Source organism: Telmatherina bonti (assembly GCF_933228915.1).
Source record: "Telmatherina bonti genome assembly, chromosome: 7".
NCBI lineage: Eukaryota > Metazoa > Chordata > Actinopteri > Atheriniformes > Telmatherinidae > Telmatherina > Telmatherina bonti.
The window spans coordinates 30,789,944-30,934,122 of NC_136625.1; the positions used below are offsets into that span (position 1 = coordinate 30,789,944).

The following is a 144,179-nucleotide window of genomic DNA, read 5'->3' on the forward strand; positions in this document are numbered from 1 at the left end:
ATTTGTTTGCAGAAAAAAGAAGTTTGACAGTTGCATGACACATTCTTCCACGTCATTATATCATGACTTTTACCAGAACAGTTGTTTCTCCTCACAAGAGCTGAGAAAACACATGAGTTCTCCATCTCACATGAACTACATACATGTTTGATTAGACTGAAAGACAGTAGTATCAGTATTGGTATTATTACAAAAAACTAGATTTAAACAAATTTTTATCCTTATCCTGAAGGAAAATTTATGTCTGAATTTAAATTTCATTTTTTAAATTCAATTTAAACTTAAATGCGAAGGTGTGTCCAAACTTTTGACTTTCAGTAAAGCTTCATTTCATATTAATTTCTTACACAAAGTAAAGTGTTTCTATCTAATCTTCCTTTATTCTGAAGATCATCATCTACTCCTGCTTTCGCTTTCTGCCAACTTTCTGGAAACATACTTTCATGCATTTTATCAGCATGATTACAAAAACCAGCACCACAGCAGCCAGTAGTGTTATTACATCCAGGCAGAAGTACTGGAACCAGTTAAGGCCATGGACAGCAGCTTTCAGGTGCTTTGCCCCTTTGTGTCGCATCACAAACTCTGTCCAGTACACTGAAAGATCAAGTGGATCAACAGGCCGGTCTTTATGAAGAGATGACAGCTTCTGCACGTTCTCCTTATACCTGCATGTACACATGGATGGTGAGGGGATTAGAATACAATATTAAAGTAAATACAGTATATGTCTAGTCAAACAGTGGCCTTTCTGTGTAGTTTGCATGTTAGGTTAATTGATTACTCTAAATTGTCCCTTAGAGCGATAGTGAGTGTCAGTGATTGCTTATCTTTCTGTGTTGTCCCTGTGATGGACTGACAACCTGTCCTGGGTGTAACCTGCCTCTCGCCCAATGATTTCTGAGATAGGCTCCAGTTTCCCTGTGACCCTGAATTGGACTAAGCGGTTAAGAAAATGACTGACCGAAAAAAATTATGTACTCAATCCTGGTAAACATACTCTTTTCCTCACCCCGTTTTTCCTGATAGCCTCACTAAGCATTTTTCTGACTCCTCACCTGGTGTCATTGATGACTTCATTCAATCCTTGAATGATTTTTTCTGTGGTGACTGATGCTATATCCAAAATGAGTCCTGCTCCTCTGCTCGCCATCTTTTCTGCATTATCAGGTTGGTCCCCTTTCAGTGGCACCAACAACATGGGAATACCATGACACAATCCCTCAAACAGACCATGTGAGCCAGCATGAGTGATGAAAGCTTGTGCTCCAGGATGGGCTAATACACAACATGTAAAAACAAACAGATGTGACATGTGAGACATCATCAGTTCTGACTCACATGTCTTAAGATGTGCAGCACTTTACACACCTAGTAGGTCATTTTGAGGTACCCATTTCATCATCTTCACGTTATCTGGGATGTTGTCAGGAACCTTCCCAGTGTACCTCCATATCACCTGTCAGGAACTGATGTTTTAATTTATGACTTGAGATTTATTATCACAGATCACGTAAATATTTTGTACCTTCTGTGGAATCTGTCTGAAAGCTTCTATAAAAATGGAGGTGAGATCTTCTGGCATATCTGACACCATGGTGCCCAGAGTGAAGACTACAAAACCATGCTGTCCTGAAACCCACGACTCCAAATCCTGCAAAAAGGCACACATGGTTGCACTTTGTATTTATTAGTCCCCATTCATTCATCTTTTGGAATATTTAGAAGATTAATAGAAACTTAAAATTCATGTCTTACTTGAGGAAGAGGATTTCTTATGTTGCAGTTTATTCCACCAACTAGGATTATATTAGGCATGAGAGGACGGGGGAACTCCAGTGTGAAGTCAATTCTGCTTAAACAGCATCATATGACAGGAAAACTTGTAAAAAATAAAAAATCTAATATAAATAAATATTTTTTTGTGTTACCTCTGCAGCCATATGTCAGATTCTGACAGCACTTCTGCCACTCCCACCTCTTCTTCTAGGAATCTATAGGCGATTCGGTCAAAGTGCCAGTACAGCAGTCGGCAGAAAAGTGGCTCCACCAAACCCACCTGCATATCACAAGCCAAACAGTAATATTCCATATAATCTTGGTAGACCTATGTACAGCCTGCACTTGCAGTGAAAAGTCTTAAGGTTTCAAGCATGTAGCACAGTAAAAACCAGGGAACATTCCAGATAGGTCAGGGAGAAAGTATGCAACAATTATAGATAAGGACTTGGTTATCCATCAAATCTCTATGAAAGAATGAAGGCACCACACTGCTGGCCACCTTGAAATCAAATAATAATAAAGAGAGCGCGAGATAGTATGGCAAGACAATAAAGCTCAGACCATGGAAATACTGACAGTAAACAAAAAGATAACAAGAGACCAAAAGTAATGCTTAAGAAGATGTGAACTCTACATCAGAGACAATAGTGTCCATAAGACTATTTAAAACAAAACAATAAAAATGGCTGGCTGGTTTGAAAGAGTAGCTGAATACTTGTACACTAAAATGTTCTTTCTGGGGCTTTTTTGTCTTATTTTGCACCTTGCGCTAGTCAAATGGAATACCTAAGTCTACATCGTGGCCTGTTCTGTAAATGTGGTGATCGGCTGATCAGCTTAGCTTCACTTGGTATGAATTTAATTTGTTGTAAAAAAAAAAAAAAAAAAAAAAAAAAGAAAGAAAGAGAAAGATCTCTAAGATGTCATGTTTGTACATATCTGGCTCACCAAGGTGTTGATAAGTCTTTCTTTGAAGTTCATTCTGTCTGTGTATCCACTAAAAAACCGAGGCACATACGAGCTTGGCGAGGGACAACCTGCAGCCTTCATGTCCAGAGAACAGGGAATGCCTCTCAGCATATTAATGGTAGGAATCCCTGAAAATTACTGATAGGTTTAAAAAAATAAAATAAAATACTTCCACAAACACACAGATTCCAAAAGGGAGGAGAAACTCACCAAATTTCCGAGCTATTAATGAACCTGTTGGAGTGATGGGGTCAGTCAAAACGGCATCAAAACCCTTTGATAAAATAAGGAAAAGATTATAAAGGGTTAAATTCAAAATCAGTTTTTCAGCCTTTTACTTCTCTCATATTTATACAAGTTGCATACAGAGGATGAGAAGAATGTAATGAAAACTCTTTATATTTTCTCATACTCAGAAATGTAGCTCAACTCAGTAACTAAAGTGCATTTGTTTGTTTTCAACCACTTCCCATTACAATAAAAAAATATACGTATATATATGAAAACTGAGCAGTTTTAATGTAGCTTTAATACCTGTTTACACTTTCTTCTAATACACTTTCCTCTCCCATATTTTCACACCCACCTGCTTTGCTAGATGTGAGATGAGGCTGTCATTGAACAGCAGACTCTCAGCTGTGATGTGCATAAAATTGGTCATGTTTTGAGCCTGAGATATCCTCTTCATTATCTTCTGCGTGAACGACTGGGAAGATTTTTGCATCATGTCCATGTGCATGGAGGTCAGAGAGTCAATAAAAGCTTTGTCATATGGGACGGGATAAAACAAGGTGTTGTAGTTATCCCCTGGGCCCATCTGTAAGCTGACCTCTGGCATCACCACAGTAACCCGGTGTCCACGCCGACCCATTTCCTGAGCAATAGCTTTTATGCCCACCCAACGACTACCGTCCATGGGCACCACCAGTAGGTGACCTAAATAAACAGATGAAGCACTCTCACCTACAGGAACTGAGTCTCTTTGTTTTGCCTCTCTTGTGTTGTCTCTCCTCTCTGGTCTGGACTTTTCTGCCTCAGATCCTACTTTCTTGTCTGCACCTCCACTCACATCTGTGGCCATGTTAAGCAGCAAAAACATTAAAACTGCTACTTTTCTCATTGTTCTTTCTTCCTAGTTGGTGTTTCTGCAGCAGAGAGAAATCAGCAGTCCTCAAAGTCCAAGTCCAAACAGTCAATAAGAGCCAGAGGGCATGGTTGAAGGGTTTATAAGCAATTTAATTATTGTCCAAGTCATTTCATTGTTATCCACAGAGAAGAAAATGCATGGTCACAGCTGTATACTGTATTTAACTGGGGAAAAGTTCAGTCACATGTTTTTGCAAACAGCACATAGTTCAACTTTGGCAGTGTTGTAATCCCACCTATAGGAGAAACCTGAGACTTTTTCCCCTCCCCCAATTTTATTGCTTTATGCACATTTACAGCCATTAAGATACATTGCAACAACGACATAGATGTTTTCCAAGTGCAAGATGGCTGAAGAAGAGAACTAACTATATTACAAATTGGGTTAATTAAATAAACAAGGTGAGGATCTCAGTTCAACCTAACAGGGGTTTGTTTACCAGCAATGCCAGCAAGGAAAATGCTCCATTCACACTCTTCATATAATGCAGAGAATTTGTAAATGTTCAAGTTCTGTCATCCACTTATTGATGCACGGCTTCATTTTTGAATATTTACACCAATAAATAAGGTTTTGAGTAAAAAGAAAAAAAAGTTATTCACAATAAATTCCAAGTTATTTTATTTCAATATTTCAACTACTTAGACCGATAATACACCAAAGTGGTGCAGAGAGACCTTTTTAATATCGAGGCAACTTTAAAATAAAACTTGTCTGATCCAAACATCTGGTATTTTCTGTTGCTTCAATATCCCTTTTCACAGGATCCACAACAGCTGTTTGAAATATAGGAAGGTTGTAAGATAAAAACATTTTCAGTCAGGATCAAAAATAGCCCATCTTTGGTCAATATTGTAGAACTAAATTTTATATCATTTTTGTTTCCTTGTTTTTCTGGCCTCCTCTTCCTTGTAATCTCAAAACATTTATATCCCATTTGAACAATTTTTTATTAAAGAGCACCATTAGGGTCGATGGCTAATAAGGGGCAAAAACAGAGAAAAATGCCACTTGTAAAAGGTGACTGAAATTTTCTATAAAAAAAAAAAGGGGGGGGGGCAAAAAAATCTAGGTTTTATGAAAGATGTAAGGGTGTTTTTTTTTTTGTTTTGTTTGTTTGTTGTTTTTTTTTTTAACTAAAACACTCATGTAAGACAATAAGGCAAGGCTTTTAAAAGCAATTAGTTAGTTGTGTTTGTTATGTTAATCATAGTTTTGTTGAGGAAATTATCCACCATTTTGAAAAGACTTGAAACCTTCAATTGTTTTTTGGACAAATAATTGTGTTGTTCAATAAACGTCTGTCCAAGACAGTTATCACACCTTGTGGTTTTATGACTTTTCCCTACTCTTCTTAAATGGTAAACGGTCCAGACACACAAAATGTTGGCATATTTTATATGTTTTAAGGCTACATTACGATCAAGTATGTGGTTGTATTCATGTAAAATATTAAAGATAAAAATGATAAAGATAAATTAGGAACCATACTTATTTTTTGCCAGATTTTTACCAAAATAAAATAAACACATATAAATAACTGTTCTTTAGCAACTTCAACACACTTGTTTGTAAATGTTCATCTTCACCAACTTAAAGATGCATTAGCGCCACCTGCTGGATTATGTGTAGCTCAAACTGAGAAACGGTTCAGATTTATTTACATCTATACCCAAACTATTTACTATTTACTTACTTCCTCATTAAGTACTGATTCAATATTTTTCAATCTATATTTGCCACTTAAAAAGACAGTTGTGTCAACTAACAAATCTTTTTAGGACATCCAGAATATTCATTTTAAATAGGATTGTTTTTACAAACTGCATGCAAACAAAAGAAAAAAATTGTCTTGATTTGTCTGAGTAAGAACTTTAATTTTACATAAGATGTGATTTGAGAAGTGAGGTTTTTTTTTGTTTTTTGTTTTTTTTTACAACTGAATTAAAGACTTATAAACTGCATATCTACTAACTAAATGCATTACTCACATAGAGTGGGATTTATATACTTTTTGTAAAATTCACAGAATCATGAATCATCATGATATAGAACATGAAATTAGGTTCCCAGGTGTAATACTGGTCAGACTCTATGAAATTTTTACATAGAACATATACATAACAAGGTTTCAGAAAGCATTCCCTTAACACATTTTGGATAATAACTGTCTATGTGGATATATTTGTATCTCTCTAAATATGAATGTAAGTAGGCTATATAATGTGTTTTCAAGACAACTGTTGTATAGGAAAATTATTGGTATTCATCATGTTCAAATAAAATTGATCATTCACTCATTCATTCAGTGTAGGCTATGTGATTTGAAGGTCATTGAATAAATGAATCATGAATGTGGAGTATTTAAGTAATGCGTAGCTACAGTATGAGAAAAGAGGACTGTTTAGGTATTGTAGCTGAACCCGAACGTAGTGATTTATTGTATTTATTCATTACAGTTAATAATGTTGAGAAACATGTTAGATTTAATAGAACAAGTACAGAGACATGTTTAGAGAAAATCCACTTAGGTTCACCTGTAAAGTTTTTAGTTAATTTTAGGTTAATTCTGACATACAAAAGCTAAATATTACTAACTTCTTGTCTACATTAAAAATACCCCACTCTTAGAGTTTAAAAACACAAAGTTTTACCATCACCGTCAAACATTTTAGGATGTTTTAGTCTCTTTTTGTTTCACTCTTGGTGTCATTTATTTTGACAGTGCTCATTCAAATTGTAAGAAGTTGGTCGGTTATGCAAATTATATGGTTACGTCACTTAGCAACAGCCAATAGCTACTTTCCTTACTGAACCCTTCGTTGCAATGGCCAGCTGAGAATGCTGTTCCGCCACGCGCATCTTCGCAAGCTCTTCGCTGCGCGAGCCGTAATGTAAGTAAAAAGTTTTCTTCAGTAGTTTTCTTTGCGAGATGCAAGCAGTTATGGACAAAAAGAAGAGACAGGACGTACGTGCGAGACGAGTTTCAGAGCTGAGTGCCGAACTCGCCGAGCCAGGAGTTCATCCATTGTTTGTTTTTAGCTTAGATGTCTGGGAGAGTTTAACTAGCCTGGTCTGGATCGGTGCTAAAACCAGCAACAGAAAATAAAACCTACACCAGCACTTATCGGACTTTACAAATTTACAAATTAAAATTGATGTGTCAGATTTGTTTTTACTGTAGAAAAAGGCTGTTTGTAATTATTTCTGCTCAAACTCAGTCTTTTCTGTATATGGCGGTGTTGTCAAGTCGTACATTAAACTATTTGTTTGTTTGTTTTATTGTAACTTTTGACAAGTATTTTTTTTTTGTATTCAGACCATTATAAATAAACAAAAAACACAAATGATCATATGTCTTTTACTAATCTGTATATAAAAACAATTTAATGTGTTTCATTTCAGTTTTGCAGGCGTGTGACTTACAGCAGCTATCATGTTGATGGTTTGGATACGTTTTCTCTTTCTGTGTCTATAAGAGTAGAGTGTTATAGGTAAGGTAATGAAAACTATGGAAACAAACTTGCGAAAGTGTTCTGTTGTTGAGTGTGAACAAAGAGCAGTATCGTGCAAAGAAGAAACAATAGTACACATGTCCTAGTAGTCACTGTTGCTCTCTTTCGCAGGTTATTGGAGCATTGCCTAAAGTGTAAGGGACCCATGTCTCCTCAACGCTCCAAAAAACTGTCAAAGGCCTCCAAGAAGAGTGCAAAGAAGATACCCAAGCCAAATGCTGAAGTTATCCAACGCAGGCTGAGAGATCGGAGAGTGAGGACATGGTTGAAACAAGTTGAAGCAGATGATTACATAGTTCATGTGAATGAGGAGAAAGACTGTGACATTTTGAACACCTGTAATGGAAAATTTGATGCCGATAAAGACAGAGAAGATGCTGTAGAGATAACTGATAATGGACTGGATGAGTCAGATGAAGACGGTGGGTCTGAATGCAGCAGCATAGCTTCTGGTCCCTCCTTCTTGCATCATGCCATCTCCAAGAAGCTGAAGACTTCCTGGGTTCTGTGCTCAGCCTGTCGCAAACTTTATGAGATGGCAAAGTTAAAAAACGCACCAGAAAAAAACAAACTCCAAGACCATGGTTAGTTCACACGTGGCTTCTTTATGGAACATGAACAACAATCTAATGTTACTTCTCATGATTGCCTCTTTCTCTGGTGTCCTTGTCAGATCCACAGTCCCTGACATGTGACGAGTGGGTGTTGATCAAAAAGTGGGCACCAAAAAAAAGGCCTAATGTAAGACGGTAAGACCAGTAATGTGTGTGCACAGCTGCTGGCTTTAAAACCAAACAGTGTTTTCCTAAATTTATTTTACTTGTGTGTTTTCTCAGGAAGCATTTGAGGCATGTACAGCTGAATAAGGACAGGGTTAAACCTGTAGGAATGGGAGCAACATCACCTTGTTCGAGGCCACATATTTTCCTTCATAGGTGATGCTTTGGTGCTCATGTCAAATCACTTCCCCTTGTTTTCATATAATATAACTAATCTGTAGTTCATGATTGTTTCAGGAACCTTAGACGGTGTACCACAGCGCAAGATAAAAAGAAGAGAAGGAATGTTAGAAAGAGAACAAGAAATGACTCCCAGGATTCCCGTGTTGCTAAGCAGCAGCGTCTTCAAAATAACAATCGCCACATCAATGTTAGCTGTGTGGATGACTCTCCAGACAGCTGTTTCAGTGCCTGGGATTGTAGCAATCAAGAAATCAAAAACCAGACTGCTTCGGTTATTCCCTGTTCAGTGATCCTGGAAACCATCAAGCTAAAAGATGTTGGAGTTAAGCAGGAAGCACCAAAGAAGACTTGTCAGTTCAGAGACCTGCTTGCTCAGCTGCGAGGCAACAGGATCATCAGAGAAAACCGTTAGCAAGGTGACTCATGTTTGTTTTCAACTACTAGCTACAGCTGAAGAGTCCTGACAAGTTTTGCTTTTATTATTGATGTTTGTTGTTGTTTAGCCTGATGGGTGCTCTGTCAGTTCCATGCGTCAGGAAACCTTTATAACTTTATTATCAAAGAACCACTACAAACTGTGTTGCTGAGTAGATCTTTAGTTTTCTACCATTTTCTGAAATGTTACGATGGGCTTCATTTAAACGTTCCTACACTTTGAAACTGTGAATAAATGAACCTTTTTTGTTTTGTTTTTTTTTCTACATTGACTTTTCTTTAATAGAGAAATGATCATTTGTATAAGTTGAAAACAGCGCTGTCTTTTCGGTTTGTAGACTTCATTCTTGGAGCTCACGCTCAGTTACAAGACAACTGCACTTGGTTTTCATTGTCAAAATGATAAAGGCGTTCACAAATGTCACATTACTTCTCTGTGGTCGGCTATGTTGATGGTGTTGAAAAAGGTAGTAGTTAAACTGAAAGTTTTCTGTTATTTGAGACCATGTACTTTACAATGCAGTGAGAAAAAGGCTCTGTTTCATTACATTTGGAGTATGGTTAATTGGTTGAAAACTAAAAAAAAAATCCCAGTCCAAGCATTTAAATAAACTTGGTGGAATTCCACCTCCAGCATGTTTACATATAGCTGACGTGTTTCTGCAGAAATTAAGTTCAGAAATGTTGATATCCTGTCTCGTATTTTCTCATGTCATTGTTTCACAAAAGGTTGTACTATAACCTATATTATTTTAAGGTATATTAAAATATTACTTCATTATTAATGTTGAAAGTTTAAAAATAAAATTTTCTAAACTGCTTAATCCAATTCAGGGTTGCAAGGAAGCTGGAGCATATTGCAGCAATTGCAGATGAATGGCAGGATACAACCTGGACTGGTCACCAGTCCATCGCAGGGCCAGCATAAAGGGACAAACTACTATTCATGCCCATATTTACTTCTAGGGAGAATTTAGTGACGAATTAAAATTTATGTCTTTGGACATAAAATAAGAAAGAAGTTGTTACAGTGTTGGTGTTATTTCCTATAAGACCACTTGGTGGTGGCATTTCTAATCATTTTCACAATCCAGTATTTTCCAAGTAAACTGCAGGCGACAAAAGTGCAAACTATCTTATCGATCTATATTATACATGTATTTTCTCTCTCGCTCTGTCTCTCTCTCTCTCTCCCTATATATATATATACATACATACACACACATATAAACTTGAACTGGAAAGATGTTTTCTTTTTCAATTTAATCTGCCCTATGGGTTTTAGGTGGTTTCCTGCTCCAGCACACCTGCTTCAAATTAAACAGATCTAACAGTTTCTTGTCAGCTACAATGCTCTGTTTATGTGGGTCATGTGTATTGAAACATTACAAATCTGTTGGGCAGTGGCTCTAGCAGTGTGTCTCAGTCTTCTGGACCCACTGCACTGCCTGACTTAAATCAAGGATCACTGACTCCAGACAACTTGGACTTTTGTCCTGCAGGTTTTAGATGTTCCCCCGATTGTGATAACCTTGATTGAGGGAAAATATTTTTTCTAACCACTGTCATTCTCTGCACCAGCCTCTTGGTGAGTCCTCAATTATAGTCAAGTGTGTTGCAGCAGGGCAACGTCTAAAACCTGTGGAACACTGATCCAAGAGATCTAGATTTGGTTTCTGTGCTTTAACACACCTGGCTAAAAATGATACATTAAAACACAGAACTTAACAAGGAAGCCCATTGATCTGAGTTAATCTGTTGCCAACCGACCCCACATAAAGCCCATTGTGTAACCCACACGGAGAAAACCTTTAAGGGGTCCTCCCTGAAACTTTGACCACTCTGAGAATTGAAAATTCAGCCTATCTCCACACAGAGACAAGTTGAGGTTTGTCCACTTGTGTTTCTATAAAACCAACTGGACATTTTGTTCACATAGAACGGGTTTTTGAAAGTCTAAAAACCAAAACCTATTAAACCAGATCCCAAAGTGAATTAATAAGATTAATTAAAATCTCTTATATGATATTTTACACATGTATTCTGAGGTTTTTTTTTGTTTTTTTTTTTTAAAGACACATAAGGCTACAACCTGTGTGTGCAATCTATTTTTGTCCATGTACAGGGTTTTTGTGAAGTCAGTGAGCTGGTGGTGCTACAGTATTAGCACTTCACTGAGAAACCATAACTGAGAAACACCACAGAGCAGATGACCAGTCCATATTTGAAGAAAAAAAAACCTGTAAAGTGATACATTGATAATTTAATAAAACCATATGAAAAGTTTACTCTTGTTTCATATAAACCCGGGCGAATAAGATCTTTGAAGCCACTTTTCAAACCTAGTTAACATAGAAATGTTGCCTAAAATAGATTCAAAAACTGTTTTTACATCAGTCCAAATGCTTTGCCAAATCTGCAGTGTTAATGTTTCCAGATTGTTGTGCTGATATTGAATGTGGAGGAAGGGTGGGGAAAGTGAGAGGCAGATAAGAGGCTGGGGTTTCAGTCTTGACATTTGAAACAGTTTTTTTTCCTCTCTCCCTTTTTTTCTGTTTTCTTATGGGATTAGTGAATTAGGAGCGGAATGGGGATTTACAGTCAGAGCAGTCAGGAAATGGTCCGCTGAGACCTGAGTCGACATCACAGACAGATGAGAGATATTTTCTTTAGTGTTTTTAAAGAATTTAGGTCCTGTTTACACATCAGCATTTCCATGCAAAAACCCTTTTTTCCTTTTGTGTTTTCTAAAAATGTTGCATTTTCACAACAGCCGAGTAAAACCTACCTCCATCCAGACCGAAAACACTGTGAACCAGGCACTGCCAGGCTTGCAAACAGGGTTAAACTTAGCAACAACACATCTAATGTGTGCACTACATCCTCATCAGACCTGAAGAGATGACAATTATTGTGAGGCGTATTGGTTTTCTAGCATAGTGTGGTTGGAAACTGCATGGGAGCTTTAACATATTTGTAAAGATTATTTAGCCAGCATTTACCACATTCATGTAGAATTTTACCAGGGCTGTAAAAAAAAAAAAAGATTAATGCACAGATAAATCTGCGACTTTAAGCATATTTATGCATAAACAACAAAGTTCACATACCATATTAAAAACCTAAACTTAACCTGGAACACATTGTAAGACCACGATACTTAAAGTTGTACATCGCTTAGATAACACTATTATCAATAACCACCTGGGATCAATAATCGTCTCTTTTGTCTTGCTGGTATTCAGCATGATGATGATTACTACAGCAAGTCTAAAAGTGGAAAAGTCAGTATGATAGACAGGAGGGCAGCTATCAGAGTGACACAGGCTAAAAGTAACAGTGTCATCAGAAAAATGGATGACATATTTGTTCTGTTGTGTAAGAAGCGTCAGTGAAGGAGAGGTGATACAGCCTTGTCGTGTAACCTACCACTGCTACAATATTTGAAGTCAGACAAGGAACTTTATACTTTCAGTTGTTGGGACCTTTTGTTAAAAAACTACAATGATTTGATAGTACCAAGTATCTTTTTCACAAGCAAATGAGGTTGCACAGTATTAAAAACTGAACTGAAATCTGCAAACATGACTTGTGCATATTTACACTGATAACAGCATCGTCTATCCAGCCTTCCAACAAACTGAGCAGGATCCAGACAAGAACCAATATCAGCATGTTAACAATAATTCCTTCAAAACATGTAATCATACTGAAGTTAAGGCGACAGGCATAAAGTTGTTGTTCACAAGTTAGTAGGGTTTTTAGGAAGATAGTGCACCGTGCAGCAGATCATTCTGAAGAGCAGTTTTTAAATAAAAATTTATGGCAAAGCGTCAGGCCCTGCTGATTGATGTTACGTAAATATCTAATTATGTTTCTTGCACCTGCTTGGGTTCACTTAATACCCCGTTGGACAAATCTGTGGTGCTAGCATTCAGGACCTCGCCTACAGCTGTAGAGAGATGCTGGGCTTCAACCAAAGAAAAAAGTAGTTTAGTTCATTAACCTGGTGCAAACCATCCAGAGTGACCAGTTGTTTCCGACCAGAAATCACGTTTGTCGTGTTTTCATCCAGTCCCATAGCCTTCTATGAACTTTGCTCAACAGCAGAGCGGTGCCTCTCCATGGGTTCCCTCAGAGGACAGTTCAGCGCTCTCTTTCCTAGGACCAGGTCTGCAGAGGTTCTTGTTCCCAAAAGCAAACTTTTTTTTGTCTTTGTTGTTGCTTGCAAAGTGGTTTTTAACTTTTGTATTTTTTTTAAAAACTTATTTATTAGCAATTCAAATGACACAAAAAGGTTTAGATTAATTTTTAAAAGATGTAAAAAAAATCTCAAATTAAAACCATGTTGATTTTAGTCATTCAAGCTAAAGTATTTTACATTTTCTATTGTTTTGTTTTTTTGTTTTTTTTTTGTCTTCCTGATGTGTATTATTTAGAAAGAATAAACTAATAAAAGACAAAGAAAGAAAATCATTCCATGTCACCCTTGTTGATTTCTACCTCCAAAGCTCCTGGGGTGAGGAAACCAGGTCTTAGCTAAACACTGGAAAAGGTTCTGGTTTCCATGTTGACCTCATATCAGAAATGATCCATCTTTCAACATAGTTTGCGCGTACAGACATGTTCCAGACATAAACAATACAGTTTAGCTGTTAGAATGATGACTGAAGATGAAAATGAGGTAATGAGGTAACACTTGCTCATTCCTGTTTTTATAGCCAATTAAAAGCATTCATAAGTTGCAGACTTCTGCCAAGCCATTTGGGTCCTGAGAAAAAAAACCCAAAAGGTCCGACAGCCCACCCACTTAACAACTCCATCCTAACTCTGATGTATACGTCAAGCTACTGTCACTATCTTCTTCCACCATCAGGATAGATGCCACATCTTTTAAACACCTAGATCCTGAAAACGAACACTTACACATCAAGATGAAGCAAATGGCTATAATACTGAAATGATTATAGAAATTAGAATTTTCTCTAAAAGCCGCAACCTGAGTTGGTTGTTAATGTATTTAACACCTACCATGATTTAATTGTGAGTTTTTCAATATTTGCCAATAATTCTGGGTGACATCTGCTAAGTTTAAGGCTGCAAGAGCTTAAAGAATAGTAAAGAAAATCCTTTAAAATATTTCTTGGACTAAGACACTGCCATAATTCACTCATTTGCTCTTCATTCCATTTCTGACACTTTCTGGAAATTTAATTAAAACCTGTCCTCAACATTTTGAGCTACTTTTCCTAATAGGAGGACATTAAGACAAATCAAGACCATTTTATGTAACGTGAACTTGAAATCATTAGTATAATTCGCAAGCTCATAGGCTACATGCAAGAATTTATATTTACACACACACACACACATATATATATATATATATATATATATATATATATATATATAAATATATATATATATATATATATATATATATATATATATATATATATATTGCGTGCTCATATATTGTTTTTACTGTCCCACAGTCTTTAAACTTGTGTTTTTCCTGCTTTGACAGTTTTTTTTATGTCTTTCCTTTTATGATGACTTTTGTGTTTTAAATTAGTTTATCAACTTTTTAAAACCAGTGAAGCACATAGACAGGGCAGACCTCCACCCAGCCATTCTAATTTTACTAAATGTGGCTTATTACTAAGGAATGCCTTAGGAACTAATGGGTAATTAACCAGCATCCTCCTTACCGGTGACCACAATGGCTTATTCTGAAACTAGGCTACTGGTTAGTTATTTAAAAGAAAAAAGAGGAACTAAAAAGAGACTTGTTGATAACCAGCTGGTGATCATGAAGACCAGTCGTCCCCTAATAAGCCTGGTCTTCCTGGTCACTAATTAGTATTGGTTACTTACCCATTTAGTCCCTGATTCATCCCTAAGTCCTTCCCTTGTAACAAAGTAAATTTTACTGTACAGTGTTGTAAAATGTCATCATAATTTTTTTCAATGATTTTGGACATTATTTTAGAAGCTCTATTGGAATAATATCCCAAGCTATAGTAGAGACAACTCTATAAACATCCTGGATCCAGAGCAGACTCACCGTCAAAATTTAATCAGTTGTTCCTTACTCCATCTTTCTGATTTCTTGATAATTTTGATGTTTTGTTTTTTTTTTTAACAGACAGACACACAGACCAACTGAGGGGTGAACTGCTGGCTCCATCTTGCTCACTTGAGTTCAGACTTGAAAACAGTCCATTATTTTACTCTGAGAAAAGTGACACACTCGTATCACAAATACACTTGATGCTCCACTGACAGGGAAAGATCAGAGGAGTCCAACAGTCTTGTGTTTACCAAAACCGAACCGAGGAAGACTGATAACCATCTCACGCTCATTCAAAGGATAACCGACTCTGTCTCCTCTCCGCTTGTCTTTCTCGTAGACCTGCTTAGTGACGCACACAGAATAAGTATGTTCACACTCTGATGACATTTACTGCTCCTGCTGCTCATACTGGTTTAACCGAGCATGAAGTGTGGAAAGAGACACACCAAACACACACAGAACACGTTGTCTGATTATCATCTGTTCTTTTCTATTGGTAGGTTCTGATGATACAAGCCAGAAGTCTCAGTACTAAAATAATATAAACAGCACGCACGCACATAATGCAGCATCCTGTGATAGATCCACTATCAGCACCTGACACCTCGAAAACAGGAAAAAAAACTTTTTTCAGCAGGCCCACAGATGTGTTGGAGTGTTTGGGGAGGAGCATGAAGGGACTATATAACCCTCTCAGAGAGAAACCTCAGCTGCAATCCACGCAGAGGGGAGAGGGGTGGTCTCCATCATGTCATACTTTGAGGTAAGGGTAGCCTTCAAGCATGGGAACACTAATGGAACTCGCAGAAATCCTTATTTTCATCATCACTTATCATCTGTCTCCAGCATGTCGTTTTGGACTACGACTACAATGACACGGGGTCTGGTTATGGGGAGGTGGGAGTGGAGCTGGAGGAGCCTTGTGATACAGAACGTGTCATGACAGATGAGCTTCAGCAGGTCTTCTTGCCTGTGGTCTACTCCCTTATCTTCATCCTGGGCATCACCGGGAACGGCCTGGTCGTCGTGGTGCTGGGCTGTCAGCGCAGGTGAGAGAGGATTGGTGAAGGATTTCCGGTGGAAAAATTCACCCTAGTTTATTATTTTAAAATGGTCATAAGAGGTAAGAAGTGAAAGTGTTGGTGAATGAATTTTCTCTCTGTCCGCAGGTCCAAATGCAGCTTAACAGATCGGTACCGCCTGCATCTCTCTGCAGCTGATCTCCTTTTTGTTCTGGCTCTGCCTTTCTGGGCTGTGGACGCAGCTCTGGCTGACTGGCGTTTTGGAGCTGCGGCCTGCATTGGTGTGAATGTGATCTACACTGTCAACCTGTATGGCAGCGTGCTCATCCTGGCATTCATCAGTCTGGATCGGTACCTGGCAGTGGTCCGGGCCACAGACACAAACACTGGTGGGCTGAGGCAGCTGCTGGCACACAGGCTTGTGTATATAGGTGAGAAGGAGTAAACCATTATTTTATCTCCTCTTCTGACTTATCCTGCAGTCTCTTACCTCTTTTTTAAAACCTTATTCCTGTCTGTGCAGGAGCTTGGATGCCTGCTGTCCTGCTTGCAGTGCCCGACTTGATATTTGCCAGAACCCGGGAAGGAGGAGAAGGATCCACTGTCTGCCAGAGATTCTACCCCGAAGAAAGCGCTCCTATCTGGGTTGCGGTTTTCCACCTCCAGCTTGTCCTGGTTGGGCTGGTGATTCCCGGTCTGGTTCTCCTGGTGTGCTACTGCGTCATTGTCACCAGGTTGACCCGGGGTCCGTTGGGGGGCCAGAGGCAGAAGCGGCGGGCGGTGCGGACCACCATCGCATTGGTGCTCTGCTTCTTTGTGTGCTGGCTCCCTTACGGAGCAGGCATCTCCGCGGACGCCCTACTTCGCCTGGAGGTTCTGCCACGGAGCTGCAAGCTGGAGGAAGCTTTAGGCGTGTGGCTTGCGGTGGCTGAGCCCATGGCCTTCGCCCACTGCTGCCTGAACCCGCTTCTCTACGCCTTCCTGGGAGCTGGGTTCAAGAGCTCAGCCCGCAGAGCCCTCACTCTGAGCCGGGCCTCCAGTTTGAAGGTTTTACCTCGCAGACGACCTGGGACCTCTACGACTACAGAGTCCGAGTCCTCAAGTTTACATTCCAGCTAGTGTTTCATTGTGCTCTTTGTGTGTTGTGTGTATATTCTGTATATATGTGAAAAAGTTTAGACAGGAGCAGTCTGCTGGTTCATGACTTATCTCCTTCACTGTGACATTTCCCTTGTAACTAGTGTTAATATGAAGCTCTGTTCATGTACTCTTGTACATTTTTGTAATAAATACACAAATTATTTATCTTTGTGAAAATGACTTTTCTATTTCCCCCCATTTTCTTCCTGATTGAAACTGTGTGAATTCCTGGCTTGCACAATCACTCAAAATCCACCTTCACCGCTCTGATAAATGGTATCAAAACTCCCAACAGCACAAATAGTTCCAGTCCACTACCAGGCTCCCTAATTAGATGAGGAATGAAGTCAGATAATCACACACACACACACACACACACACACACACACACACACACACACACACACACACACACACACTAACTGAGCAGTAACAGGAAAGGCAAAATAGAAAAATCAAACCAGATTCAAATGCACTTCTTCCTAATTGTCTGTCATCAGCTGCCATTGTCTCACACGTCAAATCATAATTGCTTTTTGGAAATAGTCCTTAATGTTTTGAGATGGTGTTTTATGATTACAAATCTGAAAAGGAAAAGCAAAAGGGAAAGGGAGATGTTTAATCTTGTTAACCATCAAGTTGGCTGCATTTGAATGAAATCATCACCGTCCAACTGTCTGGCACCTGAATTCATCGATCCAGAACATGACCACAGCAAATGTCTGCTGAGAAACGAAACTGTGCCCGATGTGACATGTGATAGCCAGGTGTGTGAGACAGAGTGTGTGGATGCGTGCAGGTTCGATTTATGTTTATGACAGTTTGCTCCTTCTACGTGAGAGAGGAGGAAAAATGACATGGTTCGTTTCCAGCACTTTTAATGCTCACACATACACAGAAGTGCTTCCCACGTGCTTACTTCCACTTGGAAGTGAGAGAAACAGAAGCTGGAAGTTTACTGTGTCCTGCTTCCTGGAGCAATGATGAGAGGAGGAGGAGGAGATGATGAAGAAGAGAGTTGTGTGAGAGAGAAAGAAAGGATATGAGCTGCATGTGAACATGACAAAGCAGCTTATGGAAGTGGGATCAGCTCCCATCATAAATCATCAACCAGCAATCAAGTGGCTTGTATATGTATAGAAATGTATATACTAGAAAGGTATAAGTGGAAAACACACTTACCTGGGGCCTTATTTGTTTGTCATCCTTCCTACCCCAGTTTTACTCAACACATTCACAGATACACATACGCACACACACAGAATTCACTTCTATTCATAGTGTATTCAAAACAGGAAAGACTTCCTGCAGCTCATTTTAGGAAAAACAAGCAGCTTAAACAATTAAACACCCGAGCAGCTCTGCACTCACTGACACAAACTCCACCAGTTTGCTAAAGTCTGTGAAAACTTCACAAATAGTCAGCTAATGCTGTAAACTCTGATACAATAAGTTACATTACTTTAAGGCACTTGGATGATTTTTTTTAAAGTCTCAGTTAGCATTTAGTTCACCCTGAATCCATTTTTTTTATATTTCCAGAAATATATATATATATATATATATATATATATATATATATATATATATATATATATATATATATATATATATATATATATATAAAAAGAATATAACCAACAAATTTCAATCAGCCATAGCGTTTACCATGGAAATATTCATCCATCTCTTCCATCCAGACTATAAAATCACAACTCTTGGTGAGCTATACCACCCTCTTCTTTCATCCTTAGCTAAACTTAGGGTGTGTTTTGATTTCCCAGTTCACCATGGAGTTGACATTTAGCCATGATAATTAATATTCCAAACCATAAGAAACAGGAACACTGAGTTCAAAGGGATCTGTGGGCTGTTTAGGGAAGCCCAGAACAATACTCAGTCACTTCACATTCAGCGGAATAGCAACAACCTAAACAATCTTGTTTGTTTTGCATATTTTTCCTCCCACATTGGGCTTCTTGTCTAGTTGGGCTTCAGTATACTCTATATCCTCAGCAATAACGTGTGCAGGCATTCACTATTAACTTTTGACATCTTGATTGTTTAAAAGCATTGTAAGTTTTGCTTATTGACCCTACCCTTGAGGGAAAGCCCATTGTTACTCGTGAGAATACGTCTTTGTAGTCACGCCATTATGTTTAAAACAACTGTCTTGATACGGTGACCTAAAATAAAATAGGGGATTTATGAACAAGAAGGGCTATAAGTCCTGATCTTCCTTAAACGGAGTCATTTTAGTTTCAAATTTACTGCACGTGAGTCAATCCCATCAAAACAAAGGCAACGTGTCACCACCTGAGTGCAGACAAACCAGGAAATTAGTCTTTATACATTTTTTTACTTCTCCATATCCTGTTTCTTGCACATCTGTTTGTGTGATTCTACCATCTACAATCTACCATTAAACTTGAATGTGAGAAAAAAAGGGAGATGTAAAATATCAGCTCCTGAATCTGATGGCAGAAGCACATGTTTCAAACAAAAGGCTGGAAGACAAGGTGGTTGAAAGAAGGAGCTACAAAAAGGCAGTGCACGTTTCCATGTCAGTCACGTGATAAAACGTGCACTTTAGATAGATAAAGGGTGAAATCTGCAAAAAAGGTGAGCTTATAACAGATTCATAAATCACTGAGGTGAACACAGTTTACCGTGCCATCTACAAGTTTAGGTTTAAGCTTCACCACTGGAAGTAGTCATTTTACATTTCAGTGATGCTGGTGTCTTATCTGAACCAAATCTTATTTAAAAATTGACCAAGTAGCAGTGGAAAAATAACTAAAGTTTGAAGAGTAAAAGTTTGAAATTAGTTTTTAAACTCATGGACGCAGCATCCTCCAGATGGAAGAGGAGAGGACCCATCTGGCATGATATTAGTTGAAAAGCCTCCATGTCTTTAGGTGGACTTTAGGGCCAAAGGATCTAGCAACTCTCACATTTGGAAATGCATGATAAAAGGATTGGAAGGGTTTTAGAGCACCATTTAATACCATCAAGATATTTTTTTTTTAGTCATGCTTTGTATATTTCCTCAAAACAAAGCTGAACAGAATTTGTCACAATAGTATGGTTTTATAGGCCAAGTCCGCCCAATGATCCAGCAACGGGCCTCACATATTCCCATATGTTTATAGGATCTCGTTAACACTGCTGAATTTAGGCAGGTTTATCAGCAAGTCATTCCTAACAGGGCTAATTCAGCACCCAACTTGTATCCTACCTGTACTCTAAGCTCTTTCCATCTAGTAAAGTCAGTCTAAAGTTTATTCTTCTGTTATCTCTTGTGAGTCACTGTCTCTCTTCCTCTGCCAGTCTTCCTGTGCATCTTTGATGAATCAGATAAGGTGTGTGTTAAAATGTTAGGTGTGCTGATATCCATTTGCTGATTTGTAACACAGTGCGCAAAGCAAAACTTAGCTCTAACACAATACAGAGTCTCAGGAAACAGCAGTATATATACACAGCTCAAAAAAAAGGAACACTTATACAACACAATGTTACTCCAAGTCAACCACACTTCTGTGAAATCAAACTGTCCAGTTGGAAGCAACACTGATTTACAATCAATTTCACATGCTGTTGTGCAAATGGAATAGACAACAGGTGGAAATTGTAGGCAATTGGCAAGACACATCCAATAAAGGAGTGGTTCTACAGGTGGTGACCACAGACCACTTCTCAGTTCCGATGCTTTCTGGCTGATGGTTTGGTCACTTTTGAATGCTGGCGGTGCTTTCACTCTAGTGGTAGCATGAGACGGAGTCTACAACCCACACAAGTGGCTCAGGTAGTGCAGCTCATCCAGGATGGCACATCAATGCGAGTTGTGGCAAGAAGTTTTGCTGTGTCTGTCAGCGTACTGTCCAGAGCATGGAGGTGCTACCAGGAGACAGGCCAGAACATCAGGAGACATGGAGGAGGCCGTGGGAGGGCAACAACCCAACAGTAGCACCGCTACCTCCTTCTTTGTGCAAGGAGGAACAGGAGGAGCACTGCCAGAGCCCTGCAAAATGAGCTCCAGCAGGCCACAAATGTGCATGTGTCTGCTCAAACAGTCAGAAACAGACTCCATGAGGGTGGTATGAGTGTCTGACATCCACAGGTGGGGGTTGTGCTTACAGCCCAACACCATGGAGGACGTTTTGCATTTGCCAGAGAACACCAAGTTTGGCAAATTCTTCACTGGCGCCCTGTGCTCTTCATCGATGAAAGCAGGTTCACAGTGAGCGCATGTGACAGATGTGACAGAGTCTGGAGATGCCATGGAGAACGTTCTGCTGCCTACAACATCCTCCAGCATGACCGGTTTGGCAGTGGGTCAGTAATGGTGCGGGGTGACATTTCTTTGGAGGGCCGCACAGCCCTCCGTGTGCTCGCCAGAGGTAGCCTGACTGCCATTGGGTACCGAGATGAGATCCTCAGACCCCTTGTGGGACCATATGCTGGTGTGGTTGTCCCTGGGTTCCTCCTAATGCAAGACAATGCTAGACCTCATGTGGCTGCAGTGTGTCATCAGTTCCTGCAACACGAAGGCATTGATGTTATGGACTGGCCCACCTGTTCCCCAGACCTGAATCCAATTGAGCACATCTGGGACATCATGTCTCGCTCCATCCACCAACACCAAGTTGCACCACAGACTGTCCAGGAGTTGGTGGATGCTTTAGTCCAGGTCTGGGAGGAGATCCCTCAGGAGAACATCCGGCGCCTCATCAGGAGCATGCCCAGGCGTTGTAGGGAGGTCATACAGGCACACGGAGGCCACACACACTACTGAGCCTCATTTTGACTTCTGTACAGGATATTACATCAAAGTTGGATCAGCCTGTAGTGTTTTTATCCACTTTAATTTTGAGTATAACTCCAAATCCAGACCCTAATTGGTTGATAGATTTGATTTTCATTGATAATTTTTGTGTGATTTTGTTGTCAGCACATTCACCTATGGAAAAAACAAAGTATGTGATAAAAATATTTCATTCATTCAGATTTACAACGTGTTACTTTAGTGTTCCCTTTATTTTTTGGAGCACTGTATATATATATATATATATATATACGTATATATATATATATGTATATATGTATATGTATGTATATATGTATATGTATGTATATATATATATATATATGTATATATATATATATATATATATGTGTATATATATATATGTGTATATATATATATATATATATATATATATATATATATATGCAGAGCAATGACACTACCAGAAGCTTACACAGGAAAAGTCACTGTGTGTGAAGAGGCAGTGGCAGAGTGTTTTGCTACCATGAGAATTTTTTCTCATTTTTAGCATTTGTATTTGTTTGGTTTTTTGCTTTCTTTGTGATTAAGATATTCTGTTTTTAATGGACATTTTACAAAAAAATCCCATCTTTTTGTATATTGGAGTTGTACATGTTGTGGTGGTATGTATCTGTATGCACAATTTGGTCACTGCATGATGCTTACACCTCTAAATTATCAATTGAATTGATGTTGTGATGTGTGTGAGTGTTTGCAAAACTTTTTGTGTGTGTGCCTACAGATGGCCAGTTTCCCTCATATTCAGACAGGCTGAGTTTCCTGCTGGGGAACAATTGTGGGAACACCAGAGGTCAAGACAAAAGACGAAATAAAGAGACTGGGTTGCATCCAAATGGCCTGCAATAACTTCCTGCTTTGTTCCTGGTGGGTTCATACAATGTGACAGGTGAAACCAATAGCTGGCCATGAGTGTTTGTATTGACCCCAGCAGGTGTAGTCGTGAGAATGATGTGGGAAAAATTAGTGTAAAACAGAAGTCTATGTTTAAGTTGGCAGGTGTTCTGGGAGCTGGTTGCTGCTGAAGCAGTTTGCAGATTTTCTTCTTTGCAATTTGTTTTCTGAAAATCAGAATATTTAAATTACTTTTTGCTGTGCATTGCTTTTCTAATTCAAGTTGTGATTTGAAGTGTTTTAGTATTTTAATATATTGTACCAATATGTAAGCTATTCAAGATATCTGCCTTTTAATCACTTTTTATGATTTTATCGTCATTGTGGGGTTTCTTTTTGACCTGAATCACAGATTGATATGGAACACAATCTCTTGCCTGTGATCCACAATTGGTATTCATGATTGTATGTTGTTTAGCTTGACTTTCCCTGGTTCATTGTTTAATTTGCCCTTGATGATAAAACAGAAACCTGCAACATTCAGTGACCTCCTTAGAGGGTTTTAGAACTTAAGTTGTGCAACAAAAAAAGAAATTTCGTCCTGCCAGTTACCAATTCATGGTTGTTGTCTAAGTTGAGAAAATGGACAGAAGAGTGGTAATTGTTTCATTTTAATAACCATTCATATGGCCCTGCAATAAACTGGCGAGCTCTCCATGGTGTACCCTGCCTTTCGCCTAAAGTCTGCTGGGATATGCTCCAGCTTCTCCGCGACCCTTCATTGGATTAAGCAGTTAGGATAATGAATGAATGAATGACCCTTAAAATGTCACCTAAAACCGAAGCTCGCCCCTGAATGTCTGTAACCTCCTAGTTTCATTGGAATGAACAGTTGCTGTGGTTAGTTGAACTATGGATTGCAATTATTCCTGTTTTTCCACAGATAAAACAGTTTTTTAACAGAAGTGACCAAGAACTGGTGTGGGTTCAAGATGATGATAGCCGATTAGCAACCACCATGAAAGTTCAAAGAAGGAAGCCGTGTAGTCAGACCAGTCGAGTTGGACAGATTATCTGTAACACACTACTAAAATAAAACAGAAAAAAAACCTGGAAACAACCAGGCAGGCCACATGCCAAAGACACTTAGAATATGGTGTACTTTTAAAGCTCTGACTACCAATTACATAAGCCACAACAAAATAACAACAAACAGGCAAATTTAGCAACACATTATACTATATCAGGGGTACCAAAGTCCGGTCCTGGAGATCTACCATCCGGCTGTTTTTAGGTGCATCCCTTCTCCAACACACCTGAATCAAATAAGTGGCTTGTTAGCAGGCCTCTGTAGAGCTGAATGACATGCAGAAGAGGAATTCTGCTGTTTGACTCAGCTGTGCTGGACAGGGGTTGCATCTAAAGGTTGCAGAATGGTAGATCTCGAGGACTGGACTTGGGCAGCCCTGTACTATATCAACCTGTCAGTTAAGCTGACAGGTTGATTAAGCTGGAATGAAAAAAAAAAACAATCGAAGATGTCCATATGAAGGAAATACAGAACAACACGGACAGACTGAGGGATTACATGACATTTATATATATATATATATATATATATATATATATATATATATATATATATATATATATATGTGAATTAAACTCTGTGGACTTACACATGATGCAATATGTCACAATAAGAAGCTGTGATTCGTAAGCAATAGCTATTTATCATTCATTCATTTTCTGAACCGCTTAATCCAATTCAGGGTCACGGGGGGAAGCTGGAGCCTATCCCAGCTGGCTTTGGGCAACAGGCAGGGTACACCCTGGACAGCTCGCCAGTCCATCGCAGGGCCACACAGAAACGAACAACCACTCGTGCTCATACTCACTCATATGGGCAATTTAGAGTAACCAATTAACCTAACATGCATGTTTTTGGATGGTGGGTGGAACAGAGAGAACCCACGCATACACAGGGAGAACATTCAAACTCCACACAGAAAGGCCACTGATCGAACCCCTCCCCAGCCAAGGATTGAACCAGTGACCTTGCTGTGAAGCCACAGTGCTAACCACTGTGCCACCGTGCAGCCCTATTAATATTTAGTGATAACTAATTGTGGAAAAAATTGTTTGTTTATTTATTTATTTATTTATCTATCTATTTATGTGATGGCTTGCTTGATTGAGTGTTTCTGATTTGAGCCGCGTTATTGTAATTGAACTTAAGTGTTTACTGCCACCCAGTGGTCACATTTAGGAATTGTAGCTGTTAATTTGCGGTTGCATTATTAACGGTCATGTTTTATCAGTAACCAGCAATGTGATGAATAATAATGGAAAAAAATTTCGCTGGGTTTACACTGTAAGATTCCAGACTTACAGTAAAACATATATCTTCACATAAGTATCAGTCTACTCTTTACTTTATACACAAAATGGCAGCAAATGTTATTAGACTGTTAAGAAAATGAATGAATGAATGAATGAATGAATGAATGAATGAATGTTATTACTGTTTGTACTCTATAACAGCAACATTTAACACGTAACAAACCACATTGCATACTTCCAGTTCTGATCCTCACAGAGACTCAGACATGTTCTTCCTAACAGATTATCCAGATAAATCTTTCAAATTCTTTTAGTTAGACAAATACATTCATATTTTACTACTTTTATAGATGGCACAGATGGTTTCAAATGATTTGTTTCTCTCATTTCCTGATTTGTTCAAACTCATCTTGGCCTTTGAGATGGTCTGATCCCTGGGTTGGGAATTATCTTAATTAACTGGCTTTATCACAGCCAGCAACAAAAGTAATGTTGTTTCCATGTTGTTCCCTATAAAGAAATAGGCATATATCATAACTCAGTCTTCTTTCAGATTATAGCCATTGATAAATGTTATGAAATTGTATGAAAGAAAAAAGTACTTGACAGAAATAAACAATTAGACAAATTTGTTCTGGAAAAAGGTTGAGACACATAATACCTTATAATCTAGTATTTCCTCTTTTAGCTGATATAACCCAATGACCAATCATATGTATGTGGATTTCATAGAATGATTTGGGTCTTGTTGAATGATTTGTATCTACTACAGTTTTTATAATTACACAAATGGTTTAATATTATTTTCAAACAGGATCTGGTACACTGAAGATGATTTAGTTCACACCAGACATGTCATTGCATCTAAATAACTCAATTTTAGGTCATCTGTAAAATTTGCAGTGCATTTAGGTAAACTGCAGTTACCTTGATGTTCTTGAACTGAACATGCTAGATGGCCTATATCAGCTTTTTTAAAAGGTTCTCAACACGTAAATTATTTCATCCAGTAAAATTTTTCTCCTATATATTTAGCCAATAGTATTTTCCCACAAAGGTCAATACCTATAGGCTCAATTTGAATTGTGTGGAAGTCAGAAACTACATGAATAATGTCGTTTATATTTCCGGTTAAAACAATGCGCATGTACAGCATAAAAATACAAGTTAACTAAAATGTTGCCACTTTGTATTTCATCTTAGTTTCGTTTAAATGATCATTTATTATTTATAAATTCTTTATTTATAAATTTATTATTTATAATATCATTATCATTGAGGTTTTTTTTTAGTTTTTTTTTTTATGTCAGCATATGTTTAACATGTAACATTTTAGAAACGTACATTTCAATTAACATTCAAAAAAATATAAATAAGAATAAAAGTAAACACTAGGGGTCTGCTAAGATGGGGTAATGAATTTGTATTTTTCTAAAATTTGTAATGTTTTTATCACTTTTTTATTCATTTGATTTAATTTTTCAATAGTTTTTATGTAACTTTGGAGATCTGTAATTTTGAATACATAGAAGGAAGGTAATTTCTTTAGCCAGATCATCTTATGAATAAAGAATTTTGCTAGTATACAAATCAAATTGATGATGTATATTTCATCAACTGAGAAATTAGGGTTGTTAAAGTAAAAGAGAATATCTATTTTTTTTAATATGGTTTCTTTTTTAAGAATCCTTGAGATATATCTTTCAAACTGGAACCAAAATGAAATGGTGTGAAAACAGTCAACAAATATATGCTCGACAGTTTCTCTTTCACAATCACAAAAAGTACATCTGTTACTTATGCCTGTTACAAAACAACATACATTTGCCTTAACAGGATAGTATCTATGGGTAATCTTAAAAAGAAGCTCTTTAATCTTATTTGTGAGTATATATCTATGAGGCATTACAAAGATTGTGTTCCATTGTTTTTTATTCAGACAAATTGATCTAAATTTACAAGCTGGAGCTGAGATATACTCCAGACCACTTCTAATAAAATTATTTGAGCATTTTTTATTCAGTAAATCCAAATCATTTATAGAGATAGAGCTCTCCAAAGTTGAGAGTGTTGTACTCTGAATGTTACCAGCAAGAATTTTTATATTGTAAGGTATTGAATTGATCACTGTATGAAATTCTTGCCTGGAGACCTCAAAAGGGTAAGTGTCTAAGAATGCCTCATAGCTATAAAACTCACCATTGTCATTTAAGAGTTGTTTTACAATGTTTACATTATTCATAAACCAGTTTTCCAAGTACAAAGTCCTATTTCTGTGTGAAATATATAAGTTGTTCCATAGTATACAGTGGTGAGGAGAGTAATTGTGTTTGTAAAGAAGCTGCCAGCATAATAAAGCTTGGTGATGAAAATTAGCAAGTTTGATTGGTAGTTTTCCTATTGAAAAGGGACATTTCAAAGTTATAATTGAGTTTTCCACCTAAAACCGGCTGGTTTAAAGCAGGAAACGTGCTACAGAGGTGGCGGATGGTGTTCTTGCATCTGATTGGCTACTAACCGGAGATCATTTACATAGCAACAGAGATTGGTCCAGAGCGGCGCGCCAAACGTCACGTGGCCTTGCTTTTCGCGCGAAACTGAGCTCTGTTGTCAGGACGGGAACGTGTTGTGTGGAGAGAAGCTGTTCGGTACAGAAATCTGAAGTTTGTTCATTTTATCCACACCTTGATTGTCTTTTCGCAGCATGGATGTTGCTACAGCAACCGCGGAGAATGCCGGAGCGATGGTGAAAGACGAGTTGGCTGAAAAATGCCAGAAGTTGTTCCAGGCTTTCCTCGAGGAGTAAGTCAACCAGCAGCAGACTCTGTGGTATTGTTGTCGGCCCGGACATGTTGGAGACGACTCGTGATGAGGCTTTTTCCTTTTCTGTGCGGCTTGATCGGTTTTTCTTTTCTTATTTAAACTGTTTGTAATGAGGACTTTCTGTTGTGCAGGTTTCAGACCGGAGATGGAGAGGTGAAATATGTCCGGGAGGCCGAAGAGCTGATCAGGCCTGAGAGGAACACTCTGCTGGTGAGCTTCACTGACCTGGAAGGCTTCAACCAGGAGCTGGCTACAACCATCCAGGAGGAATACTACAGGTAAGGACTCTCAAAATCACGCCAGTCGTGCTGAAACTCACGACCTGGATCCATGACAGCTGAAAAAAACCAGCTGATGTGCAGAATTTATTTTTAAGGAACAAGCTAAGCCTTAAATTTAAAGTTCACATTTTTTTAATGTATCAAAGATTAAACTACGTTTTGTAGGTTTTATTAACCAGAGATTTTCTGTTTTCAGAGTGCATCCCTATCTCTGCCGGGCAGTGCGTAATTTTGCTCGGGATCATGGAAATGTTCCTCATAACAAAGAGTTTTATGTTGCTATTGAGGATCTGCCAACCAGGCACAAGTAAGACACAACGTGAGCTTGACATAAGTCAGTTTTATAGAAATGACTCAGAATTAATGCATTGTGTATGATTTAGGATCCGTGAGCTTTCCTCCATGCGCATCGGCACTCTGGTAAAGATCAGCGGTCAGGTGGTGAGGACACACCCAGTCCACCCTGAGCTGGTGAGATATTCTGCACCGTTAACAAATCAGTCATCTGTGCACTTGAAATAATATTAGTTTTGTTTATGATGATTTAATGACCAGCTCTGTGGTTGCAGGTGAGTGGGACCTTCCTGTGCATGGATTGCCAGACCGTGATCAAAGATGTCCCTCAGCAGTTTAAATACTCCCCACCAACTATATGCAGAAACCCCGTCTGCAACAACCGCTCCCGCTTCCACCTTGACACACACAAATCCAAGTTCATCGACTTTCAGAAGGTAACTGGGACAGCAGATGGTGGCTTGTGGATAAATGACGTCCTGACGTTTCTGACTTTGTATGATCTTTGTGTGTTCAGGTGCGTATCCAGGAGACGCAGGCAGAGCTGCCTCGCGGTTCGATCCCTCGCTCCCTGGAGATCATTCTGAGGGCAGAGGCCGTGGAGACGGCTCAGGCTGGAGACCGCTGTGACTTCACAGGGACGCTTATTGTCGTACCAGATGTGTCTCAACTCAGCACTCCTGGTATGTTTTATTATTGTTTTAATCTTAGTTGATGAAGTACTTGCTCCTATTAGTAGTATGACCGTCTTTATGCATATTGATGTCACCCAGGTATCAGAGCAGAGAACAGTACCCGTGTGCCGGGAGGTCCTCAGGGATTTGAAGCTGAGGGATTGAGAGGACTGAAAGCTCTGGGAGTGAGAGAGCTGTCCTACAGACTGGCCTTCCTGGCGTGCAACGTGGCCCAGACCAACCCACGGGTAAATAACACACACACTAATCCTCTAAATACTTTCAGTCTGAAGTGGAACTAAAGCTTTGTTTTATCGTAGTTTGGAGGTAAAGAGCTGCGCGATGAGGAGCAAACGGCTGAAAGCATCAAGAGTCAGATGACGGAGAAGGAGTGGGAGAAGGTCTTTGAGATGAGTCAGGACAAGAACTTGTATCACAATCTGTGCACCAGCCTCTTCCCCACCATCCACGGTCAGTGATCAGACCTCCTCTGAGCATTTTACTCCAACTGTTAGATTCAGTTTGCTTCATAAAAGTGCTTTTAAGCTAAATGTTACAAATGGTTGATGATACAGGCAATGACGAGGTGAAGCGCGGCATCCTGCTGATGCTGTTCGGAGGCGTTCCCAAGACAACCATGGAGGGAACTTCTCTGAGAGGAGATGTCAATGTCTGCATCGTTGGAGATCCAAGCACAGCGAAAAGCCAGTTCCTCAAGTATGTGGACAGGATATGAGAATCCATTCTGTTAACTTGCATCCACGTCGTTTACATCAGTTAGTTTCACAAGGATCTTTTAGGAATCTGACACTGTGTGTTTAGGCATGTGGAGGAGTTCAGTCCCAGAGCTGTGTACACCAGCGGGAAAGCCAGTAGTGCTGCAGGTCTGACAGCAGCGGTGGTCCGAGACGAGGAGTCACACGAGTTCGTCATTGAGGCTGGAGCTCTGATGCTCGCAGATAACGTGAGTGCTACATGATCTAAAAGACCCTGACAGATGAATGTAGATGCCTCCTGTGGTATTAAGTCAAATTCTCCCCAGGGTGTCTGCTGCATTGATGAGTTTGATAAGATGGACATTAAGGATCAGGTGGCCATCCATGAAGCGATGGAGCAGCAGACCATCAGTATCACCAAGGCTGGAGTCAAGGTAACACATCAGATCCAAACGATTTTGTGTGAAGAGAAACTTTTACCGAATACAAGCTGGAATCCAGGAGAGATTTCTGTCTCTTGCTGCAGAATAAGCTGAATTTTTCTTTTTTCCCTCCTCCAGGCGACCCTGAACGCTCGCACGTCCATCTTAGCTGCTGCCAACCCTGTGAATGGGCGCTACGACCGTAGCAAGAGCTTGAAGCAGAATGTCAACCTGACTGCCCCCATCATGAGTCGCTTCGACCTATTCTTCATCCTGGTGGATGACTGTAATGAAGTGCGTGAAGAGTTTAAATATTTGACAACTTTTCCCTCTTAAACCTTTGTCTTTATAAATGCTGTAGTAACCCAGCCTCTGACCTGATCTGTGCCTTTTGTCAATCTCAGGTTACAGACTACGCCATTGCCAGGCGCATTGTGGACCTGCACTCGCGTGTTGAAGAGTCAGTAGACAGACTTTACTCTCTGGATGAGATCCGTAGATACCTGCTCTTCGCCAGGCAGTTCAAACCTAAGGTGAGTGCTCAAGAACCAGAAAAACATTCGGAAGTCTCTCGTTTTTGCATGTAGTTGTTTTTGAGCCTTTTTCAGTTTAGCTGTGATGCTTCGCTCTGGTGGGATGTGGGGTCTGTTTTCATGACTCTGAGCTCAGGGAATTGTAGGTTTTATAATCTATCCTTGTGTGGAACCTACCTTTGCAGATCTCCAGTGAATCAGAGGAGTTCATCGTGGAGCAGTATAAACGTCTCCGCCAGCGCGACGGCACTGGAAGCGTGACCAAATCTGCCTGGCGGATAACTGTGCGACAGCTGGAGAGCATGATCCGACTTTCAGAGGCCATGGCTCGCATGCACTGCTGTGATGAAGTATGTATTAACCAAAAACTTTTTCAAAAAATCATCCAGAAACCTATTTAATATGACGGTGAAAGCAATCTGTTTAAAGCACTCTACATTGAAGAGAAACTGATGTTTGCTCTTCGCTGCATGCCTGCAGGTGCAGCCCAAACATGTGAAGGAGGCCTTCCGTCTCCTCAACAAGTCCATCATCAGGGTGGAGACACCTGATATCAACCTGGAGCAGGAAGATGAACTGGAGGAGGAGGAGCAAGAGGAAGGTACTGTCCCAACTATACAACCCCCTTGATATTAAGACACGAGGCATTCATGTACATTTTTGTCAAAATGAACTTAATTTACTGTTATTTACTTCTGCAGGCAACAATGTTCCAAATGGAGTAAATGGCCATGTAGATGGTATTAATGGTCATGTTAATGGTATTAATGGTCATGTTGATGGCGTGAATGGCATTGCTGAGCCTGGCAGCCAGCCCAAACCATCCCTCCGCTTGTCGTTCTCCGAGTACAAACGCATCTCCAACCTGCTGGTCCTGCATCTGCGCAGAGCAGAGGATGGTAAAGAGCTCTTCTGTTTCTCTTATTGTATCTTCTTACTGAATTTGTTTTGGTAGTCTGTCACTGTGGTGAGTCAACTTTTTTTTTCTCCTTTGCATTTTTATCACTGTGTTGCAGCTGAGGAGGAGGGGGAGCTGAAGAAAACTGCAGTAGTGAACTGGTATCTGAAGGAGATCGAGTCGGAGATTGACTCGGAAGAGGAGCTCATCAACAAGAAGGGTCTGATAGAGAAGGTTATCCACAGGCTGGTGCACTATGTGAGTAAAACGTTTGCAGGAATTTGGTAAAATTAAATCGTCTCCAAATGCAGGCCTGTCTGTTTACAGTAAATCTGTTCACGCAGGATCACATCCTCATTGAGCTGTCTCAGACTGGGCTGAAGGGCTCAGAGTCAGAAGGCACAGAGGGAGAGGCGGTTCTGGTCGTCAACCCCAACTACAACTTGGAGGACTAAACTTCTCTTTATGACTTAAAACGACACACAATGTTCAGTTTTAGTGATTTATGTATGTACCACAAGCATAAAAAAGGTATTCAAAGCTGTTAGATTTATTTGAGTTGACCTCAACTGTAAAAAGAGGTACAATCTGAAGCTATCAAGGAAATATAGATGCTGTAAATATGCTACTTAAACTTTTCTAGTTGTTCACTGACTTATGGCTTTGCGTCAGCCTGAACACTTTAACAGCTGTTTTCCATAGCAGTATATGGGAGACAAACAGCAAGGCTGACACAGTTTCAAGTTATGTTTTGTTTTTGTAATATTATATTAAAGCAAATGGGAATGTTGTTTCAAATAAAACGTTTCAGTAAATGTTTTATTTTTGTATTTTTTGTGACGTTCGCATTTTATTAAAGGCGCGTTGTTAATATTGTCCACTAGATGGCATCATTTTTATTACTAAGGAAGGTAGCATTTTCAGAACAAGTGCATGTGAAAGAGACAGAAAAAAAAATTTGTTTAGGGCCTTTACACAGAACTGTCATGTGCTAAAGAGTAGTTGTTAGAAGGCTTAACTAAGTAACCATTATCTTCTTGCAATTAACAATACTAGTCTAAATCAGGTTCCGGTATCGATGTTTCCCCAAGGGTCCAAAGCGTCAATGCTTCCTTCCAGAATAAGGAAGGGCTATGGTGGCACAGATTGTCCAAAGTAGGTTGTGCGTACTTTGTGATACTTTTCAAGACCTCACTGCCACCACTACAGGAGGCAGGAACAAGAATTTAAGTTGAACTTTTCCTAGTCTGAGAGTCAAACATTGAATAAACACAGTTCTGTTTAACAAATTAACAAAACTTCCAATGCACTGAATGTTGAATGTAACAAATATATCTACACATGCATAAAAGAAGATATAAGAAATAAAAATGTAAACGAACAAACACATTAAACTAGATGGCGCCATACTTAACTTGAACAAAACCGCACTGCGCATGCGGCATGCCTGTTGCCACCCATAGACATGTATACATAGACGCCGCATCACGCTGCCTCTCATCGGGCTGCCATCTTGAATGGGTCTCCCATGCGCCTCCAATGCATTTATTTTTAAGGTGTTGGCCCAACCACAATAATTTCACGAATTTTTACCTGATTTTTTTCTCAGTTTGGTTTGTTACAAAGGGAAGGGATATTGTTATGGTACAGATCACTGTAAAACATTAAAAAACAAGATGCTTTTATGTTAAAATATCTTGATAAGTCTTATAGCTAGGGATGGTTAGCATCCCTTAGTTATGCTGCTATAAGTTGACTGCTGAGGGACATTTTCTGATACACTGAGCTTCTCTCTATCTTTATCCCTCTCTCTTCAACACCTCATTGGAGTAAAATGTATCATTTGCATTTAGTAGATTTTATTCACTGTGTTAACATTTATCATCCAGTTATGTAGAAAAGTGTTTTGTGTGTTATATATACGCGTTGTTCCACAAAAAAAAAAAAAAGAGTTTTGTGGGGAAACTATGTTGATTCTGCAGCAAAACTCGAAATCGGAGACCCATCCAATATGGCGGCGACGCTGGTTCACTCTCCAGCTCTCAATGAGGGTTTTCTGTATATATTATGTCTATGGCTGTTACCAAACCAGTCTATAGACCAAACACAAATGGCTGCCTACTGTGTGAGAGTTGTCCGAACAGCACTGACAGGTAAAGTAAAACTCAAAAGATGCCATCATACATTGAATTTAAATCCACATGTTCATGAGCAACACAGTGAGGCGGAGCTGTTTATTTATGTTCATGCAATCTGACTAAAAAGACAACAGTAACCTCTCACTGGCTGCAGTCAACTTTATCGCATCGAGTAAAAGCTGAATCTGTCCTCTAGGGCTGCACCTTTCTCCTGGCCGGTTGTTTCCTACTCAGCTCTGCCAAAAGCAGACATCATGTCACCGTTTGCCGCTACATGTCTGCCCCGCTGCATCTTTCTGCAGCTCCAAAGCAGAGCCTCAGAAAAGCCCCCAGACACGCAGCTCAGAGAGAGCCGAGCCAGAGGAACCGGAAGACTTCCAAGGTCCTGAGTACATCCCCAGGAGAAAGGCCAAGAACCCCATGATGAAAATAGGTTATGCATGGTAAGTCTGCTCTTCATTTTATACATCCCTGATGATAAACTAATAAACTGAACAGTGAACATGACTAGAAGTTTAAATGCTGGGTGTTCAGTATTGCCAATAATCAATAAAGAAAGAGTTTTAAAATAGTTTGCTTACAGTAGGATGGAACTGAGTCACTTCCACCCTAATACAAAGTATTCAGTTTCTTATCTTGAAGCAACAAGTTGCCCCTGCAAACAGACACTAAACTAGTGTTTCTAAGTCCAGCTCCCCAGGATCTACTGTCCTGCATGTTTTTAGGTGTGTTCCCACTCCAAGACACCTGATTCAGATTAATAAAGTTCTTAATCGAGTTCTTTGCAAGCCAGTTAATAACACATTAAGGTTTGTTAAAGTGGGGTTATCTCTCGCCCAGGGATATTCAGCTCGGTCTTACAAGGTCTGCAATTCAGCAGGTTTTCTATGTGTCCTTGCTCCAACACAGTTACCTCAAATTATTGAGTGTTTGTGCAGAACCTGATAGGCTGTTACATCCATTTCATTTGATTCAGGCTGCTGTGAAGCAGAAATACATGAAAAACCTGTTGGATTGTGGATCTGTTAGGACCGGGCTGAGTTGCTCTAGACATTTCATGACAGGTCTATGCTTGCTCTAGAACTGCAGTCCTGCAGGTTTTCAACTTACAGTCAAATGAAATGGATCCTTCAACCTATTATGTTCTGTAAAATGAGTCATTAATTTGAGTATTTTTCTTTTGTAGTTTAGATTCACTGGTCACTATTAGATCCACCTTGCTATTACCAGGTTGGACTCACTTTTGCCTTCAGAACCATCTCATTTCTTCCTGGTGTAGATTCAATAAGGTTGTGGTGTTTAAAGCATACTTTAGTTTGTACTAAACCCTGAAAGTGCCAATAAAATATTCCCTACATAATTACATCGCCAGCTTGAAGCATTGATACAAGTCAAGATGGATTCATGCTACAAATTCTGACCGTACCATCTGAATGTGGAGCTGAAATGGAGACTCAGACCAGGCAATATTTTTCTTCTGTTGTCTAGATTAGGTCTGTATGACATCCGGTGTGGTTTTCTGCTGCTGCAACTTAACTGCTTCAAAGTTGGATATGTTTGTTCAGAGATGGTGTTCTGCATATCTTCGTTGTCACCAGTGGTTTCTGAGTTGTTGTTGCCTTTTCATAACCCAGGATGCCTGATCTCCTCTGACATCAACAAGCCACTTTGGGTCAAACCATAGATTTACTCATCAACACCAGCTAGTCAAGGATGACAATTTAAAATTATTTTAACAGCTGAAAAATGAGTTTGGTCTCCCAAGGACAGATTTCTTTAAACGCATGCAGCCAAGAACTTTCCTTATAACACACAAGAAACGGGAGAAACTTACTAGATCCTGTCTTACAGAAACATTTCTAATAGAAATCCAAATGAGAAATGAAGACAATAAAATTATAACTAAATCATATGATCTATTCTTATTTATGGGTAGGCATAACTCACTGGAGATAACAGAAATGGGAGCTGGACATAAATGAAGCCATCTTTTGGCTAATTGGGCCACAAACTCAAACACAAGGGGGTGGTGGATTTAAATGGAGGCTAAATGTTTCTTTTTTTGGATAATAATTATAATTATTTACTAGATTCTTTAGAACACCACCTATATTACCCAACATGGGGTAGAAAATATTGCTTACTACTCATATATTCTGGCTGTGCCATAAGCTCATCACTCTGGAAGAAAGTTGCATTTGATGCCTTCAAAATTATCTTCAAGCAAGACATACGGCTTTTCCCAGCAGGTACATCATTGGGAGCAGTCCTCAGCGACATTGACAGAAAGGCAGAGAAATACCTTCTAAATATACTGATCACAGCAGCATGGTTGAAAGCAGATCTTCCCACATATAGCTAATATGTGGATTTAAAAAAAAAAGAAGAAAAAAAAGGGCCCTTTTTATTAGAGTGGGAAAATCACAAGTACACTTACGCTCTAAATGTTTACCTTTAGAATACAATGGTGACTTGTTCTGACTCTGCTGATAAAATTAAGCTGGGGCTCTCTGGTCAAATTCTTTATCAAATCTCACATTTACAAAGCCCTTCTCATGCGAAGGGCATATACATACCAGGCATGTGCAGCATGCGTACATCTTATATAATCATTTTCTGGAGGTATCACTCCAGAAGCTAGGTCTGTTTGGATTTTGTGTTGGACAATAACATGCTCAATTTTCTTTTCAGTGGGTTTTTATATACTATATAAATGTTTCGGTGTGGATATTCAGACGGATTTTTGATGTACTTTTTTTCAAGAGCCTGTTTTTTAAAATGTAGATAAACTGTGTAAAATCTATGCACAGTTGAAAAGAGAAGATAGCTGCACAAAACATGCATAATGTGCTGCATTGTTTAGATTAAAAATGTAATAAGTTAAAAAAAAAAAAAAAAAAAAGGCATTTTGGTCCAGACAACTTGATATTTTCTCCTTTTTCCCCCCAAACCAAACCATTCTCTGTAAACCCCAGTTATAGTTTAGTGTAAAAATCCCAGTAGATCAGTTTCTGTCTGGTATAAAAGACCATGCTACATTCAAAGTCACTTAAATCCTCTTTTTTACTCATTCTGATGTTCAGGTTGAAGTTAACACATTTTGACCATGTCCATTTAGTTGCTGCCATCCCAACTAAATGATTAATTGATGTCTTCAAGTCACTGAACTCCCAGGAAATTAAACCAAAACCGAAGGACAGCACGTAATATTACAATTGGATGTCTTTGTGGTGGTGACCTGGTCTGGTTTCATGCAACAGCAACATCTGTGAATATCAGGGTGTCTTTTGTATTTTAAAAATGTCCAATTCTGTATTTACCAAACAAAAGCTGACAAAATGTTGTTCAGGTGGGTTGAACTCAAAATTGGCTAAAATACAGTGTCTCATTTATGCAAACATCCGTCCAAGTTACTCAACTACTTCATCAGATACTATCCTGTCATATTCTTACATGCTGCACTTGCTGACAAAAATATAATTTCTCCATGCAGGATGATAGGTCTTCCCATGGGAATAATCGGTTTCATCCTGGCCAAGAGACAAGTGGACAAAAACCGACTGAAGCAGCTGAAGATTAGACAGAGGATGAAACGATCAAATGAGGGAGATTATGAAGGAAGTCGCTACCACTACCATGCAAAGGAGCCTAAACTGGACCGATGATGCCGAACGCCAGATATGATTTGCATCATATTCTGCGTGACACTTGGACTACTGCTGAAAGACTAATATCAGTGTAATGGACAAAAGCAAAAGGCTTATATCTGTTTCAACTAAAACCACCACTGGTATAAATGCACATAATTTAAAAACAAATCTTTATTTGATATGAAAAGCAGATTGTTATTATATATGATATGTATAATTACATCCCTCCTTGTATACACTGACCTCTGTGCTTTACATGGTGAACTTAGTAAAGGCTTGTATGTAACTTTGCTTTGATCTGCATATACTTTTTGAGGCGTGGACGACCAGCCAGGTGAGATGGAGGTTGTGTCAGGAACCTCGTGCAGCGACTCTTTGGCTGAATGGCATTAAATATGCTGAACAGTGTGGAAAACCTCCCCATGCTAGTCTGTCCCCCATCTGACTGAACACAAAACAGTTTAGAAAAAGCAGAGATTTACTATGAAACCATTTGGTATATAACCCTGTACAAAAAGTAAAAATCTTTTCCCAGAACCATTTTTACACTGATTTGGTAAGTGAAGTTGGATATAAAGTCATTTTAACATAAAGCAACTATAGCAGAGATAATGCTACTGCTAATTGTAAACTGGAATACGGCTCATTTTGAGCCTTTTAGTTGGAGGTACTGCCCACATATTTTGGACCTTGGAGTACAGTCGACCATAGGAGGTGTCATCTGTGTTGCAAAATTTCTAAATCTTTATAAGAGAAATAAAAACATTTCTCTAAAATATTTCTAAGATACAGCAAGGGGGGGGGGGGGGGGGGGGGGGGATTATGTTCCTGCTGACCAGATAAGATATTTCTGTTGTATGATTTAACTTAAAGTTGCTTATAGCAGATATAGACAAAAACATGTTTCAGAATAAGTGCACTTTTCACGTGTATTGGTTAAACCTACACTAACATTAACAATTCAGCCCTTTGAATTTTTGCAAATGCATTTTGATTTTAACTGAGGGGGAAAAAGGGTCTTCAAAAGAATCACAAAATGGTTTTGCAGCTCGATGTGGACTCGAGCTGGTAGTTTTACTTTGTGGAAGCTCCAATAATTTGCAGAAGGAAGATGAAGATCTGGATGATATCAACATAGAGGGAGAGCGCGGCAAACACATACTCTTCCGGACTGATGGAGTGCTTCCTGTTCCCAATAAGCAGTTGTGTGTGATAAGCCAGGAACTACAACACACAAAGAAACAGACAATTAAAGACTGAAAGGAAGAGTATAATAGAATATATAGTAGAAGAAAGAAAAAAGTAGAACCTCATTCAGTTCTTTAATTTTGTGTCAACATACACTACCAGTCAAATGTTTGGACACATTTTCCCATTAAATCCAATGGGAAAGTGTGTCCAAACTTTTGGCTGGTAGTGTATAACGAGCATAATCAGTTCCTCAGCTGGTTTTACATTCACACAAGCTCACACAAGCTCAGACATACAGAGGAGCACATCATCTTACACATCACTGCTTACTGAACAAAATCCAACACAAATGCTGAAGAATTAAATGAAAAACTGAGTAAACCTTTACTGCTTCTATAGGAATTAAGAAGGTAAGTAGCACCCAGGGTACTCAGTTTATTGATCATTGGGATCAAATGAACAGTTGAAAAAAACAAACAGACTTTCTGGGAATTTACTGGAAGTGTCAATCCAATGCAGAGGAGGAAAGACATCAGCAATGATCTTTGCTGGTCATCAGGGAAGGGTTATAGGCCAATTTCCAGCCTCTTACTAAATATGCAGTTTCTTCACTGCCGTGTAAAAGTGAGGAATTGTCCGTTTGTTCTACGTGTAATATACGTGTAATATAATTCTCAATATAATTCTCAATCAGAAACTAATCAAGATGTCGCAATGATCAGTCCAAGTCCAGACCTTAACCTGAATGAAATGTGTTGCGACATGAAGAGAGTTGTGCAGAAACAAATCTTGCAAACCTGAATGAACTAAAGTACGATTCTACAGTCATTTGGCAGAGACTTATTCTTGCCCAGACCCAGGTGAGGCTCGAACCAGTGATTACGAGGCCACAGTGCTATCCACTACACCACCACCACGTAATAAAGAAAAGATTGGGCCAAAATCCTCCACAGAGAAATGAAAGACTGATAACTTCAAAATATTGCTACTAAAAGTGGTTCTTCATCGTACTGCTTCCTTATTTTGGCTTTTTTTTTTTTGGTTAAATAAGGAGACTAACATTTTGTGTGTTGTTCTTGTGAAGATATATTTTCCTTACACTGACATCTGGTAAGGACTGGGTTATTTACTGATCAGATAACATAAACCTTAGAATTTATGGATGAAATACTTTCCATAAAGCACTCACCATGGTGAAGACTATGGCTCCTAAAGCTGCATAAAGCATGTGAAGCCACAGAATCTGCAACAACAAGCAATGGTTAGGAAACACAGAAACCTAGAAGGTTGTTAAGAACTGGTGTTTATCTTCATCACATCAGCTCTAACTCACATATTTAAAGGACAAGACAATGGCTGTAATGATTCCAGTCACAAACATCACAATCCCAAGGACGCAGAAAAGGCCCTGGTACTTAGTGAAATCCACCTAGATGGTGTAACCACAGACAGATGTGTTAAAACATGTCACTGAACAAAAATGCTGTCGTGTTTTTCCATCGGTGAACTGGAACAGAAACACACACCTTTGTTTGGAAACAGAAGACAGTAACGGAAATGCAGACGACGGCAGTGATTCCCAAGGCCAGAAACACAGCTTTAGTGTCATAGTAACTACAACCAAAGACAAACACGTGGTTATTGATGATGATTCGGACGATATCTGGATGCTTAAATCATGCTGGCTGTATTTTTACCTGGATATGGACCCGGTCATGTAGGACAAAGCCAAAGTCTGTGGTGTAAAAATTATAGGTCATTTGTCCAAAATCTATCATACTGTGTGACCTATTAACTTAAAAAAGACACTTCTAACATTGTTGGAAATAAGGATTGTCATTTTCTAAGACTAAATGTAAAATCTAAATATATAGCCACAACAATTCTCAATTGTTTTGTCAAATGAAAAAAATGCTTCATACTTTAATAAAACAAACTTTAAACTGTGTTTTTAGACTTAAGTTTTTACAAAAACAACTAAATGGATGCGTGCATTCCTCCACTTCTTCTGGATTAACAAATGAAGTACTAGCTAACATGTCATGGTTAATTTGGCTGTTTAATCTGACAAAACAGGTAAAAAACAAACTCGCTAAAAAGTCATTTTGGCATGAGATAACACACCACTTTGCTCGACCATCAAAATATTTTTTTTAGCTACTTGAAATCTGCTGAAGTATTTTCAGTCCAGAAACTAATCATGTGCCTCAGTCGTCCCAGAGCACTTCAACTCACAAAGATGAGCAACAGAATCACGTTCCATGGAAACTTTCTCCTGCACAAAAAAAAGAAATAAAAGAAAAAGAAAAAGGTGTATCCAGGACAGTTTCGGTATCAAACAACATTAAGAAAGCTTTATTTGCAAAAATGATTCCTGGCACTCACCTTGGGCCCTTACAGCAAACCAGCATAAGATGGGTGACGGTATAAACGGCACTAAATGGCAAAATACAAAATATTCTTGTGTAAAAACTCTACTGGAGGCAAATCATAAGTAATGTCTGTGACGTTAGAGCAGATTGAGACTTACTATGAGGCCCAGTACACTGCTTGGTTTCTCTGCACGAAGTTTCTGACGGGTTCGCTGTGGAAAACACAGCCGTCAAAAGAGGCAAACACTCATATACTGACAGTCACAAAGAGTAAATACTCAGTGTACTCACACAAATGTGAATACGGCCACAATGGCTGTGGTGACAAGGAGCTGCGATGCCAGGATCAAGTACACCTGAAAAACAAACATGCTGTTATCGGTGGAGGTTGTTTTTATAAAAGAAAACACAACAGCAAAGGAATGGATTAAGTTTTACTATGAACTGAACATTTAGTTAAATCTTTCAGTCATCATTTGATTCAACATAGATATCATCAGGCCATGTTTAAATACACAGTTTAAAATGTGCTTTAAAGAGACTTCATCTTTCTACCTTATCATGTAGCTCAGACTAAAAAATACAATACAGGAGACCCTGTAACGTGGTGATAAATTCAAACTTGCCACAAAGTAGGGATGCACTGATAGAGATACCAGCATCAGTATCAGCTCAATACTAAGGGTGTGAATTCGTACTTGGTATTAATAAAAGTGTACCGATACAACAACCGATACCACACTAGTAAAGCTAGCGCGGATGTGTTTGATGACATGCTTCGGACTGTTTTAAAAGAAATAAAAGCCTTGAATGTTAAAATGTGACATTTTTTGTTACACTAAAAGCTAGATCTTTGTTTCAAAACCACACATTTATAGTTATATTGAGGTAAAATGTCCAAATCAATAATAAAACTTGTTGAAATTGTTAGATCTGTAATGTTATTATGTTTGTATTGGGGAGGTAACTTCAGAAAGGATGGGTCATTTATTTCAAACTAATGAAATCTTACACAGTTATAGCAATAATAGTCACAATAATGTTCACATGAACAGATTTGGTGTCAGCAAATACCTATATTGGCAGATATTCAAATTTCAGGTATCGGTATCAGATCAGAACCCCCAAAAAGTGGATCGTTGCATTTCTACCACAAAGTCTTGCTGCCCAGTGTATTTATATCGCAGGTATATTTGGACAGAAAATCAACTCGGTATCATCTTATGTGTGTATTATATGATTTGTAAACTAATTCTGTGTAACTTTGGTTAGGTGCATGTGTAAGACATGGTTTATAACCTATACGAACCATTTTGTAGGTAAGTTTGGGTGCTTGAAATGTTTGTTCAAATGCACAGACCTATCTGGAAACTACACACACAAAATATTTACATATGCATAAATTACAAAATGTGTTTTTCACCCTAATTTTACTCTCAATTTCATACATTTCATAGTTTTGATTCAAAATGGCTCCTATGCGTACAAATTGTTAAATAATGTGTTCATGGATTTCTGGGCATGCACAGACAAAAATGCATGTACACAGACCAGTGTTCAAGGGGTTTTCGGACTCTTCGTGCTTCCAGAGCCTTACAGGTTTATGTGTAGTTGGTGCATTTAAGTGCTGGTGGAAAGCTTGGTCTTCTTCAGTTACTTTAAAGTGGGAAAGATGATTTCTGTGACATAATAGTTTGCTCTTCATAATGAATGGATGGATAGTTACTGTAATTTCCGGGCAACAAGCCGCTACTTTTTTCACACAATTTGAATCCTTCATCTTAAAAAGCAGCTAACGTATGAACTTTTACAAGCTAACAAGTCATTTTGTGCTTTATGCACACACTTTTATCATTTAAAAACACAAAGAAATGCATATGATGCTGCCTTCAAATTAAAGGTGATCAATGTGACTGTTAAAAGGAATCAATGGGCTGCTCGCTTGGTGAAGCTGCAGCTTACATTCAGGTGTGCTCAGCAGCCCAGAAACTACGGTAGATAGATAAACATTTTAAAAAGCCTTTATGATCTGTAGATATACCAGAGGAAAAATATGTTTAAAAAAAAACACAAATAATAAAATAAAATCAAACTTGTCATTTACACCACATGTGTAAATGTATTCATGATAAAAGAGAAACATTTTGCGCAGATTTAGATAATCTGTTAAAAATAATTTGTGCACATGTTTTGCACACAGTTTTATATATCTGGCTCCAAATTTAGTACTTGGTATTTGTTTAGTGTTTCTGACATTTAGTGTTTCTTTAAAATAATCTTGCAAATAAAAGTTTAAAAAGAAAAAAAAACTTTAATGCACAGATGTTTAGACCTCTGAGAACGAAACATGTAGAGTAAAAAATAAAGCAAGAATCAAAGTAATCAACCCTCTGATTATTAGACAACCAACCTTAGCTCTTGAACTGCAGCTACAACAAGATATAAAAGAGTATAATAAACTGTAACAGGAGTGCAATTATTTAAAAAAAAAAAAAAAAAAAAAAGGCAAGGGACTGGGACAGCCACCAGGGTGAGGCTGTCACAGGTAAAATATGGACAGATATTCAACTATTCACAATAATGCATCTGATGAACCAGACTTCATTAAAAAAATCCTAAATTTTGATTTACATAAAACTGAAAACGATCATAGTGTTCCCAGAAAACTTATCTAATATCAGCCACAGTTTGAGATTATACATGTTGGTGTAATCTATATTCCTACCTCTGTAAATCCAGCAAAGATGACTGAAAAAGCATGCAACAGTCCTCTAAGCAAAGTAAAGGGAAAGGAACAGCTTACAGAGCTTGTTGAAGCCAGTTAATGTCTGTTCATGGGGCTTCCAGGCAGCATATTTGCCTTAAACATTGTTAACATGACAGAATGATAAAAAGGAAAACAGCAACACTCAAAAGAAATACAATCACTGTAGTGTCCCTTAAAGCATCCTGACACTCCAGATTAGTACCAGGATTTCTTTTCTTTTTATGGAGGCATGTCTGATCCATCCTGTCCGATTATCCTATCCCAGTGCTATCCCAGCAATCTTTGGGAGAAAGGCAGGGTACACCCTGGACAGCTGGCCAGTCCATCGTAAGGCTAACACAAAGACAAACAACCACTCATGCTCACACCCACTTCTATGGGCAATTCAGAGTAACCAACTAACCTAACATGCATTTTTTTGGACGGTGGGAGGAAGCCGGAGTACGCAGATAGAACCCACGCATACCCAGGGAGAACATGCAAACTCCAACCAGCTGAGGATCAAACCAGCGAGGCCACAGTGCTAACCACTATGCCACCGTGCAGCCGCACACATCTGATCCATCTACCAGATAAGCTGAGCAACTATTAGAGATGGAATAACTGTGGTTTACGACTTTACCTTTCTGATGAAAGCATGTCGGATGCTCAGGTTGTCCCAGCCACTGCCGTGTGCAGCAAACTCATCGCCTGTGTCATCAGTGGAACAGAACAGCAATCAGCAACACAACAAATCACACCAATGATCATATTTTTTAATGCAACTTTTAAATAAAACAAAGGAATGTTTGATATTTTTGGAAATGCAGAGGGACCTAAAGACTAATATTCCTGTCATTTGTAAAAAGACATGAGCTGAAGAGGCTCTAAGTAAGAAAATAAGTTAGAAGGTGTAGTCGTACCAGAGCTCAAGACATCTGATGGTATGGTTGGTGGGATGACCGGAGGCATGGGAGGTGGGTTAGGGTAGCCCGATCCTGGAGGCCCACCAGGGTGAGGCTGTCCCCTGTAAGGTCCAGGAGGATACCCCATTGGCTGGCCTGGGAACAGAGGGGCATTTGGGCCAGTAGGGTAGGGAGCAGAGGGCTGGCCAGGCTGGGAACCACCATAAGAGGGGAAACCATATGGAGGCGGTTGTGGATAACCTCCACCCTGAGATGCGTACATTGGGCCATGGGACTCATTGTACCCTGGAAGGGAGTCTGACCTGGACATGACACCTGTACAGAGGGAAGGAAGAGAAGATGCAAGATCTCTTAACACAATGCTGGCGATATTCCAAAAAAAACAAAGGTTTTAGCCAGAGCGTTGTGTTATTGTGATGTCTAAGATCTGAAACTCAGGTTCAAGTTCTTATGTAGCATAAACAGACTGGCCTATTTTTATTTCCTCCTCACTAGCTCCATTTCAGTGTTCAGTGAAAATGAAGGGAAAATTACAGTTCGGAAAGTTTAGACCAATGGGGTCCAGCTCCAGTCTTCAAGGGCCACAACCCTCCAGGTTTTCCATGTATCCCTGCTCCAACACACCCGCTCAAATTAATGAGTCATTGGGCAGAACTTCACAGACTGTTGGATCCACTTAATGTAAGCCCGGTGTGCTGGAACAGGAATACACCATAAACCTGCAAGACAGCGACTTTGGACACCCGGAGTTAGAAGATAAAGAGTGAGATGGGAAGGTGGTAGGACGCCAACTCAAATGAGAACATCCATTTGCATTTCTCATACAAATATCATGAAAAGCTACTTTACATAATACAGAATATTTGCATTAAAAACAAAACCTTCCTCTACTGTTCTTGTTAATAGGAAAAAAATCCATCTCATTATAAACAACTAAACAGAAAAGGAATTGAGAAAACCATCATTTCTATTTGTCATAATTCTCATAGATTGGAAATTAAGGAACATGAGAGGCCGATAAGACTTGTGAAATTGTTGAAGTCTACAGGGATGGGCCGTAGTCCTGCAGGTGTTTGGAGTTTCCCTGCTGCAACACACCTGACTCGAATCAATGGGCAATTAGCAGACTCTGTACAAGTGTGCTAATTAAGTGTAATAGAAATCATAACAGTATACAATGTGATAAGCTTTACTGCCTCAAAAGGAACATTTGTCTTGGACTCGGGTGCTGTTCCAATAGCTGCCTTTATAAAATCAGTATATAGACAACACACATTGAAGTAACTACTGTACTATACATCCAAACATACAACAACAATCAGAAGTATATTGCAAATTACCCAGTTTGGGATAAAAACATAAAAAAAATCAAAAGTGAGCCCAAGTGAGACATTAATTTTAAATTATTCAAAACTTTGTTTAAAAAAATGGAGACAAGGTAGTTTTCCAAACGGCTCAGTTTACATTCTGATGATCCAGATACTAAAATCATGAAAAAAAAATACAATTCAGTTAAAAAAAAAAAAAAAAAGAAGAAAAAAAAAAAAAGAAAATTACACACATACCAAGAACTCAAAAAAGCTCACTTTCATGAATTAACAAATTAACTAGAAATTAAACAGCTGAGTAATGGATATTCATTTATTTTAAGACTTGAAACAAGTTAAAGAGTAATTCTTTTGACTAGTAGAAAGAGTAGCTTCTGATCTCATTTAGACAGTCAAAAGTTACATAAAATTGGTTGCCTTCTACATGGCAGACATGTCTGCAATAAACACAGAACCAGCTCTATGTCCAACAGCTGTGCAGCCACACGGGAAAACCAGTAACGCAACATTACTTCCTGTAACACTACAGTAACGTTCTCAGTCTGGCTATGTCTGTAAACATATTCTGGCTCCTGGGCCTGCTTGTAATCTGCTGTTTTAGAACAGAAAACAAATAATCTATTATCAACAAATTGCCTTAAGCCATTAAATACCACTACATGTATAAATGTAAATAAATAACCCTGCCATTTGAGACCAATGGGAAAAAGAAGTAAGAAAAAGCCTGTTAGTGTGTGGAGTCACTGTGTACACATTATCTGAGATTATCTAAGGCTGGATGGCAGCAGACTTCTGGCTCAGTGTCAGCCTACACAAGAGCATAACCCTTAATAATACATTCAAGGATGTATCAGGTCAACAGGAACATGTGGTTTCCATCAACAACAACCAGCAGCATTGTGTGGAACTCATCACATTAAATGCAGAAGTAACCAAACTTTAAGATTTAAACAACATAAACAATCCTAAAGGTTAAATGTGAAATATTTAAACATTACTAAAACAACCTTGGACTTCTGTTGAATTTACAGCAGACAGCAAAACATCACATTAAAAATATCAGCATGTCTTTTTCAGTACTTTCTTATTTACTTTGTGATGTCCTGGGCATCTAAAAGCAGCACTGCCCCATCAATGAGGCATTTAGGGGAATAAACCAGTGAAGGAATTTCAGTGCTGGCCCCACCTCTTTCTGCCATTACATCACATCACAGCACCAAGCAACAGGACAGAAAACATACACTGGAAAAGTCCAGTCACACAAGGAAGAACAGAGCTGATCATTACTGGACACTGAGACAGTTTCCAGATAAAAGGCTTCAGGTTAAAGTGGGTTTTTAGCAGAAGGGTGTAACTCTGCTCTGGGAGACTCAATCATATATTGACTTTCATGTTTACTTTGTATAAAATGCATCTCACAATCACTGCTAGACCATGTGTTATGTGTATCTGAGTAAGTGTTGTAACGTGCCGTATGCAGTCCTGATAACAGAACACTCAGACAAAAAGTTGCATGGTTGGCATGATGGCCCCATACAAGAAGAAATCCCTGTGTTCGGTCATGTGAATGATGTCACAGACAGATAACATAACAGAAATAGCACACAAAAATAGCATGAGCCGATTCAATAGAACTTTTTTTCTTCCTGAAGACCGTCTACGTTTTTTTAAAAATGACTTGTAAAATAATAATAATACCGTTGATGAGTAAAAACCCATAAAATGACATTTTTGTCAGCATGTTAACCTGCAATGTGAAAAGCTGCAGACTGGGTGAAAGCCTCCTCTCTTCTATTGTAGTTTCATCCTATTTTAAGGTGTGCCATACTGTGTAGTTATGTTTAACATGTGATCAAAGCCATTGTATGGAGTCATCTTTGTTTTGTATCTGTTTCATTTAAGCTCAACCGCTGTGATACACTTTCTGCTGCTCTGTAGATTGCGTTTTTCCTTATGAATCAAGGCTTATTTGAGAGAATACTTATGCTAATGTATCATGAAAAAAGCTAAAGAAAATGACAAGTCTCACAAAGCATATTTAAAACGAATGCATTTGCATTTTGCAGCCAGTTTTCACAAAATAGGAAGTCATGCTTCCCTTCAGCTCACAAAGTCTGTAATTATTGCAGACATTTATACTTATCTCACCAGAACATGAACACATTTTTTAACAAGTTTAAAGCTGATCTATTGAAGTATCCCAGTCAGAATACACCAAAAATTTGCTATAGCTTTTATAACTCATTTCATTACATTTTTTTATTCTCTTGTCTTTTTCATAATATATTAGCAAATCCAAAAAGCAATAACAGAAAATATACTCCAAAGTTACAACTAATACACACACATTGTAGTACATTTCATGTAAAAAAGAAAAGACTTTCTCTTTGACTTTGACTTTCTATAAACTACTGAATGTACATGTTCAAGTGTTCAACATTTATTCACTGCATAACATGGTGTACTGTGTACACCAACAGTTTTTCAGTGATTAACTAGAAAAAAAAAGGTGTCTGAACCATGCATTTAGTGATCTACCGAATATTTTTAGAATCTAAACAAACAGTCATCTTCATTATTTAATCATCAGACCAAGATGACACCTAACACACTGAGACATTGGCATTCTATGTTGTGGTATAACCACCGCTGTTAGCTTTTGTTTCAATAAATTATTTAAAATTAAATCAAAACATCACATGATTCCACTAAAGGATCAATTTGACATTTTCTGTAAATTTCACCCATCAGTTGAAAGACCTTCATTTTTTGTGAGTAGTGTAGATAAAGATCCATCTTATCTTTGCCTGATTTTTCTGACACAGTGTTGCAAAGGAGCTGGAGGCTTTAGATAAGGGTGGAGTACACCCTGGACATTGTCAGTCCATCACAAAGCAAACACAGAGACACATAAGACAGTTCTGCATGCCTTTTGCTCCCTTTCATGGCCAGCTTAAAATCACCATATAACCTATGTACAGCACATGGTTGGAGTACTTGGAGAGCTGTCACAGTATCAAGTTTCAGTGCACTCATAATACAGAACATTTGAAGAATACTACCTCAGGTTCATTTTAAAGTCTGGCCATATTGTTTTCATAAAGCATCATATCCTCAGGTATGAAGTAGAGCTGAGATTTAATGACCCCCAAACAAAGACTAATCATGTCTGCTTGACTGTTTTGGTTTTAAACTGTAGACTATGGTTTTCTCTTGTTTCTTTGACACTCTCCAGTCAATAACATTGAACTGTTAGTGCTAAAGTTAACTCCAAAAAACTATGAACTTGTGTAAAATAGACCATGCAACAATTTGAAATACCAATAACTATCATTTTGTTCTCAAATAGAAAACATAGCAGGTGCTTTAGGTGAGATAATTTACTATTTCATGTAAATGACGAGTTACTTTAATTTGATGCCAGCAACATGTGTCAGGGGTGACAAAAACCAGCAACACTTAAAATAGAACCAGTGGAGGAACCAGTTTAATTAGCATCAAATCTGACATGCAATAATCAATCATCTTAAAATTAAGATATTCTAGTAATTCAGACAAAATATAGAAATCTTGTTTTAGCTTTTAAACATTCAGATGCAAATTTTAAGAAACACCATTTTGAAATGTGGACTTACAATCTAAAATGTTTTAGATACAATCTTGAAATTTTGACTTAGTATCTGAAAATTGACAGCATTCTGTCAGAATTATAATTTATCCCAAAATTTGGAGTAAACATCCTAATATTTGGATTAAATATTGTAGTATTTGGACTTGAGCATCTCATACTGTGGACTAAGCATGTGGGTATTTGTAGCAAGTATTTGAACTCAGTTTGTCAGATCATCTCAGAATAGGTCTAACAAACTAAAAATGATCAGAATTTTAACTTGGTTTTCATCATTCTGATTTATTAAAAATGCTTATTTAAAGTGAATATTCATTGAAATCTCCATAGATTTAGGATTTTGATTCACTGTGGCAGCTGGGCTTTGTAAAATAGTATTACCTTTAACATCAGCTAAGAAATACACTTTTATTTTTATATAGAGGGAGTAAAGAAAGCGTCAGTGCGACTTCAAACATCACACCCTGTTCACGAGGACAGGACTAAACCTCATCCAACAAAAGGCCTGTTCAGGTGAGCAACTGCTACACATGCAAAGAGCCCAGTGTCCCCACATCGCAACGAAATTCACCAACAGATTTAAGTGACCACAATGTCCCCTCGTCTGGCACGTAACCCATTTGCTGCCTATTGAAGTGTAAAGGAAACTATAATGCAAAATGAGTTCAGCTTACGTAATTATAAGGAATCCACCTGGTCGTAAATCCTCCGGAGTTAAAATGAGTTATTTCCCAGTCGTCAGTTACGTTTTCTTCGTGTTTTACAGAAAACAGTGAAATATTCGGGCTTCAGGAAGTGACTCGATACAAACTTGCTCAGCAGGTTTTCCAGCTGTTGGCAGGCCTATATCCCGGCTGTGTCGTCTTCGCCAGTCGTGTCTGTGCAGATGAAAACAGCTTTCCTGGAAGCGTAAAGAGGGGAGCTGGCAGGGTGGAGTCCGGAGGAATCTGTCCCACACCCACACACTGTGGATGCAACAAGCGCTGACTCACGATCAACAAGAGAGTATCATGTTACTGAATAAAGGTGCATTACAACTACATGTGAATTTGACTTAACCCTGTTTAAACACTCAATATAGTTAGGTATTTATGTACAAATTTTCCCCGAGGTAATAAAATAATCAGTTTATATCAACATAGTACACCACATCAACTCGGTTTAATACAAACTAATTTCATTACTTGTCTTGTATATGTTCTCATTATCAAATTCCTTTAAATATCCTCATGTAGGAGCTCATATTGAAATGTTTAGTTCTGTACTACTTGCTAAGCTAATATTTGGAAATATTAGGGGTTGGTCTTGCCCTTCTGATCTACTATCCTGCAGCTTTTAGATGCAACTCTTCTCTAACACATCAGAGTTGAATAGATGGTTGGTTGTTATGCCTCCGCCCTGCGATGGACTGGCGACCTGTCCAGGGTGTATCCATCCTCTCACCCAAAGACTGCCGGGATAGGTGACCCTTAAGTAGTTTGGATTATGAATGAAATAAATGAATGTATTAGGCCTCCGCAGAGCTAAATGTCATGTGAATGAAGGAATTTAGCCATTTTTATATCAGGTGTGTTGGGACTTGGGCTTGGCTGGGTTAGTCAGTCAATAATCTGATTATTGCCAAATATACAGGCCTGTGATGATCAAATTAAAACAAAACAGACATTTTTGAAAAAAATATATTTCAAGAAGAAAAACACAAAAATGACATGACATTTTAATATCCATGATTTTCTGCAAAATACAAATTAATTCAATCATTTGATACACACACACAAACACATGCACACATACATGCCATATATATTGTAAACTGAATTTCAAGTCTTAATGAGCTTGAAGAGTCTGGTCCTTGGTGCCAGACAGCTCACACATATTTGAAGACGAGCTTCTTGGTCAGAGTGTATTTGGGCTCAGGCATTTGTTTGAAGTTTGAATACACTCCTTTGCTGACTTCCCTGTTCACGCGTGTCAGGACAGTGAGGATGTCATCATTCTCTGAGCTGCACAGAAAACAAGAGGGAAGAAATCATAGTAAATAGTGAAGGACTTTTTGGGAAACAGTGTGTGACAAAACAAGGCTTTAAAGACCGATCTTTGGGAAAAATGCTTTCTGATCTGGCATAAGGAAAATGTTCAAAGTTTGTCTTTCTGAAAATTATTTCCTGGATGCAAGGCTGTTTAAAATTTGAAATAGTTAATGTCTTCCCAGTTACTGTAAATGTTTTGTGTTAAGTTACAGGAAGGAACAATCTGCATATTAATGCACAGCTCGCTCAACCAGGCCAATGAAATGGATAACTGTCATTATCCCAATATACAAGCACAGGAGGGGAACTGGGTTATTCAAATGTATGACTGAACCGCAACAGGAGGAGATATGCCACTTTAGCTTTGGCTTTTTCCATTTGACCCATTACATTTTTACTATTACCTTTCTTTTTTTTAAGGTAGACAAACACAATGAACATGATTTTTTTTCAACATCATTAATATGCTGAAAGTATTATACACAGTTTTATGCAAAATGCAATGAATGCATCCTTACATAACACTCCGACCAACAAAGACAGCTGTTAATACCAGCTCTGAACAAGAGCAGCGCTTCATCCGTTTCTCACCTTTTTGCTGATTTATCCAGCTGCCTGCACAGCTCCTGGATGTAGATGGAGCCTGTGTAAATGTTTCGAAATGCCTTGTAGTCTGGCACGGTGGCCATGCCGATTAAAAAGTCTGCATCCGAAGGTACGGTCTCTTCTGGGACGGAAGTCGGGCCATCTGTCTTGAAGATCTGTATATCCTCCTGTCTTGACTTCGTGCGGCAGGGTGTGACTCCTATCTGCAGGTTTTTCCCCTGGCATGCTTGTATGAAGAAGAGTTTCGGCTTCCCTGCTAATGTGGGGGCTCTGCCACTCTTGAAGGGCCCTGTCAATTCTGGCAGGCGCACTTCATTTTCATCAACGCCAAAGATGGACCCCATTTCTCCATGGGAAAGCACGCATATCACCTGATTGAGAGATGAGAAGCAGCTGTGTATCATCATTTGTACTATGTTTCAATTCAGCCCACCAACACTACCATAAATGTTGCTGGTTGTAAACTATTTTTTCTTCTCGATTAGCTAAAACACTAAAACAATATACCCAAGTCCTAAAATGTATAAAAAGCTAAATATGTTAGTCTTAAGAATACAACTCCACTCTGGCATCACTTACCAAGGCGTCGTCATCTACAAAATCCCTTTCACCCAGATTTGTTATTTCATGTCGAATTTGATTTCCAGTCAGGTTGTTGTGTATTACCACTTGAAAGCCAAGACGTTTAAACAGGTTCTCCAGAGCACCTGGGTGACATAGGAAAAGACAAATGGAAGTAGTTTGCAATGAGCATAAAATAGTCATATTGAGCAAGGTGAAGTCAGATGCTCATATCGGCTTAAACCAGACCATGTGACTGTTAGGGCACATTCACATCAGCTGTTTTGATTAGAATCTGCCTCCATTTGTTCGCAAAGTCCGCTTCGTTTGTGGTGTTGTGACTGCACAAACAAAATCTGAGTCGGATCAAAGAAGCGCACTTGGTCTACCTACAAACGCAGGTCTCAGTCTGTTTCAAGTTGACCAAATGAAGGAAGTAGACTACAAAACAAGGTGCACTGTGGGTTGAGCGCGCAGCATCGCAGGTAAACACAACCAAAACATGCACGAGAGTGGAGACCTCCACCCAAGATGACATCTTGCCTCTAGTGGAGGATATCCCATCAACTGAACCGAGTCACCAATCAGACAGAGTCTAGCGTACTGATGTGAATGCACCCTAAACAACAAACCTAAACATACTTGCATCCTTGTGAGTTCCTGAACGTGAGTTCAGACCGGACCCGATGAACTTCTCATTGTTGATGACTACGCACAAACCTCGAGGGTTGTGAGTCAGAGAGTAGTACTCCTTCTAAAAGGGACAACCACAGATAAATAATTTTACCATAGAGAACAAAACATCAGATGAGAGATACCTGTGTGTCTGCGAGAGGGTTACCTCATTGGAAAGAGACGATGACTCAAAGACTGGGTTAGCATCAGAGTAAATGCTCTCTCCTCCACCTGAAGTACAAATGAAGAATTAGCTTCAACATGGCATTAAGAAAGAAACAAAAGTTTTCTGTAGCTGTAGATAAAAAGTCATTTACAATGATTTACTGGCTGCTGATGCATATAAATATGTTGCTTGTAATTAAATAAAAATCAACAATACATAAACTTTTTTTTTTAAAGGCTTACAACTGGGCTGAGTATCAGCTATGGACAAAAATGGTTGTGGTCGCACAGTAGCGGTGTTGTTCAGCCCCTGTAGGAAGAAAACGGTAACGCTATCAGTTAATTCATTTACTGGATGATTATCTATTAAAAAACAAAGATTTCCACATACATACCTGTTGATCCATGCTGACATGAGGCCGGATCTGTTGAAGTGGTTGTTGCAACCCTACAAAGAGAAATAGCAATTGGTTTAAAGTGCAGCCTGTCAAGCATCACTGCGAAGTGATTCACACAGAACTGGAGGCAGAGCAGCAAGGTAAGATGCTTGCTGCACACATGAGCAACTTTGAGCTTTTTGCTCCTGAAATAATCTGCAACCTTGTAAACAAAGCTGATCAAGATCTGCCTTAAGGAACACTAACATTTGCCTTCATTCCCACGTGGAAGAGGGGGACATACCTTGCATGTAATTCCATACAGTCATTGCCAGTTTCTGATCAAACTGTTGCAGCACTCTATGGAGTTCGTCAACGTTTGTTTTGGACATTATTTCCATCTTTTCCATCTCAGTAAACACGTCCAGAGCTGTCTGCAAATAGTAAAAAGAAGAGTGTTTTATGTTTTTTTTAAAATCTGTAATTATAAAAGTTTAGCAGTTTCACAGTAAATCTGTAACCAATTCTGGAGAAGCTGATAATTTACTGTTAAAGCTGTTTATGAAAACAAGTCAGATGTTATTCAGAATCAAAGTGAAAAATGTCCACCAGGAGGTGCTCACATATAGCTGGCCTTTATGAAACATGTTCCCCCCCCCCCCAAATTCTTGTTTTATGTTTGTGTTTTTTAAATCCCTGAATAATTTTTTTCTGGGGGATGTTAAATGTTTTTTTTAAGGCCAGCCTCCAGCCACAGCTCAAACATTTGGGGATTATTTCTTGGACAAGTTTGGTGTTTCAGTTTATCTCTTAGCATCACACACTTCCTGGGGGAAACTTGAGCCCTGCAGTTCAAGTGACATCACAAAGATGGGGAGTCACATTGCTCCAAACATGTTTTACTGTTATTTTACTTTTGTTGTTCTTTTGACCCAGAGACCCTGAAAAACTCATATTAGAAGGGACAGTGGACCACACCCTCATACCATATGAGTAAATTCTATGATATTCTGCATGTAAAGGGATACCTGCAACCTTTGACCAAAACATTAGCTTAATGATACATGCGTTAATAAGTTCTTCAATATCTGGCAACCTATTTTGGACCAGATTATAAATGTGGATTACTCACTTATTTTATATGAGTAACTTAATCTTTAAATTATTATTGTTTCTGTAATTTTTTTATGGTGCAACAGGCTGGGTTTGTTCTTGGAAGTTATATATTAAAAAAAAGATGACTGTTCTGTATTTTCAATATTATGTCTAACTAATTTTTCAATAAAAAAAAAACAAACAAAAACAAAACAACCATTAGCCTAATGTGAGAAATAATGGATGATTTTTGGGGTCAATATACAGAGCTTGACACGTGCCTGCGTGCCGAGGGGGCTGTCGTCTTCAGAAACCAGACATTGTCACTTAACAGAGGTGGATCAGTTTCTCATGGGATCATGTGACCTGGAGCGCTTTGCTTTATGGCGCCACTACTATAAACACAAAAAGCTTAGCTTTGTTCTACTTTCCTATTGTCTTTGAACAAAAGTTTGTCATGGCTGAACGAAGTAAGAAGGTGAAAATGGTGTCTGAGGAGGACAGAAAGAGAAAGCAGGAAAGTAATTGCTCTAGATGAAAGACACAAGTCAATTGTAGCAAAAAAAACCAATTTGCTTGCTGGAGTCTGATAACAGTGTGGGTGTAAAACCAGCTCTATTTGCCCCAGTATTATTATACTGGTACGTTAGCTCTTTCCCTGTTGTACTAAAATGTGTTAAACTTTTTTACATCTTTATACCAGCATTTATTCAAAACGATGGCAGTATGAGCCCAATGAGCTGCAGAACGTTGCAGTATACGACTTCATTTTGCTTTTCAGTATACCATTACTATGCATTTAGCTTAGTAGAAAAATAAATTTGGCTAGTTGCAACTAATTGCCTTTGTACCAAAGCTAACATGAATCCATAAACATATTGCACAAGTAGGGCACAATAGCTTTCCTATAATTCATGTAAATATCAAAGAAGAAACAGAACCATTAGCAACTAGCTTGTTTAGTTTTATGATTTTCATACAATGTTCAGCAGGAAGCAGTGCTACTGTAATTTCCCATCAGCCAAGGACTAAGCTTGACGTTTTCATAACAATAATGGAGTATTTAAATTTGTGACTGTTGTGCGGCTTGTGGGAAGATTAAGGTTTGACGCCCTTAGTGGCCAAAAGTTACATGGTATCTCTTTAACCACTGATACAGACCACATTTTCTACATGCAGGAATCACTCGGCCCTAGACTCAGGTGATGGCTGCATAATAACTTATTGTTATTCATTATAATTATTCCGAATTATACGATCAATTATTCTTCACTTTTGTTCAGATGTATATCTGTTAAAACATTTAAAACTTTAAAGAATTTAAAAATGTCTAATGTTTATTTCTGAACAAATGGTAAATTAACTATTAACAATATGTCATGTTGCTAATGTATCTATCTATGTATGTATATGTAAGATTTTTTTTACACTCCAGGTGAGTGTGTCAAGGTGTGTCAGCGCTCTTACTTTGCTAATCTCCAGTTTCCTTTTGCCCAGCTTCTCCGCCAACAAAAACTTCATCCTGTCAAGATTGTCCTTAGTAATGTCTTCATATATGTCGTAAAGCATTACTCTGCAACGAGAAGGAGAATGAAAATGTTGATGATTAGACGGAAACACAAAAAAACCATAAAGCAAAAAAGAACACTGGAATAAAAAAATGAAACAATTTCAGAAGCACAGCTGCTGAAATTTACTCCATATATCTTCCATACTTGAACCTTCCTTTTAGTGTCTTTACCTATAGGTAGATAGGATAGGAACAGCATCTGTTTCCACTTGTGAACTGGTGTTACTCTGCAGCTTACGGAGGAGATCCACTCGATGGATGGTTTTCAGCAGTTGACAAAGGAAAGCACTATTATCTAGCAGGCCTTTTTCCTCCAGTATAGTGAATAAAGCCTTAGCGTCTTTGACCTGTATGGACACAACCCAGAAACACATGAACCAAAAGATGCTTTGAAAAGAGAAACTTTAGACTTAGACTTAGACTTAGACAGACTTTATTCATCCACAAGGGAAATTCTGTTGTCACAGTAGCTCAGAACAGCAATAGAGGAAGAAATAGAACAGCAATAGTAGGTAAGAAAAAAAAAAAAAAAGTAAATAATAATAATAAAATAGAATAGGTACTATCCATAAAGCAATCTGGAATATGTACACTTTTACAAAGATAAATAAAACTATCTAAAGTAAAATTGGCAATATAGAATATAGAAATTTAGAAATTTACAATATATACAACATGTGACTAAATGCAGTGCCAGTTTACACAGGGGCTTTGAAATGAATGTTAGTTATCTGTCACAAAGTGGGGAGTTATTGTTGTTATTAGAAGGTCTGTTATAAATATGGATTTATAGAGTGTACTGGTGATGCATGTTTGCTAGACATGACAGTGAGACAAATGCAAGAGCAAAAATTCATCTGCAAAACTCACCTTCTCCAGACTCCTCCTCTTGATAACATCACTGCACAGGAAGCAAAGCTGTTCCACTTCAGAGGATCCCAGCTCCTCATCTATCTGGTACAGGACCAGTTTATTCATCTTGTGGCGCCTGTCACTAGCACAGACTGTGCTCAGCTTTCAGAACTTTATGGCTGTCCGACATATATAAATATGAGAAACAAAGAACCAAAACTAATAAGAAATCAAAAGGTTTGCTGAAACTTCAAATCACAAAATGTAGGTAATAATTCCCTTAAAGAATTACTCAACAATCTGACCTTAAAACTATGCATTCTGGACTTTTTATTACAGTAATATCTATCAAATTTTCTGGAGCCGAGCCTAAAAAACCGTATTATACAACTTTTTCATCCGGGACACTGCATAACGTTGCTGCAGAGTTTTGCTTTACAAGCTAGAAAATGGATATAAACATACTGGCTGTTGTGAACGCTGTTGCTGATACAGAAAAGAGACAGAAAGGGACGAAACAAGAGTCATTGTAAGACTGTTGTTTGCCTGCTGGAGTTAACTCACAGTACAGGTAGGATTTAAGATAGATGCCGAATCAGCTGTCAATAGGTGGCGCCTCACTGGGAAAATGGAAAAAGTTGTGTGTTCTGTGTGTCTTTAAGATCACACTGGGCCAGTTGTTCAAACATAATCTGAGTTTTCATATTAGATCAAATCTTGTTCAAAAAGGAAAGAAGGATTTTGAAATTGGTTTTAGTTTTGATCTGGATAAAGCCTTCAGTTTGTGTAGTTCAGAACTTCTCAGTAGGATCTAGATAAGTTTGATCTCAGAAAACAGGATTATCATTATCCTAACAGGGGGCTGGGTTTCAAGGTTGATTTCAGAAAGAAAATGTCATAAAACTTTAAATTTGGTCAAATAATAGATTGTTTTTATCCAGTGCATATGTTTATATTTACTTCACTCGTTGAATTGTTACCTTCAAGTGGATAAAGTTGGCATAGGCCATCTATTAAACCTTCTAGCATAGTAAAGCAAAAATAAAAAACAGAACATAAAGCACCAAACAAATTTCAGTAACAACCACAAACAAAATAACCAATTTTCCCGTGATTTATCAGAGAAGAAGTGTCTAAAATATGTTTTAAACAATGACATCCCATACAATATGTTTAGTCAGTCCCTCATTCTGGCAGCATACCAAAGGTGGGTCTGGTTCTTTAACATGTGGCTCATTTGCATAATTCACAGAGAGGGACTTTGAGCTATTTTTATTAGAAGTGTTTTCGAAATATCCACAGTGCAGTTGTTCATAAATATGTTTGTTTCAATTGCTGTGACTCAGATGAGAGGTCATAAAAAATATGAATAGAAATTGATGTTTCTGACTTGTGTGTTGTCTCACAATAAAAAGCATATAAAAGTGACCCCATATTGGCTCTTCTGCCTGTTGTTTGCATATTTGGTAACCCATGTATTCTTTTGATTCCTGATAATTTGGCAATCTTGAAAATTGTGAATCTGGATCAGGGTGATCCAATTCAATGTCGCTTTGAAAAAAACAGACATAATTGTGAAATTTTGTGATTCTGGATACCTAAAAATTAGATTTCCAAATCCAGACAATTCTGATCCAAGTGATTTTTTTTTAAATGACCAATTGTAATGAAATAACCAAGACTAAAAATAAAAGACAAATTTTACATCTTTAGGTAAATTCTAAGGTGGTTTGGTTTAACTGTATAACTACATGACACCATACTGGAAGGTGTTATCTTAGTACAAACGTTGTTCAAAGCTTATTTGTTTGTTATTCTAGTCAAATAGTCCATTTCCGCCTGTTCTACATGTGACTATCTTTTACACAAAGTTGCTCAAACTCTGTTCTTTTTCTTTCTTTTTTTTTTAAAAAGTTTTTTCACGTTTGTATTTATTCAGCTATATAAATAACATTTATTGTTATTAACGGAGTCGTGACAAACTTCGTTAAGCATGTCACGTTACTTCACGTACACGTACGTACGAGCTTTTTTTTTTTTTTTTTTTTACTCAAAAAGTATTAAATAACATGTTAAAAGTAGTTTTATGCAAGTCTGCAGTTCTAAAAAGTAAGTTAAATCACTTTAAAGTCGACGTTTTTGCTATGATGTGAAGTTTGTGTTGCGTAACGTTGTTGCTGCGGTTCAAACCAACAACTTTTGAGTTTTTCATTGTTAAGATAAGATACGCAAGTTTTCACTTACGACTGAAAAGCCGCCCGTCAGATTCAGCAGAAAGGTGACAAAAGAAGGGAAAATTGTTAATCCTCCAGGAAAGCGAAAAAAAAAAGGGGGGGAAAAATCCACAACGTTGCAGTCCTTTTTCACTCGCCCTGCTGCGTTTGGGTTTCTTCGTTAGTGGCTTTCATTTTCAGCTTAGACCGATTCTGAGAGGAAGCGCTCGAGGCCCTGTTGTTTTGTTGTTTTTTTTTTAAATTAAAAGCTTAACAGGACGAAGAGAGACTGTAAATATCTCCTGTCTGTCATTACTTTGATTAAATCCAGCTTACACGAAGTTTCTACATACCAGCTTTTGAAAGCTTACCTACTACCCAAAGTGGTCTTGGCTTTTGGAACTTATTGAATCATATTATACGCTATTATTTTGATGAGAAAACCTTTTCCGGGTTTCAGTCGGAAAACCCCCGGTATCAGCGCCTTTCTGCCCGTCGTAAATAAATAAATACAGCGAGAGAGACAATCTTCTGACTTCTGACCATAGATGCTCCAGACATATTGTCAAATGGGAGACATTTTTAAAAAGCAAGAAGTTTAATCTGTAAAAATGTGTAACTCGTAATGAATAATTTGAGCGCATTTTTAATTTGGTTAGGTTATACACTTTTAGTATTTGAAGACTTTTTTTTTTTTTTAAATTATTTTTAATTTGATGTTAAAATGATTTTCATATGAAATGTAATTGTTGTTATCATGTAAATCCATTGTGTTGCTCTAGTGTTAAAAGTTCTATTTTAATCAAATTGTATTTGATTTAGATAGTATTGAAGACTCAGGACTGTCTTCTGGTGTTTTTGCTAAGAAATAACAATAATATACATAAATCTGTGACAAAAGAATCTTCCAATGTGCCAATCTTAAGCTAAATAAAACTGAATTAAAATCAATAAATGGGAGATGTTGGAACTCATGTGGAGGAAACAAAAGTGTCCTGTCTTTAGAGAAAATCAGTCTTGTAAAGCAGTCAAGCAAAGCATGTCATCTTGTAAAAACACATACTAATCATACAAGTTTATTCTTTACAGTAAAATATAATAAATGGGCACAAAGTTATAAAATGACAACTGTCGGCATGTAAGATCTGCCCTGGAGAGTGCTTTCAGAGTGGGTGCATGCTCATTTTTGTTTCCGGAGGAGAACAGGAGGCAAAATTGAGAAAGTATTCTTTAGCAAACACAATGACATCATCTGGTTTCCTCAGCAGCAAGAACTGCAAGAAGTCAGACATGAGGGCTCGGATCTCTGGGTGCTGCCTCAGGTACGAAGCATGGTCCGCCTGTAGCACCTCCTGTCACAGACACATGGACACACATTCATACATGGTTGTTTTGAGTGTAAGATAAAATGTTTAGACTATACAGTAGTTACTGTGGTGCATTTGGCCAGAATAAATATAAGTAGAATGATAAAACCATGTTATGTCTAATAAGAACATTTTTGATTACCTTTCTGTCAAGGAAGTTAGAGTGCAACTGCATGTCTTCTTCCCACACCAGTGGATTCTTCTTCAAACCTAGTGCTTACGCACACATACAAACCACATAAGTGATTTCCCTTTCATAAACAGGAAAGCCTGTTTCTCAGTCTACGATAATAGTTACCTTTGTCTGTCGTTGATGGTAACTGCAGAAGCCTCATGGTGACAGGTGATCCCACTTGCATTTGGCTGACTAAGTGCCTGATCAGGGAAATATATGGGATAATGACCTGAAACCTCAAATATCTAATTTTACACAGAGATTTAGAGAGCATTAATGCCAACCATGTATTTGCCACAATCAGTCAGTTTTATTTATATTCCTCTTTTATTTGTCATATTGTGTATTAAACCAAAAAAACATGGAAGATGGTGGAGATCAGTCTACACACAATCTGTCATGGTTCAGATCTAATGCTTATATTCTTCCAGGATGATCTGTCGCAGCTGGATAGCACTAAATCTAGGTATGAACTTAATCAAGATAACATTTAGAGCTTGTTCACACACTTCTGTTCACATTATCATGGTAAACTGAAAGCACACACTTCCTGGTAAAGCCTGCTGGCCTGACTTAGTTCTATGAAAGCTTATGAGTGATCACAAGGATATTTGATCACTTTGCAGGTGTCCTGAAAAACAAAAACAAAGAAACAAAACAAAACCAATAGTGCTACACGAAAAGCGGTGTGAAAACTCATTTGCAGAAAGCCACATCCTTGTTGTTATTATTAAATTCAAGATATTGAGGAAAACAGCAGGTGATGGGACAGTCAGCTAAATACCTCCTTATAATTTATGCCTGACTTCAGTGTGTGTGTCTAAAGTAATTTCTATAACATCATAATTTATTTTGTGCTGATTCATCAGTATCTGGGAAAAGCGGAATTTCCATAGTTCAAAGGTAAGCTCTGCCAAGTGAAACCAAAACAGGAATTTAAAGTTTGTTTTCATTAGACAAAGGAATAGAAGGAATTATTATGATTGTGTATGATTGATAATCTCTAATTCAGCACAGTTTGGATAAGTAACACAGGTACTGAACATCTTAGGACTTGGCTGCAGGTAGATCCTAAATTCTCCATAGTGGAAGCCTTTAACAGGGGGTCCGTGACACCCAAAGAGAGATACTTTTTATATTTTTCTTTCTCCGTTCTTCCAACATATGTAAAACAGATGAACATGAAATCAACTTATTGAATTAAAAGGATATATTAACGCCAAATATACATATTTAATAGTTGGTTAGGACAACTACTGCATATCTTCCACTGAAATAGTCACAAAGTGTATACTGCTGCTATCAATACTAATTTATGCAGTTCAAATTAGTCGATAAAAATGAGTCTGATTCAAATTTTCTTTTTGTGCCTTAAAAAAAGGATGACTTCAGATTTGCCTAAAGAGGTGCTATTATGGTATTTGGAGTTTTCTGAGCTTTCTACAGTGTTACAGTGTTGAATCCTCATCAGACATGTGAACGGCACTGTTTTTTATCAACTAAACGCATGTTTGAGTTTGAGTTCCATCACGCTCTCCTTCGGTTTTCATGGCGACGAAAAATGCATCGTTTTAGAGAGTTTTTCCTACTTTGAAATCCTTATGACGTCCCGGGGGATAAGGTTCGGTGATTGGTTACCTTCTACTGGTTAACAAGGGCATGTACAAATACATCAGGCGGGTGGAAAACGTTGGATAAAGTTATTTCCAACGATGGCTGGTGAATTTACCAAAGAGAGACATCCTGCTGCATTCGTTGCTGTGGGTTGCTGTTTTCCACTTCGTTTTCAGGGTCTGATTCAGGTTCCAACATGTAGGGCTGTATGCTATGTGTTGACATTGTATTTTGTATTTTTTATTGAGTTCATATTAGCTTAATCCTTCTGTTTATGAGATGTTACAATGACGGCGGTGCGCGCTCCCGATGTAGTGCAGTGGCGGGAGGCGGGGCTTAATGCGGAAGAGTCTCAATCCACTCGTTTTGCCCACAGGCTGATCTGACAGCCTACGGAGAGGGTTGGTCTGAAGTAAAGAAAGCGATTTGTGACAATAACTCGATCAATCCCAGCCCTTCTGGTCTCGGAAATAAGATTAAATTAGCCCGAAATGCACATAATAGTTCCACTTTAAGTGGTGAACAAATGAACAGATACCCATCTAGAGACAGACTCCGTTAAACTGTTCTTGTTCATAGAAAAAATTAAAAAATGTAATAGAAAAGTAACTGGCACAAAGTCAAAAGTTTAAAATGGGTTTTCATCATTGGAATCTGAGACCAAAAACATAAACCGCTTTTGGCAAAGCTACTAACTTGATATAAGCTAGGATTTCAGTTTCAAAGTCTCATCAGACTACAATTTACAATTCAATTTTAATTCAAGTATTAATCCTGTTGATGTTATATGATGTTAATCTGTGGTTGCAAACACTACAAAAACCACAAGAGTGCACAATTTACAGAGGTAACCAGTTTGATCAGATGACGCTGCCAAGCTGTAGTCTCTTAGCTCACCCGTCATCCAGAAAGTAGCACTGCCAGGTGATGGGTTTTTTCTCTGCCACAATCCTCTGCACCCCAAACACCTCCAACACGTCACTGCCAACCTCCAGCTGCTTCAAACCCAGGTCATTCTGACCCAAAAAACATAAAAAACTATCACATTTCATGTTTCAGAAATGTCAGGGATGGTCCAGGAAAATGCGAACAGCTGTTATAACTCACAAAGATAGTGCGGATAATTTTTAATTGTTGGTCCAAGGAGATAAAGACCATATGCTCTGGCACCTTTCTTCTCAGAGCAATCAGACGCATCAGCAGAAAGTGGGAACCCTCAGATACCAGCCCTCTCAGGGTAGACATGGGGTATGATACACTCTCCTCTGTTACATCCTTATTTGTATACACAACAAAGAAGTATGGCATCCAGTAGCATCTCCAAGTTAAATGTATGAAAAAGAGAGCTTATGACAGCTGAAGTGTGACAAGGGGATAGTATGGATAGCATCTGTTAATTACAGCCATTTTTTTAAGGATGACTTGAACTGTACTTTATCGTCTTACCCCTTCCACAGTAGTAACTTTATTGACCTTCATCTGACCATCTTGCTGCACCATGTGACATCTCTTTTCAACAGTGTGGGTCTCAAGCTGAAAACATGTTTTGAAGAAAATAAAACAGGTGAATAGTTATAGACTGCAAGGTTTTCTTTCTTTCTTTCTTTCTGTCTTTCCTGTCCTCTCCACCCCAACCAGTCAAGGCAGATGGCTGCCCTCCAAGAGCCGGGTTCTGCCGGAGGTTTTCTTCCTGTTTAAAGGGAGTTTTTTCCTTCCCACTGCCGCCTCGTGCATGCTCAGGATGGGGGATTGGATCAAAGTCATGATTCAATGCTATCAGTTGGTTTCTATTAAAGGCTATGTATGAATTTGCTTGAAATTATGTGTATGTAAAGTGCTCTGTGACAAACATTGTTGTGAACTGGCACTATACAAATAAAGCTGAATTGAAATGAATTGAATTTTAGAGCAATTGCTGCTCCAGGTGAGCTTGCTATGATTGTAATAACTCACTTTGAGATACTCATAGTAGTCTTCTTCCAGCACTTCCAGTTCAGCAGTTAGGTAGGCTTGAATGGTCAAAAGTAGGAGAAAAGAGGTTGTAAGGATAATGTAAAAAAAAAAAAAAAAAAAGCAGTGTAGACTGTCTAATCTGTGGTGCTTCTGCCTCTCTCACCTGTCACTGTTATGCCAAATGGGAAGCCACCAGTCGCCCCCTGGCTCTGAGCATGCACCAGCATACAGGGCTGCTGGAGTCTGCAGGTAAACTCCACGTTCACGTTAAACCTCCCCACGTCTCTGCCGTCCTCTGACACCCTCATCAGAGACTCAGCAAACACACACTTCTGCAGCTCTGCAGGATCTGACAGGAAGTAGCACTCTTAAAGACAATTCAATGCCTACTTTCTCATTTCTGTGAACTGATCTCTTGCAGTTAAAGTTTCTAGACACTACTTTTCATGTTTATGTAGCGAGTTATATACAAAAACTGCTAGAAGTTTTAATACACATCAAATGTAATTGGTACATAAACATTTTACTTGCATTTTAGTTACCACGAGCAAGTGTTGCAAACTCAAACACGCATATCTTTTTTACACATTAGTCCTAACTCACCAATACTAGATATAAATGTGACAGCTTGATCAGAAGCAAACTCATGTTTGTGTTTGGTTTCCTCCGTCACCGCAACGGGACAGATTGACGTATCGTCTGGTGGTCCCTCCATCATAAAACCTTCATTTACTAAAACAAGTTCCTGTCGTGTGCCCTTCCCACGAAATGTTTATGCTTTTTTCTTTCCTTAAAAAAGAAAAATAAAAAACAATATATTCACTTTACAGCTTTCTTTCAGACACGGAGACGGCGGACGAATACTACTTGTCATGGTAACGACGCGGGACTACTTAAAAGTGCGCAGTCATATCCGGAAGTAGGACGCACCAAGAGTCCAGAGTCCGAGAATAAGAAGAAAAATTTACTTTTTTTTTCTATCCCCAAGTGTGTTCTTTATTTTTATTCTTATTATTGTTTGTTTTTAAGTTCATTACAAAACAACACACGAACAGAGCGTGAACAGTGCGTCAAAAAGTAAAAAACTGGCGTGAATTTTAAAAAGCGGACATAGATCTGTGGGGGGTTACGGCTTTTTGTTTTTATAATGTTTTTTCACAAAATAGTTTGAGTTCTTTTACAAAAAATTAAGAAGTAGGGATTTTGAATAGAATATTTCCATATGATATTTTGTGAATAATAAAATTAAATTAATTATGTGATATTGGTTGGATTTGGCGGGATTATGTTGCCAGTCTTTAACAGAAAAGCAAATAGTCTTATTGTGTAAACCAGCGGAAGTCATTAGTCACATGACCCTTCAGCCAAACCAGTGCACTGCATGACTTATTACTGGGTTGATATTATCACACAGCTTGCTCAGGGGGAGAGCGCTGTGGTGCAGTTAAAAGGTTAAATTCTTGGGATGTGTGTCTTCTTTTGAATCTTATGCATTGGTAAATCTTAAACAAATTTAACCTAACACCAACATTGTGTGTTTCATAGGGGGCCTACTTTTGGCCTTGTACTTGTGCTCAAAAATAAAGACAGAAAGAAGGTGCCTCACCACCGATCATTTCAAAGGGGCAACAGTTAGGAAAATTAACCAAACAACATTCATATGCAAGAGTAAAAAAGAAATAAATTTCTGGGACAATAAATGTACATATTATTTTGCCACAAAGTACAATAGAGATGACCAGAAAAGAGGATGCACGTTTTCTACAAAATGATTACAGAATGAGCAATCGACACCAATATCCTTTTTGCATCATTGTAAAAAATGTTTTGCATGGACAAGGTTGATTGCCATACTTCCTTGATATTATTTACAATAAAATATTTAGAGAGAAGACACCAAATTTTCTTCCAGTTCAGATTTGGAGCCAAGTTTTTCTAGTAAGACACCACATTTGGAGCAGAGTCATTACATTTCTACAATAAAGTGTATCCATCATAACTGTTATTTTTCTGTGTAGAGGAAAACAAGTTTGACCTACAATACATTATTATTGGCAGGACCCAAGGTCACGGAGGTGATTTCAGAAGCAGTAGGTTTTTTGAGAAGCAATAAAACACCAGATGGAAAATAAGTGCATATGCTTTGCGGGTATTGGGATGTCAAACACAATTATCATTGAAAAGGTAAATAGAAGCAGTATTTTATTCAAATATAGGTGATGATTTTTTTTCTTTTATCCCCCTTTTCTGTGGTATCTATCTACACCCCTTACGAGCTGGTGGCAGTAGTGCATTATAATTTTGTTTGCCAACCACCAATACATTCGGGAAGAGGAGGAATAATAAAACATTTTATGTTTGGGCACCTTTCTGGATACTCAAACTCACCTTACAACAATATAGGCTATTAATAAAACACATAAATAAAAGATACATAAAACAATGATAATCAGAGACTGTGGGAAATGTTACAGAGAGTATGCCAGTTTAAACAAGTGTGTTTTAAGTTTGGATGTGATGGATGGGGTTCTTGTAATGACCCCGGCAGCTGCTTTCTGAACCAGTTGAAGTTTATGGAGGGTTTTTTGGGGAAGCCCAAACAGAAGGTAATTACAGTAGAAGAGCCTGGAAGTGACAAGACTGTGGATAAGTATAGCTACGGAGTGAGAGGTGAGGGACGGGCAGAGGCGACATGTTGCGGAGGTGCAAGTAATGATCAGGTTATGTTGTTGATGAGATGTAAAAGACAGTGTTGAGGAAGGGGAAACAGAACCAATACAAAACATCAGGAATACATTTGGTAAATAATTAAAAACTGGTTTAAAAGACAGGTTTACAAGTAACTATGTCATAAGTAAGAGTAATCAGGTAAAATTAGGTACCAGATGGCAGCTCAAAAATATGACATTTTGACGACTAAAAGTTTTAAGATAAGGGTAAAAATGACAGCTTAAATTACACAACAAGGTATTCATGCAAAATTAGCATTACACAAGACACAACTAAATCAGTACATGAACAAAACAACAAGCAAAATAGTGATTTAATATTTATCATGTGTCACAAACATATATCCTACAACAATGCAGCACTGTCATTGTTTACGAATTGTCTTCGTTTTAAATCTACTGGGAAGAAATTATTATTTATCCGAGAGGGAAATTACAAAATAGCCCCAAAACCTCAATGATAAATAAAAAAAAAAAAGACATAATCTTGACTGAAATGTGAATTGTGCATAGTCTTAAATGTTCAGTGATTTATGCACAGATCATACAATTACTTTTACAGAAAGAAAATTAGTTTCTGATTTTTAGATGCGAAAATAAAATCAGTCACACAATCATTCCACTTAAATTTCTGATATTCTTTGACATTAAAATCTGCGACAGTAAAAAAATAAATAAAATTTTTAAAATCCTAATAAAAACCTATTTAAAGAAACCATTTACCTGAGTTAATTATACATCCTTACTTCAGAGGTAAATAGTGCACTGGTTGCAGGACTTTTGGTGGTTTAGTTTGACTTGTGAGGTGGCGACAGCACAAGTCTCTTTCTCAGGTTGAACCTCACTTCAGGCATCTGCTTTTCATCACCAGGAAAATTGCCGGCCTCTTTTTGACTTACTTCATTATTCACATAGGACAGAATGGTGAGGATGTCCTTGCCCCTGCAATGATGTGTACAAATGGCAAATGCATGTCACTGTCAATGCAACGATAAGGAAACAGCAGCACAAGAAGGCACCAATTATATCGGCAGATATGCAAATCTCTTATACAGAAATGGTGGAGAATTATATACAATTAAGAAAACTAAAAATTATGATTTGTTCATTTGTTTGAATATTAATTTGATTAAATTTAGTAAATTGAATTGAACAACTAATACAGAAACAAAAAAGTTGAAGGCAAAGTGGTCATTTGTTTGAACAGTGGTTTAGCAGACACAAGACTAAATATAAATTATTTTCACTGTAGTCACAAAACAAAGTCTTATTGTGCTTTACAAAGATTGCATTGTCTTTAAGAAAAGTATGAAATACTATGGATGTATTTGATATTTAGGTGATATATATAATTAGAATTTTTATTTACCTGGGACAGTGCTCCTTCAGCTGCTGACACACAGACTGGATAAACCAGCTCCCATTAGTACGGTGTCTATACGACACATGGTCTTCAACAGTGGCAACAGCAACCAGAACATCTGCTTCTTTGGGGATGCATAGTAAACCTGAATCATCAGTCTCCAGATCTTTCAACAGCACCCCTTGCTGTTTCCTAAGTCCTTGGCAGGCCTGGATCAGGAACACTTTGGGCTTGCCTGTGAGGGGTGACTGCCATGTCCCTTTGAATGTACTTGTAATTTTCTTAATGTAAAGGGGATTCCTGTCAATGCCCAAAACTGCCCCGTTTTGCCCATGACTCAGAATGCAGCAGATGAAGGCATCACCGTGCCGAGGAACCCGTTCAAGAGGGACAAATCTGCTGGCGGACCACTCTTGAACATTAAAGTTCTGCGACGGCATGAGGTCAGTCAGAGAGGCAAAGTATGTCATTGTCTGTTCCATCTCGTCTTTGGTTTGGTCTTCACACATCAGCACAGTGAATCCAAGCCAGCTGAACACTTCTGCCAGGCTTTCTGCAGGGGATGTCATTAGGAACAAGAGAAAAGAGTTAAGCTTAAAACCACCAACAATTGTGGTAATTATGTGAAAAAGTGCCTGAAACACACGAGCATCTTTCTCCGTTCCGCTTCTCTGTGTTCCATCGTGGAAATTCTCATTGTTTATGATCACACAGAGACCAACGGGCTGGCTTTGCAAGTGATAAATATCCTCCTGAAAACAGTAAATAATAACAACTATGAGCTTTGTGTTACAACACACTAATAAGTATGCGCTGACTAGAAATAGAGACAAAACTGTTTCTGATGTGGACGAGTAGGAAACATTTAATCTATATATTATATCCCTTCATTAAATCCAAGTTTAAACATACAGCAATGTACTGACTCAGTATTATGTGCTCACCTTGTTCTGGCTTATGTCGTCCTCCTGCCTTAGAATGGAAGCAAAATAGTTTGCAATGAGCACTGAATAATCAAGGTGCAGTCAGATACTCATGTAGACTTATATCAGACCATGTTACTATTTAGGGTGCATTCACATCAGGACAGTCTGCTAGACTCAGTCCGATAGGGGACTCAGCTCAGTTGCAGGGGATGTACCCATGCAGACCGAGATCACATTCACGCTGCACTTTGGTTAAATGAGCCAAACTATTACACTAATATGGCTGTGTCTCAGTTTAGGGTCTGCACAATTCAAAGTGTGGATTCGTCAACTGCATACGTCATTGTGGCGTGTCAAGTGCTGTCCTAATTCAACGACTCCTTCAAATCCGCACTTTGTTTGGCTCCAAATTAGCTTGAAATGAATCCTTTGTAGCCTGATTTCTCCCAAAATTCATTGCATGCCTGATGAAAGAACGAGCAGCAGAGTGCTGGTGAGGACTTGGTTTTTATAATGTCACATACATATTTGTCCCAGCAGACAAGTTGGGAGAGGGGGGGGGGCAGCATTGTGTCCATTAACCACAAATGGATTTAATTACATGAGTCTAACCAGGATTAATTTTCACTGAAGTTAACGCCAGCTTGACAGAATGAGCTGTGAGCCTGAGCAGAGAGCTTCACTGCGCTCTTAGTCCGGGGAGAGCTCGTCTGGACTGCCTCCTCTTCATGTTTGTAATTTAATCACAAGGATGAATGAAAATAAATAAAATAATTAATGGCATTTTCTGTCATTTAAAAAATCATTTTTGCCTTTTTTTTGTGAAAGAATGGGATCACTAATTAGATAAACATGGCATTTGTAATAGCTAGGCCATGGAGGACTGGAGCACTATGGGTAATTATTGTACACTAGATAGGCTGTCTCATTTTATTGACAATAAGTGCACTCTGGAGTCTACAGACTATGTAGAACACTTCATAGCATAAGTGCTCTGCACAGTTGGGACACAGCTTCTATCCTCATTCTTGCCAAAGGTGGTACTTTACTAGTATTTAGCAAAACAGAAGACAAGACCCACATGAAGAAGAAAATGCTGTTTCCTCCACCTTAAAGCCAAACATGGAGACAAATCTATCACTGTTTTTTATTTTGTCTGATGCAAGTATCCTGCAGACATAAGTGCAACAATGGGCACAGTATGACCAACAGATAGTGGACCCCTTGCGCAATTGCTATGTATTTACACATAATGCAGTATTACACCAAATGCAGGTAGTGACCTGACTCTGCAGTCTGCTTCCTGTATTTGGTGTGCTTGAAACAAATTGATACATGTGTTTGTGGACGGACCGAGACTGTTTCTTTGATCCAAATCCAAATTTGTTTGGCACATTTGCATTTTTCCAAACGAAGTGGACTTTCTGAGCAAACGGACAAGGATTTGAATCAAAAAGGCTGAAGTGAATGTCTTCTAAGTGCACAGTCACAGCAGCCTTTTTGATTTGAATTCTAGTCTATTTGCTGAGAAAGTCCCATTCGTTTGGGGAAATGTGAATGTGCAGGAAGGAAGGAAGGAAGGAGACTACCAAACAAAGTGCACTGTGGGTTGAGTGTACGCAGGTAAACACAACCAAAATGTACAAGGGTTTGGGGCGATAGGTGGCTGTGGATGAGAGAAATAGCACGTGGTCAGACAAGGAAGAATTTGTAAAAAGTTCTGATAGAAATCTGATTAACCCAGACCAGTGGGATCTGATGCAGATCTGAATATTTAGTAAAATGTTAGATTTATTTGAGAAGAGCAGCTTAAACACAATCTTAGTCCGGAATAATGTTGCTGCTCCCCAACTAAACTAAGTTACCAATCAGATGGAGTCTAGCGTACTATCCTGATGTGAATGCACCTAAAAAACAAAAACAAAACATACTTGCATCCATTTGGGTTCTTGCACATGGTTTCAAAGTGGACCATTTGTTGATGACTAGTCACAAACTGAGGGTTACTAGTCCGAAAGAACTTCTCTTTCTAAAAGGCACAAGCACAACCACACAGATAAATCATTATACCACTGACAACAAAACATCAGATGAGAGGAAAGTGTGTCTGCAAGAGGGTTACCTCATCTGTAAGAGATGACAACCCTGTTTCTGGGTTAGCATCAGAGTAAATGCTCTCTCCTCCACCTGAAGTACAAATGAAGAATTAGCTTCAACATGGCATTAAGAAAGGAACAAAAGTGTTTTGAAGCTGTAATTAAAAAGTCATTTAAAATGGCTGCTAGTGCAAATAAATATGTTGCTTGTAATTAAATAAAAATCAACAATACATAAACTTTTTTTTAAAGGCTTACAACTGGGCTGAGTATCAGCTATGGACAGAAATGATTGAGGTGGCAGAGTGGCAATGTCATTCAGCTCCTGTGGGAGGAAAAAAAGTAATGGCTATCAGTTAATTAATTTACTGGATGATTATCTGTTAAACATTAAGCAAAGATTTCCACATACATACCTGTTGATCCATGCTGACATGAGGCCGGATCTGCTGAAGTGGTTGTTGCAACCCTGCAAAGAGAAATGGCAACTGTTTTAAAGTGCAGCCTGTCAAGCATCACTGCGAAGTGATTCACACAGAACTGGAGGCAGAGCAGCAAGGTAAGATGCTTGCTGCACACATGAGCAACTTTGGGCTTTTTGCTCCTGAAATAATCTGCAACCTTGTAAACAAAGCTGATCAAGATCTGCCTTAAGGAACACTAACATTTGCCTTCATTCCCACGTGGAAGAGGGGGACATACCTTGCATGTAATTCCATACAGTCATTGCCAGTTTCTGATCAAACTGTTGCAGCACTCTATGGAGTTCGTCAACGTTTGTTTTGGACATTATTTCCATCTTTTCCATCTCAGTAAACACGTCCAGAGCGGTCTGCAAATAGTAAAAAGAGGAGTGTTTTATGTTTTTTTAAAATCTGTAATTATAAAAGTTTAGCAGTTTCACAGTAAATCTGTAACCAATTCTGGAGAAGCTGATAATTTACTGTTAAAGCTGTTTATGAAAACAAGTCAGATGTTATTCAGAATCAAAGTGAAAAATGTCCACCAGGAGGTGCTCACATATAGCTGGCCTTTATGAAACATGTTCTTTCCCCCCCCCCCCCCCCCCCAAATTCTTGTTTTATGTTTGTGTTTTTTAAATCCCTGAATTATTTTTTTCTGGGGGATGTTAAATGTTTTTTTTAAGGCCAGCCTCCAGCCACAGCTCAAACATTTGGGGATTATTTCTTGGACAAGTTTGGTGTTTCAGTTTATCTCTTAGCATCACACACTTCCTGGGGGAAACTTGAGCCCTGCAGTGCAAGTGACATCACAAAGATGGGGAGTCACATTGCTCCAAAAATGTTTTACTGTTATTTTACTTTTGTTGTTCTTTTGACCCAGAGACCCTGAAAAACTCATATTAGAAGGGACAGTGGACCACACCCTCATACCATATGAGTAAATTCTATGATATTCTGCATGTAAAGGGATACCTGCAACCTTTGACCAAAACATTAGCTTAATGATACATGCGTTAATAAGTTCTTCAATATCTGGCAACCTATTTTGGACCAGATTATAAATGTGGATTACTCACTTATCTTATATGAGTAACTTAATCTTTAAATTATTATTGTTTCTGTAATTTTTTTTTATGGTGCAACAGGCTGGGTTTGTTCTTGGAAGTTATATATTTAAAAAAAAGATGACTGTTTTGTATTTTTAATATTATGTCTAACTAATTTTTTAATAAAAAAAACAAAAACAAAACAACCATTAGCCTAATGTGAGAAATAATGGATGATTTTTGGGGTCAATATACAGAGCTTGACACGTGCCTGCGTGCCGAGGGGGCTGTCGTCTTCAGAAACCAGACATTGTCACTTAACAGAGGTGGATCCGTTTCTCATCATGTGACCTGGAGCGCTTTGCTTTATGGCGCCACTACTATAAACACAAAAAGCTTAGCTTTGTTCTGCTTTCTTATTGGCTTTGAACAAAAGTTTGTCATGGCTGAACGAAGTAAGAAGGTGAAAATGGTGTCTGAGGAGGACAGAAAGAGAAAGCAGGAAAGTAATTGCTCTAGATGAAAGACACAAGTCAATTGTAGCAAAAAAAAACAATTTGCTTGCTGGAGTCTGATAACAGTGTGGGTGTAAAACCAGCTCTATTTGCCCCAGTATTATTATACTGGTACGTTAGCTCTTTCCCTGTTGTACTAAAATGTGTTAAACTTTTTTACATCTTTATGCCAGCATTTATTCAAAACGATGGCAGTATGAGCCCAATGAGCTGCAGAACGTTGCAGTATACGACTTTATTTTGCTTTTCAGTATACCATTACTATGCATTTAGCTTAGTAGAAAAATAAATTTGGCTAGTTGCAACTAATTGCCTTTGTACCAAAGCTAACATGAATCCATAAACATATTGCACAAGTAGGGCACAATAGCTTTCCTATAATTCATGTAAATATCAAAGAAGAAACAGAACCATTAGCAACTAGCTTGTTTAGTTTTATGATTTTCATACAATGTTCAGCAGGAAGCAGTGCTACTGTAATTTCCCATCAGCCAAGGACTAAGCTTGACGTTTTCATAACAAACGTTCAGTGGCCAAAAGTTACATGGTATCTCTTTAACCACTTATACAGTCCACATTTTCTACATGCAGGAATCATTCGGCCCTAGACTCAGGTGATGACTGCATAATAACTTATTGTTATTCATTATAATTATTCAGAATTATACGATCAATTATTCTTCACTTTTGTTCAGATGTATATCTGTTAAAACATTTCAACCTTTAAAGAATTTAAAAATGTCTAATGTTTATTTCTGAACAAATGGTAAATTAACTATTAACAATATGTCATGTTGCTAATGTATCTATCTATGTATGTATATGTAAGATTTTTTTTGCACTCCAGGTGAGTGTGTCAAGGTGTGTCAGCGCTCTTACTTTGCTAATCTCCAGTTTCCTTTTGCCCAGCTTCTCCGTCAACAAAAACTTCATCCTGTCAAGATTGTCCTTAGTAATGTCTTCATATATGTCGTAAAGCATTACTCTGCAACGAGAAGGAGAATGAAAATGTTGATGATTAGACGGAAACACAAAAAAAACAAAAAAGAACTCTGGAATAAAAAAATGAAACAATTTCAGAAGCACAGCTGCTGAAATTTACTCCATATATCTTCCATACTTGAACCTTCCTTTTAGTGTCTTTACCTATAGGTAGATAGGATAGGAACAGCATCTGTTTCCACTTGTGAACTGGTGTTACTCTGCAGCTTACGGAGGAGATCCACTCGATGGATGGTTTCCAGCAGTTGACAAAGGAAAGCACTATTATCTAGCAGGCCTTTTTCCTCCAGTATAGTGAATAAAGCCTTAGCGTCTTTGACCTGTATGGACACAACCCAGAAACACATGAACCAAAAGATGCTTTGAAAAGAGAAACTTTAGACTTAGACAGACTTTATTTTTTGTTTTCTAGACATGACAGTGAGACAAATGCAAGAGCAAAAATTCATCTGCAAAACTCACCTTCTCCAGACTCCTCCTCTTGATAACATCACTGCACAGGAAGCAAAGCTGTTCCACTTCAGAGGATCCCAGCTCTTCATCTATCTGGTACAGGACCAGTTTATCCATCTTGTGGCGCCTGTCACTAGCACAGACTTTATGGCTGTCAGACATAAATAAATATGAGAAACATAGAACCAAAACTATCAAAAAATCAAAAGGTTTGCTGAAAGTATTTGAAACTCATAGAGTCAAATAAAGGAAACTTCAAATCACAAAATGTAGTTAACAATTCCCTTAAAGACTCATTACAAAACTTTCTGACCTTAAAACTCTTTAACATGAGGCTCAGGTGTGTAATTAACAGAGAGGGACACTGAGCATTTTTCTTTAGATGTTCTCAAAATATCCACAATATAGTTGTTAATGAATAAGCTTTTTATTTACTGTGATGTGAGATAATAAAATTATGAATAGAAACAGATTTTTAAAAAAATAATTTTTGTGTTTTGTCACAGAACAAATAACATTTAAAGGCTTTTCAGCCTGCTTTCTGTTACATAGCTGGTAACCCACATAGTTTTAATTCCTGATAATTCAGATTTTGGAAATCTTAAAAAGTGTGAATCTGGATTAGATTGATTTAATACAATGTTGCTTTGAAATCATAATAATAATATCATAGATTATCAGACCCTGCATACCCAAAAATGGGATTTCCAAATCCAGATTAAATATTTTGAACAACTGGCCCATTTTGAGTAAATGCAAGACTTAATAAGGTAGTTTGTGTGATTTTTCTCTTTTTATTTTTCCTGTCTAACTATAATGTTTTTTTTTTTCCTACTCTGGTATAGACAACTGGCCTGGCGTAATTCCATTAAAGCCAATGAGCCATATTGTGGTTCCTGAAGAAAAAAAACCGAAACATTGCGAAACTCACAGAAAACCATATATGTGTCCCTTCCTTTCGAAGTGTCGGACCCTTAAGGGGTTGCCATAGGATTGTTGCACAAGATTAACACTTCTGACGCAAAACTCTGCATTTATCCAACTTTGGACCTCGTTGTCAACAAGGAACAATCATCATGTCCCATGGGGAGCAGGACTCGAACCGCAGACTGGCAGCTTGTCACAAGACAGCTCTTCCACCTGAGCCACTGCCACCTTTAACACTAGAATACTACTACAACCTAGGACTGCAACATGTTAAAATGGTTTTATATAAGACTGTGGCACTAAAAATCAAGTTAAATTACTTTAACGTCGACGGTTTACTACTATAGGAATTTTTTGTTACGTTACTCCTGCGGTTCATCGTAAAAACTTGACGCAAAGTGACGCAAGTTTTCACTTACGGATCAAAAGTCTCCCGTCAAACTCAGCAGTCTCCAGAAAAGAGAAAAAGAAGAGAAAATTGTTAATCCTCGCGGATAGCAAGAGTACCCACGACTCTAGTCTGGTCTGAGATGTCGTACTTTATCCTTTTATTTAGTCTATTTCACTCGTCCAGCTGTTTTATGTTTCTCTTCGTTTGGTTTCATTTTCGGAGGAAGCGCTCGAAATCCCTTTTTTTCTTTTTAAATTAAAAGCTCGAGGGGACGAAGAGTATGTCCTCCTGACTGTCGTTACTTTGATAAAATCCTACCTACATGAGGTTTTTATACATCAGCTGCTGAAAGCTTGCCTACTAGACAACTTGCGTTTTAAACTTAAAAATATTGTACACTTTTTAAACTTTTATTGCGAAAACCTTTTCCGGTTTCGGTCGGAAAACCCCGTTGTAAAACATATATCAAGAAATAAGCCCAGACATGACTGAAATGTGTGTTGTCGAATGAGACACATTTGAAAGAAAGTTTTTCGGAATTTAATTTATTACAACTACAAAAGAAAATAAATTTTAACAAACATTATAGACTTTTCTGAATTTAAATAATAAAAGTAATTTCGCAAAGAAAAGGTGTCATAATGAATCATTTGGGTGCATTTTTAATTTGGTTAAGTTATAAATATGGTTTTGAATTTTTTTTTAAAATTTAAATTTGATGTTAAAATGATTGGGAAGCATGGTGTAATGGTGGTTAACACTGTGGCCTTACAGCAAGAAGGTTGCTGGTTTGAGCCTTGGTTGGGGAAGGTTTGATTGGTGGCAACCAGTCGAGGGTGTACCCTGCCTTCCTCTCGCCCAGTGATTGCTGGGATAGGCTCCAGTTTCTTGTAACCCTGAGCAGTTCAGAAAATGAATGTTATTTTGTTTGAGAACAAGAAAAAAAGTCCTCGCTTCTCGTGGAGGATGTAACAAGCTTTAAGAGGAGGAAGGGGAAACAAAACTCATACACAACAACAGTTGGTGAGTCATTCAAAACGACAGGCTGACAAGGAACTATTTAATAGGTGAAAAAAATCAGCTGAGATTAGAGATAATAGTAGAAAAATAAAAAGTTTATACTATTAAAAGTTTTACAATCAGGGTAAAATGACAGCTCAAAAGATATAAAAAATGACAAAATTCAATTAAAAAAAAAACATTTTTAAAGAAACCTTAGCAAAAATACCCACAACTCTAGTCTGGTCTGAGATGTCGCAGTTTATCCTTTTATTTGGCCCATTTCACTCAGTTAATTATTACCTGAGTTAATTGTACATCCTTACTTCAGAAGTAAAGCGTGCGCTGCCTGCAGGATTTGTGGTGACTTAGTTTGAAGCGTGACGTGGCGACAGCACAAGTCTCTTTCTCAGGGTGCAGAAATTCACTACAGGCATCTGCTTGGCTTCACCAGGATTCCTGCTGGCATCTTTTCGACTTACGTCATCATTCACATCGGTCAGAATGGTGAGGATGTCCTTGCCTCTACAATGATGTGTACAAATGGGAAATGCATGTCACTGTCAATGCAACGATAAGGAAACAGCAACACAAGAAGGCACCAATCATATCAGCAGATATGCAAACCTCTCATACAGAAATGGTGGTGAATTTTCTACAATTAAGAAAACTAAAAATTATGATTTGTTCATTTGTTTGAGCATTTAACAAAATCAAGTTGATTTGAATTAATTTTATTATCTTCGCTGACAAACTCAATTGTATTTAAGTCTATATTCAAATTAAACAACTGATGTAGAAACACAAAAAAAGTTTAAGGCAAAGTGGTTTGTGAATACAGTGAAAATAATATATTTAGTCCTGTGTCTGTTGAACCTTTTGTTTGGTCATTTGTTTGGTCATTTCAAACAAATGACCAAAGTCTTATTGTGCTTTGCAAAGATTTCATTCTCTTTATGAAAAGTATAAAATACTATGAATGTATTTGATATTTCAGGTGTCTGAGGACAAAATAATTGGAATTTATATTTACCCGGGACAGTGCTCCTTCAGCTGCTGACACACAGACTGGATAAACCAGCTCCCATTAGTACGGTGTCTATACGATAGATGATCTTCAACAGTGGCAACAGCAACCAGAAAATCTGCTTCTACAGGGATGAACTGTGAACCTGAATCATCAGTCTCCAGATCTTTCAACAGCACCCCTTTCATTGTGTTAGGCCCTTGGCAGGCCTGGATCAGGAACACTTTGGGCTTGCCTGTGAGGGGCGACTGCTCAGTTGCATTGAATGTTCTTCTAATTTGCTTAATGTAAAGGGGATTCCTGTCAATGCCCAAAACTGCCCTGTTTTGCCCATGGCTCAGAATACAGCAGATGAAGGCATCACCGTGCCGAGGAACCCGTTCAAAAGGGACAAATCTGCCGGCGGACCACTCAAGAACATTAAAGTTCTGCGACGGCATGAGGTCAGTCAGAGAGGCAAAGTATGTCATTGTCTGTTCCATCTCTTCTTTGGTTTGGTCTTCACACATCAGCACAGTGAATCCAAGCCAGCTGAACACTTCTGCCAGGCTTTCTGCAGGGGATGTCATTAGGGACAAGAGAAAAGAGTTAAGCTTAAAACCACCAACAATTGTGGTAATTATGTGAAAAAGTGCCTGAAACATACGAGCATCTTTCTCCGTTCCGCTTCTCTGTGTTCCATCAAAGAATTTATTGTTGTTTATAATCACACAGAGACCAACGGGCTGGCTTTGCAAAAGATAAGGGTCATTCTACAAACAGTAAATAATAACAAAGGTTATGAGCTCTGTGTTACTACACACTAATAACTATGTGCTGACTTGTAGTGGAGACAAAACTGTTTCTGATTTTGGAAGGTTTTAACTATGTCCCTTCATTATATCTAGATTTAAACATACAACAATGTACTGAGTCAGTATTATGTGCTCACCTTGTTCTGGCTTTTCTTGTCTGAATGCAGATGACCTAAATGAAATCGAAACAAAACGCACCATAAAAATGTCGGCTTTTTGTTAAACACATATAAAAACAAATTTTCTTGATGATATGTGTTAAATTACCATTATGACTAGAAGAAGACTGGACAGGCTGGGATAAAGGCTGGGTGGCATCCAGTAGGATGCTTTGCAGATCAGGAAAAGTCGCTTTAATGTCCTCGTCGGTCTGCAGGAGATCCAGGAAGCTTTTGCACGAGTCTTCTCCTTTGTTCATGATCTTATCCACAAGCTCAACAACGTGTCCCTCCACAGTTTCTTTATTGATGCTTTTTAGGTTGTTGTAGTCACGTAAAGTTATCATTTTGTGCTCGTAGACCTTGTTTAGGATAAATATGTGGTCTCCACATAGAGTCGCCTGAATGGCTGTTTTATTTTTCCTCACTGTTTCTTTAGCCGACATGCTGAGACAACGAGAGTAAAGATAGAAAGACATAAATTGAGTACTGAGTCGTACATAAACATAAACTAGTTACATAATCGTCAGTCTTCCCGCTTCATACCTTGTTAGTCGTGTTTCCTATCCCACGCTGAAAAGCCGATAGTTCTTCTTTCCTAAACTCACAAACCTACAACAAACACCTGGCGTCTTGGTAAAGGGCCTGCTGTCTAATTATTTTAATTCTTATTTTCAGATGCCAACAGTCCGCATGCACTCTTCCTATAAGATGTGGAAGTTTTCGGAAGGAAATGGTGGTCAGTGAAACCGTGTGAGAAATTGAAATGTGATTACCAGCTGACACCTAGTGGAGGAGTATTACATTGACAGTAGGATCCATGCAGCGCTGGATCACTGGTCCGACCGAGCTGTAGCTATAGGAAATATATTTTTTAAAAACCAAACAAACAAGGTAAAAAACAAGACAGCTGTACGAAAGACTAGTTAACCCTCTATGGCATGACTTTTATGAGGAAAAAAAATATTCCACCCAGTTTGGAAGCTTGGGGGAGTCCTTATAATATATCAGTCAGAAAATCTGTGCCTCCCCTACCCCCCCACCAGATTTTGGTTTGTTGCTGTGTATTACATCTCAGACTAGAATATGCTGTGCATTATATGTTATACTAATTCTGTGCTCTACGTGACATCCTCCCTGGTGGTCTAGTGGTTAGGATTCGGCGCTCTCACCGCCGCGGCCCGGGTTCGATTCCCGGTCAGGGAACAGGTGTTTTTTTTATTGAAATGTGAGTAAAGTTATTATAATTAAATGTAACCAGTAAGTAACTATTAACCACTCAGACATGTGCTCTTTACGGGTTTGATCTCATTCAGAACACCACGACGCGTAGCTGAGTATGAGTACGTTTGCAAGTCGTTCACATCTCGATTAAAAGTGACTTGTATGTGATCTCCAGGATGAATCTATGCGCACAAGAAGCGTCCCGCATGCGTGGAAGACACGGCAAAGTGCAGTGAGCGTGCGTGTGACGTCTTTGTGTTTGCAGGAGTAAATATGGACGGCACCAGAAAAGGTTCAATAAAACAAAGTTAAAAGTTTTGGTCAAGGCCTTTTGTGGAGCTGTGGCAGCATAAACTGTGGAGAGAAACGTTTGGGTACGGAGTCGCAGTCAGGATTGGTGGGAGAGTGATGTGAGCGCATTTTACCGATAAAGAGTTCATAAACAACAAACGCAGAATAATGACGTTTGTCGTGGATTAATGCGACCTGACCGTTCAGACTGAAGTCGCATGGCAAAAGATCAGATACATGTCGGATTTAGGACCACATATCAAAGCTGCCTGGGTCAGGTCTGTGTCATTCAGACTGTTAGTCGAGTTAAGGCAAGCCAGAGAGCGAAATCTGCCTCCTCTTGTAAATATAAAAATATATGAATGATCTAAAAGCATTTCCACATTTTATTGTCTTTGCATCTAATACTATTTCTATGTGCTATTGAAAATTACATGAATAACCAGTATAAACCCACTCAGCTGGATTTATACATATAGCTTCTTGAATATATCTTGAGTTTGCCTCTATTTTCCAGAGTTAACTCGTATATAACTCAGTTCTTCTCCAAGGAGGGAACATTATTGGATTATTGTTCAATAGACTGTTTTAAAATTAGAATTTATCCACACACTAACATGTAACACTTTAACTAATTTAGCCATTATACACATTTACAGCAAAACCATTAAACCCACTGAGCAAAGTCAGCAAAAACTGCTCATTTAACATGAACAAAAGCTCTGCAGCCAAATTCAGATATATGAGTCACTTTTAAATTTTACAAATGTTACGGCATAACAGTCTTAAAAAGAAACAAGTGTTGTCTCTATTCTGTCTACAGATACAGAAACAAATATACCCAAACACCTGTTTGTGGTTTAAACAGAATGTAAAAGCTCAGGGTGATGAAAATCTATTCTTGTGGTGTAAATGTGAGAGAAAAAAAAAAAAAAAAAAAGAAAGAAAAACGATTTAAAAAAAAAAAAAAAGGAGGAAAAGGTTTGGTTTCCTGTGTACAGTAGACTATGTGACGTCACTCCTTGTCTTTGCCCAGAAATGTATCATTCTGTCTTTTGGCAGTCAGACAACCAAGGTCAACGTCAGAGTGGAGGGACAGCAGGAGGTAAGGGTTTCTTATTACGTCTTTTCACATCAACATTAACATCCAGGCTTTTGTTTTACTGTTTTTATGTATGTGGTACTTAAACCACATAAGAGAATCATGGCTTTGTCCAATTTGCATTATTATGAGGGGTATTTGTTTACACACTGCTGTTACACATGATTCCAGTTTCATTGTGGAAAACAATGTTGATAAAACTCGCAAAGTGAAGAATTAACACACAACTGAGGAATGTAGATTCTTTAAATGTGATTGTATCCCACGAGATGTCTTTCAAGAACTCTGCTTCTAAATGAAAGCACTTCAAGAAAAGGGGAAGTCTGAAAAGTCAGGAAATCACTCAGTGTGAAGTGATACAGTCATGTGGTCCAACACAGGGACTGAAAACTCGCCCTGCACTATGCTAAGTTTTATGTATTCACTTATTTTTATAATTAGCAGTAGGGGAACTTGTCTTGTCAGTGGAGAGTTGCTGCAAAGAAAGATAAATTTATTTGTGTGTGTGTGTATGTGTGTGTTTGTGTGTGTAGGTTGGCGATGAAATTGCTTCCTGCTCTTCCGGTGCTGTGGGGCTCTCTTCTCATTTTGAGGGTCTCCCAAAGTGGTGGGTGTCCTCTAAAGTTATTTATTAGATGCACAACATTAAATTTATATTATATTTTATATTTATATTTGGAAAAATGAAATTATTTATTAAAGTAAATCAGGTTATTCACAAGTTTATTGAAAGAGAATAAAATTACCATTATAATATAATATTCAAAAGAATTTATCTGTGTGGAGCTACAAAAAAGTATGTAAGATGCCTGGTATATTTGATGGGCTGCGTTGACGCTCACACTGAGATGCTGTCGGACGCATGCTCAAACATTTATAATTGTGAATTTATATTTCTCATAATAGAAGCTGAAAGCAGCGACTTAGATGTCTGTCACGGGGTCGACTCGGTAAGAGTTGAAATATTATTTTAACTGAAAAACTCTGCAGTTCAAATACATTTTCACTTTCTATATTCATTTCTCAATGTTATTGAAACATTTTTTAGGTTTATGTGCTGGATTCTGCAGGACTTGAAGACTATAGTGATGTAGATGAACTAGAAGAAACCTTTAACTGCCTCCTGGTCCTCCCTAATCTGCTAAACTGCTCCTGGTCAATCCAGGGGGAGCAATGGGATGACAATACACAGCTTTCTGTTCATATCAGGTAATTTATATTATACATATATATATATGTATATATATATATACATACATATATATGTGTGTGTATATATATATATATATATATATATATATATATATATATATATATATATATATATATATATATATATATATATATATATATATATGAATCTGTTTTTATTTTTATTAAGGAAGTGAAACAGATTTTTAACTGAATTTGTGTCTTTTCTTCTTCCAGTGTTTGTGAAGGAAACACACCAATCAATTCTAAAAGCCAAACCTCTGTGAAAAGAGTTGGATCCGTAACTTGGACACTTCCTAAACAAGAGATACAATCTGTGATCCTAAAGCTGAACATTTCCCGACCCGATGAGTGGAAAACTTACACCTATACATATGAGAAGAAGATACTGAGTAATACACTAAAATACACACAGTGTTTTCTTAAGAAGTTGCTAAATATTTATATTATTTATGATAGATATCTTATGATCTGAGTGGATAAATACATCATAGATATTTATTGTGGAGCAGCAGTTTTAAAAACACGTGATAACATTATAAGATTGATAAATGTCTGTAGATGTAAAAAGTATAAAAATAGTCAAATGAGTTGTATTTCCCTCTTTAAGCCAGTAGGGGTGGTAATAAAAGGACAACCCACAGGTAACATACACATGTATAAAAACACAACCTGTTCAGTCAGTTTGAATGTAGAGCTCTTTGAGCCTTGGTAAAGTTTTTAGAAAAACAACATCTGTTGAACAAATAGTGTCTTATGTCATGACTTTGATAATAAGATAATTTTACGCAGTTACCTGACATGAGTAACAATTTAAAAAAATATTTGACTGCAGCCACTGTCTGATCATCATAAACGACTGAAAGTTTCTTTCATGCCAAACCATGGATAAGTTATTTTACAGGATAACGGAAAATGAGCTACAGGACGAATGATCAGTACGGTGGATGATAGCTGCAAACACGCTTCATATGTAAAAATACGCTGCAATTAGGAAAAAACATCAAGAAGAAAACACTGCATATTCACTCTCACAACGAAGGCGCTCTGACATTATTAAAATGTCTACTACGCTTACATCAATAATCTAAATCAGCTGATATTTTTTACAATATTATACATATTATATTTTACAATATTATACTAGATTTACTAATGTAAATAAATAAAATAAATAATTAAGTAATACCATGATTTCTCTCCCTGCCCTCATGTTGCTCAAACTTCCCTCGAGTAGCCTACTCCTGTTCTTCCCACCGTAGTCTTCCTCGTGGGTGAAACAGTGGGCAGGAGGATAATCAGTATCTTTGGTGAATTTGGGGATTCAAGTGATTTGGAGTCAGATATGGGGGGAGGGGATGGAGGGTGTCTCTCCATTGGATATACTTGCTTTTTATCAGTAAGATAAATTTCGCTCAAAGGAAATTATTTTGGACGTGATCTGGAAAATCTTGCTTTTTATCTCTAAATAACAATTTTTTTTAATTTTACTTTACTGAAAGTTATTTAAAAATCTGCCAACTGTAGTTATATTGTTGTATTTTATTGAACAAACCAGCAGGAAACAACAGAAATGCTGATTTTGTTTGAACATCTCGGCTCTAATATGTTGCTAAGAGTTTTCCTGAGAATTGGTTCTTATCTAAGAACAAATACAAAGATAAACATGAATGCTACAATTTTATAAAATGTTTGAAAATATAATTTAAGAACAGATTTGTCATTTGATCCCAGTTAAGTTTTTAAGTTTTACTTCCAATTTCAAAGCTTCTTATTTCATATTAGAATGTAATTAGTTTTGACAATCTTAAAGCCTCATCTAGGATGTACACTTTTGGATGCTAAAAATAGATTTTCAGAATACAATATCATTTTTATTTACACTGCGCTTTAAAAAACAACACATGGTTGACTGTGCTGCACAACAGGTAAAAGACATGATCGAAATAAAACACATAAGATGCCACAACTAATGTAAACACTGAAAAAAGTGAGGATACAATACAGTCTAATGAATATGTTAAAAGCTATGTCAAACTCACACTGGGTTAAAAGCCAAGACAAGAATGAATTATCAACGTGTTTTATGTGATTGTGTGTCCTGCAGTGCCAGTGCCTCCGCCAGCAAATGTCTCCGCATTAATCATAGATGGAAGCCTTCATGTAAAATGGGATCTGTCTTGCAAAGACTTAAGCAGCAACACTGAATGTTTTGAATACCAGCTGGACACTGGAAATCAGGTATGGAAAATCTGATTCTGCAGATTTCTGTTCTTTTCTGGTGGTCATGCAAATTACATGGAAACAAAAGACGAACATGATAAGATTTTTAAGGAACCAAGTTAACGAGAAATGCAACTTGAGGATGATGTAAGTGTGGCAAAGATATTAAGAATTTTCTGTTAATTCTTTTCAAAACAGGAAAATCTCACATGCTTTAGGGGTGGGCTGTCTTATACAGAGCCAAACGCAGATCCGTCCCTAAACTACAGGATAAGAATGAGGACAAGGGTTTTACATGAGATATGCATTGGACCTAGACATTGGAGTGCCTGGAGCGACGCTGTCAGTGAGTGCTCTTTGATAAAACCATTTCACTTACTGGTTTGATCGGTGATTGGCTTTGACATGTTTGCATTTGGAAACCTGAATGTAAAGTTATGAAAGCCAGGACTTTAGTAACAGACTACTTTAGATCTATGTGTGTGTGTGTTGCAGCGGTGGAACAGTCACTTCACAGTTTTGACCGTCTGGTGATCGTCTCTATTTCACTTGGAATTCCCATGATGCTCCTGGCCACGCTTCTGCTGGTGCGCTCTCAGAGGTAACTCGTCCAGCTTAATGACTGAGCTTTTGGTTAATGCATAACTTCTCCACATTCACATGCACTCACAGCTCCTCGTGATCATCTTTTTTTCCATGTTTATTTTTGTTAAGACTGAAACTCAATCATTTGAATGGCTTTTTAAATCAACATTTACTTCAACCACATCCAATAGATAAAGTATTTAAAACACTAAAACACTTTTTCTCCTGCCATTGCGTTTTTAAATGCAATGCAAATGGGTGATTTAAAACATCTGGAAGCTGGAATTATGCCTGCTTTTAGTAATTAACAGAGACATAGATAGGGTGCTTTTTTACTGCAAAACCCGAGTACAATTATTAGGTTTTATAATTAGAGGAGTGGGATCAGAAAGATTGAAATGTAAAAGTTGGAGTAAAGTCCGGAGTAAAGGATGTCAGCTTTAATTCAAAGCTAATGGAGGTGCTTTACCTTCTGTCATCAGCTGATCAAGGTAAACACATTGTAGTGTCGCAAACCACAGATTTATGTAGTAAAAGCAGCTTTTTTCCTTTAACCTTGATGAGTGTGTTTTATAAAATAAGTCTTATTAATCATTTAATTGTGCTTCCCCTTTCCTATTCTGCAGCCTTGTCTTAATTCTTCTAAACCCACCCCATTTCCATTTGCCCTGCTTCCTTTCAACAGAAATCTAAAAACAAGAACATGCACTATGTTACATCTGATACTGCTGATCAGTCAGGTTTGGACCCAACTGAAGCGGAAACTTAAACTAGCTCATTTCAATAAATAAATAACCTAGAAAGTCACCTCATGGGCACATACTGAAACAGTTTTTAAAAAGCCATAAACTCAGAAGTTCACTGAAATAAATGGAATATTTATTTTTCCATTAACAATGTAGTTTCTCAGGAAGGTATTTGTAACATTTTAACATCTATAATTCTTACAAAATGCACTTCTCTTTTTAAAAACCCTTGGATCATGACCTTTGTGTTGTCTTAAATAAATGCAACTGACCTTTGTCAGAAAGAAGGGCATCATTTTAAGAAGGATAAGCAGATAGGTTTGCCATGTCAGCAGAAGCTGCAGAGCTGCAGTAGGACACAGAAGAACCAAGAGGAACGTTATAGTGTCTTTAAAGCCACTGAACTTCCTTAACTTGCAGAAAGTTTCTTTTCATAGGTTTAACCAAAAAGAGGAAGAATAAAAGATGATGGGAGGATTTGTTTCCTATTTTTCTTTTTTTTTACATTTGAAGCTTACAAATGAAAATGTCACTGCACTTTTGTTTCTGTGTGTTGTCACAGGTTGAGTAAAGTTCTGTTCCCACCCATTCCTCACCCCCCACCAAAGTACAAGAACTTCCTGGAAAGAAACGATCAAACAAACGTAAGCACTTACTTGTACTCTACACGCGTATTTGTACATCATATACTTAATATAGTCATGCTTAACCAGTCATGCATTCACAAAAATTAATGTACAAATGCTTCCAAGTTTTTCTTTTTCATTTGTTTATTTTCTTGGATTGGCAGTTATATATGTATTGTCCGACACCGTCAGCTAAGATTGAGGAGGAGATCACAGAGGTGGAAGAAGCAGAGCAAAATCCTGGACAAACAAGCTAAAAGCAACACAGGATGGATTCCCCGACAGTAGATGCAATGCCTGTTATTTTATATCATGCTTCTAGGTGGCGATGTACATGTGCTGAATGCTGCAAAGCTGATTTTTATCATATCAGATATCATTCTCTTTTGATGATATGGCTTATATTTAATAAATTTTCTTAGAAAGATGTGTAAAGTTGTGTGAAACTTTTAGTTATATCATTTTGTTGCCTTGTCACTTACACCATGATGCTTTTTTTTCCCAACATATTTCAGGACATAACTCCAATATGACAGTAACAAAAACAATGGACCATTTAATGCTCTGATTCTTTCTATAAAAAATATTACATTGGAATTCATATAAAATGTGACATTAAGAGTTTATTATTCCAAAAATATTTGTCGAGAGCTTCTACAAAACATGTATATACTTTAGTGTGCAATAAAGTTATATTTTATATTTGGTTTTTTTAAATATTTGTCTTTGTTTTAAGAAGGATTTTCCTACAACATCTGTTTATAAAAGGTTCGCACACACTTGACTTGATTCTCAAGTCAAACATGAAGCTCTGTGAGATGCAGCGAGGCTGAGACTTGGTCATGACCACAAAAATATATCGATTCATATACGGTCTATGGTCATGACATGGCAAATCTACAGCAGAAGAGCTGAAAAAGAAAAGAATTATTGGCCTAAAACAGACTTCAACTTGATTTGGGACCCTGAGGGACGTTATGTACAAACAAACCAGTAAATCTCAATAAAGTGAGGTGACATAAAGCCTAGTGGGTCAAAATTCCACGGTAACGATGTCAGAGACTGACAGCATCATACAAGAAATAAGTTGGCTATTTCTGCTCAAGTTGGTTTTACAGATATTAAATCATTGACTATACTCAGTTTGTATGTATTGCTGCTTTATTTATTTATTTATTTATTTGTCTTGTCCAGCATTTAGGCAAGCAGAATGATGGTCTGGATGCTGTGTTCTGCTGAGCAAATTTTCTCTGCCAAGGGAAGCTTTATAGATATAATGATCCCCTTGACTTTCTGAATTTTTATTTTATTTCTATATTTATTTTGTATTATTGTTTGAATTGTAGAGCTTGTACTGCTGGACCAGAGAGGACAGACGAAAGACAGAAAGAGAAAGGAGAAAAAACACCTCATAAGAAAAGTGAAAGAGATAAAGGGAGAGAAAAAAAAAACAAACCAAAAAATAACCCAAAAACAAAAAGAAAAAAACAACCTACAGATGTATACATATACACACATACATACACACACATACATATACACACACATACACACGCATACATACACATATGTATACACACACACACACATATATATATATATATTTATATATATATATATATATATATATATATATATATATATATATATATATATATATACATATATATATATATATATATATATATATACACATATTTATACATATGTACACACATACATATACACACACACCTCTATGCACACACACACACATACATACGTACAAACATATATGCACTTGCCAGTATTAACACATATACATACACATACAAGCCAACTTTAGATCATGGTAACTAAACTATGAATCTAAAAAGTTAAATATAAATGAGAAACAAACAGAAATGAGAAAACTAGTTGCTGTTAGTGAATAAAACTGCGTGACGACTCGGTGACTGTGTCACATGCAAAACATGCAGAGTGGAACGTGTTCAGACACACACAAAGGCAAGAGGCACGCCAGGAGTACCCCCGAGACCGGGGCCATCGGCAGCCACCCCAAGGCACAGTCTTGCTGCATTTTGGCTCAGATATTGTCAAACAAACATAAACATTAAGTAAAATTATATGTAAGGTTTTGTGGCATTAAGTTTTTTTCTTTTTAATTATATTGGAAACCTAAGAATTGATCATTTCAAACTCCGAGATTATAAATTAGAGCTTAATATGTAAAGAAAGCTATGGTAGTGGGTCCACAGTCTGATTGCAATTAGAGGGGATTTGTAGATAAAATAATAGTTCAGGTGGTCAATAGCAGCACAGAAAGGAGGGGTAACAAATCAGATGGAGACTGTTGGAGAAAAAAGAAACAAACTGGTGACTGCACTGGTGAGAGCTGGAAAATCTGAGTAACATAACTGATTTATTGACTGAGAGGGCGAGAAACTGATTCTTGCAGGTAGTTGATGGTGGTGGTGTTGCATGACATGAGAATTTCACAAATACTGACTTACAGCAGATGGTTTCCTATAGTTTAACGTGGTAAAAAAAAAAAAAAAATCCAAAGTCCAAACTGCACAGTTCTGACTCTGGAGCTGGGAAGCAGAGGTTTGAACAAGTTAGAATAGATGGGAAAAAACACTTTCCTTTTAAATGTCAAAATGTTACAGGCTTGGTCATACGCTACTGGAAAGCAGACAAACAGGACGAACAGAATGGCGTGACCAGCTGTCCCAGTTGAGCTGCATAAACAGTCAGTGCAGCAACTGGAAGTCACATGCAAGGAAGGCAACAGCAAAACCTATGAACACCCACAAAACACAACAAGATGCGAGAAACTAAACCGTTCAGATAAAACACATGACAATGCTGCCTTCATCAAAATATAAATCACCAAAAAAGAATTTACAATGATATAATCAGCATACAATGATGTAACAATGATATAAAAACAGAAGGATGGAAATATGAATGAAAGGACATATTCTTACACAAAGGATGATGGAGAAGAGATAAAAAAAACAGGTCTGTTGACAGGAAAACCACAGAAATTTGAAAACATGCAACGGCACTTTCTCTCTTGGCCCTTAAAATTACTTTAAAAAAAAAAAAGTCAGTAAAAATAAACAAGAACAAAACGACTGCAACGAATTATAATGAAAATTAAATTATTATAATTAATTTATTATAATTAATTAACAGTCATTAATAAAGATAAATAATATGAAATATACATATAAATAAGAGTGAATAAAGCAAACAGATAGACAAAATAAACTAGTTTGATAAAATGAATAAATAAATAAATTTAAAAAAAAGGCAGAAATGGTGTGAAGGGGTAAAGAAAGGTTAACATTTGGAGGGTTATCAAAGTTGCATGTGTCCTTCAGGGTTTTCTACACATTGCGATGACTTTTGAAGTCATCACCACCTGTAAGTTGTTTACCTGCCTGACCAAACATGTTGGTCATGAGTTAAATGTGTGAATTGAGAAAATGCCTGGAGGGGAGAGTCAAAGCTGGCAAGGTGATACTGGAGGCGTCCTCCTCACTTCAGATGCTTTCTTGACACCTCTCGGTTAAATCACCTGTCTTCTCCTTCTCAGTATGGACATTACTGTCCTTGAAAGATCCATTCTACTGGAGATGCAGATGGACTGCAGAGTCTTGATCTGTGTGACTCTCTTGTGGTTATGAAAAAGTTGTTTTCTTTGTGCTCCTTGTTGCACTGCTTAAAAGCCCACTCAGCTTGTGTTTGGGAGGTTCGTCCTTTGAGTGACCCAGTTTTTGTCAGAAGATGTTGCGGGGTTTAAACATACTACAGTGATTTTCTTTTCTTTTTTTTTTATAAGATTTTACCAAAGCTCTTCATGCCCACCACATGAAATAACATTTTCTAGAGAGTTCTTCTAATCTTCCCTGTTAGTGTTGTTTTTTTTCCCCAGACCCCAAAGCTGGACAAAGTCAGTTTGGATATCAGGATTAAGCTGCTTTCTTTATGCCTTTGTGTAAAAAAAGAGTAAACTTTCTATCTTTTGCATTTTGCCCTTGTAAACTTGATGTTGCTGACCAAGGTGTTGCCCACATATCTCAGACTGCCATGGTTTTGCTCCTTTGTATAAGCTCAATAAAACCAAGGACGACACCTGTGTCAGTAGTGTTAACATTTTGGGCAGAAAAGGAAAAACAGTTTTAGAAAAGTTTTTTTTTTTTTTTTTTTTTAAAAAAGCCATCTGATAAAGCTTGTTTGAACCAAGGAGTCAGCTGAAGATCACCACTGAGAATCTAACCAACAAGCCACGTAATAACTAAAAACACCCTGCTGCATACATTCATGCACAAATAAAACTTTTCAATTACTCTTCAATACTGAAAAATACATTTATTTAAATCTTTTACAAAGCAATGCAAATATTAAATCATGCATGAAAAAGTAAAAAAAAAGAATCTTCATATCATTACAACCTTCTGGTCTAAAGATACGATCTCATAGTGCAGAGGTGTCACTGGTGTTCATTTCCATGTAGACAAGTCCTGTGGTTAGAGAATAATGCAACTGTGTTAGCATTATGTGAGCAAATCATGAGCCTACATGCATTTATTGGATGAAATTTACTTTGAAACATCTGTGATGCAAACTACAAGTGGTGCACTGGCTAGTTTTTTTGCGTAGCAACCCTGCATACAGCAGAGACCGTAGGTGTTTTTTATTAGAACATGTGATGTCGGAAAAAGCCTGTGGGCAGGTTTAAGTCATACCTTGGTATGTTTGCGCTTTGTCAAGTGGATCGGTGAGTTGGGCGATACCAACATGAGAGCCTGTAGCTGTTCTGTAGTGCTCTATCAATGACCCCAGAGTTCTAAATCTCGGCTGCCTGTCTCTTGAATCCTGCTTAGCCACACAAACATGCACAAACCTTTAAAAAAAACACTTCTTTGGGTATTTTTGTGTGATCTGCATGTATGACGCTCACTCACCTGAATGAACCAGCCATCAGTGGAGCACACAAGTCTGTAGGTATGCACAAAGGGTGCTTTCCTGTAAGTAAAAATAGCTTTTATTTCAATAGTTTCCTCTGAAATAGGGATTCACGCACACACATTTCGATGGAGTGATTAAATCTGAAAGAGACATCGAAACGTGACGAAACACTGAGGCACAGGATGACTCATTTATTTCAATTAATGTGAAAGTAGATCTCAACTGATTCATTTTTACTTTAAATAAAGTGTTATGTTAAGGTTTGAACATGGTTAACGTATCCATAAGAGGTATTCTTCTTTGTTATTTTTTGTTAGTTATAAAATATGAATCAGGAGCAAAATTAGGCACCGATGGTGGGGATTTTAGTTTAAAAGATGCAGAGTGCCATATAAAGTTATAAAAGTGAGGCTCAACTACAAGTGAGTTCTGGTAATCCTTAGTTAGACCTTTATGGTCCTGCTCTACCATTTGGTAGAGGTAAATTTGAAGTGACACTGATTATTTTCTTTAAAAACTTGTGAAAATAAACTTGCCTGAGCATCTCTACCAACTGGCTTGGGTGTGTAAAACCTAAGCTAAGTGTTTGTTATAACACTACTGTTTCAAATTTCAACCACTTCACTGTTGTTTCATGATTATTAACGTCTCCTTTTTATCATCTCATCCATTTGCTAAAAAAAACATTTATTCTGTTTATTATTGTCCAAATCAACTAGAAAAACACAGAGAAACATCTTTCTCTGGCCGTTTTGCTAGCATGAAAGTTAAAGGGTTAAACTTGTGGGAGGGAGCATGTGGAGGAAATGTAACGATTCTATTTTCTTATTCAAAACATGTATTTAGTTTAAAGAGTGTGAATCTGAGAAAACCAGGTTAAGCCATTGATTTGGAAAATCAATTTACAACTTAGTCAATCAATGACACCAAACTGTTTGTAGCAAATGGCAGACATCAGATACAGCTTGCATACAGAAGACAAAGCATCGCTCTTCACTTATCCCCACTCACTCCTCAAGCCTTTTTTTTTTATTTTCCCCAAGCTCTGTAGATATAAGTCTGTCATCCTGGGAGCCCTTTGATTAATTTACCCTCCTGTCTGGACCATTGTTTATACCTCTAGGTATGCAGATGCTGTCAATAACAACTACACCTCTCCTGTAATCTATAAACGGGTGAACTTCCCTATGAACAGTCGTCTTTCAAATGCATTGCAGATCTTTGTAACAACTCTTCTAATGGGCTGCACGGTGGCGCAGTGGTTAGCACTGTGGCCTCACAGCAAGAAGGTCGCTGGTTCAATCTTTGGCTGGTTTGGTCAGTGGCCTTTCTGTGTGGAGTTTGCATGTTCTCCCTGTGTATGCGTGGGTTCTCTCCAGGTACTCCAGCTTCCTCCCACCATCCAAAAGACATGCATGATAGGTTAATTGGTCACTCTAAATTGCCCCTAGGAGTGAGTGTGGTTGTTTGTCTCTCTGTGTGGCCCTGCGATGGACTGGCGAGCTGTCCAGGGTGTGCCCGGGGCCAGCTGGGATAGGCTCCAGCTTCCCCGCGACCCTGAATTGGAATAAGCAGTTCGGAAAATGAATGAACTCTTCTAATGCATAAGTCTTAATAAACTTAAGTTTAATTTTCTAATTGAGACTTATGATTAACTAGTCCCCAAACACACACACACAGAAGGTGTAATAGCGTTTGCATGAAATTTGAGGAAGCTATGAAACGAGGAACCTTAAGGAGAATTCAACTGGGGCAAGAGGACTGGGCTCAAACTGTGTAAGGTAGTGGTTGCTAGCTACGAGCACTTAACCTAAACTCTATCGGCAATCAGCAGCTGGACCCCAGCCTAATGTTGTGACCAGGCACCGAGCTTTAGTAGCTGGCACTCAGCTCTGGCTTTGTGAGTGAAAGCTAGCAGGTCACTAGTGTGAGTAGCTATGAGCAGATTAGCACATTAAAGGAGGATGAAAATGTTGCCATACTCAAGATGTCTAAAAACAGATTTCCACAATGATTTACATCTTGAAATATATTATGATTTTAAGGAGGACAGAAGGTTTATTAGAGGGTTAGATTTGATTAACCCTTAATATTCAGTGGGACTTGGCCATCCTCTGAATACAAGTATTCAAACAGAATACGCTGTGACCCTCAGCTACTGTCAAGCAAACCTTTTCACCTTCTGACATACTGCCACTCAGGTTAAACATATTTATGCTGAAGAGATATGAAGAGATATAAAAAACAAGATCACGCAGTGTTAAAAATAGGTGCTTTATGAAATGGGCAAGAATGATCGAAGTCACATTCGTATTTAAGTTTAGACTATTAAACTTATATTGTAACTGGATTTCCATAGATTTCAGTGACAAATTGGCTAAATACTTACAAATGAAGTATTCATAAGGTATTCCCTATTAATACATCTGAATTATGAATAGAGCTTCTTTATAGATTAATTAAACCAAAGATTCAATACAAACAAATTTAAAAGAAAAACAAAAAAAAAAAAAAACAACACTTTTTTGTAAATAAGATTGAGTTTATTTTTATAATACTATCACAACTACAATCTAATTGTAATTACTTTGGATTATTTCAATATCCGTCTCACTTCAGTGAGAAAAAAAGGAAATTCTTTGGTTTATTTTTTAACATAAAATTTTCAGCTTTAAAATAAAGTAAAAGTAATATATAAATTAATGGAAAAATAAAGCAAAATATATCAACACTGAAATTAATTTAGTTGTACTGTAATTTATTACACAGTATTACTATATTAATGGTGCATCAGTATTTTAGTCTTATTGATGTCAGTGGAGCTGATGTGATGTTTGTTTAGAGTTAAATGATAAACAGACATCACATTATACACAAGTAACGTTTCACTTTAATGACACTCTAATACTCACAGTCCACAGCGTACCAAGTATATTTTCATAGATGCATTGTTTTTGAGTTCTTTAGTTTTTCTTTATGTTTGTGTTACCTCACTTTTTAACAGCTGAATACTCAAAACGCATTTGCTTGATCAAAATTAGCTAATTATTTAATGAGATTATAATCACAGGACTCTAATCAGCCCAGATTGCATTTCAACGTGTAAATGTTTTCGGATTTGAGCAATTCTATATCCTATGTATTTTTTATCAGTGGTACATGAAGTTTAAATACTTTAACTACTAATAACTTAGTAAAATAAAACATACTAAACATGGAAGATTAACATTTTGAGTGTAGCATTAGAAAAAAAAAAACCCAAAACAATATTATTGTGCACGGGTGTTACAGATTACACCAAAACCTTTTTTTTTTTTTTTAAAAACAACAATTTAATTTAGGTGTAATTTATTTAATATGATCATAATAGATAATCAGGTGTATGTTCTAGAACTGATGGTTTTATACATACAGTATATTCATGTTTTGTGTTTATTATGTAAAGCAGTTTCAGCTGCTTTTGTATGAAAAATGCTGTATCAATAATGTTTGATTGGATTTGATTTGAATATGCTACTTTAGTCATTTCTTGAAAAATGTTTAAAAAGAAAATAAAAATACTTGGCTGAAGGTTTTTTTTTCATGATGGTTTTAATCATATAGATTATAGCTGTGTTATTACTACATAAATAACTTATTTGTCAACAAAATCTAATATTTATATTTCTAAAAAAAACATTTTCTTATCAGCAGGAAAAATGAACTTTTATGGAGTCAAATGAGTAAATCACCTTTCATAATTTAATACCACCAGTGTTCCTTTGTGCAGCAAGACCTTCAAGTGCTGAAACGTAACTAATAGCAGCAAGCAACTGAATGTTGAACAAAAAGTTGTGATTGTGAAGGGTTTTTACTGTTATTTCCTTTCCCAGAGAGCAGGAAAGTATTTTTGGTATGTGGTATTGGTATTAAAAAAAAAAACCCCAGAACAAAATACAAACAAAAAGCTAAAAAAAAACAACAACCAACCAAACAAACAAAAAACACACACAGAAACCCCCTACATTAATATAAAGTCCAAAAGCAGCAGGGTGAAGTTAAAACCTAAACATTTCACTCCATTTTTCTGACTCCTGCGTGATCTTTGAGATGTTTATTCTGCTGACAGATGTCAAATAAATGATAAAGTTGTTTAAAATCAATTCAAAAGGGTATGAGTGATGTCTGTTAAACCTCATCTGCAGTTTTTACTGGAAGTCAGCCTTCGTCACAGTCTTCGTCACAACATGACTAAGAAATTTAAAAAATGTACATTTAACAAAATTTTCCGGCGCAACCACGAACAAGAATTTCGCGTGGCAACACCCTACATCAACTAGCGCTGGTTTTCACAACTTTTTACTGCGTGCCCAACTAATCATGACGCACGTTTTCTCTGATAAACACAAAGATCAAATGAAAGCTCAGTCTCATGAGCATGTCACAGTAATGGATGAAAACCATCATTGTTGACCAAATATACGCTGGCTCACCTCACACACAGACAGTAGGTCCCATGCACTGTCTCACTGTCTCTCAGCAGAAAGCTGCCATCATGTCCGAACCTTTCCAGCAGCCTTTCTGTGGCGTTGCTTCCAATTTGCCCATAGTAGATGGACTGAATGAGCATTCCCTCCCTGTCCATGTTGCCTCAGAGACAGAGACCCATTTGTGCCGTTTCTGAGGGTGCAGCAGATTGTAGTGGCAGTGTTTATGTTATGAAACAGGAAAAAGCTTTTCTGGTTTTCACACCTTTCTATCATGCAGCACCATCTTACATGTATTACACTTCACTTAACCTGCAGATAAGCAAGTGAAAACAATCTAAACTTTTGTCTTCACTGTTTGTCGACTTTAGTTCCTGTTCACAAAAAACACATGCATTTTACTCAATTACTGAGCGTAATGTCTTTTTAATACTCATTAATTTCTTATAAAATAATTTCCAATTCAGGATTTATAGTTTTATTTTGTTAAAATCAATTGAATTACATTGAAATAAATGTGCTTTATTTACTTGTGCATGTCAAGAGTCTTATCCTGTACAGTCATATTTTTTTCGTCTTTTTAAAGTAAGACTTTAAAAAGACACACAAACCACCAAGTGTTCCACATGGCCTCTTTGTGCAAAAACGAAACATTATTGAAAGCTGTGGCTTGCTGCTATCAAGGGTGAAAAAGACAAAACAAAACAAAAAGGATGTTGTTTGCTTTCTATAATTGACAGAAGTTTGCAGTTTATGTGGCAAAGTGCAACAGCCTGAACACCAACACATGCATGTATAATCTGCTATAAAACATTAGATTTCCCACAGACAGAAAATATGTTTCACTTTAACGTAGGAAAAAAAGGAGGGGCACAAGACTTAAAACAGTTTAAAATGAATAAACTTGTCTCCCCTTTTCCTCATTTTAATTCTTTGTTAATAAAAGGCAACATGTTTATTGGTACAACTGCTTTACAATTAAAGTCCAATTACATGTTTACTACACACTACACAACGGCCATCTACGTAAACTGAAGGATATTACATTTTTTGGTGAAATTTTCCAAAAAAGTGAAATGTTTGTGTTATAGATATCTTATATTATATCATAGATCAAGAACAGCACTCCTCAGTTTGGTCCTACGAGGACTGCTTAGAGACAAGCTGTCAGTGAACCAGAACATTTCAGCGGTCAGTTCATGGTCCGGACGCATTTCTTAGGTTGCGGTGATTGCACTGTTGCATGTATGCTATGCAATAAGAGAAATTCAAATAAAGTTAACATGTAAAAGTTATAGTGCATTTTAGGCCCATTCTGAGAAAATGCAAAGTATCCCTAACTTAGTGTATGCTTAATTCTTTAAGTTCCTGAAACTCACTGTATAGCTACTGTAAGTCTCTCAGTCATCTGATTTACTTTTTTAACTACAGGAAACAGAAATGCCAACAGTACCGCCTCATACCTCCGTAGAAACAAACTGAAACTAAGATTTTCGGGGAAAGGCAGAGGTGATCTTTAGTTTAACTTGCTGCAACTTCAAAATTTGTAAAAGCAGAGATGCAGATAAAATACTGGTCTCATAAAGCCACAAGTTAGACTGCTTACTGTAGGCTAGAGACATGTTTTCTTTGTTTCTTGTGTTTGTTCAAGAGTAAAAATCCAGGTGTGCAAGGTAAAAATCTGAGAAAGCTGCCATTACCATCGCCATGACAACCTTGATACGCAGACACACAGCTGATGGACGTTTAGTGTTTATCTGCTAGTCTCTTCAACTGTTTTCTGACACACTGCTGCAACAGCTGGTTTCCACAACACGACCACACTCAGACCACACTCAGACGTATCTGTGACACAGTTTGACACACATATTCTGAAGCTTTAATGTAAACCAAAACATAAATACTAGTTTTATCCAACACTGTAGCATTGTTTTTTTTTTTTTTTTTTTAAATTTTCAGAAATTTTCAAAAATTAATTCCCTGAATTTGATCTCTAGCTCTTATGTGCTGCTGAATCAGAAAGAAAGAACGGAATAGTTTATAAATTGAAGTGTTTTCCCTTTTTAAAATGAAAATAATAAATTTTCAGCATAAATTTAACCATGAAACATTTTTGAATTACTTGTACATGTAGAAAATGGATAACTGTCACTCATATTCCTTTTCTTTTCATTCTCTCGCCTCCAGTGAGTTGATTGCTTGCAGCTGTGCTGAAAACTTCTCCCCCAGATCTTTGTTGGCCTGCAGGAAGCCCCCCAGCCTCTTCAACTGCTCCATGTCCTGAGGAAATGACAGAATGTCATCCAACCTGTCTAAGTTTTGTGTTTAGGTGAATAAATGAACACAGACATCTCTGTTCTTTTCTTCCACCTGTGTTTTTGCATCCTCATCCTCCTCAGAAGCATACAGACACTCCTGCAACATCTCCTGCAGCAGCTCAGTTTCCCATTGACTGACAAGCTCTGCGCTTGTCTCTGATTGGCTGAGAGAATCAGACTCTAATCCAGGCACCGAGCCGGCAGAATCCATTTGGTCCACGCCGAAGACGCTTATTGAAAAATCAACAGTCAGCATCTGCCCAAAACAAATGTAAGTAGAAAAATGGGTACAGTTAGATGATGTTTTTATTTCAGAATTAAAAAATCTGAATGATATAATTCCAAATGAACAATATTCCCCTACGAGTTTACATGGAATAATAATTCCGAATGGAGATTTACATGAAACATGTATTTACTTGATTCCGCTTTAGAGGGGCGGCTTGCAAAGGGTTCTGATTGGACAGGGCATGCGATGTATTGATGTCCACTGAAAATAAACAAAGTTCACTCCCTGCTTCTTGTCTTTTTGGTTGTAACTTGAAAAACTACACCATAAATACCAGTTTCGCCGCTATTTTGATTATAATTTTGAAGCAGCAGCTTGACATTAGCATACTACTTAACCTTTTTCAGCATCTGAGAGGAGAAGGAAGATAGACTACTGAAAGACAGGAGGAAAAAGAACACGCGGAATATGTATGTCCTCTGGACGTCATCAGGAAGGACAAGGTAAGGAGGAGCATGCGCAGAACGATCAGAATTAACTTACAGTGGAAGGAAGGTTCACATGACAGAGGAATTAAACATTGTGGAATTAGTTCAGAATTAAATTTAATTCCCAATAGACTCTTGCATTAGGAATTGGGTTTTTCATGATCATTTTTGACAGTTTAAAGCGGAAATAACTTTTATTCAGAATTAAAACTCCCACGTTAAGTCAGTCATTGTCACAGTTTGCAGGTTATAATTCAGCTGGGAAACAAAAATGCTCACGTTTTTTATTTGGAGTCCAAGTGTTGCCATCTGCGGTATGTGGCTGAAGTGCTTCACAAAGAGTTGTAGCGTGGTCCAGTACTGCGTCATCCATTCATCCTTCACACGAAATTCACAAGAGTGCATCAGCTCATTCCTGTATTGGATCACCTGGAAGAAAACACACACACACACACATGACAGGATACCTTAAAACAGGAGTTCCAAACTCAAATATATAGTGGGCCAAAATTTAAAATTGGACAAACTCGTGTGCCGACATTGGAAGATTTTTAAAATAAATATCATAAATGACAATGAACCTCATAGATTGGTGTTTCTGCTCAGGATGTTTGTTTTTTCTCTGGGTTCACAAACTTTCATCATGCACTTTTTCATCAACACTCCCTCATTGAAGGACTGGGCTTATTTTGCCATCTCTGCTGCAGTAACTTGAAGTTGCTATGACTACTGTCTACAGAAGGGGTAATGCTGTCCTGATTGATGTACCAAACCACCACTGGAGCGTTCTGGGGTTTGTAATATTGGCAGTACATGTGCTGTTTAATACTGAGGGGCCAACTCTAGTAGTCATTTGGTATCATGTCGTGGGCCAAATATAATTACACTCAGGCCAAATTTGGCCCGCGGGACAGAGTTTGACACCTATGCCTTAAAACATGATTTAAGCTGCTTCCGCTAAACAACAGCATTTGTGATTTCATAATATGAGGTGGAAAGAGAGAAAAAAAATGCAAAAAAAGAGCCCCAAAACCATCCATATTAACTTCTAGCTTTACCCTTACAGTAACATTATAACAACATCGGTTTATTATGAATGGATCTACATGTTTCACAGTTGCGGCTATTAGTAAGGTTTGTTGATATTGTGGTTTGGTTGACTCCTGGTGCAGACAGCTCCTGCGATGGCGTTTCTTCATCTGGGCTCAGCAATATATATCTAGTTAGGTGTATGTGTGATGTTTAAGACAAGTGTTGGAAATTGATGTATGTATGGGTGTTAGTGTGTGAGTCTGAGTGTGTGAGAAGGCTGATAAATTTTCTTTGTTGTGTTTTTATATCGTGTTAAGCACTTTGTGTTACATTTTATTGGAGGAAAAGTGCTTTATAAATAAAGTTGGATTTGATTTAGAATTAGTAATATGATGCTATCCCAGTTTTTTTGGCTTACGTTCCTCTAATGCACAGAACATAATGTATGATAATAGTTCACGTCACAGATGCAAACCAGGCAACCCAACCTTGTAAGCAGGTTTAGGAACTTAAAAAAACCGTACTCTTCCTTTTGTGCCTGCTCTGATCAGTCAGTTGGAAACAGACTGCATATAAAAAGATGGACGGCGCCTCCGTGACGTCACCCATAGGTTTCTGAAGAGCCTGGAAAATACAAATATGGGCAAAGAGGTGGAGCTGAGAGGGGGCCTGTGAGTGTCATAGTGGATGATTGACATCTAGTGATGTCTGAGCTGCCTGAAGCTAAGAGCAAACCGAGCTAACCGGGAGATAACAAGAGATAAAAGGAGCTATCCAGCTAATGGAGGTAAGCGGGCTAAAGCTAAGTCATGTTGTTAACCGGCTAAAAAAAACGCCGTTGATCTACGTTCTTCTGACTTGGAAGCGGAAAATTGGCTACCTGTCAATCAAGGACATGCCCCTGAATATGCCAAACTTGAGATTAAATTACTTTTAAATGGGCGAGTGAGAAAAAAATTCACTCCCCCCCCCACAGTTGTCATGAAGGTAAACCTGACCTATTAAACCGAAAATGGATTTTTGAACCAGGCTGTAAACATGTTTATTTCTGTTGTGAAGTTGGTCTTTTTAACATGGGAGTCTATGGGGATTTGCTCTGTTTTGCAGCCCCTAGTGGATGAAGGGGGAACTGCAGTTTTATGCACTTCCACATAGGCTTCACTTTTAACCACCAGAGGCGCCGTCCATCTTTCATATACGGTCTATGGTTGGAAACAGTAATTCCCACAAATAAGCAGATTTTGTATGCATGGTGTTGTGCTTGTTAAAGCTAAACATTTGTTTTTGTCTGAGCCAGTTGTGTTTTTCCTGTTCTGCTCTACAAAAGGTTGCAAAGATTCTCCAAGATAAAGGTCTGAGGAAGGGTTGTGGCCTGAAACGTCACTTGTTAATGAAACATTGGGAGCTAATTCTAGTGTGCAGACCTATTTTTCTCTTTTTGTCTTTAAACTTGCCTTCAGACCCAGCACCTAGTTTTATCTTAATGAGGATGTGCGTAATCTAGACTTTTTTTCTTTTGTAGAAACACACACCTGTAGATGGCGGAAACTGCCAGTCTATTATCACAGAAAACTCAATTAGAGCTTAGTCTGAAGTTTTGTCCAGACATAGTTCAAATTTTACTATAACAGCAAAAAATATATAAGATTGGATGTAGTTTTTTTTTTTCCAAATCCATAAACTTGTGTTGCTATGAAAGCTTATGGACAAGACATGGGGGCTTCTACAGGCTAAAGAGATGTGTCATTTAACTAAATATATGATTATATGACTACATAATCATGCAGAAATGTTTTTAGGTGAAGTTTGAACTGGATTTCTTTTGATCTTTCAAAAATAGATGGCTAAGGTCAGGTAAATACTGACTGGTGGATTAATATAATAATACCTTAACAATTAGGTTTTTTCTGGGATTAATTTTATATGGTCAGTGTCCTGCAAAATATTTTGAATCTGATCACAATTATCTCAGTTTCGAGCTGTTAGTCTCATTCATATTAGTTATAGACAGCACTGGTGAATGGTGTAGAAAACAGCTGATGTCTTTTTTTTTTTTATAAGCAAATAAGTTTTTTTTTTTTTTTTTAAATTAAACCAAAAAAAAAAAAAAAAAGGAGCCATTGAACAGGCATACATACATATGAACTCACCACATACAATAAAACAGAAACAAACATACAGAAAGGACTGTGTGAATAGCTTCAGATCCATAAAGGTGGGACAGTTCAGGTTTTTAAAAAGAGAAAAAATTAAGATAAAAGGTCAGCCAGAAGCAAAATACAGTCATTTATTGTAACCTCAACTCTGCTCATGGCCTGAAGAAAAACTTACAAATGCCACTGAAGCATCAGCCAGGAGTAAACAGGAAAATGATCTCATTCCCAGTGAGAGACTGTCAATTTCCAGTTTAACTAAATCAGTCTCCTCGCCAGGAGGGGCACAAATGTAAATACATCCCCTTTACAGTATGTGATGGGAAAGATGGAACAGAGCAGAAAACAATAAGGCTCTAGGAATTCAACTGTATTTTCTCACCTATGAAACATGATATAGTCTGGACCTTAGCTGCGACCTTGCAAAGATGACCAGACATTGTGGATAAGATTAACAGTAGTCTGCTTTTTGAAGAGAATATTGTGACAAAGTTGAATTGTAAGTATATTTTCAGAGTTAAGTGTTAAAACTACATTATTAAACAGTCTACAAGTTGCTTCTGAAATCTTAGACTTATGACTGTATTGCAGCAGCATCATGTATTCATTCCTGTAAATGCTTACCTGTCTCACCAACTTCGGCTCCACAGAAGAAAAACATTTACAGTAGTTGATCAGGTTGAGCAGAGCAGATGCATCACACTGATCTGCTCCGCGGACTTTGGCCTGACCTCGTGGCATGTAGGCCTGTAGAGGACAGAGAGACAAAGAGGGTTTTCTTTACATTACATTTTCACATATACATATATATACAGTATATATAATAACCGAATCAACTTTTGGGTGATTATATCAAGAATGTAGGACATCTAAGTAGAACCATGTACAACACTTAGACAATTAGCAGCTGTTTGTTAGCTTTTAATAGTAAAAAAAAAAAAAGAAAAAAAGTTTACGTTTGCTTGAGAAGGTTATAGTGCTTTTTAGGTGTATCCCTAAGATGAACTTTTACCAAGCCTGCAGCATTTTTGTCTCCTTCAACAGCCGCATAGATCGTCTTTAACTTGAAGGCTGCATCATGTGCATTGCTTTGTGTGTTTTCCATGTAGAGGGTGTGTGAATGAAGCACAAAATGACTCATAAGCCAGTAAAATTCATAAACTAGCCACATCCTTGTTTAAGCTGCAGGATTCTAATCCTATGAAAAGCAGCTTATAGTATGGAAATGACGTATGTGTATGCCATTACAGACTCGTAGTTGACTTACTTATTTAGATGTTCTACCAGTTTAATTTGATTTATTTAATTAATTTCTTGTCTCTATTCCAAAATTTTTCAAACATAATCGAGACACTAACTAAACAAGCGAACATAATTTTGTTTCTCAGTCTAAACTTTGATTTCTATTGATTTATTTTTTATTTTCAGGAATAATTATTTATGTTTAACAATTTTCCCTTTTGATTTTTTCTGTTGGGGGGTTGTACATAACTTTCTTTTTAAATGTTTTTAAATCTTTAAACTTTCTGATTTAGCTACGATTTTATTAGAAAATGTCAGAATTTAAATTATGTTTAACTGCATCTGTATCTTGGTGTATATACTGTATGCATTATTCATAAATACATTACAACCTGGAAGAGAAAATAAGCACCGGCTAACATCTGTACTTCTGTCATAACTGGACCACATTTCCCAGAAGCCTCGGACCCGCGTGCATTGTTTAAACTGTGTCTCCTAACACAATAACCTGACTGTATATGAAATCCAGGATTAATCTGTTTAGGTGAGAAGAAAAAAAGCCCTCACATTAATTTTTATACTATGATTAACTGAGATTTTAGATAAATTTGTGTGCAAGCTGATGTAGAAACTATACCTTGGCCAGTTCCCAGTGGTCTGTGCCCCAGTGAGGAGGGAAACAGTTCATCCAGTTTATAGTGGCATCAGGCTGTCTGTGGTGTATCAGGATCACTTTTTGCCACTCTGAACACACCCTGCATGGTGACAAAAGCTGTTCAAAAAAAAAAACAAAACAAAAAAAACCCAGACATATTTAAGTCTTGTGCCAGTTAATGAGACACACAGATAGGTATAAATACAGTTCTAGTAATCTAGTAAATAAAAGTCGATTTGTAATCTCCGACAGTTTATTCACAAGAACATTAAAATAAATAAATACATTTTAAAAAAAAACAAAACAATGACTTCCCACCTTATTCCCTCTTGGTCTACATGAAGATGTCTCGCAGGGATTCCGTAACAGAGTGTTTTGGTTGAGCAGGTCTCCGTGGAAAGCCCTCATGTGGTGGTCGGCGTACGGATGGAGGGCATCCTTCAGTATCAGCAGACACCGACCAGCTTTTAGCCAGTTTTTGTACTCCTTGTCGTTAAGACGGACCGACAACTCCTCTCGGACCATTTCAGATTTACTTCCTAAAGTGAAACGTCAACAAAGAGAAGTTCATGGTCCTCGTGAATGACTCCGCCCAGTGGGTGCAACACATGCAGCGACCACACGATGGCGGTGTTTACCTTGTTGCCGCTCCCTGCTGGTTGGGTTGCAAACGGAGGAAAGAGTAGAGACAAGATATGTTTTTTTTTCTTAAATTGATCTATTTCCATTTAAAAAAAAAAAAAAAAAAAAAAAAATTATTATTATTATAAAGTATGCAGTGAAAACCAGCATGTATTGGTCTGAGCAGACTTCTATCACCTGGCAGCACAAACTGCAGAGATCATCACTAAAGCTAATGGGCTTCAGGAAGACAGAGGGTGTAGTCTGCTGATCCACACCTGCTTGTCTTAAGGTGGTGCCAAAGCTTGAAAAGCAGCTATGTAATAACGTAGTTTAAAACACACACACACACACACACACACACACACACACACACACACACACACACACACACACACACACACACACACACACACACACACACAATTTAAATAAGGATTGCAATATCTTAAAATCTAAATCCATTCAGAAATGGTGGACAAGAACAAATGGGGACAATATAAGTGCCACGGTAACTGTTCCACTGAGAGGGTGCAAATTTGCGGTTGGTGAAAATATGAAATCTTTTTGTAAGCAAAATCTCCTGGGTGTCTGGTCTGCAGACTCGCTTCTTGACATATGCTGTGGCATCCCAAGAGGTCCAACCATTTTAATGAACACTAGAGCAGAGACATTTTCGGTTTTCAGTTGTAAGTGCATGTCACTGAATTTATATCTGTGAGACCTCTCTTTCGCTCTGCACTGCATTCAGAAAATCTTTTTTCCACATGTTTAAGCCTCAGAAGGAAGTCGCGTGCTGAATCCTAATAAAGAAATAAGCTTGAAAGTCTTATAGTTTTGCAGTAAATTAATAATTAAGTGTTGGACCATGTGTTTTGACTTTATGAAATAGTGATTTGTCTTTACTTCTGACAATTCTTTACATACTTTCCACATGTTTCAAAGACAATTATGTTTCCTTCTAACCACAGCCATTGTTTAGGATTAGACAATCAAAAGCATGTTTCTGTTTTGCTGACAAACTGTCTGGATTCTTGCTCACGGCACTGAAAATATCTGTTTGCCCTTTTTAATATCAGAATAAACTATTGAGACAATCTCTGTAACTCAACTTTACTAATACCCTGTACCAATGTCTTTAATGTGAATTTTGTTTCACATCTTCACTAGCAGCTAAGAAGAAATTGTGGAGAGCAGCATTCAGCGTGTAAACAGTGTTTTCTGTTCTTAAATGTTAAGCCACCCACTTTATCCTTATGACTCAACGAATCCTTCAGAAATATACACCTACTAGGTGATTACAACATCTCTCTCAAGTTCTATGGTGACTTATTAAACAGAGAATAACTCATAATGAAAATTTGGGAAGTGGCTGGTGTTGGTGCAGTGCTTGGCTGTATTTGATACAACATGTGGCTCTGACAATGCCAGAATCTGAAGCCCGAAAAATGTACTTTCCATTTCAGACTTAATCATTTTTCTTTATCGGTAACATTAAAGAGGCTCTATCAGAATAAAATCTTAGCAGACATTCTGTAAGGTAAGCTAACTTAGGTTATGTTTTAGTAAACATACTCCATTCAAAATTTGTTCAAGCTCCGGATGATGTATGAAGGTCAAAGGCTCATTGCAACCCTTTTGATGTAAAATTTACAAAGGCTGTGCCACTGAAGGCATTACATATTTACACCATTTAACATCTGCAGCTCTGTATCTTGGATGATCAAGCCGATTGGTTTTGGTGGTGCACTATGCTGCTTGAAAGATCTTGTTGACTGAAATTAAGATTTTGATTTTTGTTTTAGGAGAGCTTTCTCTATCATTTCAGAAAGATGTCTTAGGAGAAATTTGTATTTATTTTCTTAGATGTTTCATTAATTCTATTTATGTTGTCCCAGAGTAATTTACCCAATAATTTTCACACTCACTATAAAATTGGAGATCAGTTTTCATGTTTTTTATTGTCTCGGGTGACCCTTCTGCCCTTATTAATTTGTGTCCCAATTTTCACTTTTAGCTTGAAAACTGAGTAAATACTGATGAATTATTCAAATTGACTTTTATGCCAGGAACCAGGTAATTCCTTACTTTCTCTTCCTGTGCTGCTCCCCTCTCGTGCGCCCCTCTCATTTTCAAGCTCCTCTGTTCCTTTCTTCTCCCCAAGCTGCTTCACTCTTCTCGCTTCCTCAAGCTGCCCTTCTGCTCTCTCCTGTTCAAGCTGTTCTGCTCTTCTCGTGTCACCTGCCTCAATCTGCTCAGCTCTGAATTTAAATTAGAAAAATTGACTAAGAAAAATCATTGAAAAAGAAAAAAATTGTTAGGTGAAAGCAGACTTCTACACATGTGGAGAAGGCATGATAAACCCAAATATATCTGGCCATCCAGTTTACTGTATATCAAGAAATTAAATTATTGTTGGATTACACACATAAATGGGTTCAGCACATGTCTCATTGCTTACCTTTTATAAGAATGTGCAAGTCTCTTCCTTTTCACTTTTCTCATTTTCATACAGAATCTTAACCTCTAAAAAGTAAAGATTCAAATTATTATATTTATATAACATTAATAATTCAAGTTAAAATAACAAAATTAGCTACAAAATTCTGCTATGGTTGTCTAAATCAGTGTTAAAATAAAAAGAGACAGAACTAAAAGATGTCAGTATTAGCAAAAAGAAACCCAATAAATGCAAAAACCTTTTCTTAAAAAGGAACTTCTTTAAGTTGGGGGCTCACAAAAATTGGTCTTTTAAGCTAGCAAGAAATCTCTGCTAGCTAAAAGAAAACAATGCTAGCTACACTGAACAAGGATTTCTAGAAAGACTCTTGAAGTATGTTCGCTTAGAAAAACACTATATTAAGTGTTGACATAATATACATGTATGGCTATTTGAAAAAAGAAAAAAGAAAAAAAGGAAAAGAAACCATGCTGGCTAAAATGAGCTAGCTAAAAGCTAATCCATGCTAACTAAGGTCATACAAAATCTGCATCACTCATCACTGTTTTTTTCTATCTACATTCAATTTAATATAATATATGCTTTTGAGCAACATCGTTATCTGTGTAGACTAATTAGTTATTCCAAAGTTTTGTGGGTATGGGTAGGCTAACAAGAATACAATTTATTTTTCAACATTTAAAATTGAAATGAACTCAAATCAACATTGTTAGCATCACTGTTAAACCACTTAGACTCTATACAAACAACAAAATATTATTAAAAATAATTTACAAATATACATATACATTTTATTTATTAAATATAAAATAATCTTAATCTCAATGTTACATATTAAATCTAAACTTTAATCTGGATCTAACCTAGACTAGAATCTTACTTCTAAATATCAAATGTTATTTCAAAACATTAAACATAAATCTAAATATTGAAATCTAAATATTATGTTAAATCTAAATGTTTAATCTTCATCTAAATGTTCCCATTTAAATCTAAACATTATCTAAATGTTTAATCTTATATGTAAAATCTCCATACAAATGTTAAATGTTGAACTCCAATGCTTAAAATAGGTTAATTCACTCTGACTCTTGTAACCTCAGGAAATAAACAAGTAGAGGCATACTCAGTTCCACACTACTAAACAATAGATGAGATGTAAAATCTGACTGGATACAAACAGGACAGCAGAGCCAAGATCTCAAAGAAGCTCAAGTTCGGCGACTGACAGTATCAGCATGTCATGATCATAGCAGCAGTTGCTGTTTCCTCGATGGTCAGTCATTGGTTTCAAAGCCACTTTTTGCCACCATGTACTGGCTGTTTGTGGTTTGCCAATTTTAAGACAAAGTGCCAGAGGTCTGAATGGAGTTTCAAAGCTGGAAATGGAGAACATATTTAAAACAAATCTTACTAAGCCATCGTGGTCTTTTACATTGCTTTGTGATGTCCTGTTGAATCATGTTCTATAAAAAATCACCACAAGTAATCCTTTGGTTGCAAAATGTCTTTCATTTTTGCTTCAGCATCTCAGCCATTTTACAAGGTTGTTTAATCAAGATTTAGAAGGTAGTAACTATTTCCATGCATTCAGTCAGACTGACTACCAAAGGTTTGGCTTCCTTTATGTCAACTCACAGTGTATAAAAATATCATATGGTATACATGGAGTGCAAAATTATCTTAACAGAAGCTTGTAGTATTTATTAATATATGTTGATCCATTATTTACTTTGTTCAGATGATGATAAAAAGCCTGTGCTATTCAAAGTTCAGCTGTGGGAGGGTCGGAGGAAGAGGCAGACAGATGATGGAGGTGAGGAAGAAAAAAACTGACAGGTTACTATCCACCCATCTCAAGATAAATGAGGCGTAAAGTCTTGTGTTGTTCCAAACAAACAAACAAACTTACTGGCTAAGTTACATTCAGTGTAGGCTACATATCATAGAGATGTGTTTTGTTTTCATACTTGTTATAGGCATAAAGAAAAACTAAGGAAGGTGCCTCTACTTTGAGTTTTAATTATTTTCAATACACTTTGGCAGCAAAAAAGACAGGAAGTATGGAAGAAGTATGAATATAAAAATAGAGGGAAAAGATAAATAAAGAGGAAGAAACCAAGTAGAGAGATTAGAGAAGACCACTAGAAAACAGGAGTGGATTGTGTATAATATAAGATTGCCCCCAAAATAAATTTTGATAATAAATTTTTTTTTTTTTTTTTTTTTTTTTTTAGATGTGCATGGGATAGCGAGTGGTGGACATTAGTAATTCTAAAACCCTGTGTACAGCCCTGCCCAGAGTAATAGCCATGAGAAATATCTAATTGATGGAGAAGGATTTCAGTCAGCCAATCATCTGCTGTGTCAGTGTTTTCTGTGGTGATTGCATCTTCTCCAGGGGTTTTCAAAAATGCTGTATTAATTCAGTAATATATGTGATTATTTTTTCTCCCTTTTATTTCTTTGCATGTCAGCTACCATAGTGCAAAGTCAGTGGTATGCAAAGTGCATACTGCTGAATTTCTGGGGTGATACGGTATGCAAGCACAAGACTGTTCACTGGCATAAATTTCCCTGAATGGGAATACATTACATGTGTATACATACACTTATATATTAACTGTAAGATCATCCAATGTTCAATTTAAGTACAATTTTATTATTCTAATGTGCTGGTCATGATTTATGCTTTATGTTAGTCAATGTTTTTGTCTTTTCAGTGTATGTAGGCACACTTTTTACATGCATAGTGATGTCCATCCAACTGGCAGCAATGCTACCAGGGAGTGATGTGTTAATGAAACACTATCATCTAAAAAGTTACATAATTATATGCTATTTTTATACACTCAAAAGTTCACACAGTTGTTACTGTCATGTAAAGTGAGCCATCAGTGTTGGGACACGCCTTACTTCAACAAATTTCTGATAAGATTCATCATAGTCATTTAATAGTTTGCTCCATTAAACGACAAAGCTAAAGATAGGGTTATGGGGTCAAGGGTACTTCTACAATGAAGCACAGAGGCATGAGAGAAGGAAAAGCAAATACCATATAATAGTTTCTGTTTGTTTACCTCTGAAAAGACTTGTCCCATTTTGATAGTATACTTTAAATTATTGTCATGCTGGAATTTTTCTTTTTTGCCTTCCAAAGATTAAAAGTCACATGTTCGGCCATATTTTCATATCATCATCTCTTACTTCTGTGCTTGCAAACTTTGTGATGGTCCTGGCCAAATTCATCTGAGCAGAATTAACTTTATTTCTGGGTTATTTGATTAAAAGATATGCCCCTTAGGGCACATTCACACCAGGATAGACAGAGAGACTTGATTCAATTGCATGGGCAAACTTTGTACCTTCAGTTTGGTTTGCGTTTACACTGCATCTTACTGAAGTTACAACATCGGGTCATGACGTAAGGAGCTTCCCCTGAAAACTGCTGATGAAGAACAAAGATGAGGAAAATTCAGCCAGAACTGAAAATGCTGAAAATTCAATTCAAGGTAACAATGGAGCAATATCAAGCTTTTGCAGTTTTGGAGCTTTACTGTGGTGTTGAAGAATGTGTTAAGTATGAGAACCAGGAATGGCAGGACTATAATGGCCAAATGTCTACACTAATTCCTAACCCCTCATCTACTACATAGAGCTGCACTATATAGTGTGCCCATTCTGTTGGTGATTACAGGAAGCCTTGAAGCTGGCTGTTTTTGCCCCGTCGCAGATCACATGACCACTGGCTGTGACCATGGGAACCATAACGCTTTGTCCCAAATCCAATCCAACCTCAGGTGAAAATATTTTATTATCCGATATTGTATTTTACTCTATATTTGCTGTGTATTCTATTCAATAAATAAAGATACTAATAAATAATTTAAGTTTTTTTTTTAACCTGCCTTGACGTTTGTGTCACTTGCACCATTTTGAGTTCGCTCATGCAGTCCATTGTGGGCTATATTAACCCGTCTAGTGACCATCGTTGCTCACTATTTAACATGCATTGTGAGTCATTTTGAGTTGATTACTTTTTTTCTCTCTGGACATTCAGACACCTCTTGAAATTGGCGTGACCACCATAAAGGGCACTATGTAGGGAATAGTGTGGACATTCAAACACAGTCATGTTCTACGTCCAACCTTTTTGGTTCACTGGATGGTTAGTTTGCTTTCATATTTAAACAAACTAGGTTTCACCTGCCAATGAACTGAGATCCCCAGTTTTTAAGCAGCCTAGGGTTTGTTTCTTATGTGTACACCAGTGTGAACAATCATTTACACAGCTCAAAACAAATCATATTATCCATGAAAGTGGACCAGGGTTTATTCAAAGTAGACCACACAGCGTAGACCCCTGTAGACCCCTAAGATCATCAAACTTGTATACATGTTTCTTTATAAAACAAATGTGCCCTACACACTGTCTGAGCACTAAGCAAGATGCTGATAACCTTTGTTCCAAATCAGATGCAATTGCTCATCTGTTTTGAGGCACTCTTTGCAAACCTGTGGTTCTAACTTTTGTTGCTACCTCCTACACTATCATTGTCATGGCATGCAGTTTCTGTGTTAGGGTTTCTAAAGTTTATCTTTCCTTAAAGCATTTTTGTCTTTTGTTTTTGTGTTCCTGTTTTATTTTCTGAGTCTGTTTCTGGTTTTTCTTTTTGGATTTCTGTTCTTCACACACACACACACCTGAATTTAGTTTCTAATCACATTTGAATCACTGTTATCATAACTCATCCACTGCAGTTTCCCCTTTCTTCTTTGCAATGTCATCTTTGTTTGCCTTAAATTTTGTGCCCAGATTTCTTTTTGCTTCCTGCATTTTGCTTAAAGCTCAGGTTTATGTTTCCTGTCCCCTATCACTGCAATGCATTTGATTCATGAATACATGTTTAAAAATTATCTTTTAAAACCTGTGTGATGGCTGTGTCTACAGACATACATAGGTGGTATTAGTTTGTATCAATTTGCATCACACGTTCACTTGGATTCATTTTGTTTAACCAGGATTTAATTTACAGACCAATATTATTTTTGTTAGACATTAGTATCATTTAGCATCACAAAAAACTAAAATGCATGCTATTTCAGAATAGTTGTGATGCTAAATTAAACTAAGGTAAACTAATGTCTAACAAAAACATTATCCTAGTTGAAAAAAATATAAATCTAAGAGTATGTGTGGTGCATTTTGATATCACCTATGTGTGGATGTAGGCACAGCCATCACACACTGCCTCCAGAATTTGAGCCTGCATTTAGCTTTTTCCTAACACAAATAATCAGTTTATCTCTTGTCTTCCTGGGTTCTGTAATTATTATTTTGCCTTAATATTTCCATTTCTCTGGTAATTTGTGTCCATGTAGCTTTGATGCAAACATGCAGAGTAACCATAGACTGAGAGTAAAACATCACACAGGTCAATAAGTTCTCACATAATTTCGTGGTTGTGTTCATTCAGTTAGACTGATGGAAAATACCTCCAATATAAGTTTTAGAAAGTATCCATTTTTATTCTTGAGAAGAAACTACCAGTAAAACAATATAATAACTCACAGTTAATGAAAATTTTATCCATTTGACATTTATCTAAAGTTGCACAGGGGTATACTTCTGTTAATTATCTTTTGAGTCTTACTGTCTCAAAGGCTTGAGTAAATATGTTTCCCCTGCTATATCTAATTTAGTAGTTAATCCTTCCACAACATGTGTCTTTTCACTCTTAAAACGCTGCCTTCACAGGCTCTTTATGAGCTTGTTCTTTCCTGATCTCTATTTCTAAATTTGTAATAGGGTCAATAATTCCTCACCCTTTTATTTTTCTGTTCCTCTTTTTAGTTTCTTTGTCTATTTTCTATCAGAATCATTTATTACATGTGAAATTGTTTTAAAAAATCATGTCAAAGAAGTCGAATCGTTAACAGAGAACATCTTTTCAATGAATAACAATGTAAAGTTCAACAGAAAGGATGCTAAAGACAACATACGGTAGTTTCAGCATCCTTTCTGTCTTGTTTGAACACTGAATATATTTAGGGACAATTACACTTTGAAAAATATGGAAGCCTGAACATTAAAGCTCATCACAAACCCAAACAAACAGGTCAGTATAAAAATTTTTACCTCAACAAATAGTCTGTAACCTAGTGGTCACAGAGGTGATCTTTGGTCTCAGTTCAAATCCCTGGCCTGCCAACATCTGCATTGAACAAGGCTCTTAACCCCCTAACTGTTCCATGTGTGCTAAAACATGACAGCTTACTTCTCTTCAGCACATTGTGATATGGGTCAAATGCAGAAATAAAGTTCCCAACTGCACTTATTAAAGTAAAAGTGATTATTATTGATTTACAGCACCGACTAGAACACAAACTATCCATCATCAGATCCTCACACCATCAGGCTGAAAATGTTAAGAAGATGGATGGAAAACACATCTTCAAACCTGCGGGTATCCCAACTGTGCTTTTTTTAAGTCAGCTAAAAAAAATCTGGGAAAAAAATTCCAACAGAGACGATAGAAAGAAACGACACAAGAATATTGTCATTCCATATGCGGCAGGAGTGTCTAAAAATATCACAAAGATCTCCATATACAACATCCTGATTAATTTCAAACCACATAACACTGTCAGACAGAAGCGGGTTCACCAAAAGGACAACGCACACAAACACAAACTGAGTGGGGTTGTGTGTGAAGTGCAATGCAATGAAGAGTGCTCAGACCTTTGTACAAGAGAGACCAAACAACCAATTCATGAAAGCATGGCACAACACATGAGAGTACAGGTCTAGATTCAGAAGTCCATTTGCATCTCAGTGATAATGGACGCTCTATGGAGGACACTAATGTACACATTTTGGACTGTGAAGGAAGCCATCCATGCTAAACTGGAAAAAGCATTTATAAACAAGGATGCTCCAGACCATACGTATCACCTTCCACTGCAGCTTTGACTCTTCTTCCTTGAAAATTTCAAAAGTCAGTGACACCATCTGACCTTAACAAATTTTTAAGATCTGAATACTCCTTCAAAGTTTATAAACTGCAAATCCTTAACGGATAGTTAGAACTAAAAAAGAGACTTTTGGAAGAGAGAGTAAACATTTTCAAGAAGAAATATAAGTCAAATTGACTTTATTTAATCTATTACAGTAAAAAAAAAAACTGATTACCTCTACCAAAAAAAAAAAATACACATAGCAGTATTGGTTTGTCTGTCTGTCTGTTGGTAACATGAGCAAAAAAAACATTATGGAGGGACTTAACGACATTTTCATGAAGTCTGAGAAATGGATTAAGAAACAACTGATTAGACTTTGATTACTGATTCAGGATTTTTTAAAAAAAAGATTCTTTACTATGCAGAGATAAGGACAATTTTGTCATTGTTCTCTCAAACTAAAAAATAATTACAATAATTTTGGAAAATAATACAATAGCTTGGTGGAGCTCTGTTTTCTCTGAGGATTTTGTTTTGCATCACAATACATCACTCACCTGCAAATAAAATCTTTGGGCACGAATTGAAAATAAAATCTAGTCATTGACAAGTCACATTTGCCTTCCCCTCCTCATCTTTGTGTCTTGAGAGCAACTGATTTACATAACTGTCCCAGAATGCAATGTGAAGGTAAAAGGATGACCTCAAAAGGTAAAAAAGTTGGTAATTAAATGAGATTTTAAAAGTAAAGTGTTTTTAACACTTCATTTCAGTAGAGTAGGGCTACACCAACAAACTAAGTCCCATGATTTCCTTTAAGAAACACAAAGTTGTCCCCATGCGACAGAGAGGAGTGTATATGTGTGATTCACATTTGTTTGACCATTAAATTAATGTACTGATTGACCACATTGTTCCTTAGGAAGAAGTTTCTCATGACTTCTTCTTTGCTGTGGGGGAGCCATTTACATTTAACAAACATGGGACCTTCCGGATGCCATGTTGCTTCTCAAACTGGGTCATACTCCAACTAGACATGTCTGGCTTGGCAGCTATTTAACTAAAAAACTTCCTTGCTATGATCACATGCCATTTGACAAGCACCAATTTGAATAATTCATTACTGATTCAGTGTTAGGGCTGCACGGTGGCGCAGTGGTTAGCACTGTGGCCTCACAGCAAGAAGGTCGCTGGTTTGATCCTTGGCTGGTTTGGTCAGTGGCCTTTCTGTGTGGAGTTTGCATGTTCTCCCCGTGTATGCGTGGGTTCTCTCCAGGTACTCCGGCTTCCTCCCACCATCCAAAGACATGCATGATAGGTTAATTGGTCACTCTAAATTGCCCCTAGGAGTGAGTGTGAGCATGAGTGTGGTTGTTCATCTCTCTGTGTGGCCCTGCAATGGACTGGCAAGCTGTCCAGGGTGTACCCTGCCTGTCACCCAAAGCTGGCTGGGATAGGCTCCAGCTTCCCCGCGACCCTGAATTGGAATAAGCGGTTCGGAAAATGAATGAATGAATGATTCAGTGTTGGAAGAGTACTTGTTAAGAATTGTGACAATAATTATGTTCTGGAGGTTCTATCTGCTTTGGTATGAGCAGGATAAATCAGCTCTACCTTTGTGTAATGTATTTCTGCATCTGATTCTATAACCCAGTGGAGCTGCACATTGTGCCAGGCCCTCATGAGATGTGGCATCACCAAGCTGCTACATCTGCTGCCTGCAGTCAAAAGCAGGGTTGAATACCCTGAAGAGCCTGGCCAGCAGCTGCATGTACTGATGTCCCTGAGGCTGCTGCTGGAGATGTTCATCAGGGAGGACCTGACAGATACCATGTATCAACTGAGACCAGGGGCTCACTAGAGAAGAGGAGCTACTAACCCCTTGCTATTTTAAGCTTGAGTAGTATAGAGACACATGCTGCAAATGGCTCAAGAAAAGCACCTAAAACCACAGAAACTCAACAGTGAACCTCCCGTTTTCATACTATAGATTTTTTTTCTTTGTTACTGCAGACAGCGTTCAACACTTAAATGATATCAAGATATTTTCAGACAGGCAGCTATGTGCAGTTATGAGAAAATAAAAGGACAGCTGTATCTTTAGATTCATGTGAAAAAGAGAGTAAACCGTCTTTTTATTCTGAGATTTTCTCACAACAGGACATAAAAACAAGAAAAAAAAACAAAAAAACAAGGTCAATTCAGGGTCTTAAAAGTAAACAAAGTGCAGCATCATATAAACAGCATGGCATATTACACCCTACCACTTAGACATTCTCTATATCTGTTTTGTCCTTTTCAGGGTTGGGGGGTGGGGTGAGGGTTAGAATCTATCCCAGATGCCACTAGGTATGTTGCCAGTCTACTACAGGGCCAACAAAGAGATGAATGAGACAAAAACCATTAATATTCACAACCATGCCAGTTTGAAATCATGCATATAATTGGGGAGGAAGCACGAGCACATGGAAAAAATACAAACTCCATACAAAAAACCTGTGTCCAAATTCAAAATAGGAACCTTTATGATATGATGATGAGATATGGACCAACATACCACCACCATGCAACCCCGCCATGAAATTATCTATCTATCTATCTATCTATCTATCTATCTATATATATATATATATATATATATATATATATATATATATATATATATATATATATATATATATATATATTTGTTCATTTATTTATTTATATACTGTATATCCTCCTCATTAGTGTCACCAATTCAGAAAATGTATCCAAACTTTTGACCTGCTATATCTTGATTTATAAAATTAAAAAATGAATTTATAAAAAAGCCCACCAAAGTTTGTGAATGTCCAGTATTAGTAATAAACATTTTTGTCCCCCTTTTTTTCAGCCATTTTCCTGTAAAACTGCTCCTGTGTTTGAAATCTTTTTCCTGTATAACTCAGTTTAGCTGAAATTTAGCTGTCAGACAGATGTCCTCACACTTGTTTATAAAATATTTTGGCATGTGGAGGAGTTCATGATTGACTCAGTGAACAATGCCAAGCTGTCCAGGACCTTCTGGCTGCAGAAAAAGCCCAAATCATCACTCCTCCACCACTGTGGTTGAATGTTGGTACGAGGTAACGTGCTGATATGACGAGTGAATCTACTTAAATTTGTTGTTGATATGTTTTTTACAAAAACCCTGATACACAAACGTATTTGGGACCAGAAAGACTAGTAATAATGGATTATTTTGCTTTAGCGCTTTTTAAGGCACTCAAAGTGCTTTATGTTGCATCCATTATTCATTCACTCCTAATCTAAGTTTTGTAGCCACAGCTGCCTTTGGGCAGATGGAAACATAGCAACCAGTCCATGCCTCTCTGGTCACCACCAAACATTCATACACCAGCGATGCTGAGTCGACACTGATCATTAGACAACCTGCTCCACCACCTGAGCCCCTGCCACCCCATTGTTTGTACCGTTCCTCTTTGATTGTGAATAACAGTCCATTCTTTGCAATAAGTCATTACTCAAAACTGACCATAAAAGGCCATGAGTGTGACGAACCATGTGCAAACACAGAGGTGAGCAAGAGATGAGGTCAAATTAAAGACTTAATGCCAAAAGAGCGAATGAAAATAATGAAAATGGGCACTGAAACCTGTTGTCCATATTATAAAGGGGATAAACAGGGTTCTAAATAATCAGAGAGATGCACATAGTATAAAAGCAGTTTTATATATAAATGAATTCCTTCCAAACTTGGGCGGCAGCCTGCTGTCTGGTTTCATAAGGATGTCAGGATGCACATCCTTGTGGTGCAGTGATTAATGAGGAAAGTGGTACACTGTAGATCAAAATTTTGTATAGCTCTCTACATCCTTCACCTTCTACAGTTTGTAAATTATCATCCTCTGTGTCCAATCCGGCAACTTTTCAAGATATGATGTACCGATGCAGCTGTTGGTGCATCTGATGAAATAAAACCTCCAGATGAGTCTGAAGGTTGATCAGTGGTGTTAGTAAGCAGGAGGCTAGAGCATCACCTCCATCTTCTAATAAAACTAATAATTGTAATAAAAGCCCATTTTTTGAAGTACATTTTAATATTTAAATATTACATGCAACAGGTGGATCATGGAGATGCCAGTGATTGTACATTTAAGACATTGCTTCCAGTTGAGGGAATGGATACGGTGAGGGTACTTTAATGTGCATGTGTTCAATTTTGATGATGTTAGGAAGACCAGTAATAAAAGTATATCTAATTTAAACTGCAGCTTCTTGAATGAATAACATGACTGAAAAACTGTTTAATAGCTAAACAAAATCAGAAATATTGAGGCATTTATTATGAAATAAACCATTTTTTCATTTTTTGTATCACTTAGGCCATTTCAGGGTAACAGGGGGCTGGAGCCAATTCCTGCAATTAGTAAGCAAAATGCAGGGGTTGGCAGTCTATCCCAGAACCCAGACAGAGACAAAACCTTTCATGCTCACACTCGCTCTGAAAGAGATTTATATTGACCAATGCAGAACATGCAGATTGTTATACAGTGGGAGAAAGCTGGAGTATCCAGAGAGAACCCACACATACACTAGGAGAACATGTAAGCAAGTTCCACACAAAATCAAACTCCTCTTCAGCTGAGGCTCAAACCAGCGACCTTCTTGCTGTGAGGCTGTTGTACCCCCACGCCACTGTGCCTTCCAAAAAACATGCTTTGAAAATTACCAAAAGCAACAAAAATGCTAATTTTGTTCAAAGTGTCAGCACTCAAATGTGTGTATGAGTATTCCTGAGTGTTCAGAGTTTGTTCTTACTGAGCAACAAATGAAACATTTGGAGATTTTCATGAATGCCACAATCTTCATAAAAAGTTGTTCAGCTGGATTTAAGAACAAATTTGTGAACGATAAGTGAATGTTACAGATGTTGTATAGGATGTTCCAATGGAGCTTTATAAGGTGTGTGTGCTGTTATTTTCATTTGTAGAGAGGAGAGGCTTTTTCCTAAAACACTGCCTATTTTTCCAATCTTTTTCTCATCATACGGTAATAAACTTTAGATTTGATCTGCACTGCCTCAGCTTTTTGATTGTTAATGGTTTCTGTGAGGATATCACCATGTGACCTTGAGCTGAGCTTGGATGTTCACCCCTGGAAAGATTGGCACCTGTCATGACTGTTTTCCCCTTATGAATAAATTTGGTGTCTTTGGAGTGATAGTTGGGAAATTCCCTTAATACCCCAGACTGCTAGCCTGACACGCCAGACTGGAGTGCTCTATATATTCAATACAGAGCGACTCAGTCTGGAGTCACTCCCCTTCACAGAGATTCACATCGGTCTTAAAAAAACTGGCCACTCTGATTGGTTGATCTGAGGAGACTCGTGCCTCTTGCCTTGTGTCACCATGTATTCTTCAAAACATTCAAGATGGGACACGGGAGTTTGTTTCTTTTTGCCGTATAGAAATATTAGATTCTGACTTACGATTAGGTTAAAAAAGCAACACCAAGTTGCCACTGATGCCATGTAGACTCAGGTCTTTACAGCTAAAACAACACAGGTCATTTAGGTCTTCTGTATTGCACACCATGTTTATTTTCTTCTGTTACGTTCGCTCTGCTGAACACTTTTGGACATTTTAGGCTGCCGCTTTACTGATGTCACGTCCGCCATTTTTCTGACTGGTTGACTCCACTCTTGTTTGTCCCACCCTAGAAATCTGTTGATGTGAGTGAGTCCCCAGACTCTACGCTGGTACAGCGAGAGAGTCTGGCTTGCCAGGCTACCAGACTGCAAACCAACAAACAAAACTTCTACTTATATAGAGTTGATCACTCTGGTGATGAGTAATTAGTCAAGCGCATTTGACGTTTTTCACACTTAGTTTTTGTAGAATAGATAACAATTTGGTTCCATATTTCAGATTTACAGCTAAGGATTTATTTCCCTATTTTTAAGACTTGTTCACAACTAGATGATGAAAACCACTTCAGTTCAGATGAAAATACCAGGAGAAACAACATTTCTTACATGAAGTGAACTTTTATGCAAACTTAAAGTCAGAATACCATCAGCCTCAGTAATATTTTCAAATGTTACACAAAATGTTAGACAAACTGATATGGCTGCCAAAAAGATCCACTTGCACACCACGCATCAGCATGTTAAAAGCACATTTTAGCATGCTAAACATGTTCGCTTACAGCCCAGATCACGTTGTGCGTATCAGAACCACAAATATATGAGCATGAAATGCTCCTTTTTGTCGAGTGAACAGAAGAACAGGAGAAGGTTGAAGAATGTAGTCAGTAGGAAAACACAAAACTAGGTAATGATCTGAGCTGATGAGACCAGCAGCGGTGGTGATTATCATTAGATTGAATTTGTTACAAGTTACTATTACTGTACCGTATCTACAAAATGTCAGCGTCATACTTAGATATAAGAGAAAATGAAAAACAAGCAGCTCACAGGTCTTTAAATATTTCAGTTTTGTGTCTGTGACTTTTCTGCATCCTTAGTTAGCTTGTTGATTGACTTTCCTCTGTCAAGTGCATGCTGGGATGCGCTCCAGCCCCCATGACCCTGACTCTGAATGATGATGGAAGAACACAAAAAATGAAGAGGCAGACATGAAGGAGGTGTGTTTGTGTGCAGTGCACGAGACAATTGTTCAGGTGAACTAGTATGCAAATCTAGCTGAACCAGGCAGAAGCGATCACAGGATTAACAATTAAAATGTATTAAGTTACAATTATGAAAATGAAAAGACATTTGTGTTGTATCAAATAATTTTATCTTTACATGAAAATTTAATTAGTCTTTTAGGGTGTACAGAGAAAAACAAATATCCCTCTATCTTTGTAATTGGATCTCTATGGATTTGATGATGGTTAAAGTAGATTAGACACCCTGGAGTAAGTGTGCATGTGTGTGTATGCGTGCATAAATTCAGCAGTCAGTCGAGGGGACACAACAATATTAATGTGGCTCTGTGCGAGTGCTTCTTGGTGTATGTGTGCAAGGTTGTCCATAAATACATGTATGCAATTGTGTGCATGCCTTAGAGTGTGCTTGTGAGCACATGTGTGTGTGCCTAAAATCCCAGAAGGTTTTTTTTCTTTATAGCAGAGAAGATCAAAGCGACATTAGTATTCTGAAATAAATCACATGCTCAGACCTCACTGTGCGGGTCCCCAAACACATACTCAGGAGACACACACTCTCTCCCTCTCATTCTCTCCGTCTCCTCCTTTCCCTTTCTCCTTCCATCTCTGCTCTTCAAAAGACACCACCAGCCCACACCACCACCAGCCCTTTCACTCCACCCTTCCCTCTCCTCTCCCTCAGCCCCTAGCGGCCTTCAGAGCGATCTGCTTACTGGCTCTGACTCCTTTGTTATATCCTTTCAGCTTCTCACGTTCCAATCTGAGTCTCCCTCCGTCTGCAAATAAGCAGGAAAATGCTTTGTCAGAAAAAAACTGTTGTTCATTGCTTAAAAAGTCAGAAACGCAAAGTAGGGGGTTTTGACAAGCATATCCGCAAGGAAAGACCTCTTATTCTACTTCCCTCTCTTTCTTTCTCTGCATCTTTGTTCTTTTTTCTGTCCACGTCCCTCCCTACTCACACTTTTTCTTTCACTTTGCCTCTCTTTCTCCAACTCAGCAACAGATTCAGTCACAGTTACGGTAGTTTTCATTTTCTTTAGCTTTTTTTTTTTTTTTTTACTTTTTATGGAGTGTGAATGATGTTTTTAGGGAAGTTTGAGCACTTCTAAGACTTCTGACAATGTTACCACTCACTCCCAAGTTCTGGAGTAATGAGAGCTGTTCCGCCAGACGTCCAGCATCAGCCGGACTTCACTTCTTTTCTCTAAAAAATGGCCCCGGCTTTTGCCAATGGGAGAAAGAGGGAAGCGGGGGAAGAAAAGCAAAGTAAAGGAGAAATATGACTGACATGGTACCTCTGGGAGAGGAAGAAGCTCATTTTTTTTGCCACAGAATTAGAATGAGTAGAACATAAATGCTCCCTGTAGCTCCCTGACAGTTACAATATCCATGAGATTCAGGGCTGCGCCTTGCTTTCTTTGTAAATGTATATGTATACGCATGTGCATGTGAGTGCACGTATGGGAACGTGTGTGGGATGGATAAGTTTAGGCCAATATGTACATGCATGTACTTATTTATGTGTGCACTTGTATCTGTGTGTGTCTACTTGTGTGTGTGTCATTCTGATAGCCACCCACATGAATATGCAGATCAGTTTTAGAGAGCGTATGTGCTCAGCATTAAAGCCCACTCTCCACTGCTGACCCAATTTCACACTGCAGTGTATCTGTGTGTGTATGCATGCACTTGCTTATCAATGCATTTTGCCAAGCTTGTAAAAATCATGCGGCTAAGACCTAGGCATGTGAGTAGGTTTGTGTGTGAGAGAGTTGGCCTATGAGTGTTTATACTGAAAAACACATGTGATAAGTCTCAGCCAACACATTCACATTCACAGTTGGCAGTGAACAACAAAATTCTCATTAATGCAGTCTGAGCAAACCTCTGTCCTAATGCCTCACGAGCAAAAGCTTTTTTGGGGTTTTTTTTGGTGGTTTTACAAGCTTGATAAAATGTTATTTCTTAAACACAATTGTTTCTATTTTCTGGTGACTGCCTTTCACTGACATAGGTTCAACATCATTAAGAAATTAGTAGTTAAAGAAGCCCAACATTTTTTAGAAAATTACTTTTTAGTTTTGGGACCCAGAGTTGGAGGAAAAGATTGTTCCCTCTTTGATAGTTTGAATAAATATGAAGCTACAACCAGCAGTGTACCAGATGTGCCTAGCCTGCCAGATGTGCTTTGGGTCCTACATTTACAGATGGTGTGCTCCCCTTACTGCTTTTTCTATTAGCTGCAATGGACTGGATCATTAGAGGACTGCACATGTTTTAATACCTTTCTGCCTCAACTTAAACAAAGTTGGTCTATCTATCTATCTATCTATCTATCTATCTATCTATCTATCTATCTATCTATCTATCTATCTATCTAGCTAGCTAGCTAGCTAACTAGCTATCACCACATTTAGCTAAACAGTGCTATGGCGCTGATAGCTCTGGCACCTGAAGTGCTAAAAAATTAAACTTTTGAATTTTGCAAGTTAAAAAATAACTCATTTTAACGTTTTTCAAAATAAAAATGATGATTGATATCAATATAGTGCTAACTAAATTCCCTTCACAAGACTCCATCAAATGAACACATTGTATTTACTTTAAAAAAAAAAAGATCTTTTTTTTTTTTTTTTACTTTAAACTTTGCCCAAAATATCACATTTTTAGCCAAACAAAGCAAAATCCTACCTTGAAACAATGGTTGTAACTGGAGGTGATTGGACATCATTACGCAAGTGATTTCCCATTATTTCTGGAATTGTCATTCAGAAAAATTATAATAAAGATGGATTTTACTAATAAGTCTATAACTGAATCACACTGTCAAAATAATCATTTAAATGCCAAAATGTTGTCACATCTGGTCTATTGGGCTGCTGTTGCGCCAAAATTTGAACCACTGCAATATCCACTTTTTTTTTTGGCTGATTTATTTAAGTAAATGAATTGCAATAGCTCCAAATACAATCATGATCTGTCTGAATTCAAGATTTATGAAAACAAAAGACAGTCTCAGAATGGGAATACAATACGGCGTCTAAGTAAACAGATATATTACATCAGCTTTACATTGGAGCATGTGGCTTACAGAATCATCTATTCTGGACTTCCTAAACAACAACAACCTGCCCCGGCTTTTAGTTTTTATGCAAAACTCATATTTAGTAAAACTTCATCTCAGCTGAGTAAATATGGTGGCATACTACATCTAATAGTTTATGGAAATGTGAAAGAAACAAGTCTGTTCTCTTCTTCCAAACTATTTTCTTTTTTAAACCATGCCTCGTTACTTTAGGTACCGAACAAACAACATGAGTTGTAATACCGACTGCAGTTGTAGACTACTGTAGAACACAACATTGGTATGAAAGTCTGCAACTTATTAAATTGAGTTGAAAATTATGGCACTCTTTGTCCAGCCCAAATGTGATGGGATGGACCAAGGGTCTAAAAGGCAATGCATTGTCTTTTAGAGTCATTAATACTCTTTTTTTCCCACAAAAAATCTAAATGTATATCAATATGCAAGTCTGTTATGTGAAATTTGGAAGTGATTACCCCCTGTTTTGTGCTTGCTAAGCTAAAGTTGCCAGGCTGCAGCTTTAAATTTGACTGGCCAATTTGAGTGTTATCTTTAGGGAAATGTGTTCCAAACAGATAATTTTTCCTCCTAGTGGAATATAAAAATAAGCACAGTGCTTTGACACAGAGTGTGGTGTGGGAATTTGGGATCCTGTTATAGCGCTGAAAACTGACCCAACATCAAAAGTGCTATTCATCAGTAATTGCTACATTTGTCCCTGGAAATGTGTTTACGTGGGCTAAAACCAGTCCCAAAATGTAGCCATATGCCTGTTATTATTTTAATTGGTCTTTATTGAGTAACAACAGACATTTTATTAAAGGAGTTCCAAGTTGTCAACTCAGCAGTGCCAGTCAGCAGAAGCATGCAGAACAAGATGGCACCGTATAGAGCTACCAGTAGATGGAAATGTTGAGTGGAGGGAGGCCCGGTGGCAGTGCTGAGGTAATGTCTCTCTGGTCTATTGTTCCCTGTATTCATCTTCACCCTCCACCCTCTCTTTCTGCCTTCCAGTCTAAACTCTCTCTCTCATGGACTTCAAAGGAAAAGAGGGAGCCAGAAAATAAGGTGAATTAATTTGCCCCACTCATGTTGCTGGGAATATGCTTTTTAATTGCTTGCGCTAAATACATAACATATTTTTGTATCTTTCACTAAAGCCTAAATGATGATGCGGATAAAATATGTGCAAACGCTGGAAGCCTTGATAAAACATTAAAATGACCTCATGTTAGCAAACCACCTTGAAAACAAGCTGTTTTAATAAAAGAAAAGGACATTGGAAAGTACAGTTTGGCCAGCGTATGGCTTAATAAGATCTGGCACTCTGTGCTGCAAACTCTGACAGATATTCCCCAGCATCTTTCACCCTCAACCCAGAAGCCTAGCTGCAGACTCAACTCTGTGAAGTAGATCAATGGGAGGATTATCGCAGGACCAAGATGCCAGTTATAGAGCAGCTCTGTGCTGCCTCAGTGAGGGGAGAAGATTGAGAAGCTTTCCTTTGATCTTGTGCTGGTGCATCTGAGAGGGCCCGCTGCTGATGATAATGATGCTGAGGCCCGATGCAGAGAGCCAGACTGGGGCTCGGCCCCCGCTCTCACCCCCATCCCTATACTGGTGATATAAAAGACCAGTCTGTGGAGGTTTGAACGGGACAAACGGATTTAATCTGACGGATTGTGGATTCATGTGAATTTATCCCAACAATGTTTTTCTCTCCCTGGAAAGGAATTACACTGATGCAGCAGCAGTGTGTGTGTGTGTGTGTGTGTGTGTGTGTGTGTGTGTATGTGTGTGTATGTGCTCTAGCTGTTTCTTCCATCACATTAGATCCAGCTGAACACCTCTGTCCTCTTTCAAGGACACCCCTCCCTCCTGCATGTCTCCGTCCCTCAACTTCTCTCTCTCTCTCTCTCTCTCTCACACACACACACACACACACACACACACACACAGACTTCACACACACTCTTTCTCTGTGACAGGCTGCGGTGCTGGAGATGGCTGCTGACATTCTGGACAGTAAAAGGCTTAAGGTGGAGTGTGCGTGTGTGTTTGTGTGTGTCTGGACGACAGATAGAGGAACCTTGCAATTCTTCCTTCGCTGTATCTCTGCGTCTCATCTGAGTGAGCGCCACGGTCACATACAGAATCTCTATATAATCGCACCGACTGCTGCTGTCGCACTATCGACTCCCTCCTGACTGTTTGTCAAAACTTGATGATTATGATAATAGGATGTGCGGTCAGTAATCTCTTAATTAGTGCTAAGTGGGAATTAGATAAGGCTTTTGTTAATTTCAGAAACAGCTCTAGTTAACCAGATTAGTCGAGTGTGGATTAGGTCAGGGATGAAGACGGAGCGTCAGAGGTTTGGAACTGTGAGGATGACATGTTGGCTCCAGGTTACATCCATGCTTACCAGGAAGGCATTATCTGATTGGCTGTCAGTCAGGTTTGGTGAAAGATGTCAGGATGGCCCGCTGGCTGCCGAGCAGGGGCAACAGAGTGCTACAGGCGGAAGGAAAGACAGTTTGATGAGTTTGTGAGGACAACTTTTAATTGCTTCTGTGTGTGTTATGATCTCAGCCTTGCTGCAGACTCTGGAGCCCATCTAACACCTCCTTCACACATAGTTGTCCTCTGCTCTCCCCAGCGTTCTGTCATTTCTTTACTCTCCTCTTTCTCGTTCATCCCTCCGCTCCTAAAGAGCTTTTTCTGTTCAACTGACCTCCTGTCCACTTCATTTGATGGGCCCCCGCTAAGAGGACTCCACCTTCTCTCTCTTTCTTCCTTTCCCTTGCCTTTCTCTTTCTTTTCTTTGCTCTCCCACTCTGTCTCTCATCATCATCCTCCCTACTTTCCCTCCCTCGCTCCCCCTCGTCTATTCAGCGGCCCAGCGTGGGTGGCTGAGTTTAATGAATTCTCTTTTCTCTCTGCAGCCAGGCACTGATTTCTGATTGTGAAGAAGTGTGTGTGTGTGTGTGTTGGGAGTATGTGTGCATGTGTGTATGAGTGAGCGATGAAAGCATGCACACATATTCTTCTAAGTTACTTTTACTGCTATGACTGTGGTCATTTCACAAGTCTAAATAGATTTCGGCCTTTGTCTTGATCAAGGCTTTAGGTTACACTTCCTCTTTCTTTACACATAAAGTTCCCTGCTGTCAGCTTTAAAATAGATTTGCTCCAGGGATATGTCTGTTGTTTTTGTGAACATTACCTGCCATCTCCTTCATCCAGAAACATGAGGCAAGAGTCTATTTTGTCTTCTTTCTGTTGCGCCTAACTAATGCATGGGGAAAAACGACTGGGCAAATGCGCCTAAGATGAGACACAGAATCATTATGAGCTCATTTCAGTTTCATTTAGTGTGTTGTTACACACAACAAAAACCATCTCAGGACACAACGCAGAGGAAAAAAAAGAACCACATTCAGCTCAGTAAATTGAGTCCACTTCAATGAAATCCAATCCAATTCATAATTTTATCCATATAAAGCCAATCTATAAACATAGCCTAGCTAAGTAAACTAACAGATAACAATAAATATTACATTTCTTTTAATTCACTTGAATGTGATTCAGTCATACTCTCAATTTACTGTGTATTCAGTCTACTCTGGTGGAATATCAATAAATTATTCCCAATCCCAATGCTCTTCTTTGGCTTGGTACCATTTTGCCTTATTTCTCCATTTTTCTTTTCTTTTTTTTTTTACATGGATATGTGCCACTTTTGAGAATAATGAGAATCAGGTTAAAGGGTCTGCATTACTCCTGATTCCTGAAAAGGAAGAGGTACCTTACCCACTGCGAAAGCTATAGGGACAGGACAAAATGGAGTCAAGAGAATATCAAGTGGGCCAACATTTTATCATCTTGCAATGATTATATGCTTTTTAAGGTGGGCTGCAGGTTGTTGCATCTTATGCATGATTCAAAACAAAATACACAAAGTAGATATATAAACATAAGGACTCTATTCCGGTCTAGTTACACATTTATTCATTCATTCATTATCTGTACTGCTTCGTCCGATTTAGGGTCATGGGGAAGCTGGAGCCTATCCCAGTAGTCGCTGGGCAAGAGGCGGGGTATACCCTGAACAGGTCGCTACTCCAACGCAGGGCTAAACAGAGACACAAACAACCATTCGCGCTTACACTCACTCCGTTGGGCAATTTTGAGTAACCAGTTAAGCTAACATGCATGTTTGTGGACAGTGGGAGGAAGCCGGAGTACCCGGATAGAACCTATGCATGCACAGGGAGTTTTATTACAAGCTGAGCCAGAAAATTAGGAACAGGACCAACTTAAAACATTGTAAAAAAATCCATTCTATATTCACTGTTGTTTTGATTTATTTGCTGACATCAGATAACTATCACGTGTGCTTTACTAACATATCAATATTTCTTTCTTTTAATATCAAAAAGGATCTAAATTATCAATACTTGAATATAATGACTCACCAAAATAGAAGCTAAAGAAACAAATAAATTTACTGTAAAACTGCTGAGAAAAGTAATCTGTAAAGACTTCCTGAACATCTGTTTGTCACATGACATAAACATAAAATGTCATTAAAAGTGAAGGTGGACAAGTCTGTTTGCCCCAAACAAAAGTGAATTTTTTTTCTGTTGTTGTTTTGTCAGGGAACATCTGCTCTAGTTCAGCAAGACAATGCCAAATCAGCAAAACAGCTTGGCTCTGAGTTAAAAGTACTAAACTGACCAACCTGCAGTCCAAACCTAACATTTACTGTATCAAAGAAGGATGCATAGAAATTACATACAAATGCAAAGTGCCCCAAGTTGACATTGTTGTGAAGTGGCGCTAAATGAATAAAGCTGAATTGAACTGAACTGAATACTACAAAGGATGCTCAAAATTGCTGTGTGAATAAACTCCTATGTTTGGTAAGAATGTGTCAGCATCTTTTTTTTCTCACCCTGCCTCTAAAGGTGAGCCCAGCCACCCTCAGAGGAAACTCATTTCAGCCAATTGTATTTGCCATCTTGTTCTTTTGGTCACGACCCATAGTTCATGACCACATTTGAGGGTAGGAATGTAAATAAACCAATAAACTGAGAGCTTTGCCTTTTGGCTCAGCTCGTTCTTCACCACAGCAGACCGATGCAGAGTCTGCATCACTCCAGATGCCTCACCAATCTGCCTATTGATCTCTTACTTTATCCTTGACTCACTAATGACCAAGACCCTAAGATACTTCAACTCCTCTGCTTGACGTGGGACCTCATTCTTCTCCCAGAAAGGACACCCTCTTCCAGCTGAGGACCATGGTCTCAGATTTGGAGGTGCTGATTCTCATACCTAGTGCTTTACACTTGGCTGCAAATCGCTCCCATGAGTCACAGCTTGATGAAGTCAATAGAGCCACATAATTCTGCAAAAAGCAGAGACCCAGTCCTGACGCCTCCAATCCAGATCCCCTCACACCTTGGTTGTGCCAGAAACTCATGAACAAAATTGGAGAAAGGGCATCCTATGCCATCTTTCCAACCTTCACTGGAAACAAATCCAACCAATTTGTTCTATTAGAAAAAGAAAAAAGTGAACTTAAAGTGGCTCTGTTATGCACATTTCAGTCTAATTTATTTTAAAATGCAGACTCAGAAGAGCAAGAAATAATCAAGCATTTTTCACAAACCCCTTCATTCATTTTGTATTGGTCCTCTCAGATCAGCCTCTGCCAGAAACAAGCTAACAGAGAGAGCTCCATCCTATGTCCTGCCTGCAGGCTGCGTCTGATTGGTCAACTGCTAGGAGTAGTTATACTGAGCAGTGAAGGTGGGCGTGGCTTTCATCTCCTGACCGTGCACAACCTAGAGAAGATGACCAATCACAGAGTCCCTGCTCCAGGATGTCCATAAAATTTCAAACCAGAAAAAAATCTCTAAAACCAATAGTTTCTGTCGCCATTGAAACCAAACATAGAGAATGCTGGAAAACTCAAATATAAAAAACAACACTGCTTATATGTCTGATGAGTATTCAACACTATAACACTGTAGAGAGATTAAAAATTACTAATAGCACTATAGGGCCCCTTTAAGAAGTTAGGCAACGAGCTGTAAAAATGTTTTTGAGTTAACTCCTAGTTTACTGTAGACATAATGAAAGGGGTAAATCAAAGTTTAACAAACTTAGGATAGTCATTTAGGTCTAATTACATCTTTGAGCTAAAACAACTCATGTTTTTAAGATGAAAATGTGTAAAAATAGTTTTGTCAAACTTAATTTTACAACCGATTTTCTGATTTAATATAAGTTCACTCAAGTGTTTTTGTTGACTCTACTTAAAATTTCTTTGCAGCTAATTGTCTAACTTTTTTTAAATTACTCAAGTCTATATTCTGTCCATTGATCACCTTCTTCTAATACAGTATAATGGTGAGATAGGAGGGTGGAGTTATTTTCAGCAGCTGTGCAATACAAACAAGGCAGAGCACAAGTCCATCACAAGGAGAAAAACAACCACACATTCTCACCTTTAGCACAAAAATGTCAAATTTAACTGTCTCACAGTCCAGATTAACCTTGTGCACTATGAGAGGAAGGTGGAGTTCCTGAAAAGAAACAATGCATACAGGGAGAAAATTCCACACAGACAGAACACTTCAGCATTCACATTAAAAATATTTCCATTAACGTTTTTTTTTATTGCGATATTTAGTTTTTTGTGCAATCCTAAGTGTAATGGAAATGCACCTAGTTAACATAATTCCCAAGACAAGAATAACATATTAATGGTGCCATTGCATTTCTAAAGATGCAATCATTAGTTAAAGCTGTCTCAACTAAAGAATATCTTGTCATTAATCAGCTGTCTGGATGTTTTGAGTCAGCGATTTCTTTTAAAGAATCAATTTGCTCATTTAACCTAATGTTAAAGTGACGGGGGGGGGGGTTAGAGTGTGCCACACATTTTCCGAAATGTATGATTGACCAAAAATAGAGCTTCTGTGCTTTAAAATGGTTTTAATACAACAAAGGTTTACATTTAAAAGGCAGACAACATTGACCTGGCTTTGGAGTGAATGCTTTCTAACATGAATAACAGTATCAGCTATAATTAGGATTTATCAAATTTCAGTTATCTAAAGAGTCCATTTTCAAGCTGCCTTCACTGTTATCATCAACCCATGCCCTGAAGGAGTGCCATCATCCCACGCCGTCCTTCATATCTTTTGATATGCTCTTATATTGGCATGTACTTACTTTTTGATGGCTGACTGCGCCGTTTAATGGTACAATCATCATAATGCGCTGTCTGCAAATTATAGGAAAAATCATGTGGCAGTTACAGGCTGTTGGAAAAAATGGTTTCCTTTTCTATTCCAAGGTTTCTTGTTATGTTCTTTCATAGTTATATAACTGTTTGGGGGTAATTATACAGTTTCAAGACAACTGTAACATAATTTGTAGATTGACTTCTATCAAAATTATCTAACTACACACAAACTTGTGTCCAAGCATTAGATTAAACAAACTTAATTTGAGCCTCAAAAATCACATAAGTGCTTACATCCCAAGAACTGATGTTCGACATCTGGTCAACTTTATACTGGTCAGACATAACTAATCTGCCTGTTTAGAGAACCTGTACAAAAGAGCCATTAACTTGAGAGGCTCTGTTTACAGTACAATTAGTCAAACCTGCTGTATGAAACCAGAGCAGAACTTTGCCAAGCGGAGGGCAGAGCCTAATCAACTTTCCAAATAAACGTGGAAAGTAGAATTCTGTAAACTGGGTTGCATTTCCTCTTTCATGCCAGCCGCGAGACTTCAAAAGGACAGAAACAATCCTCCCTCAATTCTGAGCCTGAAAGTAGATCATCTCCACATCTCCACATCTGTCTGAGGTCACCGCCGGGGAGCCGCCGCCGCCGCTGCCTCTGTCCTCCCTGTTGATTGGACAGATGGATTAGCTGCTTAACGAGGCGAATTTGTTTAATCTGCTGATTGTCTCGCCGTCGAAAACATATTCAGTAATTCTCTGTGGCCTCTGTTTTTCTGTCCTCCTGATTAAAGACATTTTCATTCTGGCACGCTCGCAGAAATAATGGAACAGTTGTTGTTATGACCAGAAGACAATGCTCGGAGGTAACGCTGGCACACACACAAACACAACACTCTCACAAGCACACGCAGAGAAACACACACGTGCACATACAGTCCCCTGTGTGTAGTCTCCCCCCCTGTGGTATGGTAATGAGCTGCTAATCTCTCTGGTTTACACAGCCAGAAAATGTGTGTGTGTGTGTGTGTGTGTGTGTGTGTGTGTGTGTGTGTGTGTGTGTGTGTGTGTGTGTGTGTGCATTAAGGTGCAATGTGGAAAAGCCAAAGGAATTCTCTGAGGCCGTCAACCTTCTGCTCTCACTTGGGCGCAGGCTGTCAACACATTAAATAGTAGAATCTGTATATACATGTGTGTTTGTGTGTGTGTGTGTGTGTGTGTGTGTGTGTGTGTGTGTGTGTGTGTGTGTGTGAGTGTGTGTGTGAGAGAGAGAGACAGAAGAAAAAATAGAAAGTGAAAACTCAACAGTAACACACAGTACGAGTGAAAAAGAAGAAATTAATCTAAAGAAGGAAAGCAGCAGTCAGGATCAGGCAGTTTTTATTTACTTCTCTTGTAAATGTGCATTTCTTTTATCTGATCTGCAAATCCAAACTCTCTCCTAACTCTTTCCCTGGTATTCTTTTATGTGTTTTAAAACTGCATTAATGTGTGTGTGTATGAGCTTGTGTGTGTTTATTTATCATGCCGAAGTCACATCGCTAATTAGTCCCTGGGAGAAGCCCGAGGCCATTTGCAAAATCCCACTGATTAAAAACAAGTCCAAATCCAACCTTGTGTCGCATATGCATACACACAAACATACCAATACACACACACACACACACACATAGATGCACATATACAGTTTGCACTTGCACATCCATGTCAGCGTGTACACTGAGGAAAGCTTCTTACTGTCAAGGCTGGAACACGTGTGGGCGAGTGTTTGTGAAACGGAGCTCGTGCACGCATGTTGAACGGCTGTTGAACGGGTGTTAGAGAGCTGTCAGTTGTTAAGGCCAGTTTAATATTTAAAGTCACCGTCTAAAGTTATCAAACCCCAGGGCAACTCATGTCACACAGGAAACACGCGCACTTGGACGCACACGCTTGAAGCCTTCAGGAGCCTCGGCTTGTCACAAATCACACTCAAGATGTCAAGGGCATTGTGCATTAGCAAGTGTGACAGACAGAAGCAGAAAGAACGACAGAACGAAACAGAGACTCTGCACAATGTTTTTTTTCCCCCTTTCTTACTAAATTTTGAATTATATTTACATTTCTGCACCTCCCTCAGCCAATAAATGAAATCCATGCTGATCAATCCGATTTACATTTTAATTCAAGCAAAAGAAGAATGATATGATGGATGGAAATGGAGAGATGAGGCTGGAAAGAGGAGAAAAGAAGGAGGAGATAGTGACAGCATGGAAGGAAGGAGGAGGGAGTGAGGGATGATGGGAGAGGCAGAGGAGGAGGAGGAGGAGGAGGAGGAGGAGGAGGAGGGAGATGGTGATAAATTGCTTTGAACTTTAATGGACGTCTCAGATGCTCCTCTGGTGATGTGTTCGGACAATACAAAACATTACTGGCACACGTGAGGACTGATTATAGCTGACAGCCAAAGAGGCCTGTCCCCATCGACCTACACACACACACACACACACACACACACATGCTCGACACAAAACACACACGGCCATGCACACAAGCTGTACGATAGCTCTCCAAAAAGTCAGCTGAAGGAAGAAGGCAGGGTGGAAACTTTGCAGCGGGAATGTGTGGATGAGACGGAGCGAACAGATGAACTGTTGGGTGATAGAAGCAGAAGGGAAGAGAGAGGAGGCAAAGTCCAGAGGGAGAATCAGAGAAGAAGGAGGAAAGATGGAGGGGAGGAAGAGGAGTTGGTAGGCGAAGATGTTGCCATATGGTCAGGGTTGAGTTCAGACAAATAAAATGTTGCCTTTTTCTTCACAATGGTTAACCACGTACAAATGAATCGCTAATGGAGCCCTCACTCATAGCGACAGACACACCCATTCACACTGACACACTCACGCATGCACGCACGCACACACATGCACAATAGCTGACATGAGAATGAAACTCAAAGATATTCACACAGAAGGAGCAATAAATGTCCATGGAGGAGGATGGGGTGTGAAGCAGGGAGGGTTGTTTGTGAGGCTGGAGCTCTTGGTGTGTGTATATGTGTGTGTGTGGAGCCGTGGATCATTGGAAACGCCCCACTTCCCTTCCACCCGGCTGCCTCTCTGTCAGTGTGTCAGTGTTTGTGTGCAGGCCAGTCTTTGTGTGTGCTTGAATGAGGGGTTTGTCCCTCAATCTGTGCCCCTCTACTTCGCCAGATTTCTAATGTTTTTCCAATGATGATTTAGGCTTTGTGTGATCGTGCCTGTGTGTGTGTGTGGGAGAGTGTTTGTTAGTGTGCATCCAAGGGCTCACTCAAACCTCTCTTTCTGTGCACCCTCCGCCCAGCTATTCTTCATGGTGCTGCTTTGTGCTTCTTTTCTAAGTGTATGTGTGTCTCTCTGCAACAACAAAACTGCTAGTTTAGTCTCCATTTGGTGCTTTCAGTAAAGTGAAAGCGGTCAACATCGGATATTAAACAGCGAAGCGCAGAAACTTCAAATTGTGTATGCAGCGCTTTATGCTCCTGCTGATGAATTTTCAGAGTTTACCGTAAGATTTACGTTTCATTTCCTCCCTTCCAGACAGCTGTTGTGCTCTGATCATTTCAGATGGAATTAGGCCCGCAGACGTTTAACAGATTGTTATGAGGTAAAACTTCACAAAGAAGAAGGATTTGCCACCTGATAATTCAGAAAACTTTTTTGGAGGTTCTTTTAAGGTTCTAAATGAAAACTTTAATGTCAGCCAACAAAATAACTCAAAGCTGTTAACAAAAGAGACCTTGGGGCCTTGTAGGAAGGACACACTGTGTCCAATTTTTGTTGAATAAAGCAGATGCTTATGAAAGTGTACACTTTTCTAGGATCTTTGGATGTCAGTGTTGGTTTGTTGAGTCATCATCCATCCATAAATCATCCATCCTTTGGACTGAAAAGACTGGTACATGCATATTTCTTACAGTACATCCCGTTTTCAAGCATATTTCACATTTTTGCATACCATGTATGCCTGTTGTCTCAGTCTTTTTTAGTCAAATGAACTATCACGTGATTTTACAGAATTTCTTTTATTTGTCCTTTATTAAACCAGGAAAGCCACCCTGAAATGCAATGCCTCGACTTCCAGGGAATCTTGGTGAAGAATAACAGTTTCCCATAAATGTTTCATTTAAAAAATTTTTTAATGTTAATAAAATCTAAAATAGAATCACAAAGACAGGATGAGATACAATAATGATGCATGCATGTAAATAACAGTCCAAGACAGACAAAGTATTTCACAGTTGTGTTTCCAGCTGTGAATGGAAAGCACATTTAAAATGGAAAAAAGTCAGGTTTAGGTAAACATGTTTCCTTTAACCTAATCAGCATAAATAATAAGACATTAATTTTCATCAGGCTATTTGATTCACAGTTTGTTTGAGCCATAAAGAAAACAAACAAAGAATCCAATGTAATTAGGTGCCAACAAAGTTCTGACTTTGGTTCTTTTTCAAAACGAGTTTTGATTTAAAAGTGAGATCTACGATAACTAAAACATTTCATGCAATACTTCTACAGCTTGATTTAAAGAAGTCGCTGCTATAAATGACTGAATCATCAGCGTATATATGTATTTCAAATATTAATAAATAGCTGTTTTTATTCATTCATAAACAAAATCAAACAATTTAATGACAGCATGATGAAATGCTTTTCTGTGTTTTTGTATAAGTGGCTTGATATGTTTGTTTCATGATGCAGTGGTGTGGGAGGAAGAAAATCGATTCAAGTTTTCCTTAGATTATTTAGAAAATGGTTAAAAGTGATAAAAGGTTTATAGCACTTGTAATAAAAGAGAGAAAGCCACTGATGTGGTCCATTATTAGAATGCATGAACAGACAGCTGACATGTCTTAGTCTCTGTTAAGTAGGTCAGAACTTTGAGGGATTTCACCAAAAAAAAAAAAAGGATTGAAGACTAGTCAGGAAGTCTACAAAACACTTGTCTTGGCGCGGTGGCAGAGAAACCCCCAAAGTGACTGTTTATTCTGTGTGAATAGAAGATGAGCTCCGAGAGCATGTATCAGTCTGAACAAGAATCTGAATGTTTCATTGCAAGACAATAGGGATATATTTTGTATTAATGTTTCACGACGGTGTGTTTATCAAGGCGTGAAATGTATATGTGTGGATACAGGTGACTGCACACCCGCTCCACTTTTACTTCCTAATGAAGGTTTGAGGTTTGAGGACTGAGGTGTTGTGTGCTAATTTATGCCTCGATGCCTCCTTTTTTGGGCTTATTCACATGAGGATGACCTGTGAGCTCCAGCGTGTGGCAGGCATGTGTGTGTGCGTGTTGCAGAGTGTGTGATCGTGTGTGGGCTTTGAGCTGGTGAGGGGGGTAGTGGAAGTGGGAACAAGGGGACTATAAAAGATTTAGCTCCTCTGGCTGTATTGTTTTGGAGATAAATGTTTCCATTTAGTGATCATGCATGAGTTATAACTCCCAGGACATGACTTATGCTGTTTGTGTGTCCTCACCCTCTCACACCCTCTGTGACTTTAAACAGTGGCCAGACCCCCTATGAACGGAGGGGAGTAGAAGCAAAGACAAGATCTTTTTTTTGTGAATTGATATTTCTGCTGTGCAAATGGAAAAGTTCTGTTGGATTCTTTACATTTAGCTTTGCACATGATGCAGATAAATGAGCACATGCACAGGGAAGTCTAACATGAAGCAGACCTCCGTCTACAGGTGATCACAGACATGGGTTTCGGAGCAAATGGGAAATATTTCATCTCAGGTTTTCTAAGAGAATAACTAAACAGTCGTCCTAACTGTGTAAATCTAAATCTTTTGTAACACTGAGTAAGTTATAAAAAAAAAAAAACCCAAAAGAACAGTGTGAAACAATGTACATGTAGCTGTGTGTGTGCGTGTGTGTGTGTGTGTGCATGTGTGTGTGTGTGTGCACATCCATGGTAAGCCATGGAGCACTTCAAACCAAGGGCCTAATCAGCACCCCATAGCCCACCCACACAACCTCTTTCTGTATCTCTCACTTCTGCTCATCTTATTTTCAGTCCCTCTCCCCCTCCTACAGTCTTGCCTCTGCATCCATCCCGCTCCCTTCCAGCCCTCCTTTTTTTCATTACCCTTCCCCTCTTCCTGCACCCCCCTCGAGATGGCAGCAGCAGTGGTGGTAGAGTGGGGACCCCAGGGAATGCTGGGCGCGGCAGCAAAAGTTTAGCTTGGAGGTCAGCTGAGTGCATTCCCCGTGCTGGTGGTGATGTTGGTGGGTGAAGATGTGTCAGGCTGATCTGGGATCTGTGTCCCCAGGGAGCAGGCAGTGACAAGGCTGCTGGCAAATGCTATGACGCTGCTGAAATATTAAAGCTAATGGGATTGTGGCGCCGCTCGCTTGCATGTGTGTTGGCATGCATGTGCCAGCGTGAGCTTGTGTTGCTCATAAGTTGCAGCTACTTGATGTGAAGTGGAGTGAACAAAGTGGAATAGAGATGGATAATGCATTACACTCAAAACAATGGCATGGAAGAGAGAGTTTGGACTACGAGAGAGCAAAACCTACTTGTGAGAGTGAAAAATGATGGAGGGGGGGAAAAGGGGAAAGAATGTGGGGTGTAAGAAGATGAGACATGGGGAGATAAAGGGTAGGAGAAGCACAGCAAGGAATGGAAAAGGGGTGATGTAGGAAGGGAAAGGAAAGGAAACAAGAGTGAAGAAGAAAGTAAGTGAAGAGAGTCACATAAAAATGAGAAAAAATGAGAGATGGTTAAGATCCCTCAGCTGCCAATAAGGAGGCATGTACACACTTATACACATACACGCACACACACACACAGAGCGGCTTCAAGCTATCATACACATCGCCTGGAGCACAATACAGCTCGTTAGTGGGTACATGCTCAAAATGAGTCCTCCCTCTCCCTCTCTCCATCTCTCAAGCAGTTGTCAATGTTATTATTTCCAAATGAATACACACAAATGCACTACATTGTCTGACAGAAATATGCTATAAATACACTCCGTATGGCAAACACATAGAGAGCCACGTTGCAAAACACTGAACTCTATAATGCTATATGTTTGGAGGAGGGAGAACAAGAACAACAATTAAAAATACAGTAGTAGGTTGAGCGGGTGTGTGTGTGTGTGTGTCAGAAAACACCCACAGCAACACTTGCTCTTGTGAGACCTGAGAGAAGCGTGTTGAAATCAGTGTTGCAGTGTGCAGCTCGTGGGCATTCGGTTTAAATTATGGATTTTAGCTCTGAGTTTCTGTCACTCGCTCTCTCTCTCTCTCACACACACACAAAGAGAGACAGAAGGCGGATGTGGGATGTTGTTGCTGTAAGATATAGACAGAGCGCTGTTTTATCACAACCACTGTGATGTTAATTAAAATCAGACAGACGTTCACAAAGAAATAAGTTGAGCTCATTTCCATTCTGTGTGAGAGCAGGAATGTAGGCCACGCTTTGGAGGCGAGCAACCTTCGCTGTCCCACGTATGAGAAATGACTGACAAGTCAGGAGACAAGTGGAGAGAAGAAGAAGTAGCTGGCCCCTAGTGTTTGTTATCCCCCTGACAATCCACACAAACAGCAGACTGCCATACCAGTGTGTCACAAACTCTGGTTGTCACCTATCAAGTCTCCAAAGGAAAGAAGTGGGACACAGACTTGACTGTTGCTAATTCTTCCCAGCGCACCTCATCCTCTTGCACAGCAGGGCCCTCTGCGCTGCCTCACATAAGGCCCATGAACATGTCTCACATTTGCGAATGCCGCTGCTGGCGCCCCGTGCCTTGTTAGTCTCAGGAAAACACAACCCGAGCAGCACATTAAATCTCCGTGTGAGGCACCGTCCTCGTCCCTTGAGTTGGTCACATGAGGTCATTTGCATAAGCTGTCTTTTATTTAAGCGACACGCACATATGTAACCACCTACAGCAAATGTGCATATGCACATGCAAGGCTCTCATCAGCCCTCAAGGAGATACACACATACCTCATTTCCTAAAACCCACCCCTACGTGCCTGGTGAGACACAAGGATTTAAGGGACTTTGTCTGCCAAAGGGAACTGCGCTGGATTTCATCATTCAAATATGTTATTCATACGCCTGAGGACACTTTGCTATGTATTAGTGAACATTCACAACTGGTTTCCATAGCCAGAAACAAGATAGAAAAGTTTCCTACTCCTGTACACTCATAAATTAGGACTAATATAGAAAATTTAGGTGGAAGAGGTTCTTTTGGTGGAATGAAAGAAAAACGTTCAGATAAGAGAGTTACAAATATTCTATTATTGTGATTTTATGATACTAAACCCCTTCACCACAATAAGGTGGTGCGTGTCTCAGTGATCCTAGCAGCTGTGCTGTCTGTGGCTTCATGCCCCTGGTAGGGTCACTTGAGCCAAACAGGTCCTGACAGAGGGACAAGACAAAACGCAGCCCAAAAGACCCCTATCATGATAAACAATGTCGGATTCTGGTTTCCTTAGTCTAGATGTCGGTCACACCTCTGGGGCCAGGCCTTGAGGTGGGGGCAAAGGTGAATACCTGGTGACCAGGCCTCTGTACCCAGGGCCCAGTTGGGCTCAGCCTAAAAAGGGGGGAACATGCATCCCTCTTGTGGGCTCACCGATCTTCAGTGATGCCACAGAGTTTACGTGCCCTGTGAGCTGGGTGGTGGCCAAAGACTGGGTTTGTTGTGGAAAAAACCTCTCTAGGTAGATGTAGATGTAGTTGGAGCTGGTGCATGAGCCTGAGCGGTTCCAACAAGATATAGTTGGACTCACCGCAATGGGCTCCAGAATCAGACTCCTTAAGAGGGACTGGACTTTCTTTCACTCTGGAGGTGCTCCTAGTTAGAGGCGCCAGGCAAATGTGGGGATACTCTTTGACCCTGGCTCAGTGCCTGTACACTGGGGTTTACCCTGGCAGATGAGAGGGTGGCCTCCCTCTGCCTTCAGGTCAACAGAAGGGTCCTGACTTTTGATCTTGCTTACACATTAAATAGCAGTTCAAAGTACACAACCTTTCCTTAGATGCAGTGTTGGAATGTTTGTTATGTTTTATGCCGAGTTTTATTGGTGCAGATTTTTCCACAGTCTGCACCAACTTGGACTTCTCCATCAGCGTTTCCTCTTAGCAACTCTTCCTGAAAACATGAAACATCTTAATAACCAAACAAAGTGTTTAAAGGCTTATAAATTGTATCTTGCCAATGAATTGATATTTTTAAAACATTGCATTTTTGATTCTCTCTCTTTCATCTTCATTGTTGTAAAAGATCCATTTGGAACAACCGTCTCTTAGCGACATCATCCATTGGTCAATTCAGGCTTAATGAAAGTTTAAAAGTCACAACAGGTGGGTCTTATCTGTTTTATTCTGTCCTGAAAACTTACTGAAATTCATCAGAGAACACCAATTCTGAGCTCCAGAAAACAAGTTTTGCACATGTTTTAACTGGAAACCTTTTATGTAGTTCAGTTACTTTGAATATGACTTATTATTAATTAATTAACATAGTTTCTTTATATAAAATAGTTCAAACAATGATACATGAACTGAATCCTTTCATTAAGTTACAGACATCATCTTTCATGTTTTGCTTTACAAACACAGTTGAATGACTTGCAGATATCTCTACCTTGAGTTTTTATTTGAACAGATTAATGAAACAAGATAATATAATTATTTCTCTATTAATGTGTAACACAATTGTGGAAAAGTCTTGAGCCTGCCCTCATTTTTCCATGCTCTTCTTCCAAGGACACAGACGTGTAATCTTTAAAAGTGCTCTTATTAAACACTTCTCCAAGCTTTCTGAAGGACTTTCACAGATTTTCTTTGGAGACTGACAGCTTTTTCTCTCATTGTCTATCAAGTCCTTGTACCTGAACATTTTCATAAGAACGTGTTATTTGTTTGAAGCCACTAAACACTTTATGTTGCAAAGATGAAAAATGAAAAGGATAGTTTGGCAGGCATAAAATTGCATTTTTGCACCAACAAGTTGATTTGCAAAAAACTAATAACAGGTATCTTGACATGGCGTGCAGTATGTTGTTTAAAAAAGAAAAAAACTAAGGAAAAGACAGGTGGATGGCACAATAAGAAGAAAGAAGAGGATTGACAGTATCTGAAACTGATGTCCTCAAGAAATGGTGAAATTTTTTTCAGGCAAAACTTGGCATGACCTGAAAAATGCATTTGGACCTGAAGCTGATTAAAACTGTTCACTTAACTTTCACCAGAAACGGTGTCTATGAAAGGTCTTGTCAAGAAGATATTCTTAAAGCAAGAAAGCAGTGAGAAACGGTTGAGTTATGCTTTTACACATAAGGATAAACATGCATTCAGCTAGTTAAAGTGGTACACACCATCTGTAGGATGACTATTGTGCCAGTCTGTAGCATATTTGCACACCTGTCACTGAGCTGTAGACCACTTTTTTTTGCTGAGGAAGGTACTTTTCATATCTATCCTTAATGAGGCAATTATTGAACCTTTTCATCATTAGCTGTTATAAATTTACATCCAGTGTTCACGTCATCATAATCATGGACTAAAGAACTGCTTTCACAGCATTCACCATACATCAAAACAGATACAGAGCAACTTACATTTTTTCTGAATGACAGTGTCATGACTTTTTGTCATGTTTTTGCCACCCTGATCTCCTGGCGCTCATCATTGATTACTCGATCCACCTGCTGGCTTCCTAATTGCCTCTGCTACCTCATTCAGTTCACCTGGTTTCCTTTTCTCTCACTGCCTACTTAAGCTCCCTCCAATCCCTCCTTCTCTGCCAGATAATAATCAGACCTATGTCTAGTTTTGTTCCAGCGGTCTACAGATTGTTCCTCAGTTGCCGACCCTCTGCTTCATGCCCCTGGATTACCCTCCTTGCCTTGCCCTCGACGGATACCGCTACCTTTCGGATCTTCTGGTTACCGACCCTGCCTGTCTTTGGATCTCTGAGCCTTGTCTTTGCCTGGACGAGTATTTTGCCATCCTGTTTACCTCCCAGCTGTTGCCTGGTTTCTTCTGCAGACCACTCCCCCGGACTGATCTTCTGTTCATACTCCTCCACCAATAAACTGGTCATTTGTCCAGAACTCCCTGTGTGTGGCTGTATTAAGGATCCTCAGGGTAACTCATTACATTTTTAGACACCCATGATGCATCTATAGCCTATTAAATTTGATCAATCTTACTAAATAGTAGGCTCCTCACATACTGATCCCCACCTGACCAATGGCTAATGTTTCATCTGTCTTGTTAGGACTCCTGTTTCTGCCTTAGCTGGTTCACGCGGTGCAATCTGCGTTTTGCTCCTTTCATTTCTGCTACAATACATCTCCCACTGCTCGGACCTATTCGGCACCGTTTAGCGAGGAAACCCCTCCTGATGGCTTTTGTCTTGTATGGACTAATGGTAGAATGGCTCAGCACGGCGCGTCTTTGATGCTTTTGATGCGCCTCATTAACGCTTTAAATTTACACCTGCCTCGTGCATTCCTGCGGGACTCCCTCCTCACATGTGAGTGGGAATGTTTGTTCTGTATAACGAGGCTCGTGAACATTTTCGGTCTCTGATGTCTTAATGAAGTCGCAGCTAATCAGTTTTTAACTTTATCTTTTAGCGCGCGTGCGGTTCGTGGTTGTCCATTTGGAACAATAACGCAGATAGACCTTAATAATCCCCTCGTGGGGTGTAACGCTGCATTTAATATCACGATTTGG

At 38.2% G+C, this 144,179-nt stretch overlaps 10 protein-coding genes across 10 annotated transcripts; 4 read left to right on the top strand and 6 right to left on the bottom strand.

Moving 5' to 3' along the window:
• Window positions 1-397: 397 nt before the first annotated feature.
• On the bottom strand, window positions 398-3,832 carry LOC306758529 (UDP-glucuronosyltransferase 1A1-like; the record flags this gene model as incomplete). Its single annotated transcript, XM_079243856.1, has 9 exons — window positions 398-668; window positions 1,059-1,278; window positions 1,372-1,459; window positions 1,529-1,654; window positions 1,759-1,852; window positions 1,932-2,059; window positions 2,731-2,879; window positions 2,962-3,025; window positions 3,338-3,832. 9 exons carry the CDS (start codon window positions 3,830-3,832, stop codon window positions 398-400), a joined length of 1,635 nt encoding a protein of 544 aa, XP_079099982.1.
• A 3,726-nt stretch (window positions 3,833-7,558) lies between these two features.
• Window positions 7,559-17,027, top strand: LOC306758530 (C-X-C chemokine receptor type 4-like; the record flags this gene model as incomplete). Its single annotated transcript, XM_079243857.1, has 5 exons — window positions 7,559-7,997; window positions 8,087-8,154; window positions 15,733-15,935; window positions 16,056-16,339; window positions 16,432-17,027. The coding sequence occupies 5 exons, from the start codon at window positions 7,559-7,561 to the stop codon at window positions 17,025-17,027; spliced, it is 1,590 nt and encodes a 529-aa protein (XP_079099983.1).
• A 10,748-nt stretch (window positions 17,028-27,775) lies between these two features.
• mcm6 (minichromosome maintenance complex component 6) lies at window positions 27,776-32,222 on the top strand (the record flags this gene model as incomplete). Its single annotated transcript, XM_079243487.1, has 18 exons — window positions 27,776-27,873; window positions 28,026-28,172; window positions 28,372-28,482; window positions 28,559-28,646; window positions 28,745-28,906; window positions 28,987-29,152; window positions 29,243-29,391; window positions 29,464-29,614; window positions 29,719-29,860; window positions 29,966-30,107; window positions 30,186-30,293; window positions 30,420-30,575; window positions 30,686-30,814; window positions 31,000-31,164; window positions 31,295-31,415; window positions 31,516-31,713; window positions 31,831-31,970; window positions 32,057-32,222. The coding sequence occupies 18 exons, from the start codon at window positions 27,776-27,778 to the stop codon at window positions 32,165-32,167; spliced, it is 2,484 nt and encodes an 827-aa protein (XP_079099613.1). The 3' UTR covers window positions 32,168-32,222.
• A 1,587-nt stretch (window positions 32,223-33,809) lies between these two features.
• LOC306757993 (uncharacterized protein) lies at window positions 33,810-38,560 on the top strand. The gene is made up of 3 exons (XM_079243199.1): window positions 33,810-33,865; window positions 34,047-34,293; window positions 37,344-38,560. The coding sequence occupies exons 1-3, from the start codon at window positions 33,823-33,825 to the stop codon at window positions 37,513-37,515; spliced, it is 462 nt and encodes a 153-aa protein (XP_079099325.1). The 5' UTR covers window positions 33,810-33,822; the 3' UTR covers window positions 37,516-38,560.
• Window positions 37,654-50,560, bottom strand: LOC306757992 (protein lifeguard 3-like). Its single transcript, XM_079243198.1, has 12 exons — window positions 50,366-50,560; window positions 44,733-45,050; window positions 44,453-44,520; window positions 41,355-41,419; window positions 41,222-41,275; window positions 41,077-41,127; window positions 40,927-40,966; window positions 40,389-40,426; window positions 40,218-40,305; window positions 40,025-40,120; window positions 39,881-39,934; window positions 37,654-38,724 (listed from the first exon to the last, which is right to left on the bottom strand). The coding sequence occupies exons 2-12, from the start codon at window positions 45,043-45,045 to the stop codon at window positions 38,575-38,577; spliced, it is 1,017 nt and encodes a 338-aa protein (XP_079099324.1). The 5' UTR covers window positions 45,046-45,050; window positions 50,366-50,560; the 3' UTR covers window positions 37,654-38,574.
• Window positions 50,561-51,431: 871 nt separating this feature from the next.
• Window positions 51,432-77,041, bottom strand: casp8 (caspase 8, apoptosis-related cysteine peptidase). The gene is made up of 23 exons (XM_079243858.1): window positions 76,885-77,041; window positions 75,548-75,689; window positions 75,230-75,405; window positions 74,963-75,068; window positions 72,761-72,890; window positions 72,475-72,527; window positions 72,317-72,383; window positions 72,085-72,149; window positions 71,894-71,991; window positions 69,981-70,008; window positions 69,043-69,788; window positions 68,492-68,615; window positions 57,641-57,784; window positions 56,942-57,117; window positions 56,668-56,773; window positions 54,410-54,539; window positions 54,124-54,176; window positions 53,972-54,038; window positions 53,730-53,794; window positions 53,531-53,642; window positions 52,907-53,034; window positions 52,313-52,698; window positions 51,432-51,694 (listed from the first exon to the last, which is right to left on the bottom strand). Exons 2-23 carry the CDS (start codon window positions 75,653-75,655, stop codon window positions 51,559-51,561), a joined length of 3,204 nt encoding a protein of 1,067 aa, XP_079099984.1. The 5' UTR covers window positions 75,656-75,689; window positions 76,885-77,041; the 3' UTR covers window positions 51,432-51,558.
• catip (ciliogenesis associated TTC17 interacting protein) lies at window positions 60,946-65,771 on the bottom strand. The gene is made up of 9 exons (XM_079244146.1): window positions 65,548-65,771; window positions 65,108-65,293; window positions 64,945-65,000; window positions 64,438-64,524; window positions 64,099-64,266; window positions 63,889-64,007; window positions 61,501-61,577; window positions 61,345-61,418; window positions 60,946-61,187 (listed from the first exon to the last, which is right to left on the bottom strand). The coding sequence occupies exons 1-9, from the start codon at window positions 65,660-65,662 to the stop codon at window positions 60,999-61,001; spliced, it is 1,071 nt and encodes a 356-aa protein (XP_079100272.1). The 5' UTR covers window positions 65,663-65,771; the 3' UTR covers window positions 60,946-60,998.
• A 1,180-nt stretch (window positions 77,042-78,221) lies between the features above and the next one.
• On the bottom strand, window positions 78,222-80,512 carry LOC306758532 (caspase-3-like). The gene is made up of 6 exons (XM_079243859.1): window positions 80,381-80,512; window positions 79,944-80,281; window positions 79,814-79,848; window positions 79,529-79,634; window positions 78,889-79,435; window positions 78,222-78,380 (listed from the first exon to the last, which is right to left on the bottom strand). The coding sequence occupies exons 2-6, from the start codon at window positions 80,278-80,280 to the stop codon at window positions 78,224-78,226; spliced, it is 1,182 nt and encodes a 393-aa protein (XP_079099985.1). The 5' UTR covers window position 80,281; window positions 80,381-80,512; the 3' UTR covers window positions 78,222-78,223.
• A 1,924-nt stretch (window positions 80,513-82,436) lies between these two features.
• On the top strand, window positions 82,437-88,390 carry LOC306758851 (uncharacterized protein). The gene is made up of 10 exons (XM_079244267.1): window positions 82,437-82,454; window positions 82,985-83,058; window positions 83,358-83,401; window positions 83,500-83,660; window positions 83,880-84,055; window positions 85,771-85,904; window positions 86,085-86,232; window positions 86,382-86,487; window positions 87,780-87,861; window positions 88,008-88,390. Exons 2-10 carry the CDS (start codon window positions 82,992-82,994, stop codon window positions 88,098-88,100), a joined length of 1,011 nt encoding a protein of 336 aa, XP_079100393.1. The 5' UTR covers window positions 82,437-82,454; window positions 82,985-82,991; the 3' UTR covers window positions 88,101-88,390.
• Window positions 88,391-97,819: 9,429 nt separating this feature from the next.
• Window positions 97,820-105,910, bottom strand: LOC306758710 (uncharacterized protein CXorf38-like; the record flags this gene model as incomplete). The annotated part of the gene is made up of 6 exons (XM_079244086.1): window positions 97,820-99,548; window positions 99,639-99,842; window positions 100,583-100,732; window positions 104,113-104,235; window positions 105,368-105,502; window positions 105,704-105,910. The coding sequence occupies 6 exons, from the start codon at window positions 105,908-105,910 to the stop codon at window positions 99,438-99,440; spliced, it is 930 nt and encodes a 309-aa protein (XP_079100212.1). The 3' UTR covers window positions 97,820-99,437.
• Window positions 105,911-144,179: the final 38,269 nt, after the last annotated feature.

Excerpts from the sequence above, each read along its gene's own strand:
- LOC306757993 (XM_079243199.1), top strand. The coding sequence starts at position 33,823 with ATGGCTGCCTACTGTGTGAGAGTTGTCCGAACAGCACTGACAG. Across the intron at positions 33,866-34,046 it reads TGTCCGAACAGCACTGACAG|GGCTGCACCTTTCTCCTGGC; the intron begins GTAAAGTAAAAC and ends TCTGTCCTCTAG. Across the intron at positions 34,294-37,343 it reads ATGAAAATAGGTTATGCATG|GATGATAGGTCTTCCCATGG; the intron begins GTAAGTCTGCTC and ends TTCTCCATGCAG.
- LOC306757992 (XM_079243198.1), bottom strand. The coding sequence starts at position 45,045 with ATGTCCAGGTCAGACTCCCTTCCAGGGTACAATGAGTCCCATGGCCCA. Across the intron at positions 40,306-40,388 it reads ATGACCGGGTCCATATCCAG|TTACTATGACACTAAAGCTG; the intron begins GTAAAAATACAG and ends CTTTGGTTGTAG. Across the intron at positions 38,725-39,880 it reads GAGCCATAGTCTTCACCATG|TTCCTGGCTTATCACACACA; the intron begins GTGAGTGCTTTA and ends TGTGTGTTGTAG.
- casp8 (XM_079243858.1), bottom strand. The coding sequence starts at position 75,655 with ATGGATAAACTGGTCCTGTACCAGATAGATGAAGAGCTGGGATCCTCT. Across the intron at positions 56,774-56,941 it reads CCTATCCTATCTACCTATAG|AGTAATGCTTTACGACATAT; the intron begins GTAAAGACACTA and ends TTCTCGTTGCAG. Across the intron at positions 54,177-54,409 it reads TGTATGGAATTACATGCAAG|GGTTGCAACAACCACTTCAA; the intron begins GTATGTCCCCCT and ends TTCTCTTTGTAG.
- catip (XM_079244146.1), bottom strand. The coding sequence starts at position 65,662 with ATGATGGAGGGACCACCAGACGATACGTCAATCTGTCCCGTTGCGGTG. Across the intron at positions 64,008-64,098 it reads AAATTATCCGCACTATCTTT|AATGACCTGGGTTTGAAGCA; the intron begins GTGAGTTATAAC and ends TTTTTGGGTCAG. Across the intron at positions 61,419-61,500 it reads ACCATCAACGACAGACAAAG|CACTAGGTTTGAAGAAGAAT; the intron begins GTAACTATTATC and ends TGTGTGCGTAAG.
- LOC306758851 (XM_079244267.1), top strand. The coding sequence starts at position 82,992 with ATGAAATTGCTTCCTGCTCTTCCGGTGCTGTGGGGCTCTCTTCTCATT. Across the intron at positions 83,402-83,499 it reads TCTGTCACGGGGTCGACTCG|GTTTATGTGCTGGATTCTGC; the intron begins GTAAGAGTTGAA and ends AACATTTTTTAG. Across the intron at positions 83,661-83,879 it reads CAGCTTTCTGTTCATATCAG|TGTTTGTGAAGGAAACACAC; the intron begins GTAATTTATATT and ends TTCTTCTTCCAG.
- LOC306758532 (XM_079243859.1), bottom strand. The coding sequence starts at position 80,280 with ATGTCGGCTAAAGAAACAGTGAGGAAAAATAAAACAGCCATTCAGGCG. Across the intron at positions 79,635-79,813 it reads ACAAGAAAAGCCAGAACAAG|AATGACCCTTATCTTTTGCA; the intron begins GTGAGCACATAA and ends TACTGTTTGTAG. Across the intron at positions 78,381-78,888 it reads CTGAAGGAGCACTGTCCCGG|AGGCAAGGACATCCTCACCA; the intron begins GTAAATATAAAT and ends ACATCATTGTAG.